Source organism: Hypanus sabinus, chromosome 26, assembly GCF_030144855.1.
Source record: "Hypanus sabinus isolate sHypSab1 chromosome 26, sHypSab1.hap1, whole genome shotgun sequence".
In the NCBI taxonomy this organism is placed as follows: domain Eukaryota; kingdom Metazoa; phylum Chordata; class Chondrichthyes; order Myliobatiformes; family Dasyatidae; genus Hypanus; species Hypanus sabinus.
The window spans coordinates 41976265-42119391 of NC_082731.1; the positions used below are offsets into that span (position 1 = coordinate 41976265).

Below are 143127 nucleotides of genomic sequence, written 5' to 3' on the forward strand. Positions count from 1 at the left end.
GTGGAAAAAGCCTGCTTACATTTACCCTGTCTATACCCCTCGTAATTTTGTATAATTTTGTACATCTTCTCAATCTTCTATGTTCCAAGGAATAAAGCTCTAATCTATTAATGGTGCAGCTATGTAGGACCCAGGTCAGACCCCACTTGGAGTACTGTGCTCAGTTCTGGTCACCTCACTACAGGAAGGATGTGGAAGCCATAGAAAAGGTGCAGGGGAGATTTACAAGGATGTTGACTGGATTGGGGAACATGCCTTATGAGAATAGGTTGAGTGAACTCGGCCTTTTCTCCTTGGAGCGATGGAGGACGAGAGGTGACCTGATAGAGGTATACAAGATGATCAGAGGCATTGATCGTGTGGAGTCAGAGGCTTTTTCCCAGGGCTGAAATGGTTGCCACAAGAGGACGCAGGTTTAAGGTGCTGGGGAGTAGGTACAGAGGAGATGTCAGGGGTAAGTTTTTTACTCAGAGAGTGGTGAGCATGTGGAATGGGCTGCCGGCGACGGTGATGGAGGCAGATACGATAGGGTCTTTTAAGAGACTTTTGGATAGGTACATGGAGCTTAGAAAAGTAGAGGGCTATGGGTAAGCCTAGTAATTTCTAAGGTAAGGACATGTTCGGCACAGCTTTGTGGGCTGAAGGGCCTGTATTGTGCTGTAGATTTTCTACGTTTCTATGTTTCTATTCAATCTTTCCTTATAGCTCAAGTCCTCTAGATGTGGCAACATCTTTGTAAATTTTCTCTGCACGTTTTCAACCTTATTTACATCCTACCTGTAGGTAGGTGACCAAAACCTCACACAATACTCCAAATTAAGCCTCACCAATGTGTTATTCAACTTCAACGTAACATTGGTGCCCACTTCAGCTTGTGTGGCTGGATGGCAAATTATTTGGCATGCAGACTGGTGATGTGTGGTCACAGTTTTTTTGGTACGGTGTGGTGGGCAGCAGGTGCTCTCTGTGTGGAGTTTGCACGCTCCCCCAGTGAATGCATAGGGTTCTCCCGGATGCTTGAGGGTTGACCCTGCCACATCCTCGGACTGTGTGGCCATTGATGCACAGTGCCGCATTTGTCAATGTGGGGCGGAGAGCAAGTTTTTAAATATGGTGGAAGCCAAGGATGCTGGGAATGGCGAGATTTGTGCACCAGGGGAGGGAGGTGGGACGTGAGGCAGAGAAGGCATGCCCGGGGCAGGTGCGGACACACCCAGTCATGAGACACCAGGCAAGGTCATTTGATTCCAAACAATTGGTTTATTGATCATTACAGGATGTCCCTCTGGTGCTTCCCGCTCCCTCCCCTCTCCCTTCCCCTTTTCCCAACCGTGATTCCCCTCTCCCTGCCCCCTTCCCACTCTCAGTCCACATTAGAGACCCAGATCAGAATCAGGTTTATCATCACTCACATCTGTCATGATTCTTTGTGCAATATATAAAATTACTACATACTGTGCAAAAGTCTTAGGCACGTATATATAGCTAGGGTCCTGACGTGTCCTGATGAAGGCTCTTGGCCCGAAACGTCAACAGTGCTTCTCCTTATAGATGCTGCCTGGCCTGCTGTGTTCTACCAGCATTTTGTGTGTGTTGTTTTAATTTCCAGCATCTGCAGATTTCCTCGTGTTTGACATTTCACTCTATGTTTCAAAGTTTCGATGTACATGCAATGAATAAAGCTAATCCTATTTTTTTTCAGCAGGGGAGGCAATGGAACGCGGAAGAATGGCATCCTGGGATATGATGACCAATATGGGCACAGCGTGATCCCACAAACAGTAACTCGATCGTGAGCAGATCAACTTCATAATGTTGAAGCAGGTTATTGACTCCGGCTGTGTGGGCAAAGAGTACTCAAATGCTGCTTTGAAACTGTGGCAACAGAATCTTTTATTGAATCTGATGAAAAAAAAATGGACACAGGGAATTTTACAGAAAATAATGCAGAGTCTCATTACACGCACTGAGAAGTGCATTATCCCTAGTTGAATGAGGCTATTAAGAAGCAAATTATATAGAGCATTAGTGACAGTGCATCGCAGCTGCTTTGTACAGTCTAGACAGTTGTGTTCAGAATACGGTTTCCTTCATTTCGCTTCAATTAAGTTTAAGCAAATGCAAGTGGAGTGAACTTTTTCCGAAGTCAGTAATTACGCTAAAGAACTTTACAAGGGAATTATTAGATCAGAGGCTGGTGAAAATAAAAGACATCTTGTCCAGCTAATCACTCCACAATCCGCGGCTCCGTCTGTGGGTGGGAAAGCAAAATCGTGCAGATGCTGGAATCCTGAAACAAAGTAGGGGGCGGCTGGGGATATCTCAGCAGGTCAGGCAGCATCCGTGGAGAAAGAAACTGTCAATCTTTCACAGAATTCATGGAGTTAATATTATACAGTACTGTGCAAAAGTCTTAGACACACACACACGGTGCCTAAGAATTTGGAGGCTCTTGTAGTAATTTTAAGTATTGCACTGTACCGCTGGTGCAAAATCAAAAAACCATGACATAGATGACTGATGAGCAGTTCCATCTCACTGCCCTATTGTCCTGTTTATTACTTATTGTAATGCCTGCACTGTTTTGTGCACTTTATGCAGTCCTGGGTAGGTTTGTAGTCTAGTATAGTTGTTTTTTTTCTCTCTGTGTTTTTTTTACGTAGTTCAGTCTAGTTTTTGTACTGTGTCATGTAAACCATGGTCCTGAAAAAGCGTTGTCTCATTTTTACTGTGTACTGTACACAACAGTTATGGTTGAAATGACAATAAAAAGAGACTTGACTGGACTAACATTCATTTTGGGCATCTGCAGTGCGGGTGTGAAGAAGGAAGTGTGTGGAAACTGTATGTAGTTCAAAGGAAGCATTGTAGGTACATGGTAACTATAGAACTGTCTTTTGATCTTTAGCGTATCAAATGTCTACTTTAATATCTACAAGCTCCGTCTCTTCATTGACTTTGCTCGCGTTACAACACCTCCCTTCAAGAATTTCTACAAGTTTCTGCATCTCTTCCTTTCATCGGTGAACTCTGACGCTTCAGGAGATATCGGGAGAGTTATCAGAAAGCTTAGAGTCGAGATGAGATTACGAATTCTCCAAGATAATCAGTTGCACTCTGGGAGAAGCAATCTCAGATAACCTGCAGCTCCCGGCACTCTGCAGAGTAATTCCCCCCTCCGTGATTGTCTGTCTGATTGAGCAGGAGGCCAGTGGCTGAACAGCGCCGCGTGCGGTGAGAACGCAGGGCAGTTCAATCACCACTGCATGATGTTAATCAGAAGCCGCTCTCTGGCTCAAACCTCAGCCACCGGCGTTTCATGTTTCCAGTTCTCAGTCTTGTAAAAACATCTCCCGTGGTCTCGATGAGTTCTTAGTGTTAAAGTGGAAGTGGATTTTGATTATTTCATCAGGAACCCTCCTGTGTACCAAGATCTGCACCACTTAGATTGGAGTTATAGAGCTTTGAAGCACAGAAGACTTCAGTCCAGCTTGTCTATGATGAACAACTTGCATAGCTGTCTTTTTCATTTATTTATTTATGTAGAAATACATGACAACCAGAGGAGCTGTAAGTCAAGTCAAGCCAAGTTTATTGTCATTTAACTGTTTACATGTATACCATCAAACGAGACATCGTTTCCCCAAACCACATAACACACATACTGGATAACACAATAACTTAGGAAGGTAAGAATAAAATCTACCAATGAATTACACATAAATAAACAAAGTAGAATGCATAAATTAGATATTGTCAGGGGCAGAACAGGGATGCATGTTTGTGCAGGGGTTAGCACAGTGCTTTACAGTACAGGAGGCCCCAGGTTCAATTCCCACCGCTGCCTGTAAGGAGTTTGTACGTTCTCCCCGTGACTGTGTGGATTTCCTCCGGTTGCTCCAGTTTCCTCCCACAGTCCAAAGACGTACCAGCTGGGAGGTTAATTGAACGTTGTAAATTGTCCTGTGATTGGGCTAGGATTAAATCAGAGGATTGCTGGCCAGAAGGGCCTATTCTGCACTGTATCTTAATAAAACAAATGTAAAATTTCAAATGTGATGCGGCAGGGAATTCAGGAGCCTAATGGCCTGAGGGAAGAAACTGTTTCCCATCCTGACCGTTCTTGTCTTTATGCATCGGAGTCTCCTGCCTGATGGTAGAAAGTCAAAGAGGATGCTGGACGGACGGGTGGGATCGTTGATAATACTAAGGGCCCTGCGTACGCAGCACTCCTGGTAAATGTCCCCGATGGGTGGTAGGGAGACCCCTACGATCCTCTCGGCCGATCTCACAGTCCTTCGTAGGGAGTTCCGGTCCGATGCTCGGCTGCTCCCAGACCAGATGGAGATGCAGCTCGTCAGGACGCTCTCAATGGTGCTCCTGTAAAATTCGGTTAAGATGGTGGCCCTCTGTTGGCCAGCAGGTCAGCCTTGAGCAAGGTGTAGCACCCACTTAGCTCCCCACCCCACCGATCAGGGTCATGTGAACCCATGGGAGCAGGAGGAGAACGGTCACCCGAGCAACTGACATAGATCACAAGTCCTGGTGTCGCCAGGCAGACCATCTCTGAAGAGTATTGATGATGGCTGGCGATCATCCATCTTGTAATGACACTGCCCAGAAGAAGGCGATGGCTAACCACTTCCGGAGACAAACGTCAAGGACATTCGTGGTCATGACCACTCAGGTCGGACGACACGGTCATGATGAACAAATGAGAGATAGAGCACAGTAACAGGGCCCTGCTGGTCCAACAAGCATCAACCCACCTACTCACACTAGCCTAAATCACACGGCAATTTACAATGGCCTATTAACACATGAACTATGGACTCACTTTCAAGGACTCGTCATCTCAGGTTCTTGATATTTATTACTTGTTTATTTATTATTATTAGTTCTTTTTTCCTTGGTATTTGCACAGTTTGCTGTATTTTTGGTTGCTAGTCCACCCTGTTGATTCTATTGTGTTTCTTGTATTTACTGCACATGCCTGCAAGAAAATGAATCTCAGGGTTGTATATGGTGACGTATATGTACTCTGATAATAAATTTACTTTGAACTTTGAACTTTGAACAAGTACGTCTTTGGAATTTGGGAGGAAATCAGAGCACACGGTGGATCCTTAATCTTATGGTTTTATGGGCCAAGTGGCCTAATTCTGCTCCTTTGTCTCAGGGTCATATGATCTAAACACACACGGTTTTCGGGAGAATGTACAGATAGCACTAGAGATGAACTCTGAACTTTGGAGCACCTCAAGCTGCAATAATGTTGGGTTAAACACTACGGTGCTACGGCGCCCAACTTTACCCAGTGTTTGGGCCAAATCCCCTACCGTTCCCTATGTACATGACCTTAAACCTGTAATTGTGTCACTTCCTCTGGTACCACCCTCCTCTGTGCACCTCAGTTCCCCCTTTTAACCCTTTCCCCTCTCACTTAAATCCAATGGAAAAGTTGGGATGTTCTGTTGAACTTGTTTAAGATGGTAGTGAGGTCAAATTTAGAGTGTTGTGCGGAGTTCTGGTCACCTACCGAGCGGAATGATATCAATAAGCTTGAATGAGCACAGAGAAAATTTACCCAGGCCGTCATCTGCAAGTCCTGGGGTCAGAACCGGAGATCCGTGCCCGTAGATTGGTCGGAAGCCCAGATGTTGAGGCCCAATGCCGCCCGAAGCTCTGTGAGTCTGCTGGGGAAGCCGAAGGCCCGGGAAGTCTGCGAGACTGAGCCCACCGGTGGCTGGAGGCCGAAGTCGACCGGTCCTGGGGTTGGAGGGCTGTATCTATGCCTGCTGGGGGGCAGGGAGGAGCACGGCTTGTATTTGGTTTAATCACTCATTGTGTTCTGTGTGGTTCTCCTGAGCATGGTGAGCGTGCTTTTCCAACAAACAAGATGCCGGAATGCTGGCGCGCAGCCCCCAGCTCATCCTTGGATGCAGTGGTTGTTAACATAAAAGACGTATCTCACTGCGCTGGACAGTACAAAAGTCTTAGGCTCCCTAGTTACATATTTGTTTCTAAGACTCTTGTACAGTGATGTATGTTACAATATACTTATGATAAATAAAACTGAATCTGAAATAAGGACATCTCAAAACAATGAAGTTTTATATACTTACAAGCATCTGTTATGTGCTAATTAGTTACTGGAAGAGCAATAACCAGTGCCAGCAAGATGAGCCAAATGGCCTGCTACTGCGTTGTGCGTTTCCTGTGACTGTGAGATTCACTTGCTGGTCTGCGCTTTCCCTTGTTCCTGCTCCACTACCCTGAAGAGTAACTTCAGCGCTGTGTAAGGAACAGCCGGTCCACTCAAGCTGTTCAATTTGAACACAGTGAGTGTAAAGGCAGCCCAGAGAGTGCGCCGTTAACAGCGGAGACCTCCACAAGTTGAACTCCGCTCTATCCTGGTCAGCGGGAGCTGGTTTGCAGAGTCAGGAAGGCTGTTTCCCAGAGAACTGGCATGCAGAAACTTGATTGGGCTGAACTGATACAAGTCATGCTTTGACTCCAGTGACTGCTTTGCTTCATAAATCCGGCAGCCACGAGAAAGCAGCATCCAGCATCAGGGACGCCCACCATCCAGGTCATATTCCCCTCCCGCTGCTGCTATCAAGAAGATGATACAGGAGCCTCAGAGCTCACACCAGCAGGTTCAGGAACAGTTATTACCCCTCAACCATCAGACTCTCGAATTTCACTCAGTCTCACTTGTCCCATCACTAAATTGTTCCCACAGCCTATGGATTTGCTTTCAAGGACTCTGCACCCCATGTTCTCGAAATTTATTGCTTATTTATTTACTATTATTATTTATTTCTCATATTTTCACAGTTTGTAGTTTTTGCACTTTAGTTGAATGGTCAAGTTGGTGCGTTCTTCGATTGATTGTATTATGGTTATTATTCTATTATTGATCTATTGAGTATGCCCACAAGAAAATGAATCTCAGGGTTATATATGGTGACATATATGTTAATATATATTTATAATATATATTTGATAATAAATCTACCTTGCACTTCGAACAATTGCTTGTTTTTAAACACGGTAGAGGAAGCTAGTTTTCGAGTGTTTAGGTGACAAACCAAATCTCCTCAAACTCCGAGTGAGATATAGCCACTGTCTTGCCTTCTTTATAACTGCATCAGTTGGAACCAGGTTAGGTGCCCAGATACTAAGGAGCTTGAAATTACTCACTCTCTCCACTTCTGATCCCTCTGTGAGGATTGGCATGGGTCCCTTCCTGATGATCACAATCGGCTCTTTGGTCTTATTGACATTGAGTGCCAGGTTCTTGCTGATACGCCCTCTCATCTGAGATTTTGCTAACAATGGTTGTGTCATCAGTAAACGGCAGTTGAGCCAAGCCTAGCCACACAGTCGTGGATGTAGAGAGAGTGGAGCAGGGAGCTAAGCACACATTCATGTGGAGTGCCCGTGTTGATGGTCAGTGAGGTGGTGGAGATGTTATTTCCAATCTGCACAGGTTTTGATCTTCCGGCTGGTAAGTCGAGGATCCATTTGCAGAGGGAGGTACAGAGGCCCAGGTTTGGATCAGGGCTGCAGGAACGATGGTGTTAAATGAGAGCTGTAGTCAATAAACAGCATCCTGGATTTGTCCAGGCCATGTGGAGAGCCAGTGAGATCATGTCAATATTGTGGTGATAGGCAAATTGTATTGGGTCCAGGTCCTTGCTGAGGCAACAGTTGAGGCCATAACCAACCTCTCAAAGCATTTCAACACCGTTGATGTAAGTGCTACTGGACGATAGTTGTTAAGCAGCTCACCCTGCTCTTCATGGGCCAAAAACTGATATAGTTGTGGCAAAGCAAGGTTTAAGATGATGTCCAGGCAAGGATAGTTTCCCGGGCAGTCAGCCCAGGCAAGAATGGTCCTTGAAGAGTATGGTTCCCCCTTGCACAACCAAGGACCAGAGACATTTCGTTCAGCAAGACAAGATAAGGATGAAAATGAAGGATTCTAGAGTGACATTTACTATTGGACAGTTCCTTTGCCAATTCTGAAGTACCATTGGCTTCTCCTGTGTAGGTTTGTTGGCATGGTGGTTAGAGCAACACGTACAACACCAGTGATCACTGCTCTGGTTCGATTCCTGCCACTGTCTCTAAGTCATCTGCTCCCCATGACTGCTCCAGTTTCCCCCCCGGAGTCGTACCATAAGACTATAAAATGTAGGAGCAGAGTTAGGCCATTCAGCCCATCGAGTCTGCTCTGCCATTCCATCACGGTTGATCCCGGATCCCACTCAACCCCATACACCTGCCTTCTCGCCATATCCTTTGCTGCCCTGACCGATCAGGAAACGATCAACTTCTGCCTTAAATATACGTATGGACTTGACCACCACAGTCTGTGGCAGACATTCCACAGATTCACTACTCTCCAGCTAAAAAATTCCTCCTTACCTTTGTTCTAAAAGGTCAGCTCTTAACTTGAGGCTGTGCCCTCGAGTTCTGGATACCCCCACCCCAGGAAATATCCTCTCCATGTTCACTCTATCCAGTCCTTTCAACACTCGGTAGGTTTCTGTGAGATCCCCACGCATTCTTCTAAATTCCAGTGAGTACAGGACCAAAGCTGCCAAACGCTCCTCATACGTTAACCCCTTCATTCCCGGAATCGTCCTTGTGATCCTCCTCTGGACTCTCTCCAAAGATAATGCCTCCTTTCTGAGATATGGACTTGACCTCCACCGCAGTCTGTGACAGAGCATTCCACAGATTTACTATTCTCTGACTAAAAATATTCCTCCATACTCCCGTTATAAAAGGGTTGCCCCTCAATTTTGAGGCTGTGCCCTCTAGTTCAGGATACCCCCACCAAAGGAAACATCCTCTCCACATCTACCCTACCAACATATGGTAGGTTTCAATGAGAACCCCCCAGGATGGTCTAGCATTGGTCTGCAGAGGTAAGGGTATTAGTGTGTAGAATATATTTTGAAAGAGTACACAAGGGAGCTGGAGGAATATCTGTGGGGGGAATAAATGGAGATAGCTGAGATAAAGAGGCAGATGGAAGGGGTGGATCAAGAGCTGGCAGGTGATAGGAGGACCCAGGTGAGGGAGTGAGGAGAGTGGGAATGGTGTAAGAAGCTGTGAGCCGATTGGCTGAAGTGACAAAGTCCTGAAGAAGATGGAATCGGACCGGAGAGGACAAAGGACCTCGGAATAAAGGGAAGGAGGTGAGTGGGACTGCTTTGTTGATGGGAAGATGGAAAAGGGGAAAAGATGAGGTGATGTGGATGGGGAAAAGGGGTGGACAGAGGACGGAAGTAACCAGAAGTTAGAAAAATTGATTTAAATGCCATCAGGTTGTAGGCTACCACAGCAGAATGTGAGTTGCTGTTCCTGTATAAAATATACACTTTAGTAGGTTCCTCCTTTAGCTAATAAAGTGGCCACTGAGTCTTCTGCTGCTGTAACCTGTCCACTTCAAGGTTCAATGTGTTGTGCATGTGGCGATGTTTTTCTGAAGGCCACTGCTGTAACATATAGTTGTTTGAGTGGCTTTCGCCTCTTGTCTGCTTGAACAAATCTGGCCACTTTCATTACCAAGAATCCACTCACTGGTTTCTTTTTGTTTATCACACCATCCTCTGTGAACTCTAGTGACTGTTACGCATGAAAGTCCCATAGCAGCACTATCTGAGATACTCAAACCACCCTGTCTGGCACCAACAATCATTCCACGGTCAATGTTCCACATTCTTATGTTTGGCCTGAACAACAACTGAACCTCTCGACCATGTCAGCCTGCTCTCACGGATTGAGATGCTGCCACATAATCATGTGATCATGCTCGGCTGACTAGATACTTACATTAACGACCGGGTGTGCTGGTGTACCTAGTAAAGTGGCCATTGAGAGCATGTTGGTTTTAAGAAAATGTTTAAGAAAATTTTAAGAAATCTCTGCACTTTGGCCTTGGTTGACTGATGTGCTCCTGTTCTGTAGGTCCAATAAAATTAAATACGTCTTCTTCCAAACAGGAGCAAAAGCACGGAAGGTAATGAATCACTATTGGCCCGAGGTTGCCTTTAATAGATCACTCCTGAATTAATTCAAAATACAGGGAAAAAAATAGAAAGGCAAATGGATTTGAAGATGTCAGGTTCAACGAGGAATCAATATGAAACCATTTTACAGTGATTGAAATGATGTTACAGCCTTAAGAGTTTGCAAATGCAGATTTTTAACCGTGTTTAATCACCAGTTTTGATTTGTCTTGTCATCTCGTCCATGCCCTTGCTGATCGCTTGTATGCCATCGTCTGAACCTTTTTCACTGTGCCTCTTCAGTATAAAAACAAACCGATTGCTCACTGCACAGAAATGCTCGGCTTAAAAGCCTGTCCATCTCCTTCCATTGAGTGGCGTGTAGTAAGAGTGTGTTTGGGAAACAACATCCACGAGCCTGGAGATTTAATAGTCCGGCACAGACACTTCTGCGCCTGGCATCACTTTATGGAAAATCAATTTATGCACAGTACTGTGCAAAAGCCTTAGGCACCCTAGACTTGGTAGCAGGCCTCCACAGTGCCCTGACTGAGACACCATCATCGAGACGGTCTGGGATTACCTAGAGAGAAAGAAGCAAGTGAGACAGACAAGATCTGCGGAAGAACTGTGGCAAGTTCTCCAAGATGCTTGGAACAGCCTGTCAGCTTCTGTAAAGCATCTCCGCTTTACAGAACTGTTTTTAACATGTGCCTAAGCCCTTTGCACAGTGCTGCACGTAAGCTACACACACAAAATGCCGGAGAAACTCAGCAGGCCAGGCAGCCTCTGTGGAAAAGAGCAAACAGTCGACGTTTAGGGACAAAACCATTCGGCAGTCCTGTACCTCTAGTGTTTTGTGTGCGTGGCTTGGATTTCCGGTATCTACACACTTTCTCTTGTCTCTGTACATAAGCTATATTCTTTATTATATTTATTCCATTCTTTATCTTACTGTGTGTCTTTTTTATGCTGCATTGAATCCAGAGTGACAATTATGTTGTTCGACTTTACAATCGTGTACTGGAAATGACATTAAACAATCTTGATTCTTGAACCTTTGCAAAATCTCAAGGATGCCAGAAAATCAGAGTTTACTCTACTTGGAAAGAAACTTTAAAAAGAAAAAAGAAGGGGGAAAAAGAGGAAAAAGGAGGCAGATTCGGAGCACAGCTGTTAGCATAACACTAATACAGTTCAGCCTTGGACAGGAGCCCGCCTAGCAGAAGGAAAACTCTGATTTTAAACCTCCGCTGCCTTGCGGCCATACCCACCCATGGGAAAGGCTTCAGGAGTAAACCCCGAGGAAGAAATCCAGAGCCAGGGTCCCTGAGGCAGTTTAATGTTGTTTACAACTTCACTCTGGCAACCTCTGTTACGACACTGGTGCCAAACTGTATTGGCACTTGCCCTTCCCTTGGGCTACATCAGTGACGTGGAGAGGGGGAACACACTGCATGAGTAACAGCCAGTTCTTCAAATCTTCCCATCCAGGCTTGCACCCTGGAGAGGGCACAGCCCACCAGAGGCACAAACCCATGATCGACGGCTGCCTACTGCTACAGCACCAGAGACCTGGGTTCTGTTCCTGACAAGGTGCCTAGGGAATTTGTATGTTCTCCCCATAACAACATGGCTTTCCTCTCGGTGCTCCAGTTTCCTTTCACGTTCCCAAACTCCACGACAATGTACCGAAGAGGATTCTTCCTCTTTCTTTCTGTTGAGTCTTGGGTGGCGGGGTTAGGGAAGAACGTCCCTACCCAAAAAAGGTGCAAGGCACTCCTCTCTGCTGGCCCATAGGTCACCCTTGGACAAGGTGTAGCACCTGCTTAGCCCCCGATCAGGGTCGTGTGAAGACATGGGAGCAGGTGGTGGATGGTCGTACGAGCAGCCGGTGCAGATCACAAGTCCTGGTGATGCGACCACTGACGCCAGGCAGAGAATCTCTGAAGAGTATTGATAATGGCTGGGGGTCGCCCGACTTGTAAAGACACTGCCCAGAAGAAGGCGATGGCAAACCACTTCTGTAGAAAGATTTGCCAAGACCAGGATTGCCCATGTCATACATTATGGCACATCATAGTCAACCGAGTGGAGACAGTTGCACTGCAGCCTCACAGACCCAGAGAACTGGTTTTGAATCAGATCTCAGGTACTATCTGCATGTTGAATTCAGCTTCTCTGTGACCAGGGGTGTAGTGCTCGCCACAGCGCTCCGGAGCATGTCCGGCACATCTTTAAGAAAAAAGCCGAAACAAACAAGATAATTAATTAGGTGCCGCCCAGGGTGATTTGAGTATCTCAAAAACTGCTGATCTCCTGGGATTTTTACGCACAACAGCAAGGTGCCAACCACAAAAAACATCCAGCAAGTGGATTTAACAAGATGTTTTCGCTCACAGAACAGCCACTCGTCGGGTGTTTTTTTCGTTCCTGAGCTGTTGAGTGTGCGTATTCAGGCTCCTGTATCTCCTTCCTGATGGTAGCAATGAGAAGCAGGAGTCCTTAATGACGAACGCCACATTTCTGAGGAATTGCTTTTTGAAGATGTCCTGGACGCTGGGGAGGCTAGTGCCCATGATGGAGCCGGCTGCGTTTACAACCTTCTGCAACTTTCTCCAACTCATTGTTATTTGAGATTTGGGCCGTACGACTGTAAGACACAGGAGCAGAATTAGGCCATTTGGCCCATCGAGTCTGCTCCGCCATTCAATCACGGCTGATCCTTTTTTTCTCGTCCCCAGCCTTCCCCCCGTAAACTTTGATGCCATGTCCAATCAAGAAGCTGTCAACCTCTGCCTGAAATACACCCAACGACCCAGTCTCCACAGCCGCCTGTGGCAACAAATTCCACAAATTCACCACGCTCCAGCTCGAGAAATTTCTTCGCATAAAGAAATTTAGCCCACTTTGAGTGTGTATTATCAGTAAGAATTTTAAGATGCCGTGTAGAATACCACAAAGCATTCATTGTAACTTACTCCCTGTATGTTGTTATTGTGGGAGAAGGGGGGCTCACATCTGATAATATTATTTCCTCTCTGAAGATCATCACCTTGACATGGTTCCGGAGATCCCAAGAGCAATGCCGACTGGAGCTTAGCTCCTGGTAGGGTCACCCTGGTAACGTTCCAGGGAAGCGATCAGCCAAGACCTCAGCAGCAGAGCTGGCGGAAGATGGCAGAAACGGCACTGAAGAGAGAGGAAGACTGCAGTGAAGGTCACAAACCAGAGAAAATCTGCAGACGCTGGAGATCCAACGCAACGCGTACAAAAACACTGGAGGAACTCAGCAGGCCAGGCAGCGCCTGCCGAAGAGATTTCTGGCCCGAAATGTTGACTGTCTACTCTTTTCCGTGGACCCTGCCTATCCATCTCCCACCGCCCCCCCCCCATCCTCACCACATTCTACAGGGATTGTATTGAGAGCATCCCGAGCAGCTGGTTCAGAAATTGCACCATCTCAGATCACAAGACCCTGCAGTGGACAGTGAGGTCAGCTGAGAAGGTCATCCGTGTCTCTCTTCCCACCATTACAGACATTTACACCACATACTGCACCCACAAAGCTAACAGCATTGTAAAGGACCCCACGCACCCCTCACACAAACTCTTCTCCCTCCTGCCGTCTGGGAAAAGGCACTGAAACATTCGGGCTCTCACAACCAGACTATGCAACAGTTTCTTCCCTCAAGCCATCGGACTCCTCAATACCCAGAGTCTGGACTGACACCTACAACATTTATTATTATATTGAAATTTGTCCTCTACTGTACCTATAGTATTGTTTATTTATTTATTTATTTATTTGTTTGTTTGTTTGTTTGTTTATTTATTTATTAATTATTGTACTGCCCTGCACTGTTTTGTGCACTTTATGTAGTCCTGTGTAGTTTTTGTTGTTTTACGTAGTCTCGTGCAGCCTTGTGCTGTCTCACATAGACTAATGCAGTTTTGTGTTGTTTCCGGTAGTCCTGTGTAGTTTTGTGTTGTTTTACGTAATCTCGTGCAGCCTTGTGCTGTCTCACATAGACTAATGCAGTTTTGTGTTGTTTCCGGTAGTCTAGTGCAGTTTTGTGTTGTTTCCGGTAGTCTAGTGCAGTTTTGTGTTGATTCCGGTAGTCTAGTGCAGTTTTGTGTTGTTTCCGGTAGTCTAATGCAGTTTTGTGTTGTTTCCGGTAGTCTAGTGTAGTTTTGTGTTGTTTTGGGTAGTCTAGTGTAGTTTTGTGTTGTATCGGGTAGTCGAGTGTAGCCTTGTGCTGTCTCACATAGTCTAGTGTAGTTTTGTGTTGTTTCATGTAGCACCAGGAACGTTGTTTCGTTTTTACTGTGGACTGTACCAGCAGCTTATGGTCGAAATCACAATAAAGAGCGACTTGACTTGACTTGGTTTGAGTTCCTCCAGCATTTTTTGCGTGTTGGCAGTGAAGGGTGTCTTGTTACGGCACTGGACCCTGCCCCCCTTCCCCCCCACCCCCCGCTCTGTCAAGCGATCTTGTGGTGGCTGCCTCCAGTGAGCCCTCAATAACATCCCGTGTCGGAGGGGGCAAGGACTGTGAGGTCTGGAAGAACTTCAGTTAATGTGGATCCCGGAGCGACTGTGCCAACTGAAGACCCACAAATGGACAATCCCTTAGGAGAACAATCATACCCGACTCGAGTGACTCCGACATTTATTAAAAAGGACAGAAACTTATGCCAGCGTTTAAGACTTAAAGTGAGGCACACACTGTGACAGCGTGAGGAAATACATTTTAAACAGTGAACTGTAATGAAATTACTGCCTGATGGGGCAATGGAAGCAAGTTCAGTCACTCCCAGCAAGGAACGCATTAAAGGGGGCATTTCGCGTGGATACCCAGGGGTTGGGTGGGATTAACGGGAGAGCTGTCTCAGCGAGCCATCATGGCCAAAGAGGGGCAAATGGCCTCCTTCTGCTCTGCTTAATTCTAAAAATCCTCCGCAGGCAGTTGTCATGGAATGACATCACTCCTCGTAACCATGGTGATTGACCTAAAGCTACACCGCAACGTGGCATTTATTAAAGTCAAGATGACTTTACTTTTGTTGGCCGGCTTAATTGGACAACTCAGGTCACGGCCATACCTCAGTGATAAAAACGTGGTGGCGCCTTCAACTGGGACAAGGGCCCTTTAAATCCTCTCCACCCTCCCGTATCTGCCATTCCGATCTATCGAACCGTGCTGGCCAATCGGAGGATCCTGATCCTGCACTTCCGACAGATGTTGGGCTCTCTCGCTCGCTCCGAACCGCTCTCCCGGCGCGGAGAGTTCCTGAGCGACCGCGTCGCTGAGGCGGCTTTGAGGTTGGAGCTGTCTGCAGATCGGCGTGGGATCCTCGGGCAGCAGGAGTGAGGGGGGTGTGGGACGATGGCAGGAGGCACAAGTGTGACACTGGACAACAGGCGTGAGAGGGACACTGGACAGCAGGTGTAAGAGAGACTGGACAGCAGGTGTAAGAGAGACTGGACAGCAGGTGTAAGAGGGACACTTGACAAGAGGTGTAAAAGGGACACTGGATAACAAGTGTAATAGAGACACTGGACAACAGACTTAAGAGGGACACCGGTTAAGAGGCATAAGAGGGACCGGACAGCAGGGTTGAGAGGGATACAGGATAACAGGATTGAGAGACACTGGACAACAGGTGTGAGAGACATTTGACAACAGGTGTAAGAGGGACACTGGACAACAGGTGTGAGAGACATTGGACAACAGGTGTAAGAGAGACACTGGACAACAGGTGTGAGAGACATTGGACAACAGGTGTGAGAGACATTGGACAACAGGTGTAAGAGAGACACTGGACAACAGGTGTAAGAGACACTGGACAACAGGTGTAAGAGAGACACTGGACAACAGGTGTGAGAGACATTGGACAACAGGTGTAAGAGAGACACTGGACAACAGGTGTGAGAAATATTGGACAAAAGGTGTAAGAGAGACACTGGACAACAGGTGTGAGAGACATTGGACAACAGGTGTAAGAGAGACACTGGACAACAGGTGTGAGAAATATTGGACAAAAGGTGTAAGAGAGACACTGGACAACAGGTGTGAGAGACATTGGACAACAGGTGTAAGAGAGACACTGGACAACAAGTGTGAGAGACATTGGACAACAGGTGTAAGAGAGACACTGGACAACAGGTGTGAGAGACATTGGACAACAGGTGTGAGAGACACTGGACAACAGGTGTAAGAGAGACACTGGACAACAGGTGTGAGAGACATTGGACAACAGATGTGAGAGACACTGGACAACAGGTGTGAGAGGGACACTGGATAATAGGTGTATGGGGTGGACAACAGATGTAAGAGAGTGGAGAACAGGTTGAAAAAGAGAGTGGATAAAAGATGTAAGGGAGTGTAAAGCAAGCTTAAAAGCAAATGGACAACAGATGTAAGGGAGACAGGGCAATGGATCCAGGAGGGGTGGAATAATACGTTTTGGAGGAGTGAGGAGTAAGACAAGAGAACAGGAGGTGTTCTGTGCTCCGGAAATAAGCAGGTGTAATAAAGTACTTGGAACCAGATATGAGAGTTGCTAGACAATGTCCCGTATATTACATAGCATCTGTCAAAGGGTGTTAGGGTGCAACAGATGACAGGAAGAGGGTGATGGAGGAGCATTGACAACAGGTGTAAGTGAGCGAAGGGCAACAGGCAGAAACAGGGGATGGGCCCAAGGTAGGCTCTGGGCAACAAGTTCATGGAGTATGTTGGGAAATAGACACAGCGGCAAAGGACAACAGGTGTGAGAGGGACTCCAGGAGACGGGCACAAAAGGAAAATAGTAACAGGAATAAGGAGTGGGCCCTGGACAACAGGTATACAAAGCAAGAGTTTGAGCGAGTTTGGACAACAGGTGTGAGGGAACGTTGTGGAACAGAGTGAGGGGACATTGTGAAACAGGTGTGAGGGGGCATTCTGGAACAGGGTGACGGGAAATTGTGAAACAGGCGTGAGGGGACATTGTGAAACAGGTGTGAAGGGACATTGGGGAACAGGTGTGAGGAGAAATTGGGGAACAGGTGTGAGGGGAAAATTGGAGAACAGGTGTGAGGGGATATAGGGGACAGGTGTGAGGGGAAAATTGGGGAACAGGTGTGAGGGGACATGGGGACAGGTGTGAGGGGACATGGGGGACAGGTGTGAGGGGACATGGGGGAACAGGTGTGAGGGGACATAGGGGGACAGGTGTGAGGGGACATGGAAGACAGGTGTGAGGGGACATGGGGGACAGGTGTGAGGGGACATAGGGGAACGTGTGTGAGGGAGGCATTAGAGGACAGGTGTTAGGGGGCAATAAGGGGACAGGTGTTCGTTCTGCAGTTGACAGCGGGCACTGGGGTAAAAGGACTGTTACGGGCAGTCAGCGATGAGTTTAAGTGGAGGGAAAAGAGGGGACACTAGGTAAAATAAATTTAAGTGGAAGCCACAGAGAAGCAGTATGGGAGGAAAGCAGAAGAGGAGCCAACCACAGCGTCAGGTTAAAGTGGGGCACTGGGCAATAGGTGACTAAACACAATGGATAAAGGGGGGGTAAGAGGAGCACGCGGCAGTAGGAGGGAGGGGTGGTGTTGAGGAGCGACAATCCTCTGAATCAACATCCACACGCCACAGGTCGCTTCCAGGAGGTGGAGGTGAGTGTCAGAATCAGTTTGTTCTCTTTACTTCTTTCATCCATTTCGCAGACCATTTCATTCTGCAAATTAACGCGAACAGGGTGTGCATGGTTTGATAATGTCAGGAAATGTGTTAACTGAGAATGTTGAAAGATGTTCATACCGCTGCTCTCGGCTAAGCTCTGCCAAGCGATGTCAGACGTCCCTGTCATTGTCGCTGGCGCATTGAACGAGGGTCTGTGGACGGGTTCTGCGGCAATCTCACCTGTACAGTCCCGGCCGGGATACAGAGGGTTAACGTGGGTAAACCACTGTGGGCAGTGCAGCCACGGGGCAAGGGAAACCCTTACTGCAAGCTGAGAGATACAGGATTCATCACTGTCTCGCCCTTTTATCCTCTCTCCCTTCCCTGATTCTCTTCCCCTTGCTCTCTTCCCCTTCCCCTCCTCTTCCACTTGCTCCTTCTCTTTCCCCCTCTCCTCTTCCCCTTCTTCACCTCTCATCTTTCTCTCTCTCTCTTGTCACTCATTCCCTCTCCTCTTCCTCTTTCCCCACCGCCTTTTCCTCCTCTCTTTCTCTTTCCCCTTCCTCTCTTTCTCCTTCCCCTTCCTCTCTTTCTCCTTCCCCTTCCTCTCTTTCTCCCTCCCCTTCCTCTCTTCCTCTTTCCCCTTCCTCTCTTTCTCCTTCCCCTTCCTCTCTTTCTCCCACTCCATCTCTTCCCTTCTCTCCCTTCTACTCTCCTCTCTCCTTTCCCCTTTTCTTTCCAACCTCCTCTTCTTTCTGTTTCCTTCTCTTCCTCGCTTTCTCCAAATCTCCCCTCCCCTCTGCTTTCCCCCTTTCTCTTACCCCTCTCGCCTCTCCCCTTTCCCTCTCTCCTCCCTCACTCTTCCCCTCTCCCTAACCCCTTCCCTTCCCTCTCTCGCTCTCTTTTCTCTCCCTCCCTCTCCAGCCCCCGCCACCTCACTTGCACGTTTATTCTCCCCCTTATCCACACTGATTTTGCTTTCCGCCTCCTGAAACATTCCCATTTCCCAGTTCTGCCCTCCCTTCTCGACCTGCTCAGAATCCTCCACTCCGAAACCCAGAGTTGGGGTCCGGGGGCCCCAACACATATTTATACCGGTCGTCTGGAGTCCAGATGATTCACCGATGCTGTACCGCATCCAGTTTTTTTTTTCAACGGCTCGGAACTAGTCGCTCCTTATAATAGTAACGGAGTGAATGTGAGATTAAAACACAAATCATTATGGCTTTGCACGGAGCCCGGGTATTTTCCACAGAGACTTCCTAAGTAATAACTTACAGGCGACTCATTATCTTTTGCAATAGGTTGTGTGTAATTAAATGCCAGGAACAACGCCTCATAATTGATACAAGTGCCGCTCGACTAATGAACGTTGACTGGCGAATCTAATCAACAGAGTTAGGCGCTTTGAAATTAATTCATTCATTTCTCCCCGGCGGCTTGAGCATAAAAGAACAAGTTGTGTTCCTGTAGCACCTCAGGTGGGCACTGTTGTGAATAGGGGGACGGAGAGAGAGGGGAGAAATGGGGTCGGAGGGGAGGGGGAGTGATGGGAAAGAAGAAGAAAAAAATTGGGAAGGGGAGAGGAAAGCGGAGGCGGGGACGGGGGGATGAAGGGGGGAGGATAGGGAGGGGAGGAAAGAGTCAAGTTTATTGTCATTTAACTTGTACGCCGTCAAACGAGTCGACGTTTCTCCGAGCCAGGGTGTAAAACACAGCGTTACACGTAACACACACATAATACACGATAACTTACAGTATAAAAGTAAGGATGAAATCCACACATAAATAAACAAAGAGCTTAAACTAAATATTGTCAGGTACAGAACAGATTAACCGGTGACACTTCGAACGCAGAGAGTTCAGGAGCCTAATGGCCTGAGGGAAGAAACTGTTTCCCATCCTGACCGTTCTTGTCTTTATGCATCGGAGTCTCCTGTCTGATGGTAGAAAGTCAAAGAGGATGCTGGGTGGACGGGTGGGATCGTTGTTAACACTAAGGGCCCTGCGTACGCAGCACTCCTGGTAAATGTCCCCGATGGACGTTAGGGAGACCCCTACGATCCTCTCGGCCGATCTCACAGTCCTTTGTAGGGAGTTCCGGTCCGATGCTCGGCTGCTCCCAGACCAGATGGAGATGCAACTTGTTGGGACGCTCTCAATGGTGCTCCTGTAAAATTCTGTTATTGTAGCAGGTAAAGGGGGGCAACGGCAGCAATATCTCATGAAGAGGTTAGTATGTATGTCACCAAAGACACTGGAACCTGTCCGCAGATGTACCGTGGAGAGCATTCTAACTGGCTGCATCACCGTCTGGTATGGGGGGTGTGGGGAGGCACGGGGTCGAAAATAATCTGCAGAGTGTTGTAAACTCGGTCGGCTCCATCACGGGCACTAGCATCCATAGCATCCAGGACAAGGAGCGATGCCTCAAAACGGCAGGATCCATCAATAAGGACTCCCATCACTCAGGACATGCCCTGTTCTCATTGCTACCATCATGGAGGAGGGACAGAGGCCTCAAGGATTCGGGAACAGCTTCTTCCCCTCTGCCATCCGATTTCTGAATGGACATTGAACCCTTGAACACTACCTCACTTCTTTTTTATTTCTATTTTTTCACTACTTATTTAATTTAACTATTTCATACTTACTGTGATTCAGTTTATTTTCTAGTAACATGTATTGCATTGTACTGCTGCCGCAAAGACAACGAATTTCGCGACCTGTGCCGGCGATACTAAACCTGATTCTGGTTCTGAGAACGAGGAGAGGGAGGTGAGAGGGATTGAGGCAGAGTGGGGGAAGGGGGAGTTGGGGTGCTGAGAGACACCCTCGGCTGTGCTGGGACACGTCATCAGTGATGTAACCTGGGGTCACCGGGTGCGTCAAGTCTTTCAACGTCAGACACCCCCGCCCAGGCGACCCAGCTGATAAACAGAGGGGAGAAAGTATATAATGTAAAGATTAGCTTTATTTGTCACATGTACATCGAAACATACAGTGAAACGCATCGCTTACATCAGTGATTCACACTCTGAGAATGTGCTGGGGGCAGCCCACAAGTGTCGCCATGTTTTCAGTGCCAACAACTTGCACAACTTAGTGGCGGAGAATCGGGGAAGCGGGTAAAAGATGTAGAGACGGAGATGGGAATTAAATAGAGGGTGAAAGAGTGGTTAATGTCAGAGAAAGTGTTCAGCAAGATTGCGATTGTATTCTTTTAATTTATTGAGATACAGCCTTTCCAGCCGTACTGCCCAAGTTAACCCTAGCCTAAGCACAGGACAATTTACAGTGACCAATTAACCTACCAACCGGTACATCTTTGGGCTGTGGGAGGAAACCGGAGCACCCGGAGGAAACCCACACCGTCACGGGGAGACGGGAATTGAACCAGGGTTGCTAGTACCGTAAAGCGTGGTGCTAGCCACTACCCTACTGTGCCAAAATGGGAATGAAAGCCTGGAAGAGGGTGGGAGAGAGGAGTAGGAGTTACTGTGAAGCGGAGGAGTGAGGGAAAAGGGAGAAAATAAAGACTCCTAAACTTCACCAGCTGGTGGCGTAGAGGCATCAGTGTTGGAGTTCGGGGCGAGAGGTCTCGAGTCCTTGCACACTCTCCGTCCATGCTGGGTTAAGAGTTTAAAAAAATTCACCCGGCAGAAGGCAAAGGCAAACTACTGCTGTAACGTGCCACGTATATGATTTTCCAATATGTCAGAGCGGCATGGAGGGAAATCGTCTGCCCAACCTATCGACGAACCTGCATCATACTTGTAGCTTACCCGGTCCTGCTGCTGCGACGGGACCACTTTCTGATGCAGACACCCTGACGGGGAATGGGACATCGAGCTGTACCTTGCTCTCCATGGTCCTGAATTTCTCGGAAACCCGTGAGATAAGTGACACGGGGAAACCGGCCGAAGGTGGAATTGACCTGATGCTTTCCGTGACACAGACATTGTTCACACACAGAGGGTTTCAAAGGAAAGCGCAAAGTTCAAATTCAATTTTACTATCAAAATCCATATATATATATACACACACAACACTGAGGTTTATTTTCCTGCGGGCATACTCAGCAAATCTATAGAATAGTAACTGTAACAGGATCAATGAAAGATCAACCAGAATGCAGAAGACAACAAACTGTGCAAATGCAAATGTAAACAAATAGCAATAAATAACGAGATCATGAGATAAAGAGTCCTGAAAGTGAGGTCATTGGTTGTGGGAACATCTCAATGGAGGGGCAAGTGAGTGTAGTTATCCCCTTTTGTTCAAGAACCTGATGGTTGAGGGGTAGTAACTGTTCCTGAACCTGGTGGTGTGAGTCCTGAGGCTCTTGGACCTTCTAGCATGGCATGGGTGGTGGAGATCCCAAATGCTGGATGCTGATTTCCTGTGACAGGGATTCATATCGATGTGCTCAGCGATGGGGAGGGCCTTACCCAAGATGGACTGGGCCGAATCCACTACCTCTGGTAGGATTTCCCATTCAAAGGGCTTGCCATTGAACTATTCCTGGGATATGAGTTTAGGGAGTTGGCCAAAGGTTAGAAGGATTAATTAGCATTAAAGGATGATAATTAGCAGAACATAACAAGAAACAATGGGGACCATGGACCATGTCATACCATGGGTCGGTATAACATTGTGGGACATCACTGAGTCGTGGCTGAAAGGAAACCATGGGTGGGAGTCTAACATCAAAGGATATACTTTGTATCAAAAGGACAGGCAGGAAGGCATAGGCGGTGATGTGGCTCTGTTGGTAAGAGATGGAATTACATCTTTAGAAAGAGGTGACAGGGTCAGAGAATGTTGAATCTTTATGTTAAGAAAAAGCAAGGTAAAAAAAATCACCTTTCTGGCTCTCAGCTTCACCCCACCCCCTCCGGTCTTCTCCTATCATTTCGCATTTTCCCCTCCCCCTTCAAATCTCTTATTATCTTTTCTTTCAGCTAGTCCTGACGAAGGGTCTCGGACCGAAACGTCGACAGCTCTTCTCCCTATAGATGCTGCCTGGCCTGCTGTGTTCCACCAGAATTTTGTGTGTGTTGTTTGAATTTCCAGCATCTGGAGATTTCCTCGTGTTTGCAAGGTAAAAATATATATATATATATATATATATATATATGGCAATCATATATAGGCCTCCAAATAGTAGCTAAGGTGTGGGGTTGAGGTTGCAAAGGCAGCTGGGAAAAGGCATGTAATAAGGTTAATGACACAATTGTAATGGGGGACTTCAATATCAAGGGGAAATTATGGGCCAGTTAGCCTAACCGCAGTGGTTGGGAAAGTGTGGAGAGTCTATTATTGAGGATGAGATTTCAAGGTACTTGGAAACTAACGATAAAGTAAGTCAAAGTCAGCATGGTTTCTGTAAAGGGAAATCTTGCCAGACAATTCTGATAGAATTCTTCAAGGAAGTAACAAGCAGGGTGAACAAAAGAGAAGCAGTGGATGTCATTTACTTGGATTTTCAGAAGACGTTTGATAATGTACCATATACGAGGCTACTTAATAAGATAAAATGCCATGGTGTTACAGGAAAGATACTGGCATGGATAGAGAAATGGCTGCCAACCAGAAAAGTCCCCCCTTTATTCCCACTCACTGCCTCCTGCCTGTGATTGGTGTTGGATTGCAAGAGAGGGAATTTGTTGAATGCCAATGATATGTATTTTTAGAGCAGCTCGTGCTTGAGCCTACTCAGGGAAAGGCTATCTTAGAAGGGTGTTGTGTAATGATCCAGATCTCATTAGGGAGTTTAACATAAAGGAACTTTTAGGAGGCACTGATCATAATGTGAGTGAATTCATGCTACAACTTGAGAGAGAAAAGCATAAGTCACATGTATCAGTATCACAATGGAATAAAGGGAATTACAGAGGCATGAGAGAGGAGCTTGCCCAGGTGGATTGGAGGAGGAGACTGGTGAGGATGACGGCAGAGCAGAGATGGCTGAAGTTTTCTCGACACAGGATAGATATGTCCCACAGAGAAAGAAGTTCTCAAATGGCAGGGGTAGGCAGCCGTGGCTGACAAAGGAAGTTAAGGATTGCATAAAAGCCAAGGAAAGGGTATATAAGGTAGCAAAAGTGAGTGAGATGGATGAATGGGAAGCTTTTAAAATCCAACAAAAAGGCAACTAAAAAAGCTATAAGAAGGAAAAAGATTAAATATGAGGGCAGACTGTGGAAGACACCAGCAATGTGCCAGGGCCATGTGTGTTAGGGAGCAGGGGTGAGTGCCATTGCTATTACAAAGGAAAAAGTGCTAGGTATACCCAAATATCTTAGGGTGGATAAGTCACCTGGGCCAGATGGACTATGTCCCAGAGACCTGAGAGAGGTTGCTGAAGAGATAACGGATGCATTGGTCATGATCTTTAAAGAATTACTTGATTCTGGCATGGTCCCAGAGGACTGGAAGATTTCAGATGTCACTCCACTCTTTAAGAAGGGAGGAAGGCAAAAGAAAGGAAATTATGGGCCAGTTAGCCCAACCTCAAGTGGTTGGGAAAGTGTGGAGAGTCTATTATTCAGGATGAGATTTCAAGGTACTTGGAGACTAATGATAAAGTAAGTCAAAGCCAGCATGGTTTCTGTAAAGGGAAATCTTGCCTGACAAATCTGATAGAATTCTTCAAGGAAGTAACAAGCAGGGTGAACAAAAAAAGAGGCAGTGGATGTCATTTACTTGGATTTTCAGAAGACGTTTGATAATGTACCACATACGAGGCTGCTTAATAAGATAAAATGCCATGGTGTTACAGGAAAGATACTGGCATGGATAGAGAAATGGCTGACAGGCAGGAGGCAGTGAGTGGGAATAAAAGGGAACTTTTCTGGTTGGCTGCCAGTGACTAGTGGTGTTCCTCAGGGGTCAGTAATGATACTGCTACTTTTCACATTGTCAGTGATTTAGATAATGGAATAGATGGATTTGTGGCAAAGTCTGTGCATGATAGGAAGATAAGTGACAGGGTAGGTAGTGCTGAGGAAGCAATGTGATTGCAGCTGGACTTAGACAAATTGGAAGAATGGGCAAAAAAAGTGGCAGATGGAATACAGTGTCAGGAAATGTATGGTAAAAGGAACAATAGTGCAGACTATTATCCAAATGGGAAGAAGGTTCAAACATCAGGGGTGCAGAGGGACTTGGGAGTCCTCATGCAAGACTTCCAGAAGGTTAATTTACAGGTTGAGTCTGTGGTAAAGAAGGCAAATGCAACATTGGCATTTATTTCAAGGGGAACAGAATACAAAAGTAAGGAGATAATGCTGAGCCTTTATGAGACATTAGTCAGGTCACACTTAGAATATTGTCAACAGTTTTGGGCCCCTTATCTCAGAAAGGGTATGTTGTAATTGGAAACAGTCCAGAGCAGGTTCACGAGGATAATTCCTGGAATGGAATTTGGAGTTGAAGAGTATTTGGCAGCTTTGGGCCTGTACTCAATGGAAGTTAGAAGAATGTGGGGTGCTCTCATTGAAATCAACCAGATGTTGAAAGGAACACACACAAAATATTGGTGGAACACAGCAGGCCAGGCAGCATCTATAGGGAGAAGCACTGTCGATGTTTTGGGCCAAGACCCTTCATCAGGACTAACTGAGAGAAGAGATAGTAAGAGATTTGTAAGTGGGAGGGGGAGGGGGAGATCTGAAATGATAGGGGAAGACCGGAGGGGGTGGGTTGAAGCTAAGAGCTGGAAAGTTGATTGGCAAAAGGGGTACAGAGCTGGAGAAGGGAGTGAATCATGGGATGGGAGGCCTAGGGAGAAAGAAAGGGGGAGGGGAGCACCAGAGGGAGATGGAGAGCAGGCTAGGAGTGATTGGGAGAGGGGCAGAGAGAGAAAAAAGAGAGACAGAAAAAAAGGGGGATTAATAAATAGATAGATAGATAGATAAATAAATAAATAAGAAGGGGAGACATTCACGAAGGGTCTCGGCACGAAACGCTCTGTATCCCTTTTGCCAATCAACTTTCCAGCTCTTAGCTTCAACCCACCCCCTCTGGTCTTCTCCTATCATTTCGGATCTCCCCCTCCCCTTCCCACTTCCATATCTCTTACTATCTCTTCTTTCAGTTAGTCGACAAAAGGTCTCGGCCCAAACCGTCCTATAAATGCTGCCTGGCCTGCTGTGTTCCACCAGCATTTTGTGTGTGTTCCTTTCAACATCTGCTTGATTCCAATGAGATCACCCCACATTCTTCTAGTCCTGACAAAGGGTCTCGGCCCGAAACGTTGACTTGCTTGTTTCAACGGATGCTGCCTGACCTGCTGAGTTCCTCTGGCTTGTTTGCACGTGTTGATTGGACCACAGCATCTGCAGTGTACTTTGTGCTTAGAAGATTGGCTGACTGGTAGGAGGCAAAGAGTCGGAATAAAGGGGCGCTTTTCTAGTTGGCTGAAGGTGATTAGTGGTGTTCCACAGGGGTCAAAATCAGGACCACCTCTTCACATAATACATCAACAATTTGCCTGACGGAATTGATGGCTCTACAGCCAAGTCTGCAGATGATAGGTGGAGGGGCAGGTAGTGTTGAGGAAGCAGGGGGCCAACAGAAGGACTTGGTCAGATTGGGTAAAGAAGTGGCAGATGGAATATAGTGTCAATGTACGGTCATGCGCTTTGGCAGGAGGAATAAAGGCGTAGACTATTTTCTAAATGGGCAGAAATTGCAAAAATCAGAGGTGCAAGTGGACAGGATTCCTGAGAGGTAAACTTGCATGATGAGTCAGTAGTAAGGAAGGCAAATGCAGTATTAGCATTTATTTCAAGAAGACTAGTATTTAAGAACAATGATGTGGGCAGTTTTGGGTCCCCTTATCGGAGAAAAGATACACTGGCATAGGAGAGGGTCCAAAGGAGGTTCGTAAGAACGATTCTAGTATTGAAAAGGTTAATGTACGAGAAGCATTTGATAGCTCTGGGTCTGTACTTGCTGGAGTTTAGAAGAATGAGGGATGTTCCCATTGAAACCTATCGAAATGTAAAAGGCCTAGACAGAAAGAATGTCAAGAGGATGTTTCCAATAGTGGGTAGGTCTCGGACCAGAGGGTACAGCCTCTGGATAGAAGAGGAGGAATTTCTTTAGCAGTAGGGTGGTGAGTCTGTGGAATTCATTGCCACAGACAAGCTGTGGGGGCCAAGTCATTGAGTATACTTAAAGCGGAGGTTAGAAAGATTCTTGATTAGTCAGGAGGTGAAAGGTTACAGAGAGAAAGCAGGGGAATGGGGTTGAGATGGATAATAAATCAGCCAAGATGGAATAGCAAGGCAGATTTGATGGGCCAAATGGCCTAATTCTGCTGTTGTGCCTTATGGACATTCAGCCCATTCTGTACATTCTGGTTGAGTGCAACCTTCTAGGCCTGTAGCCCTCAATGAAAGTCTCAGTCTCCTCCACCCTCCCAGATAGTGGGTTCAGGCCCCACCACGCTCTGGAGTGAAAAGAATTCCTCACCTTGCCCATCAATCTAAAGACTCTAGCTCCATGAAATGAATTGAATTGACTTGATTTCTTACATCCTTCACATACATGAGCAGTAAAAATCTTTGTTACTTCTCCATCTAAATGTGCAATGTGCAATCATAGTAATTTATAATAAATAGAACAGTCAATGTAATATGGAGTACACTCAAATCAGCGCGAGTTAATCAGTCTGATGGCCTGGTGGAAGAAGCTGTCCCGGAGCCTGGTGGTCCTGGCTTTTATGCTGCGGTACCATTTCCCGGATGCTAGCTATGGTTGGGGTGATTCGGGTCCCCAAAGATTCTACAGGCCCTTTTTACACTCCTGTCTTTATAAGTGCCCCAAATCCATGCGAAGTTCACAACTACAGATGCGCTGGGCTGTCCGCACCCCTCTCTGCAGATACAGTTCCCATACCAAGCAGTGATGCTCTCAATCGTACCTCTGTAGAAAGTTCTTAGGATTTGGGGGCCCATACCAAACTTCTTCAGCTGTCTGAGGTGTAAGAGGCGCTGTTGTGCCTTTTTCACCACACGGCTGGTGCGTACAGACCACGTGAGGCCCTCGGTGATGTGGATGCCGAGGAACAAAGCTGTTCACCCTCTCAACCCCAGATCCATTGATGTCTACAGGGGGTAGCCTGTCTCCATTCCTCCTGTAGTCCACAGCCAGCTCCTTTGTTTTTGTGACATTGAGGGGGAGGTTGATTTCTTGACACCACTGTGTCAGGGTGATGCCTTCTTCCCTGTAGAGATGACCTCTCTGATTTTTGACCCCTCTGCTGAGGGAAACAGAGTCTTCCTCACTATCATCTCCCTCGGGGTCTCTGTTCCATAAGACAATGAGGCACAGCAGTGGGATTGGACCATTCGGACAATGGAGTCTAATCTGTCATTCAATCATGGCTGAGTTATTTTCCCTCTCAACCCATTCTGCATCCTAACCTCACTGAGGAACCCATCAACCTCTGCGTTAAATATACTCAATAACTTGGCCTCCGCAATCAGACGTGGCAACGAATTCCACAGAAACTCTTCCCTCCTGCTCGTCTCTGTTCTGAATTGATGTTTTCCCATTCCTTCTGGCCCTGGACCCCCCCCCCCCCCCGAAGAGAAACACCCTCTCCACATCCACTCTCTCTAGCCCTTCCAATATTTGGTAAATTTCAGGGCGATCCCCGCTCATTCTCCAGACTCCAGCGAGTACAGGCCCCGGCACCATCGGGCGCTACTCATTCCGTACATTAACCCTTTCATTCTCGGGATCATCCTCGTGAACCTCTCTGGGCTCTCTCCAAAGCCAGCATATCCTTTCTCGGACACGGAGCCCAAAACAGATCACGATACTCCAAATTCAGTCTGACCAATGCCTTATAAAACCTCAGCATTGTATCCTTGCTTGTACAGACTAATTTTCCTTCCTGATACAATGCCCTGGTAAAGGTTTTTCAGCTGATGTTGCAGGGCATTTGACGTAACGGTCTTTTCTGTAGAAGCAGTGTGTTCTCCTGACAGTGCTTGGGTTACCGTTGACGATAAGCGATGCCTAGGGATGTGCGTCTTCCAGCCAGGAGAGGGCCGGGGCCTGTACTCGCTGGACTCTAGAGAATGAGCGGGGATCGCCCTGAATGCTGGGGGAGCAGTTTTTGTGACAAGCACCGAAATGGGTCGAGGTCTTTTTCGGCGGGAGATGGAGAGGGAAGGCATTCAAAAGAGCTGCCCGCGGGATTCCATCCGGCAGGAACGTGAAATCCAATGGAGTCTAAGAGGGGAATTTCTACCAGGAAGCAGTGAATGGGAGTTTCTGTGGTGTGTACATCAAAAATGATGGCTTCTGGAAGATTTGAGCTCCACTGTGACTGTTTAAGTATAATTGGCCCTTCCTGGTTTTTTTTTCTTTCCTTTAATAACTATTAGCTTAACAATCCTAACTATACTTTCTTTGTAACTGTATGCAGCGTACAATTTGTTATTCCTTGCGGACGGGGAATTGCTGGGGCCAGTAAATCACGCAGCATTCACGCACACCAGGGTTTGGGCGGGCGAGTCATCCCAACCCCCACGGGTTTGCCGGGACCAGAGTCACACACACCATGAAGCCCTGAGAAACAGTCCAGCAGCTGTGAGCGGCTAACCGGCCACGTTTCCAGAGACGCCCAGCGAAAAGGGGTTCAGCTTACTACCGAACCAATCTGCAAGTTAACCTCTAGGGAATCCTGCACTTGGAGTCTCAAGCCACCTAGCAACTCCAATTTCTGAATTTGCGCCCCATTTAGAAAACAGTCCATGTCTTTATTCCTTCTACCAAAGTGATTGACCACACTATATTCCATCTGCCACTTCCTTGCCTGTTCTCTTAATCTGGCCAAGTCCTCCTGCAGACTCCCTATTTCCTCAACAGCACCTGCCCCTCCACCTATTTTTGCCCCATCGGACAGTCCACGCCTTCTCTGTCCTTTCCTGGTGACAATTTTTGAGCCCGTTTGTTTGAATCTCCAGTGATATGGAGATTTCCTCCTGAGATATGGTGACCAGCTCAAACTGGACCCCCACTGAGAAGGGTGGTGGGGAAGGGGGCTAATTTCACTCCTTATTCATCAATGAGCCGTCCCATTGATCTTCCAGAGCAACATGGTCCAAATGGTTCTCCATCCTCATAGAGTCACACAGCACAGAAACAGGCCCTTCGGCCCACGTTCTCCATGCTGACCCGTCTATTACTGATTCCATTTGGGCTACACTCGACCCGGGGCCGGTTCTGGCTTGAGTGTTTCTCCAACCTCTTTCCAATTCTCTAGTCACCGAGTGTTGGGCTTTGTTGACAGGGCGGACGGCGGATGAACCGGGAGACGATGGGGGAGGAGAGCGCGGCCAACGGCAGCTGGCCGGTGACCTTCCCCGGGACGGACCTGCTGCAGCGGTACAAGCCCTTCTTCATCCTGCTGTACGGCGCGCTGGTGGCCGTGGCCTGCGTGGGCAACGCCTTCCTGATCGGCTGCATCGCGGCGGACAAGAAGCTCCACAACGCCACCAACTTCTTCATCGGCAACCTGTCGGCCGCCGACCTGCTGATGTGCCTGTGCTGCGTGCCCCTCACCCTGTCCTACGCCTTCGAGCCGCGGGGCTGGCTCTTCGGCGGCTTCATGTGCCACCTCACCTCGCTGCTGCAGTCCGCCACCGTCTACGTGTCGGTGCTGTCGCTGACGGCCATCGCGGTGGACCGCTACATGCTGGTGGCGCACCCCGTCCGCCGGCGGATCGGGCTCGGCGCCTGCGGCACCGCCGTGGCCGGCATCTGGCTGCTGTCGCTGGCCCTGGCCGCGCCGGCCGCCGCCCACGTCCGCTACCTGGAGCTGCGGCGGGCGGGCAGCGACGTGAACGTGTGCGAGGAGTTCTGGCGGGGCATGGAGCGGGAGCGGCTCGCCTACTCCTGCCTGGTGATGCTGGGCTCGTACGTGGTGCCCCTCGCCGCCCTCACCAGCTCCTACTGGGCCATCAGTGTGCGCCTGCGGCGGAGCGGCGTGCCCGAGGCCGGCCGCCAGAACCAGGCGGCGTGGGACCGAAAGAGGCGGAGGGTCTTCGTGCTGCTGGCGGCGTCGGCGGCCACCTTCGCCGCCTGCTGGCTGCCGCTGCAGACCCTGAACCTGGTGCGCGACCTGGACGCCGACTTCCAGATCCTCGACGTGCGCTACCTCAACGTGGCGCAGGTGTCCTGCCACTGGCTGGCCATGAGCTCCTCCTGCTACAACCCCTTCATCTACGCCTCGCTCCACCGCAAGTGCCGGCTGCGGTTCCGCGACCGCCTCCGGCGCTGCCGCTGGCAGGGCAGGGCGCCGCCGGCCTCCCGCTCGACAAGCCTGGTGCGCTGAGTCCCCGGCGCCGGTCTCGGCCGGGCTCGCAGCCCCTGGCCGCAGTCGTGCTTCTCGTGGTTTTGTCCCCATCCCTGCCCCGTGGCGAGGTGCCCCTCAAAGTGGAGGAGGCGGGGAGGGTGCGCAAAAACAGCTTCAGACAGGGCCAGACAAGGAGTTTAATGTCCTTGACATTTGGACACCCCTGGACTCACCACCAGAGATTCTGAAGATGCGGGAAATCCAAAGCAACACACACAAACACACAAAATGCTGGAGAAACTCAGCAGGCCGGGCAGCCTCTGTGGAGAGGAATAAGTAGCCCAGCTGGGCTGTTTTATCACCTTCCATAGTTGCTGCCTGAATTGCTGAGTTCCTCCAGGAATTTGTGTGTGTGTGTGTGTTGCTTAAAATTTCCAATATCTGCAGAATCTTTTGGTTTTTAATAAGTTAGGGGAGCTTATTTATTAATTAACCATACAGTGCTCTCCCAGCCCTTTGAGGGACACCTCCCCAGCAATGCCCAATTAACCCTATCCTAATGATTGAACGATTCACAATGGCCAGCCACCCTCCCTGGTATGCGTTTGGACTGTCGTACCCAGGGGATACCCACACATTCCACGAGGAAGACGCACAGAAACTCCTTTGCAGAATGGTGCCAGAATTGACCATCCTGCTAACCACTATGTTACCGTGGCATCTAAGGTTTTTCTCTTATTCGTTATAAGTAATAATCAACTCACGCTACTCTTCCCAAACCCGTTCCCAGCTTCACAGACCCTCTACTCTGGGTTGGTCTGTCAACAAGTTGGATTGCATTGGGTTACTGTCATCACGTGTCCCAAGTTCTGTTTCTGTCAGAATGTGCCAAATGTATACGACTCCTTTACAGTGTCTGTCGAGGACGAGGGTCAGCAGGAAGCATAAATGTTGCTTTGCTCTTGGTCAACTGTCGACAGGACTGGAATGAAAAGAAGGGAGATAAATACTACCAAAATGAAACAATAATTAGCTGGAACGTGCATACTCACAAGCACCATTGCCGAATCCATTGAACAGCCGGCCTGCGTGAGTGCATAGACCCTAAAGCAGAGGCCATTTATGTGACGGTTTCGTAAATGATCCAAACAGATCATGACATGCTTCAGTCCACTGAGGTAATAAAAAGACTATTACAGTGACTGGGAAAGCGTAATGCAAAGGGATAAAAGTACAAAGACCTCAATGATTGAGTGCAACGTCAGGGTATGAAAGCAATTTATTGATCTGACACATACAAAATGCTGAAGGAATTCGACAGGTCAGGCAGCATCTATAGAGAGGAATAAACAATCGGCGTTTCAGTTAAGAAGGGTCTTGACCCATAAGGTCAACTGTTTATTTATTTCCATTGATGATGGCTGGCTTGCTGTGTTCCTCGGTACTTTGTGCCTGCTGCTCTAGATTTCCAACATCTGCAGGGTCTCGCCTTTATTATTGAATTGACTGAGCTATCGTGCTGTGGTTTGGATTCCTGCCTCTTGATCAACAGGCTCAGGTCTGAATACCGTAACTGACAAACCACCACTGCCCAATTTATTGGCCCAGTCTCCCCTCAGCACCGCAAGGAGATCCAGGACTGGAAGTGTAAATGTCCAGAAAAATATTCAGATCCAATATGCTATTCAGATCCAGGACTGGAAGTGTAAATGTCCAGCGCCGAATTTTGATTTCCCACTTTCTTTGGACATCCTGATTCAGATTTGGTTCTCAGAGAAAGGACATGCAGAGGAACTTCTTAACCCAGGAGGGCTCTCACAACGTTGAGGGCAGTGAACGACTGAATCCCCAAGTTATATGGACCAAGAGCCGACACATGGGATTAGACTTGAAATGTGTCTCTTGGGACGTGCAACAAAATTTTTACTTAGCCAAACATCCAGAAGATGGTGCCATGCAAAACTGCATCAAAGTAGTGAAAAGAGAACAGAATACTTAATATATCGTCACAGTTATAGAGTGTTTGGCGTGAACGCTTTCATCATGATGTTTGGGGGAGGAAGCAGCTGAGAGAACAGCCAGTGTGCGATTGGCCAGCAGGTATGTCAATTCCTGCCACCACCAATGGTGGGAGCTCTGAGGCAGGGACTTAAGGCTTGGATGTCATTTGATCCAATCAGGAGTGATCCTGCCTCCCTCTGCATTGAATTGATGTCTGAGGTAACCTGTGTTCAGCACTCGCCCATGGACCACTGCATAAGAGTTTGGGGCTCCTACAGGGGCTCCTGATCCAGAAGACCGAGCAGTCGAAAACCCATTCATCTGACCCCGGGGAACTGTCATTTTGGGTATAGGTCTGATTGTTAAGTATTGTCCAAGGCTGGCTCTGGGCCTGATGAACTTGTATGTCAGCGGTACATGGGCTACTCAGTCTGGGATCTATGAAGCCAGTCAGGAGAGCAGCGGAGAACTTTGAAGGTGAAATGGTGAACCCATCAGGTCCCCAATAGGGATAATTTTGTCAATGGGTCCAACATGGAGAGAGAAGAGGTCATGGGGAAGAAAGTGGGAGCATGAGATTGATGGGATTGCCTCAAAACTTTGATGGCCCAAATGGCCTCCCACGTTGGAAGGAAATGTGAAATAATACGCAAAGCTGATGCACTTTTTCTCAATGTGAACTGTAGGACAAATGCTTATTGTGTGGTTATGTGTATCTGAATGTTTCTTCCCAAATAACACACACACAAGATGCTGGAGGAGCTCAGCAGGCCTGTCAGCATCTGTGGAGAGAAATAACGAGCCACTGCTTTGGGCCAGGACCTGATGAAGGGTCTCTGCCTGAAACACTGGCTCTTCATTCCTCTCCATGCTGAGCTCCCCCAGCATTTTCAGTGCATTACTCTGGAATTCCAGCATCTGTCGAATTGTTTGCATTTATGTCCGTCCCCAGGTGATGCTGAATATTGTGCGTAGGGTATTCGCCCTGTGCACTTCCACCGTAGACTCGGGGAGCAGGGAAGAGTAGCCCGGTCAGGATCCTGTAGCGGAGGAACAGAGGGGCCTGCAAAGTTGGCCAGCCCAAGTGGGGGACCCAGCCTCTGGCTAAAAACCTGCTGCCGTCTCTCCCAGCATTTCCAACTCCTCTGGGATAACCTTCAAGACCTTAATGGGACACGAGGGCCTGAGTTATACGGAGAGGTTAGACAGTTTAGGATTTTATTCCTCAGAGCATAGGAAACAGGAACCTATATCCTCCCTCTCTAAGAGGTTTTATACACCTGTATAAAATCACAAGGAGCAGTGTTTACGAAACACACCCATTTTTTCCCCCATGGAAAAGGATTCAAAAGCATGAAGGTACAGGATTAAGGTGAGAGTGGAAAGATTTAAGCACCTGAGCTTCACCCCGAGGATGGTCCGTAGATGGAGCGAGCTGTCAGAAGTGGTTGAGGCAGGTACAGTAACAAGATCTAAAAGACCCCTGGTCAGCTTGCCTTACCGCTGGCATTTAGAGCAGCAATGAAAGTCTTCGGCAGTGCTCGGGACTTTCTTCGTCATGTCAATAGCTTCCTCTCGGTTTTCACTACTAACGGTCATCTCAAGAAATACCGTCGCACTCGGATGCAGAAGGATTCTTCATTGCTTCGTCTGACCAGTCAGGGTTGTTGGCCCTGAGCTAAATCCCTGAACCTGGGGGACCGGTTCAGGGACATTCTGAGTCTGGCCTTTACCCTTTGACCTGTGTGGCATGGCTGACCCTACGAGCCAAAGCATCAAGCCCTGACTCCAGCCAACACTGAAGCACGCAAGACTCCAAACCATGACAAGGTTGTGGCCCATTTGGAGGATGGATGGGAAAGACTAAGATGAATATGAGTAAATGGGACACTCAAACGCAATTTGTCTTCCATCTTCCCTGGAATGTTTAATTCCTGGCTCATAAACACATTGGAGTCCGTGTGGAAGATGCTGTTGATAGCCGCCAGATTCTGTGATTGGCCAGCCAATATGTCAATCCCTGTCATAACCAATGGTGGGAGCTTGGAGGTGGGGTGGAGAGTGTTGGCGTGTCATGTGATGCACTCCCCGCCGACCAAGGTTGGGTCAGATGCCACATCGGTATTGGCTCTGATGATCATTATGAAGGCTGGGGGGATGTTGGGGGATGTTGCATAGAATTGTCAATGATTCCTTTCCTGCCACAGATGCTGCTCGACCTGCTGAGTACTTCCAGCAGACTGTTGATCCTCCATGTGGCCTGACCTGCTGTGTAGGTACGAGAGGGGTAAGGTATCAGGATATACCTCTGGATCACAGACACTACTCACTGCAACCTTCATCGGGACCAGAGGCCAGCATAAGAAAGTTATGGATGCGGGGGTACAAGCTGGCAGGTGATAGGTGAAACCAGGTGAGGTCAAAGTTGGTGGGCTGAAGTAAGAAGCTGGGAGGTGATAGGTGGAAGAGGTAAAGGGCTGAAGAAGAAGGAATCTAATAGGAGAGGAGAGTGGGCCATGGGAGAAAGGGAAGGAGGAGGAGAGGCACCAGATGATGGTCAGGTGAGGAGAAGGGGTGAGAGGGTAACCAGGAAACAGAATGGGAGAAGAGACAGGGGCTAATTACAGGGATTCTGCCTTCTGCCCCCTTCCTTCCCAGTCCTGATGAAGGTTCTCAGCCTGAAATGTCAACTGTTTATTCCCCTCCCTGGATGCCCCCTGACCTGCTGAGTTCATCCAGCATTTTGTGTGTTCTGCTCAAGATTTACAGCATCTGCAGAACCTCTTGTGTTTGTGGCTCTCTGACCAATTTTTCCCAACCTGCCTTAATACACAGCACCAAGCAAACTATTTCCTGCTAACTTTCCATCAAAGGACATTTATACTTGTCAGAGTCGACTTAATTATAATCCATTTGTTTACTTATCAAACTTTGTGTTCCCACTTAACACCTTCCGGCATCCTTGGTATTGGTTTATTATTGTCCCATGTACGGAGATACAGTGAAAAGCTCCATCTTCCAACTCCGCCGCTGCTGCTCCCCTCCCTGGCTCAATCTGCCACTCATCATTCAGCACTCCCTTCCCCAACCTCCTGCCTCCCCCACCCTCTCCCACCAATCACCCCGGCCCCTTGTCTGACCACTCCCCATCATCCCTCTATACTGGCCATCTCTCCCCACCACCCTCAGCCCACCAATCACCCCTGGACCCCCTTGTCTGACCACTCACCCTCATCCCTCTATACTGGCCATCTCTCCCCACCACCCTCAGCCCACCAGTCATCCCTGGACCCCCTTGTCTGACCACTCACCCTCATCCCTCTATACTGGCCATCTCTCCCCACCACCCTCAGCCCACCAATCACCCCGGCCCCTTGTCTGACCACTCACCCTCATCCCTCTATACTGGCCATCTCTCCCCATCACCCTCAGCCCACCAATCACCCCGGCCCCTTGTCTGACCACTCCCCATCATCCCTCTATACTGGCCATCTCTCCCCACCACCCTCACCCACCAATCACCCCGGCCCCTTGTCTGACCACTCACCCTCATCCCTCTATACTGGCCATCTCTCCCCACCACCCTCACCCACCAATCACCCCGGCCCCTTGTCTGACCACTCACCCTCATCCCTCTATACTGGCCATCTCTCCCCACCACCCTCACCCACCAATCACCCCGGCCCCTTGTCTGACCACTCACCCTCATCCCTCTATACTGGCCATCTCTCCCCACCACCTTCACCCACCAATCACCCCGGCCCCTTGTCTGACCACTCACCCTCATCCCTCTATACTGGCCATCTCCACCCCCCCACCCTCAGCCCACCAATCACCCCGGCCCCTTGTCTGACCACTCCCCATCATCCCTCTATACTGGCCATCTCTCCCCACCACCCTCACCCACCAATCACCCTGGCCCCTTGTCTGACCACTCACCCTCATCCCTCTATACTGGCCATCTCTCCCCACCACCCTCACCCACCAATCACCCCGGCCCCTTGTCTGACCACTCCCCATCATCCCTCTATACTGGCCATCTCTCCCCACCACCCTCAGCCCACCAATCACCCCGGCCCCTTGTCTGACCACTCCCCATCATCCCTCTATACTGGCCATCTCTCCCCACCACCCTCACCCACCAATCACCCCGGCCCCTTGTCTGACCACTCCCCATCATCCCTCTATACTGGCCATCTCTCCCCACCACCCTCACCCACCAATCACCCCGGCCCCTTGTCTGACCACTCCCCATCATCCCTCTATACTGGCCATCTCTCCCCACCACCCTCAGGCCACCAATCATCTCTGGACCCCCTTGTCTGACCACTCCCCATCATCCCTCTATACTGGCCATCTCTCCCCACCACCCTCACCCACCAATCACCCCGGCCCCTTGTCTGACCACTCCCCATCATCCCTCTATACTGGCCATCTCTCCCCACCACCCTCACCCACCAATCACCCCGGCCCCTTGTCTGACCACTCACCCTCATCCCTCTATACTGGCCATCTCTCCCCACCACCCTCAGCCCACCAGTCATCCCTGGACCCCCTTGTCTGACCACTCACCCTCATCCCTCTATACTGGCCATCTCTCCCCACCACCCTCAGCCCATCAGTCATCTCTGGCCCTCTTGTCTGACCACTCACCCTCATCCCTCTATACTGGCCATCTCCACCCCCCCCCACCCTCAGCCCACCAATTATCTCTGGCCCCTGACTGACCACTCACCCTCATCTCTCCATACTGGCCATCTCCCCCCACTCCCACTCTCTGTCTTGTTACAGGGTTTCGATCTGAAATATTGATACTTCCTCCCCCCACCCTCACTGCCCACAGATGCTCAACTCACTGAGTTCCACTAGCCTGCGTTTTGGACCAAGACCCTTCATCAGAACTTGAAAGGAAGGAGGGAGAAAGCAGAATTACTTCCCCCCCCCCCCACCTTCTCTCTTCTTCAATTTCCCATTCCGGTTGGTTGCTGCAGATTCCTGTGCCTCAGAGAATATTCTGGTTGTTACGTGGAAAACACAGCCTTGTGTAGTATTAGCAGTCTCGGCCCGAGATGTCAGCTGTTAACTCCTCTTCATAGACGCTGCCTGACCTGCCGAGATCCTCCGGCATCTTGTGTGCCTTGCTTTGGAATTCCAGCATCAGCAGATTTTCTTGTGTCCATGGATAGTGGTGACCTTCCCACAATCCCCAGTGACAAAGAGGTCCATCCTTGGCCAGCGTTCAGTGTGCTTAGGGGGCAAGCTCAAAGGGGATCTCTTTAAAGGGGTAGGGGTTTTATTTACACCAGGGGTAAAGAGGTACCTGTTTGAAATCTTGCGGAATATTGTCAGCTTGAGTTGGTTGGTTGGTAGATCGCCGAGCTTGGCAGAATGTTTGCAGACGTTGCGGTTCCGATTGAGAAGCCATCGTCAGTGCACAGCTGAGAATGTTGCCTCATCAGAATGCCAGATTACGTACTCCCCCCAGGGTCTGCATGGATGGGGCAAAGAGAAACAACGACGTCAACAGTCAACCGATCTCCAGCGATCTCGGGATCTGGACAGCAAAGCAAACTCTTCCGGTGGACCTCGGTCGAAGCTAGCCATGCAGAGTCTCCTCCTGCTAAACTGTTCATGCTGCTTTGAATCAGTCAACCAGGTCATGGTGCCCAATCCACAGCCCCTCGGACCCCAGGGGGTTATCAAAGCTGACACTCTGAGTAGACAAGACCCTCAACTGAGCACTGATGATGGCTTCTCGATGGGAGCCGAAACGTCTGCAAGCTCGGTGATCACCACTATCCACGGACACAAGAAAATCTGCTGATGCTTCAAAGGAGGTATCGGTAGCGTGCTACCAGACAGAATCGTGGTGTTCTTCAGTTACATGAATATACAGGGACTAGAGGGATGAGATTAATTTCTTCCTGTTTGGTGTAGGTATTCTGTGCCAAAAGTTCCTGCTTCTGCACTGTCCTTTTTCATGTTCTATGTCTCTGAGCCTAGGTTGGGATGGGGAGAGTCCTGGCTATGTCTGGGACTCTCCAGCGGAAAGTTACAAGGAGAAGGAATTCTGGTCCGGACCTAGTGGTACATCAGCATGGGATTATGGGAGTGAAGTGATGCATTCTGCTCACAGGGAGCCAGTGGGAGAGGGGGCCACCCAGTTAATTCAATCCTGTACTCAGCAGGTCAGGCAGCATCCGTGCTGACAGAGTCAGAGTTTATTTTACTGAGTGATACAGTGGGGAGCCGGCCCTTTCTGACCCACAACCCCCATTAGCCCTAACGCTGAGGCGAGCGGTCACGGGTTCGAGTCCGGCCGCCTCCTTGCACACTTTTCATCTGTGCTGGGTTGAGCGTCGAGCTGGCGACTCTCCTCGTGAAAAGGAACAGGCCAAAGGTTGCTGCCCGAGGCGCGGGGGAGAACCCAATCATGAGACGATTTACAGTGACCAATTAACCAACCTTGTATGTCTTTGCACCGTGGGAGGGAAACCAAACTCCAGGGGGAGAACCCACACATCCCATGGGAGGGATGCACAGAAATTCCATAAGACCATAAGATAAATTCCTTTACCCAACGGCCCGGAATTGAACTCTGAACCCTGGAACGCCCCGAGCTGTAATAGTGTCATGCTACCATGGCGCCCTCTAATGTTAACCCTTCGGTGCCCAAGGAAAAGCACGCTCAAATCATGTCCTCTAGTTTGAATCTCCAGGATGGTCTCTGCTGTCACCACGTGATCGCTACATTACAGCTTATATTTATCGATGTGTTTGTAATGTGATTCGTACGTTGCTTTGTCCTGTGGCTGTTCCAATAAAGATTTTGCAGCTGCCCTTCGCTCCAGCGGGTTCTTCTGCTCCCACCCCGCTCGCATATTGATGGCCTTGTGGCCAAGTTTGCGGACGATACGGAGGCAGGTGGTGTTGAGAAGGACTTAGACAGATTCGGAGAATGGGCAAAGAAGTGGCAGATAGAATGCGGTGTCGGGAATTGTACGGTCATGCACTTTCAAAGAAGAAATAACATTGTAGTCTAGTTTCTAAGTGGGAAAAGATTCAAACATCAGAGATGCAAAGCAAAGTGACTGGAGTCCTTGTGCACGATTACCTACAAGTTAATTTGCAGGTTGAGTTGGTGTTGAGGAAGGCAAATGCAAGTTTAGCATTCTTTTCAAGAAGACTAGAATATAAAAGCAAGTACTTAATGTTGAGGCTTGAGAAAGCACTGGTGCGGCCTCACTTGGGGAATTGTGAGCAGGTTTGGGCTCCTTATGTAAGGAAGGATGTGCTGTTGCTGGAGAGGGCTCAAAGGAGGCTCAGGAAAATGATTCCAGGATTGAAAGGCTTATCATATGAAGAATGTTTGATGGCTCTGGGCCTGTGTTCATTGGAATTCAGACGAATGAGGTTTCATTGAAACCTAAAATGTTCAAGGCCTCAAAAGAGTGGATGTGGAGAATGATGCTTTCTATGGTGGGGAAGTCTAGGACCAGTGGACACGGCCTCAGAATAGAGGGGCATCCTTCTAGCATGGAGATGAGAAGAACTTCTTTCGCCAGAGAGTGGTGAATCTGTGGAATTCATTACCACAGGTGGCAGTGGAGGCCAAGTCCTTATGTATATTTAAGGCAGAAGTTGATAAGATTTTGATTGGTCAGGGCATGAAGGGATACAGGGAGAAGGCAGGAGACTGGGACTGAGAGGGAAATAGATCAGCCATCATGAAATGACAGCAGACGCAATGGGCCAAATAGCCTAATTCTGCTCCTATATCTTATGGTCTTAAAAAACAAGAGAGTCAGGGGTCAGTCTGTCTAGTTTTCTCCTCAAAATCCATCCCTTGACTTTATTATGATCTGGTCCTTGGGAGATAGTGGGGGTCTCAATCTCCTTCAAAGTACGGAAGTACGGAAAAGACCGGGCACCTCGGACTGTGCCAGCCATCTGTCACCCATCTGCAAGAATCCATCTTAATCTTGCTTTATTGTTTTCCCCTGATACCTATTAACCACACTCCCTCAGATTCTACCCCTCCCTGGGGGCAATTGACCCGCCAACCCTTACGTCCAGGGGAAATCAGGGAGAATGGAAAACTCCACACCCTCTACACAGCAGGGGCAATTGACCCACCAACCAGCCCGTCATTGGAACTGTAGGAGGAAACCAGAGCACCCAGAGGAAAGCCACACAGTCACGGGGAGAAGGTGCTCACACAGACAGAGCCAGTAGTCGGCATTGAAACCCACTCTCCAGAGATCTAAGGCAGCAGCTCTACCACTGCATTATGAATATTCCTTTGAAGAATTTTAATGAGGATGGCGGTTATTGGCCATCACTAAATCGGGGAAGTGTTTAAGAGGTAAGCAGCCAGTGGAATGGACCACAGTTGGCCTCGGGACCCAGTGGGACGGAGAAAAGGCCATTGACATTTACCTTATGGGAGGCCGAGTGGGCAGTGCCTTCTGGTGGGAGTCTGATGTGAAGCTACATGCATTTGAGCTGCGACCAGGTCTGTGTTGGGTCTCCGAAAGTGTGTCTCACAACCATGTAGATGTGAGATAAGGTTCCTTTGTTTTTTCTTACCTGCCCCACTGTGAAGTGTTTGTGAGGTTGTTGCCCTGGAAAGGGGCTATTAGAGACCCTTAGGTAAAGCTATAGATTCATTTATCGGGGAAGTAGGACTTACGGCCCATCAAACCCCTACTGTTTGCCAACCATCATTTGTATTAATCACAGGTTATTCTCCATATTAGAAATACATTAGACCCAGGTTATTTCTTCAGAAATATCTCTGAAGGTCTGTCCCGGACCCAACGTATTGGGGCAATCACGGAGAAAGTACACCGGCCGCTATATTTTGAAGAGATTTGGCATATCACTAAACAGTCTGGAAAATTTCTGCAGATATATAGCGTGGAGAGCATTCTAACTTCACTGCCTGGTATGGGGTGGTGGGGGGGGGGTGGCTGGGGGCTATTACGCAGGTCTGGAGAAAGCTGCCAAGGGCTGCAATCTCAGCCAGCTCCATCACTGGCACTAGCTTCCCCAGCATTGAAGGCAAAGAACATACAGCACATTACAGGCCCTTCGGCCCACAATGTTGTGCCGACCCTCAAACCCTGCCTCCCATATAGCCTACCTTAAATTCCTCCATATACCTGTCTAGCAGTCTCTTAATGCATCTGCCTCCACCACCGACACAGGCAGTGCATTCCACGCACCAACCACTCTCTGTGTGAAAAACTTTCCTCTAATATCCCCCTTGAACTTCCCTCCCCTTACCTTAAAGCCATGTCCTCTTGTACTGAGCAGTGGTGCCCTGGGGAAGAGGCGCTGGCTGTCCACTCTGTCTATTCCTCTTAATATCTTGTACACTTCTATCATGTCTCCTCTCATCCTCAAAACATGGTGCCTTAAAAAGGCGGCGTCCATCATTAAGGTCCCCCACCACCCAGGACATGCCCATCATTGCTGCCATCAAGGAGGAGGTTCAGGAGCCTCAAGGCACACACTCAATGATTCAGGAACAGCTTCTCCCCCTCCACCATCAGATTTCTGAACGGACATCGAACCCATGAACACCACCTCACTATCTTTGTTCTCTTTTTCCTCTACTTATTTCTTATTGTAATTTATAGCGTTGTTTTCTGTATTGCATTGTACTGCTGCTGCAAGTCAACAAATTTCAAGTCCTATGTCTGACTCTGGTTCTGTGTAAGTCCTCTCAGAAGAAGCCAGTGACCTTTCCACTTGATTCCTGCTGAAGAGTAAATTGTCGTTCTTAACAAAAAGTATTTAGCTTGTTTAAAATTGCTCAGTAGCACTGTCAAACAGAAATGTATCTAAATATATAACCATATTATTTATAGCTGCAGGATTTAAATCCTGGAACTCCCGTCCCACCAGTACTGGGAAGCACCTTCGCTTACAGGGAGTCATACCAGTTCCAGAAGGCAGCTCACCAACATCTTCTCAGGGGGTGATTAAGGGTGAGCAATACATGGCTGAAATGCCCACTGTTTATGAATTAATTAAAATTTTCACCTTTAAAATTCCTCTCCTGCAGGTATTGGCGGTGACCCCAATACCCCATTGGAAAAGACGGGTCATAGAGCCCTGTGGAAGAGGGAGGGTTTAAGCCCTATACTTGGGCTCTGATTGGGTATTGGTACCAGGATTTTCTCCTGAGCAGAGAACCACAGCAAGAATCAGTATTTACCAACAAGTACCCTTTATTGCCTCAACTATTTCTCAAAGCACATAGGTTCACAAGCTAACTTCCTGTGTGCACACCCACTAGGATTCCCTGACCCTGCCATGAACAGTCAGTGAAGGTATTACCCAGGGAAGGACTCTATGCTGGCCAGGCATTCCTCGCAGCCCCCATTTCCAAGTGTCAGTGGGCTTCTCCACACACATGATGGTTGGTCTCTGGAGAGTTGTCACTGCTTTGCACTCAAGGCTCCTTAATGTTTAAAACACTTCATATCAGCTTAAATGGTACTGCTCCATCCCATTGTCAACTAACCTACCTGGGTCTCCTTTTTGCCTCTAGTCCGGGGCCACAACCAACATTCATTTATGGCCTTTGCCCTCAGTCTCTTGCTTTTGTTCTTTTCAACTCTGACTAGTTCAAACCTAGTGTCCCAGACTGTGTGCTTCCTCCTGTGTAAGCCTGCCACTTTACTTAATAAATAACTACTTGTCTGAGAATGGTCTCAGGTTTGGTAGGTCACGTTCCATTGCAACACAGACAAAATGATTGAGGAACTCAGCAGGCCAGGCAGCATCTATGGGAAAGAGTAACTAGTTGATGTTTCAAGCTGGGACCCTTCATCAGGACCATTGCTCTGATTAAATTATCCCAGAACAAGAATCAGTTCAAACAGTTCACAAAATGGGGGCTGCAAGGACAATCTCACAAAATGGCCGCCATCATTCCTGTTCCCTGATCGTGGTTCTGGCCCACACTATCTATGACATCAATCCATTATCCATATTTTGGCTCAGCTACTTAAGAAGACTCACATTCTTACTATAATTTCCATGGGATCAGGATGTTTCAAAGTGTTTTTTCAGCTAAGTGAACAACGCTACAGCCCCTGTTGTAATGGGTAGCCAATATGTACACAGGGAAATCTCACTAATAGCTCACTGATCTGTCATAGTTTTGCACAGTTTGTCTTCTTTTGCACATTGATTGTCTAGCAGTCTCTGCTCTTGTGTTGTTTCTCATTGATACTGTTGTACTTACAGTGCTGTGCAAAAATCTTGGGCACATGCAGTGGTGTTAGAAAGTTTGTGAACCCTGGAGAATTTTCTCTGTTTCTGCATAAGTATAACCTAAAATGTGATCAGATTTTCATGTAAGTCCTAAAACTAGATAAGTAGAACCCAATTAAATTAATAACACAAAAAAATTATACTTGTTTGTCATTCATTGAGAAAAATTATCGAATATTGCATGTATTACCTGAATGAAAGGACTTTCTGCCTATTACACTGCTGGTTTTTAGGGCAACGGTGAGGTCCTCCATCTCTGGTGGTGTTCATTGTGTCAGTAGCTTCCTCTCCGTTTTCTCTACCGTCAGTCATGGAGACTCAGGAATACCATCACACTCAAATGTAGAAGGATTCTTCATTCCTCTTTCTGTAACAATTTTGTTTGACCAATCAGGGTTGTTAGCCCTGAGTTGAAACCCCGAACCTGGAGGACCGGTGGACCCCTCTTAGTCTGGCCTCTACCCTTTGACCTGTTTGGCGTGGGTGACCCTACCAAGAGTCAAAGCGTAAAGCCCTGACTCCGGGTCATCGAGGAACACAAGCCTCCAAATCCTACAACAAGGTTGTGGTCCTCTTGGAGGCAATGAAAGTACAGTCAGTGACCACTGGCATCAGGATGAAATGGAAAAGAAAAACAGCAGAACTTTTCCCTGATCTGATGACGGTAGAGGCCTGGAACTCACGGCCTGGAGGAGTGTTGGGGCAGAAACTCTCAATACATTTAAGTGGGGTGTGGGGATGTAACTGAGGAGCTGTGGTCTGCAGGGCCAGGGTCCGAGAGCTCGATGTCAACTGGCACAGACAAAATGTGTCACAGATGTACTGGGACTCTGTATTACGACAGGGCACCTGGACAGTATTTGCTGAACCGACAGAGCTCAAGAACATCTGTGTGAGAGAACAATCACTGTCAGAACTTGGGATCAAGAACAGCCAACGGCTTTCGGCAACTCTGTGAAAGAACAACCAATCACTGAGGACATCTGAATGAAGGAACAGCCAATCACTGTGGGCATCTGAATGAAAGAACAACCAATCACTGAGGACATCTGAATGAAGGTGAAGAAGCAGCCAATCACTCTCCAATTTTGGGTGCAGTAACAGCCAATGAATTTGGGAATCTGGGTGAAGGAACAGCCAATGTCCACGTGGAACAACCAATCATGGTGGGCATCTAGGTAAATGAACAGTCAATAACCTTGGGTAAAGAGATGAATAAACAGCCAATGGCCTTAGATATCTGAGTGAAGGAACAACCAGTCACTGTGGGTATCTGTAGAAAGGAGCCAATCGCCATGGTTATCTGGATGAATGAACAACCAATACCCGTGGGCAATGAATGGAGGAACAACCAATTACCATGCCAAATTTGGTGTAGTACAGATAAACAGTGCTGAGAGTCTGGAACCAGAGGCTGCTGAACGTTTGGATAAAGTGAAGGACAAAACAACATTAACAATGCCTTCAACACTTATAGTGAGTTACTTAGGACTGTACTGATATATAACCTGCTGGCTTGTTTGTCATTTTTATGAATTGCAAACTCCAAATCTTGAAGCTGAAATATCCAAACTTGGCAGGCAATCTCCACATTTCTTGACACATTATCCTTCCTTTTGGAGCTGACTGTGACAGGGGGAAAAAAACTTCCACTTTCTCCCTAATTTCTCAGCTCCCCGGAGTCCAGCCTCCTTGCTGTAAAACTCTTGGCTGGACTTTCATGTCTATTGCATCCACTTGCCTTGTGGTACACTTAAAGGGGTTGAGAAAGGTAGGATTTTTATCCAGAAATCCACCTCTAGGTCAAAGCAGAATCATTGAAAAGTTTCTTATGGTTGTAAAGGGGCTGAAGGGTTTAAACTATGAAGACTGGTTTCACAAATGGCAAGGAAGATTTCTTTATCTTCTGACCGGATACATTGCTGTCATCCACACTCAACGATAAATCCAAGCAGCTTCTATTTCCAGTGTCTGCTGATGTTTATAGTCTGTAATTTCTAGATGTCTTCTCCAATATACGTCTCCAACAGATTTAACTATTGTTGTTCATTAGCATTTATATAGCCATATAACAATTACAGCACAGAAACAGGCCATCTCAGCCCTTCTAGTCTGTGCCGAACGCTTACTCTCACCTTGTCCCACTGACCTGCACTCAGCCCATAACCCTCCGTTCCTTTCCTGTCCATATACCTATCCAATTTTTTTTAAGTGACAATATCGAACCTGCCTCTACCACTTCTACTGGAAGCTCATTCCACACAGCTACCTCTCTCTGAGAAAAGAAGTTCCCCCTTGTGTTACCCCTAAACTTTTGCCCTCTAACTCTCAACTCATGTCCTCTTGTTTGAATCTCCCCTAGTCTCAATGGAAAAACCCTATCCATGTCAACTCTATCTATCCCCCTCATAATTTTAAATACTTATCAAGTCCCCCCTCAACCTTCTACACTCCAAAGAATAAAGACCTAACTTGTTCAACCTTTCCCTGTAACTTAGGTGCTGAAACCCAGGTAACATTCTAGTAAATCTTCTCTGTACTCTCTCTATTTTGTTGACATCTTTCCTATAATTCGGTGACCAGTACTGTACACAATACTCCAAATTTGGGCTCACCAATGCCTTGCACAATTTTAACATTACATCCCAACTCCTATACTCAATGCTCTGATTTATAAAGGCCAGCATACCAAAAGCCTTCTTCACTACCCTATCCACATGAGATTCCACTTTCAGGGAACTATGCATCATTATTCCTAGATCACTCTGTTCTACTGCATTCCTCAATGCCCTACCATTTACCATGTATGTCCTATTTTAATTAGTCCTACCAAAATGTAGCACCTCACACTTATCAGCATTAAACTCCATCTGCCATCTTTCAGCCCACTCTTCTAACTGGCCTAAATCTCTCTGCAAGCTTTGAAAACCTACTTCATTATCCACAACACCACCTATCTCAGTATCATCTGCATACTTACTAATCCAATTTACCACCCCATTATTGGCCTCCCTAACCCCTTCTCCCGTGCAGCCTCTCCCACTTTCCACATTATTGAAAACCTTCAGACCGGCAGAGATAGGGAGGAATTTGCTTAGCCAGAGGGCAGTGAGTCTGCGGATATAGAGGCACTGCCGTGTTTTCTTCCTAACTGCCCTTACGAGCTGGGCCCAGGACAGGCCCTCTGAAACGATAACACCAAGGAAGATGCTGACCTCCATTGAGGATCCCCTCTCCTGGCGGGTAAAGGTAACAGAAGATTGAAAGTAGGTGACATCAGGCTAAGGACAGCTTTTACTCCGCTGCTAAATTGACTATTAAATAGTTTCCTAGTACGATCAGATAGACTCTTGAAATCACAATCCACCTCATTATGACCTTACACCCCTAATGTTTTCCTACACTGCACTTTCTCTGTAGTTTGAACCAGAGCCTGACTTGACAGTAAGAATAGATGCTCTGGATCATAAGGTTATAGTCAGCCGTAACCATTCCAAACAGAAGGCCATTCAGTAAAATCATAGCTGACATTTGTCAGTGCCACTCTCTTTTACCAACCCCATGTCCCTTGACTCCATTAGTCCTCTAAAATCCACCATCCTTGTCTTAAAAGTACTCGGTTAAAGCCCTCTTGGGCAAAACTGCCAAAGATTCACCGCCCTTGCAAATCTCTACCGATGTACCGTGAAGAACATTCTAACTGGCTGCATCACCATCTGGTATCGGGTGCTGGAGGGGTGGGGGGCTACTGCACAGGGTCGAAATAATCTGCAGAGAGTTGTGAACTTAGCCAGCTCCATCATTGGCCCTCGTCTCCATTGTACTCAGGACACCTTCGAGGAGCAAAGCCTCAGAAGGGTGTCGTCCATCATTAAGGACGCCCATCACCCAAATCATACCTTCTTCTCATTGTTACCATCGGGGACAAAGTACAGAAATCTGAAGGCACACACTCAACAATTCCGGAACAGCTTTTTCCCCTTTTGCCATCAGCTTTCTAAATGGATATTGAAGCCATGGATGCTACCTCCGTACTTTTACTCTTATATATCTACTGCACTTCATGTTTTTTCTATTATTATGTATTGCATTGTACAGCTGCCGCAAATACAATAAACTTCACAACATTGTCCAGTGATATTAAACCTGATTCCGACTCTGACTCTCTTGACAAAGGAACTTCTCCCCATCTCTGTCCCATTTGGCCGACCACCTTATTTTGACTACCCAGACGTTGATTTTACACATGCATTATCTCCAAAGGAGTTCGATGCAATCATCTCTCATTCTTTTATACTCAAAGCATTGCGTGCCTCCTCTGAATAACATCTCCCGGTACAATACTTACACCGTCAAAGTGTCTTGTGGACATCGAGCTGTCAGATCTGTTCTGACTCCTGGAGCACTTTGTTCAGGGTTGGTCCCCCTTACTATAGAAAGGTGCTATTAAGCTGGAAAGAGTACAGAAAAGCTCTAAGAAGCTGTTGCTAGGACTCGAGGGACTGAATTTTGGAGAGGATTAGACTTTATTCCTTGGGGCGTAGGAGGCTGAGAGGTGATCTTATTGAAGTGCTCCATCGCGGTGTCTGGACAACTTGAAACCCGGGCCAAATGGACTGAAAAGGCAGGGTGTTGGGAAGGGTCAAGCCGGTTCTGCTCCGTGACCTTTTACCCAGTTTTCCTCGGGGCTGAGGCTGCCCTGGGCTTAGTGTCTGCAAGCTTTGCTGCGATTTGCTCCGCTGCGTGACGAACTGAGACCGAGACCGTGGCCGACTCCGGCTGCTCCAGGCTCCCGGTGTGTACGGACACAATTTCATTCTGAGTGCCGATGCCAACTCTATTGTTCGCATAATTTGTTTTCCTTTCTCCCTCTCTGCGCATTGGGTGTTGGTTAGTTTTTTTTAACTGTGTTCTCTGTGGCTGCCCGTAAGCAGACAAATCTCAAGGTTTACGCATACTTTGGTAATAAAAGTGCTTTGAAAATCATGAGAGGCATGGGCTCGGTGAAACAACGCAACCTTTTTTCCATAGGTCGGGAGTCAAGAACTAATGAGCAGAATTTTAAGCTGAGAGGGGAAAAAACTTAATAAAAACTTGAGGAGCAAACTTCAGTTTGATTTTGGAACAAGCTGCCAGAGGAAGTGGTTGAAGCAGATACAATAACTAATATAGGAGACACTGAGACAAGTAGATTCTTTGATAGGAACATGGACAGGAAAGGTTTAGAGCAGAGGTTCCCAATCTGGAATCCTCAGTCTCCTTGCTTATTGGTTCATGGCACAAAAAAAATTGGGAGCTCCTGGTTAAGAAGGATATGAACCAAACACAAGCAAATGGGCCTTGCTTGATGAATGTTCCCAGGTGGGAGGGTGGAGATATATCTCTACCTAAGGAGGTGTAAACCTCCCGTCCGGAGCCTGCAGGTCACCCCCTGGGCAAAGTGCAGCACCTACTTAGCTCCCCCAATCAGAGTCACCTGAGGCCAGGGGAGCAGGTGGTGGAAGGTATTACAAGCAGCTGGTCCTGGTTATGCGACCACTGATGCCAGGCAGACAATCTCTGAAGAGTATTGATAATGGCTGGGGGTCAGCCATCTTGTAAGGACACTGCCCAGAAGAAGGCGATGGCAAACCACTTCTGTAGAAAAATTTGCCAAGAACAATGATGGTCGTGAAAAGACCATGATCACCCACGTCACGGCACATAATGAACTAACGGATGATAAACATTTAGTAAGTACAGAACAGTTTGGTCAAAGGTCCTGCGTCAGTCCATAACTCTGAGTCATTCTCTCAAGGTCTTGCTCCACGCCTTGATCCCAGTCTTTCTCTCCCTGTCCAGTCCCTTTCCACTTTCCCACCGTGACTCAACCATTGCAAGCCTAAATGGTCTGGGATCAACTTTACTGAATTCAAGGTCAAGGTTGGCTATCAGATTTAATTCTTTGCAGATTTCTGTTATGAGGAAGTGCAACAGAAGACATTGATTTTGAATAAACATATTAACATTAACAGTAAAACATTCCACCAATCAGCTAAGTCTCCCCAAGTTACACAACTGCAAAACTACACGTTCAGCAAATGAATACTTAGCTAAGTGAGCGTGTGGGCCCTTCTACATCTGCAGCACCATTTCCCAACGGTTCTTCAGCACTGGTCACGATCTCAATGCGTCGGTGAGCCCCTGGAGACAAGGGACAGAGCACGAGTCTCTCACACGCGCTATTCTTATATCCCCGAGGTGCCCGGCGCCCGACACCGGAGTCGTGACAAGCAAAACAACCAATGGAAAAGGGATGCTACATCCCTCGGACAGGTCGATCACTGGCAATGGCTTTCGACTGACAAGTCTACTAGCCCCCCATACAACTGGATGCTCTGCAGTATCGTCACAGAGGGAATCCAAGGGTCGTACACATGAATCCGGCTGGAGTCACGTCCAGCCCAGGCCAGGTATGGGTGACATATTTATTTACATGAAGGACGTTATAGTGAAGATGATTGGTTTATGTAAGAATAGAGTGGTTTCTTGGTTAACATGACAGAGTTTCTCCTTCTTTTCATACTAGCTCATTGAACCATTGTAGACTTGGGCCTTACTGGACCAAGGCATTTGCCCAGACAAGTGAGGAGACAATTATAGACTCCATTTCTCATGTAATGAGAGCAATTTGACTCAATATACAGTACTGTGCAAAAGTCTTAAACACACAGACACACACACACGTTTGTGTGTATATATATATTATTGTATATTATTGCGTGTAGGCCTCCGTTAGTCTTGATAGACCATGCATTTGCACCTTGGAAAGTTTCCAAGGGGCAAGCCTGGGCAAGGTTTTTTTTTGTGTAAGACTGGCAGTTGCCCAAGCTGCAAGTCTCCCCTCTCCATGCCACTGATGTTCTCCAAGGGAAGGGCATTAGGACCCATACAGCTTGGCACCGGTGTTGTCGCAGAGCAATGTGTGGTTAAGTGCCTTGCTCAAGGACACACACGCAGCCTCAGCCAAGGCTCGAACTAGCGACCTTCAGATAACTAGACTCTAGATAAACGCAACCACTTGGCCACGCGCCAACACTATAGCCTTGGGTACCCTGGCTATATATGTATATATGCCTTGGGTACCCAAGGCATTTGCACAGGAGCTTAGCAACTTTATGTATTGCACTGTGCCACAAAAAAAAACCCAAATTTCATGTCATCTGGGAGTGATGATAAACCTGATTCTGATATGGGTCTCTTTTGTGGACTGAGAGCGGGAAGAGGTCAATCTAGAAAGTTCAGAATCCTCCCTCCCTACTCTCACCCTGTATCGTGCCCCTCCACAATGCCCATAACAGTCCCGAGGTAATAACTCTGCCAGCCAGCTGGAGGATCAGTGCCCAGTCTCTGCCTCTTCTGTTCTCGTGATCATTTCGCATGGGTGAGCCAGTGACCTCTTGCTTTTCCTTCACAGACTTTCCTCTTCTTACACTGGGAACAGCTGCCTCACCCTCATTGCCCCACCCTTAATCACCAACCACAAAAAATCCCACCACTGCCTGTAAGGAGTTTGTACGTTCTCCCCGTGACCATGCGGGTTTCCTCCGGGTGCTCCGGTTTCCTCCCACAGTCCAAAGATATACCGGTTGGTAGGTTAATTGGTCATTGTAAATTGTGATTAGGCCAGGATTAAATAGGGTGATTGCTGTGTGGCGGGGCGCTATACCTCAATAAAATAACTTAAACCAAACTGCAAAGGAGATCATCTTCTGCTCTGTCACATCTTTGTCCTCACATGCTCTCTGTCCATGGGAGCTGACCAGGTCAGTGATTGGAATTGGGTTTGGCATCGTTGATCGAGCAAAATCACTGCAGTTGTGTTACAATGAGGGATTTGTTACAGGTTCTCAAGCCAGGGATGTGCGTTGATCCCTGTAGGACACGGTACTGTGAGGATCCAGCCCCAATTGTCAATCTCAAGGAAGGAGTACAAAGTTCAGAGTTCAACCCTGAAGGGTTCAAAGTTCAGGTGCAGCTGACTATATCAGGGTTGGGGGGGGTGGTTTAGTCAGCTGCTGGTGGGGGCAGCAGGGGACAGGACGTTGGACACGAGGCCGTCTTTCCTCTTCCTTCGCTGCACATAGCCTCGGAGGCAGAGCTGGAACTTGCTGTGGAGCGAGGCGCAGATGAAGGGGTTGTAGCAGGAGGAGCTCATGACCAGCCAGTGGCAGGACAGGTGTAGGACCTTGATGTGGTGGTAGTTGAGGATGGTCAGCTTGGTGTCCAGGTCGATGATGCCGAAGACCAGGACCGAGACCACCAGGGGAAGGAAGGTCCTCCTCTTCCGCTTGCCCCAGTGGACAGGATTCCTCCCCGATTCCTCCAGAGTGTCCCGCCTCTTCAAGTGGACGGTGATGGCGCAGTAAGAGGCGATGACAGCGGAGAGAGGGAGCATGTAGGACACGAGCAGAACGGTGCATGAGTACGCTATCTTTTGGCTCTCCGACGCCGGCCAGGATTCCCCGCAGGCGCTGAAGCCGATGGCAGGGAGCTCCAGGTAGCGGACGTGGGCGGCGGCCGGCGCGGCCAGGGCCAGCGACAGCAGCCAGATGCCGGCCACGGCGGTGCCGCAGGCGCCGAGCCCGATCCGCCGGCGGACGGGGTGCGCCACCAGCATGTAGCGGTCCACCGCGATGGCCGTCAGCGACAGCACCGACACGTAGACGGTGGCGGACTGCAGCAGCGAGGTGAGGTGGCACATGAAGCCGCCGAAGAGCCAGCCCCGCGGCTCGAAGGCGTAGGACAGGGTGAGGGGCACGCAGCACAGGCACATCAGCAGGTCGGCGGCCGACAGGTTGCCGATGAAGAAGTTGGTGGCGTTGTGGAGCTTCTTGTCCGCCGCGATGCAGCCGATCAGGAAGGCGTTGCCCACGCAGGCCACGGCCACCAGCGCGCCGTACAGCAGGATGAAGAAGGGCTTGTACCGCTGCAGCAGGTCCGTCCCGGGGAAGGTCACCGGCCAGCTGCCGTTGGCCGCGCTCTCCTCCCCCATCGTCTCCCGGTTCATCCGCCGTCCGCCCTGTCAACAAAGCCCAACACTCGGTGACTAGAGAATTGGAAAGAGGTTGGAGAAACACTCAAGCCAGAACCGGCCCCGGGTCGAGTGTAGCCCAAATGGAATCAGTAATAGATGGGTCAGCATGGAGAACGTGGGCCGAAGGGCCTGTTTCTGTGCTGTGTGACTCTATGAGGATGGAGAACCATTTGGACCATGTTGCTCTGGAAGATCAATGGGACGGCTCATTGATGAATAAGGAGTGAAATTAGCCCCCTTCCCCACCACCCTTCTCAGTGGGGGTCCAGTATGAGCTGGTCACCATATCTCAGGAGGAAATCTCCATATCACTGGAGATTCAAACAAATGGGCTCAAAAATTGTCACCAGGAAAGGACAGAGAAGGCGTGGACTGTACGATGGGGCAAAAATAGGTGGAGGGGCAGGTGCTGTTGAGGAAATAGGGAGTCTGCAGGAGGACTTGGCCAGATTAAGAGAACAGGCAAGGAAGTGGCAGATGGAATATAGTGTGGTCAATCACTTTGGTAGAAGGAATAAAGACATGGTCTGTTTTCTAAATGGGGCGCAAATTCAGAAATTGGAGTTGCAAGGGGGCTTGAGACTCCAAGTGCAGGATTCCCTAGAGGTTAACTAAGGAAGGAAAATACAATTTTAGTATTCATTTCAAGAGAACTAGAACATAAAAAGAAGGATGTAATGCTGAGGCCTTATCAGACATTGGTCGGACCACATTTAGTGTGTTGTTTTGTGTGCCTTAGGGATGTACTGGCGTTGGAGAGGGTCCAGAGGAGGCTCACGAGAGTGATCCCGGAAATGAAAGGGTTGATGTGGGAGTTGATGGTTCTGGGCCTGTACTTGGCTGGAGCTCAGAAGAATGAGGGGGGGAATCGCATTGAAACCTATGAAGTATTAAAATGTCTTGACAGAGTGGGCGTGGAGAAGATGTTTCCTGAGGTGGGGGTGTCTTGGACTAGAAGGCAAAGCCTCAGAATAGAGAGACATCCGTTTAGACAGAGACGAGGAGGATTTTCTTCAGTCACAGGGAGGTGACTCAATGGAATTCATCGCCAAAGATGGAGGCCAAGTCATTGGATATATTTAAAGCAGAGGTTGGTTGGCTCTTGGTTAGTCAGGCCATCAAAAGTTATGGGGAGAAGGTAGGAGAATGAGGTTCCAGCAGGAAAATAAATCAGACATGGTCAAATGGTAGAGCAGACTCCATCAGCCGAATGGTTTAATTCTGCTGCTGTGCCCTATGGTCTTACGGGACAGAAACCCTGAGGGAGATGTGATGAGATGAATGATAACTAGGGAAGATCAGTTTCCATAAGACCATAAGTTATAGCTGCAGAATTGGGCCATTTGGCCCATCGAGTCTGCTCCGCCATTTCACCGTGGCTGACCCATCATCTCTCTCAGACCCCTTCTCCCCGTATCCCTTCATGCCCGCTCCAATCAGGAGTCAATCAACCCCTGCCTAAAATATACTTAATGGCTTGGCCTCCACTTCTGCCTGTGACAACAAATTCCACAGGTTCACCACTCTCTGGCTAAAGAAATGCCTCCTCACCTCCATTCTAAATGGACACCCCTCTATTCTGTGTCTGTGTCCTTTGGTCTTAGCCTCCCCACCACAGGAAACATCCTCCCCACATGCACTCTTTCACCATTCAATAGATTCCAATCGGTCGCCCCCTCATTCTACTAAATTCCAGTGAATACAGGCCCAGAGCCATCAAACACTCTTCATACGACAAGCCATTTAATCTGGGAATCATTTTCATGAACCTCCTTTGAACCCTCTCCAGTTTCACCGCATCCTTTCTCGCATAAGGCGTCCTAAAGCGGAGGGGTCAACAATCAGAGAAAACATGGAGCTTGAGTCTTTGGATTTAAGGGGAAGGCGAGGACTAAACTCAGTGCCTCAGAGCATGAAGGAGACTGAGACGGTCACCACATCTATTTTGCAGGGCTTCGGGTCCAGAGATGGAAACTGGTGTCATTCCTCAGGTCTATCCCAACCAGCTTAGACACGATGGGCTGAATGGCCTTGCCCATTTTAAAATCTGAAGCCTCCCAAGATTCACTTCCTAATTGTCATCTGTTTGGCCACTAACAGCAGGACGAGGAGTTTCTGGCACCGTAAAGTTCTCCCACCATCTCCCTGCCCCTCGCCACCTCTCCACCACCCTTTCTGCTTTTGTTAGTGTACCATTTACCCATGGGAGGCAAATGTCAGGTAGAATAACAAAATAATTGTGTTTCCTTGGGCTCTTTTGCATTCTTGGGAGATTACCAGGTCCTGGAAACGTTTGCAACCCATACGAAATGTTGGAGGAGTTCAGCAGGTCAGGCAGCAACTATGGAAGTGGACAAAGAGTTGACTTTTCAGACCTTTTCTGCAGGACTGAGAGGGAAGGGGGAAGTCGCCAGAATAAAGAGGTGGGGGGTTTGGGGAAGGAGGATAGCTAGGTGAAGCACTTGGGTGGGAAAGGTAAAGGGCTGGAGAGGAATGAATCTGATAGAAGAGGAAAGTGGACCATAGGAGAAAGGGAGGGAGGAGGGGCCCATTGGGAGGCGATAGGAAGGTGAGAAGAGGCCAGAGGCCAGAGTGGAGATTAGAAGAAGAGGGAAAGGGAAGGAAATTTCTTTATACCGGAAGGAGAAATCAATATTCAAGCCATCAATTGGAATGTGTCTTGTAACACCATGGTCCTGAAAAACGTTGTCTCATTTTTACTATGTACTGTACCAGCAGTAATGGTCGGATTGACAATAAAAGGACTTGACTTGACTTGAGATGGAATATAAGGTGTTGCTCCTCCACCCAAGGGTGGCCTCATCGTGGCACAAGAGGAGGTCACGGACCAACATCTTGGAACAGGAATGGGAATCGCAATTAAGTTATCTGGCCACCGGGAAGGTCCGCTTTTGACGGGTGGTACGAAGGGGCTCAACAAAACTGTCCCCTGATATACAATATGTCTCACCAGTGTAGAGGAGGCCACATCGGGGGCACGAGACATAATAGATTGCCCCAGCAGGTTCAAAGGTGAAGTGCATTATTTGCCTTCTGGATCTCAGTCAAGGGCCAGCCCTTGGAAATTGGAATGCCAATTTGCACACACCAAGCTCCCACAAATGTCAAAGTCATGTTGACCTGGGAATGAGTTTATGTCTAAATATTAACCCGCACCATCTCTCCATCAATACCAGCACACCAAGGAGAAAGCTGATGATAGATAAGGAAACAGGCCCTTCGGCCCATAATCTCCATTCCAACCATCTGTTTGAGTCTCATTTTTTATTGCTCCCCACATTCCCGTCAAGTCCTCCCAAAATTCACCACACCCCCACACACCAGTGAAATCTAACAAAGGAGAAGAAGGGGAAGTTGATGGACATGCGAGGGAGAATGGGTGAAAGAATGCAATGGATGGAATTGCTCCGTTATCTCCATGGATTGATTGGCCTCTTTGTTAGGAATTTGAGCATCTTCAGTGTGTCGTGGAACAACCACCTTCTGAGCCAGTGAAAATGCAGACAACGCACAGAGTTAAACGAGGGAAAAATTCCCTCTCCCTCTCCCTCTCCCTCCCCTCCCCCTCTCCCTCTCCCTCCCCTCCCCCTCTCCGTCTCCATCTTCGTCTCTGTCTCTCTCCCTCTCTTCCTCTCTCTTACCCTCTTTCTCTCTCTCCCTCTCTCTCCCCTCCTGGTTTGATCCTGACCTTTGGTGAGGTCTGCACTGAACTGGCATGTTCTCCCTAAGCGTTTCCCCCCACATCCCAAAGGGAATTCTGTGAGACCAGTAGAATCACCGCTGCAACCTCGCCTGTTTCGCTCGTGTGTGTGTGTAGGTGGGTAGCAGGATTGTCTAGGAAGGTTGGAGGGGGATATGATAGGAGTGATAGGAATATTAGAAAAAAGAATGTGGACTTGCGTTTGATGGCTAGTATGGTGCAGTGGGCCAAATAGCCTCAAGCCGCGGTGTTGCCTGCTTACGCCCTCCAGGAGTGAAGCACTGGATCGGGTGTGCGATGTCCAGGCTGGAATCAGTGCTGCCCCCTAGAGTTCACTCAGCTGTATAGTGGTCGACTGCAGATTCTGCACCCGATGGCTGGGCTGTGGCCTCTTTCTCTGTGGTATGGCTGTACATTACTAATATCATTTCATGCTTACTATCTTGTACGTCCGTGTGTGACTGTTGGTGCTGTGTTTTACACGTTGGCCCCGGGGTAACGCTGCCTCATTTGGCCAGATTCACAACCGGTACAGCAGGCAGTGAAGAAAGCTAATGGCATGTTGGCCTTCATAACAAGGGGAGTTGAGTATAGGAGCAAAGAGGTCCTTCTGCAGTTGTACAGGGCACTGGTGAGACCCCACCTGGAGTATTGTGTTCTGTTATGGTCTCCAAATCTGAGGAAGGACATTCTTGCTATTGAGGGAGCACAGCGTAGGTTCACGAGGTTAATTCCCGGAATGGCGGGACTGTCATATGTTGAAAGATTGGAGCGACTGGGCTTGTACACACTGGAATTTAGAAGGATGAGAGGGGTTCTGATTGAAACATAGAAGATTATTAAAGGATTGGACATGCTAGAGGCAGGAAATATGTTCCCAATGTTGGGAGAGTCCAGAACCAGAGGCCACAGTTTAAGAATAAGGGGTAGGCCATTTAGAACGGAGTTGAGGAAAACTTTTTCACCCAGAGAGTTGTGGATCCGTGGAATGCTCTGCCTCAGAAGGCAGTGGAGGCCAAGTCTCTGGATGCTTTCAAGAAAGAGTTAGAGCTCTTAAAGATAGCGGAGTCAAGGGATATGGGGAGAAGGCAGGAACGGGGTACTGATTGTGGATGATCAGCCATGATCACAGGGAATGGCAGTGCTGGCTCGAAGGGCCGAATGGCCTACTCTATTGTCTGATTGAGTGACCGTGAAACACTTACTTACAGCAGCGTCACATCGTGTAAGCAACATTCACAAGAAAAACATCAATCTTGTACATTTTAGAGGGAAAAGAAAATGATTATGATGAAATCCTCCATGTTCTAGTGCACTCCATGAGAGGGAAGTTAGGCCAGTGAAAACTGGAGTTTGGTGGTCGGCATGGACTCGGTGGGCGGACGGGTCGGGACTGAACGTCAGATCCGGTCTGTGAACACTCCCGAAGCAACACACACGAAGTGCTGGGGGAACTCAGCAGGTGATGAATGAAGAGTCGACGTTTCGGGCTGAGACCCTTCTTCAGGACTGAGAAGGAAGGTTGGGGGGAGATGCCAGAATAGAAAAGGTGGTGTTTTGAGGGGGGGGTGGAGGATAGCTGGAAGGTGAAGCCAGATGGGAGGGCACCAGAAAGGTCTGGAGAGTGAGGGTGGACCGTGGGAGAAAAGGAAGGAGGAGGGGATCCAGGGGGAGGTGATAGGCCAGAGTGAGGAATAGAAGGTGGAAGGGGGAGGGAAAACATTTTTACCGGCAGTCAGGTTGGAGGCCATCCGGACAGAATATGAGGCGTCGCTCCTCCACCCTGAGGGCGGCCTCGGCCGTGGCCCGGGGCATGTCGGAATGGGAATCAGAACGCTTGACAGTTCGCTCTCGACAGACGGAGCGGTCCCCCAATCTACGGCGGGTCTCACAGAGGCATCAGGAGCACCGGAGCCCTCCCCCACCCCAGCTGATTTGTAGGTGGAGTGTTATCCTTCTGAATTTGAGTCGCTTGGTAATTGGAATGCCAGTTTGTGCACGACAACCTCCGACAAGGGTCCAGGTGACCCGGGAATGAGCTTATTTTGAAATATTACATCGGAACTCAGCAGGTCGGGCAGCATCTATGGAGGTGAATGAAGAGTCGACGTTTCCGGCCGAGACCCTTCTTTAGGACTGAGAAGGAAAGGTGTTCTGTTTCTCCCGTTACATCAGAGTGGGAATGGGAATGGGAATGGGAATTCAAAGCCCCGCGGTGAACCTCTGTGAGCCTTTGGGGTCCGGAACCCGAACCCACCGCTTCTCCGTCTCCGTCTCACGGCTGCAGCCTCTACCTTCGTGTTCACGCTTTGCGGCTGGAACAATGGCAAAACCTCGCGGAGGAACAGTCAGCCTGTTGCCAAGCCCCTTGTCAGTGAGGAGAAGCAGACTCTCTTAATAAATCCCCTGGGGATTGTTCGAGCATTTATCAGCCCGTGTTCTGTTAAACCGCGGCGTGTGAAGGCAGGGGACTCGGGGAGTTGGCTGGACGGTGCTGGGAGCTCACTGGGTCGTAGGGCTGACGGTGAACGTTGCGGTCGGGGTGAGAGTCGCTCTCTTCTTGACTCCCTGACACGCTTTCTCCTGATGTTTATTCATCATCTGTGCTTGTCCCGTGATACTGAACAGGACAGCTGTCCTCCAAAGTAAAACAGTGTCAACTGTGATTCTTTTATTATAAACGTAACCTTTCAGGGTAATTCCTTCAGGTAGTTATAGCCGGGGTGGGGGTGGTAGTGGGGACGAGCTCCCACCACCTATTAAATGCTCCCAATGGCGTGTGTCTCAAATAGCCTCTGACAACCAAGCCCAGCTCCCGGCCTCCACGTGGGGTTTTGTTACTAAGCCCTACAGAACCGTTTTTCCTGACAGGAGAAGGGGCAGAGGCGGGTTGCCGGCGCTTTAAAAGCGATCACTTTGGGCTGAGGGGAAGGAAAACTCTGATCTCAAACCCCCGCTGCCTTGCGGCAATACCCTCTCATGGGGAAGGCTTCGGGAGTAAACCCCGAGGGAAAAATCTGGAGCTGGGGTCCCTGAGAGAGCCCTACGTTGAGTTCAACGCTGACTGGCGACTCCTGCGACGCCGCTGCTACCAAACTGTACTGGTCTCGGCCGTTCATCAGATGCTTGGAGAGGGGGAGCCTGCTACACGGGCAAAAGCTTGTTCTCCGTATCGTTCTGCCCTGGCTTGTGTATCTAGACAGCTAGAAATCAACAGCCATCATCAACCCTGACTGTCGAACTCAGAGAGATATATAGTCAGTGGCCATTTTATTAGATACACCTCCTCGCCTGCTTGGTAATACAAATGTCTAATCATGTGACGGCAGCTCAATGCCTGAAAGCATTCAGACGTGGTCAAGAGGTTCAGGTGGTGAATCTGTGGAATTTGTTGCCACGGGCGGCAGTGGAGGCCAAGTCATTGGGTGTATTTAAGGCAGAGATTGATAGGTATCTGAGTAACCAGGGCATCAAAGGTAATGGTGAGAAGGCGGGGGAATGGGACTAAAGGGGAGATTGGATCAGCTCATGATGAAATGGCGGAACGGACTCGATGGGCCGAATGGCCGGCTCCTGTTCCTTTGTCTCATGATCTTATAAACATGGCGAATCCAGAGCAGCACACACCGAATGCTGGAGGAGCTCAGCCGGCCAGGCAGCGTCTCTGGAGAGGAATAAAGAGTTGACGTTTCGGGCCGAGACCCTTCCTCAGGGCTGGAAAGTTAAAGGGAGGACACCAGCCCTCAGGCTGGAGGAGCAACACCCTGGTTAGCCCTCAACCCGATGGCAAGAATATCGATTTCTCCTTCCAGTAAATCAATTTTCCTTCCACCTCCCCTCTTCTACTATCCCCTACTCTGGCCTCTTACCTCTTCTCACCTCCTCCTGGGTCCCTTTCTCCTGTGGTCCACTCTCCTCTCCTATCAGATCCCTTCTTCTCCATCCTTATACCGCTTCTACCCAACCTGACTTCGCCTTTCGCCTCCCAGCCATCCTCCTCCTCCTCCTCTCTCCGCCGCCAACCTTTCTAATCTGCCATTTTCCCCTCCCTTTTCAGTCATGACAAAGGGTCTTGACTGCTTGTTTATTTCCACAGATGCTGCCTGATCTGCTGAGTTCCTCCAGCATTTTGAGTGTGTTGAAGGGGTTCAGTTGTTACTCAGACCAAACATCAGAATGGGGGGGGGAGAGATGTGATCTAAGTGGCTCTGACCATGGTGCCAGACAGGGTGGTCTGAGTATCTCAGAAACTGGGATTTTCACACACAACAGTCTAGAGTTTACAGAGAATGGAGCGAAAAACAAAGAAAACGCATCCAGTGAGCGGCCGTTCCGTGGGTGAAAATGCTTCATTAATGAGAGAGGTCGGGGAGAATGACTAGACTGGTTCAAGCTGACAGGAAGTTCATAGTAATAACCGCAGGTTAGAACAGTGGAGTGCAGAAGAGCATCTCTGAATGCACATCATGCCAGATCTTGTAGCAGAAGACCACAAACATACACTTGATTCGATGTCTCCTGTGCGTCATAAAGAAGCCACTGAGAGTAGCAGGGGTACACGTCCACCGCTTCTCTTTAAATCAGAATGACCTGATGAAGGGTCTCTGAAAACATCAGCTCTGCACTGCTCTCCATAGATGCTGCTCGACCTGCCGGGTCCCGCCACAATTTTGTAAGAATGTTACTCCGGATTTTCAGCAACTGCAGAATCTCCTGTGTTTTTTTTAAGTCGATCCTTTTTCTTTAAATACTTTTTTTTTTATTTTAAATAACCAGCAGCCAATGTGTTAGAGGACTAATCCAGAGACACAAGTTCAAGTCCCGCTCTGGGACCAGAGGGGTTAAACTATTTTTGGGTAGAGTATTTAAGAATGGAAAGGTGGAGGTGTGTTTCTACCAAACGAGGTGTGAGGTGCTCCTTCCCTCCACTAGCCTGTAGGTCACCCTTGGGCAAGGTGTAGCACCTGCTTAGCCCCCAATCAGGGTCATGTGAAGCCATGGGGGCAGGTGGTGGATGGTCGTATGAGCAGCCGGTGCACATCACAAGTCCTGGTTTTGTGACCACTGACACCAGGCAGACAATCTCTGAAGAGTATTGATAACGGCTGGGGTCACCCGTCTTGTAAAGACACTGCCCAGAAGAAGGCAATGGGGAACCACTTCTGTAGAAAAATTTGCCAAGAACAATGCTGGTCATGAGACCATGGCCGCTCACATCATATGACATGGCAGATAATGATGATGTCATTCAACACGGCACACGAGGAACAAATGAAAGCTGAGAACACTGAATTCCCTGAATGCCAAGTCAACAGACCCTTGGGTAAACTCCTGGGGGGGTAATGCAAGGGAGAATGAGTGTAGACAGCGTGGTTGTGTGCCAGTTAGCACAACGCTTCACAGCGCCACCTGTAAAACTAATCGGGGTCCAATTCCCGCCGCTGCCTGTAAGGAGTGTGTACATTCTCCCCGGGACCGTGTGGGTTTCCTCCGGGTGCTCCGGTTTCCTCCCACAGTCCAAAGACGTACAAGTTGGGCTCGTGATTTGCGGGCATGCTTGGTTGGCACTGGAAGCTTGGCAGTGCCTACGGGCTGCCCTCAGCACGTCCTCAGACTGCGTTGGCCGTCGAAGTTAAACGACATCTTTCCACTGTACATTTTGATGAATGCATAACAGATAAGTCTGACCTTCTAAATCTTACAGCAAGGAAAATAGATCACAAGGGCATGGATGAATATGACCATTGGACCCCCTAACTTGTTCTGACATACATTTCTGTTTAGCCCAGCTCCATAGACCCCTTGGATAACAGTAGGGGTCCAAGACGTACAAAAATTTGGGAACCCCTGCTCTGCCCTCCTGAATGAGTGCCCATGAAGAGCGTTGGTCTTCATTCACTTTGGAGTGAATAGATTTTTAGGAAGAACGTCTCAGGCAGCCCAATGCCAGCAACCTGGGTTCAGTCCTGACCTCCAGTGCTGTCTGTGTGGAGTTTGCGTGTTTTCCCTGCGATCATGTTGGTTTCCTGCAAAGGGCTCCATTTTCTCCTACATCCAAAAGATTCGCAGATGAGTAAGTTAGGGTGTGTGTGTGTGTGTGTGTGTGTGTGTGTGTGTGTGTGTGTGTGGTGGTGTGTGTGTGTGTGTGTGTGTGTGTGTGTGTGTGTGTGTGTGTGTGTGTGTGTGTGTGTGTGGTGTGTGTGTGTGGTGGTGTGTGTGTGTGTGTGTGTGTGTGTGTGTGTGTGTGTGTGTGTGTGTGTGTGTGTGTGTGTGTGTGTGTGTGTGGTGGGGGGGGGGGAATTAGAGGACCGAGTGAGTTAGTTACTGCCTGTTCTGAGCAGCAGTAAAGGCCCTCCATCTCTGTCAGCCTTTGGCCATCTTCTCGATTGTGCCCCAGGCGTGACTCTTGGTCCTCATTTCTGCCTCTATGGTACGGCACCAAGTTGTCTTTGGTCTCCCGCCTTTCCTTCGCCCTCCTGGGATCCAGTGATGGATCTGGCCTCTCTCCTCATCACGTGCCCAATCCATCTCCGACATTTCCTCACGATGATTGTGGTGACACTGACGGAGTAGGGAGTGGTTGGAGATCTTTCTTGGCCAGAGAGTACAAAGGATCTTCCAGAGGCTCGTGGTGTGGATTGGCAACAGCTTGGTAAGGTCGTCCTTGTCGTGGGCCAGCATTCTGACCCGTACAAGAGTGTGGACAGGTCTGGGACAGCTCCGGAAATGAGGAGACATTTCTTTAGCCAAAGGGTGGTAAATCTGTGGAATTCCCTGCCATTGAAAGTGGAGGTTGCTGGGTCTTGATTAGTCAGGGTATCAAAGGTCATGAGGAGAGGCAGAAGAATGGGCCATCAACTGTGGTGGAATGGGTCAGCAGTTATGATGGGCCGAATGACCTAACTACTCCTGTGCCTTAGGACTACCCAAGCCAATGCTGTCTTTGCATTTATAGAACTCGGTGGTATGAGATTTAACTAACTGGGCTGCTTCCCAGAGTCAGAAACTATTGACCTGGAGATGAGTTTGAGTCCCTCCATGGAAACTGTGGAATTTAAACATAGTTAAATAATTCAGGAATTAAAATCCAGTCTTGGTAACCGAGTGGGGTCACATTCCACAGCCAATCTTCTACAAACGCCTTTCAGTGAAGGAAGCTGAGATAACTTCCCCCTCTCTCGTACGAGACTTTATGTGATCTCGGATCCATCAATTGACTACTAATTGACTAACTGAGTACTTGTGGTCCCAGGGAGAAACACAACTCAGGGCCAAAGATGGTCAATGCCCTCACCTCTCTCTACTGTTCGTTACATCGCTGGCATTTCGGGCAGCAATGAAGATCCTCCATCTCTGTCGGTGTTCAGGGTTTCCTTCATCCTGTCAGTAGCTTCCTCTCAGTTTTCACTGCTGTCTGTCCCGGGTGGAGACTCAAGAATACCATCACAATTGGATGTAGAAGGATTCTTCATTGCTGTTTCCATAACTATTTTATTTGACCAGTCAGGGTTGTTAGCCCTGAGCTGAACCCCCGAACCTGGAGGACCAGTGGTCCACTCTTAGCCTGACCTCTACCCTTTGACCTGTCTGGCATGGGTGACCCTACCAAGAGTCAAAGCATAAAGCCCTGACTCCAGCCAACGTGGGTCTCCAGGGTCATTAAGCCTCCAAACCCAACGACAAGGTTGTGGTCATCTTGGAAGACCCACCCCTCATGATTAAAGAAAACTTCCATTCTTCCTCTTTCACCATTCCTCCCCACCCTCTGAGCTCCCAGCAAAACGGGAGAATCCCTTGTGGAATATCGAGAGCGTTGGGAGAGTACTTTAAAGAGAAATTGTCGTTGTTATTCCTCCCCCGCGCCTTGTGGTGCGTTGGGCAGCAACCTTGCCATTTCTGTAGCATTTTATCTGTTTTTTACGAGGTCGAGTCGCGAGCTCGGGGCTCAACGCAGCTCGGATGGAGAGCGTGCAAGGGGCCAGCTGGATTCGAACCTGGGACCACCCCCCTCGCAGTCCGGTGCGGATGCCACTACACCACTGGCCAGTACTTAAAAGGGAAATTGGAAGGCCAAAAAGGAGTCATGAAATGTGATAGGCAGACGAGATTAATGGCAATCCAAGGCTTCTAGAAGTATATGGGTAGGTTAAGTGAGTGGGCAGGGGTCTGGGAGTGCAACTTGGGAAGTGAGGTCATCCGCTTCGGAAGGAAAAATAGAAGATGACTTGGGCTGCTTGTGTGTGAATCGCGAAAGTGCAACAGAAAACTGGAACACTCTTTGCTAGAGGGATTGGATTTGAAAGCTGGGCAGGGTCCTGGAGAACGGCGTGCAGTTCTGGTCTCCTCACTTGGTTTTGGAGGCCCGTGCAGAAGAGGTTGATTCCGGAGATGAGGGGGTTAGCCCCTGAGTCGAGATGGACTGTGCTCGATGGGATTGATAAGAATGAGAGGGGACTTTACAGAAAGAAATAAAACTTCGCGAGAGATAGATGGAGAACAGGAAAGTTGTTTGCACTGGCGGGTGAGACCAGACTAGGAGACAGAGCCTCAAGATAGAAGGGAAAAGATTTAGGATGGAGATGAGGGGAAACAGCCTTTCCCAGAGAGTAGAGACTCTGTGGAATTCTCCTCCCAGGGACAGGAGAGGCCACCTCATTAAATATATCTAAAGACAATGTTAAAGAGTTTTCCATAGCGGGGGAATTGAGGGTTCTGGGGAAAAGACAGGTAGGTGGAGATGAGTTTATGGCCAGATCAGCTACGATCTTACCGGATGGCCAGCTCCAGCTCCTGTGTCTTATAGAAAGAGATCTGGGTGTTGTTTAAATGGAGAAAGATTGCAGCATGCTGTTGTGCAGAGGGACCCGGGAACGGGTCATAGAATCACAGAAAAGCGCAGCATAGAATCACACCCTTCAGCCCATCTAGTCTGTGCCCAACCATGTGCATAAATCACAAAATCTTGGTGTGCAGGTGCAACAGGGTATCAAAAAGGCGAATGGAATACTGTCCTTCATTGCTGGAGAGTTTGAATTTAACAGCAGAGAGATTACGCTGCAACTGTACAGGGAACAAAGGCACAATTAGCCTGTGGAATGGAAGAAGAGAGTGTTGCCCTAAATGAATAAATCTTATTTCTATCACAGATAGAAATAAGAAAGGTGATGTGATGGTGATGTTCTGGAGCACATTAGCACTAGGAAGGAGGAGGTACTGGATGTCTTTGGAAACGTACAGTACTGTGCAAAAGTCTTAGGCACATACATGTGTGTAACCTGATATAAAGTATATATGAGGGGCCTCACACTTATATGAGGAGCATAGCAGTTAGCATAACACTTTACAGCACCAATGTTGACCAATCAGGGTTCAATTCCCAAGTGTAAGTTTGTATGTTCACCCATGACAGCTTTCTTCTGTTTTACAGTATTATCATCATCATCCTCACCATCATTCATCATCATCATCATCATCATCATTGTCATCATCTTCATCATTATCATGTCACTATCATCAACATCACCATTATTATCATCATCGTTGTCCTTCACATCTTCGTGGCCATCATTATCATCATCACCATCATTGTCATCATCATTATGTGCCTTGTCATATGACATGGGTGATCATGGTCTTTCCATCACCGTGATTGTTCTTGGCAAATTTTCTACAGAAGTGGTTTGCCATTGCCTTCTTCTAGGCAGTGTCTTTACAAGATGGGTGACTCCCCCAGCCATTATCAATACTCTTCAGAGATTGTCTGCCTGGTGTCAGTGGTCACATAACCAGGACTTGTGATCTGCACCGGCTGCTCATACGACCGTCCACCACCTCCTCCCATGGCTTCACATGACCCTGATTGGGGGCTAAGCAGGTGCTACACCTTGCCCAAGGGTGACCTACAGGCTAGCGGAGGGAAGGAGCACCTTACACCTCCTTTGGTATTGACGCATCTCCACGCCGAGGACCAGCAGTTGTAAGATAAAATAATTAAAGTAATTTCCCCAGGGTGGGGCTGACTACTCTGAGAGGATAAACATTAAAGGCTTTATAGGAGATCTGAGGAGGGGGGCTCTTCTTTGGGGGAATCTGGAACACACTCCCGGAGGGGGTGGGGGAAGGCAAAGACTGTCACAAAGTTTAACAAGCATCTTAAACGTGCCACGATATTGTAGCACTGAGCACGAAGCCTGACAGAGCCAGCAGCCCGGGTTCAATTCCCGCCGCTGTCTGTGTGGAGTCGTACCGCGTGGGTTTCCTCCTGGCACCTCCGTTTCCTCCCACATTCCAAAGACATACGAGTTGGGGTCCATAAATTGTGGCAAGGCTATGTGGATGCTGAAAGATTGAGCACTGCCTCACTACTCTCTGCACAACTTATTTAATTTAACTTTTATACAGAATACATAACAATTATATTTAAAAAGTTGAGGAAGTATATATATATACTGTGTGTGTGTATATATACAGTACTTACGTACATATATGTGTATATACTTACTGCAATTCACAGTGTTTATTATTATGGATTGCAATGTACTGCTGACGCATAACAACAAAATTTCACAGCATATGCCAGTGATATCAAACCTGGTTCTGAATGAGAAAGAGAGAATGAAAGATAGATGCAGGGAGAAAGAGAGAGAGAGAGACTTGCGGGCTGCCCCCAGCACATCCTCAGATCCTGTGTTGGCCATTGTGTTGGCCGCGCGCTTCGCTGTATCTTTCAAAGTACCTGGGGCTAATTAAGATAGTCTGAATCTCTCTTTAAGTGTCTAGACGAGCATTTGAATGGCCGAGGCTGAGAAAGCTATGAACCTAAAGGGTTAGTGCAGGTGGGCTAGATGTTTAGCATGAGCGTAATGGGCTGAATGGCCTTTTACTGTTATGACTTGGCTCCTGGTTAAACAACACTCCAGTATTAAAGTCCTCATCATCATGTTCGCATCCCTTCTGCAGCCTCACCTCGCCTCTCTTCCGAAATACTGCCCGCTCTTCTCCATTTCACCGCTGCTGACTGTCCCTTCAACAGCCTGGGCCCCAACCTCCGAAATCCCCTCCCTGGCCCTCTCTCTCTCTCCCTCCCTCCTTCTTTAAAACTTACCTCTTCAGCTGAGCACTTGAAGATCTCCCCCCGTGCCTTCTTCAGGACCGGCTCGGAGAAATTCTTCTGAAACGACCTGGGACGATTAAAGACGCTACAAAAATTCAGACAACTGTTGTTGCGTCTCTCACCAGCCTTTCAGGCGACGATTCCAACGCCCGTTGATCATTGATGCCCCGTAACCAGGTTGCCTTCTTACACCAGGGTCTTGCTCTTCCACCTCAACGGAGTCAAAACCCGAGTGAGATTATGCTGGAGCCTCTCGAGCACAGACTGGCTGTGGGCAATGGCCGTCGCTGATTAATCACTATTTATTTGATGGAGTTCTGCAAAGTGGAGAGGAGTTCAGGATTCCGCTTCATGTGAACTCAGCTCTGAGAATGTTAACTGTGGTGAACTATGTGCCTGTCGGGACACGCCCCTGCTGACTGCTCCTGTGGCTCCTCCCACAGGCCCCTGTATAAAGGAGATCTGCGGCCTGACGCTCGGCCTCAGTCTCCAAGACCTTGTATGATAGACACTCACTCCTGGTTCCTTCTTCCAGTCAATAAAAGCCGATATCTCGCCTTACGTCTCAGTGTGAGTTATTGATGATGCATCATTAACTCAACACAAAAGCCAAAACTTCCAAAGTTGCTCAATCTGCCAGGGTACATAACACTGTTTTCTCTCTGTTTATAGTGGGATAGAAGTCACAGTGCAGATCCAACCCGAGGTTATTATCTATTCTTAAACAGCCAAAGGTTTGATACAACATCCATTAACTTCTCATTTTGGCTTAAGAATCAGTATCCTCATTTTGCCCCTTCTCCCTCCCTCTCTCTCTCCCTCCCTCTCCCTCTCTCTCCCTCTCCCTCCTCCCTCTCTCTCCCCCTCTCTCTCTCCCCTCTCTCTCTCCCCTCTCTCTCTCCCTCTCTCTCTCCCCCTCTCTCTCCCATTCTCTCTCCCTCTCCCTCTCTCCTCCCTCTCTCCCTCTCTCTGTCCCTCTCTCTCCCTCTCTCTCTCCCCCCTCTCTCTCTCCCTCTCTCTCTCCCTCTCTCTCTCCCTCTCTCTCTCCCTCTCTCTCTCCCCCCTCTCTCCCCCCTCTCTCTCTGTCTCTCCCTCTCTTTCTCCCCTCTCTCTCTCTCTCCCCCCTCTCCCCCTCTCTCTCCCCCCTCTCTCCCTTTCTCTCTCCGTCTCGCTCTCCCCCTCTCTCTCCCCTCTCCCCTCCTCTCCCCTTTCTCCCCTCCTCTCTCTCCCCCTCTCTCTCCCATTCTCTCTCCCTCTCCCTCTCTCTCCCCCCTCTCTCCCCCTCTCTCTCCCCTCTCTCTCCCTCTCTCTCTCCCCCTCTCTCTCCCATTCTTTCTCCCTCTCTCCTCCCTCTCTCTCTCCCTCTCTCTCCCCCTCTCTCCCATTCTCTCTCCCTCTCCCTCTCTCTCTCCCTCTCTCTCTCCCTTTCTCTCCCCCTCTCTCTCCGTCTCTCTCTCCTTCTCTTTCTCCCCCCTCTCTCTCTCCCTCTCTCTCTCCCCTCTCCCCCCTCTCCCCCCTCTCCCCCTCTCCCCCTCTCTCTCCCCCTCTCTCCTCTCTCCATCTCGCTCTCCCTCTCTTTCTCCCTCTCTTTCTCTCTTTCTTTATCTAATTAAGATATTATTCTTAATTAGTGAATTAGTAACAATAATTATAGATTTCTTTCAGGAAAATTCTGAGTCCTCTTGCTTAAGTGCATGCATTCACTAATTACTCATTAAAAGCATGACAGAGACTGGTCGATATAAATGAAACATTTTTAAAAAAACAGTTCAAAGGTTATTATTGTAAAATTAATCTTTAACTATAAAAGGCATTTTTAAAATAATATAATTTCTACCTAGTGTTGTTATTGTAACTGTTTACCAGCCAAACACTGGTGTGTACACCGGGTCAGTGAGGGTATCTAAGTGCAATATGGGTTCTCACAGGCGCCAAGCCGGCGTGAGACGTTTTCTGTCACAGTATCTCACTCCTCTCGGGATGTAAAAGATAATATTCACTGCTTCATTTGACCGTAAAGATAATCGTTATGTATCACTTTATTGTGGATAGTGTTATATACATTGACTAAGCATTCTTGTTCATTTAAATATAACCCTGCCACGGATACGTGCGCGCCTCGCTCAAAGTGAACACACGGTTAGACCCGCATTTTGGACTCCTGCGTCTTCCTCCGAATTAGTGTTTACGCTTCGAAGTTACAAAACGAAAAGAGATTCGAGGGGCGGCGCTGAATGCCGGACGCCAACAAGGTGTGTACATGTGTCACCGAGTTACCACCCCGGGCAAACCGTGAGAAGCTATGGCAGCCTGACTGTGACGCCGACAATATTCCCACAGTGTCTGTGGTTATAATGCGAATATCCCACTATATCGGGGGTGTACGGGGTGTCCAGGGAGGGGGTAGCTCCTCTTGTCATGTCCATTCTGGGGCAGCACACTCACCCTTGTGTGGCGCGTGGCCAAGTGGTTAATGTGTTGGACTAGCGATCTGAAGGTCGCTAGTTCGAGACCCAGCCGGGGCAGCGTGTTGTGTCCTTGAGCAAGGCGCTTAACTACACACTGCTCCAGTCCACCCAGCTGAAAATGGATACTGGCAAAATGCTGGGGGTTGACCTCGCAATAGACTGGTGTCCTATCCAGGGGAGAGTCTCGTACTCTCAGTCGCTTCACGCCACGGAAACCGGCATAACCTCTGCCTCGAACACTGCAGGGTGCTGGACCACCCAAACCATCTCCAAACTGCAAATCACAGAAACTCCAAAAGTTCCAGAATCACGTTCAAGGTGAAAACCACGGACATAAAGGACATAAAAGAAGGGAAATCCAGAAGATGTCCGTTGTATGCAGCCGCCATCTTGACCACCATCTCATTGTGCTTTTTATGCTGCACCAGACCCAGAGTAACAATCAATTTATTCTCCTTCACACTCGTGCACTGAAGAATGCCAATAAACAATCTTGAATCTCATAATTTTACATACCTCTATTAGGTCAGCTCTTATAGAACATAGAATCGTACAGCACATTACAGACCCTTCGGCCCACAATGTTGTGCCGACCCTCAAACCCTGCCTCCCATATAACCCCTCACCTTAAATTCCTCTATATACCTGTCTAGTTGTCTCTTAAACTTCACTAGTGTTTCTGCCTCCACCACTGACTCGGGCAGTGCATTCCACGCACCAACCACTCTCTGAGTGAAAAACCTTCCTCTAATATCCCCCTTGAACTTCCCTCCCCTTACCTTAAAGCCATGTCCTCTTGTACTGAGCAGTGGTGCCCTGGGGAAGAGGCGCTGGCTGTCCACTCTGTCTATTCCTCTTAATATCTTGTACACCTCTATCATGTCTCCTCTCATCCTCCTTCTCTCCAAAGAGTAAAGCCCTAGCTCCCTTAATCTCTGATCATAATCTCTTATCCTCATCTTCTCCAGGGTGAACAAAAGCAGCCTGCCTTTCTGCCCCCCCCCCCTTTTCCAATTGCAATGCTCCAACTGAACGTTCATATGATGTTCACACATTTGCAATATTCCCAACGGTTTTGGACCTCGTATCCAAGAAAGGATGCACTGGCAACAGACAGGGTCCAGAGGAGCAGTTCATGAGCGTGGATCCGGGAGCAAAAGGGTTAACATGTCAGGAGCATTTGACGGCTCTGGGCCTGTTCTCGCTGGAGTTTTGAAGAATGAGGTGGGGGGGTGTGGAATCTCATTGAAGCCTATCGATTATTGAAAGTGTGGATGTGGGGATGATGTTTCCATTGGTGGGGGAGTCCAGGACGAGAGGGCACAGCCTCAGGATAGGGTCTACCTCAGCAAATATGCTTAAGACAAGGTTGGTTAGATTTTTGCATTGTAGTGGAATTAAGGGTCATGGGGAAAAGGAGTCAGTGGCGGGATCAGCTGTGATCTTATTGAACAGTGGAGCAGGCTTGATGGGCCGAATGGCCAACTCCTGCTCCTATTTCTTATATTTTTATGTTTTCTTCTTATGCTTGTCTGGTTTTCTTCAGAATGGAGATGAGGAAGAATTTCTTCAGCCAGAGGATGGTGAATCCGTGGAATTCATTGCCACAGACAGCTGCAAAGGCCGACTCATTGGGTGTATTTAAAGATGAGGTTGATAGGTTCTTGGGTAGTGAGACTGTCAAAGGTTACAGGATGAAGGCAAGAGAAATTGGTTGAGAGGGAAGATAAATCAGACTTGATGGGCCAGGATCCCTAATTCTGCTCCTACATTAAGGCAGCGTTTGATCGGTTACTGATTAGTAAGGGAAAGTTACAGGGAGAAGTCAGGAGAATGGGATTGAGAGGGAAGATAAGTCAACCACAATCGAATGGTGGAGCAGACTCGATGGGCCAAATGGCCTAATTCTGATCCCATGTTTTAAACAGACAGGAACTGATGATTGAAAAGCACTTGGCAAACCCCACACCTTCCTCGCCTAGGCAGCGGGATCCAGATCGTGGGGGAGCAGCGCCACCTTCAGGCTTCCCACTTAATTTACACACCACCCCGACTTGAAAGATTCATTCAACATCTATTCAAAATCTACTTCAACGTCATTTTCAAACACTGAATCGCCCTGCTGGGCCGCACCTCCACCACAGGGAACGCAGAGGTTTAAGAGGAATAGCCTCCCTTTCCTGAGGGTATTCCCCTATTCTATTAGAAAATGTCAGAATCTGCGGGTTATGAGTGAGGCAATATTACAACTTGGTTGCATCAGATCAGAGGTACTAAGCTTTCTTTTGCTTTGAAAACGCTGAAGTTCTATTATGTGAAAAAAGTGATATTACTCAAAGTTACTTCTCTAAGTTCAGTAGCACACACAAAAAAATGTTTGCAGACAACCCTGAGTCATATGGTAAGTAAAATTAAAAGGCTTACATCAAGTTAGCACATAGTACTTTTGAGGAAAATTGAAATGTGCATAGTTTTCAGCTGAATGCATTACTTGCTATTCTGTGAATTTTGTATTACGTATATTACATAACTATTTAGGTTGAGGTGTAACTGTATAGAAACAGCATGAATCGTACTCAGTACCGTGGAATACTCAAAATCAAGCTGAATTCAGGAACCTACCACATAGCATTTACATTGGAACTGCCACTAGCTTTCTTTTGCTTTGAAAACGCTTAAAGTCCTATTATGTGCAAAAGGTGATATTACTTAAAATAACTTCTCTAACTTCAGTAGCACACACATAAAATTGGTGGCAGACAACTCTTAAATCATATGCTAAGTAAAATTAAAAGGTTTACATCAAGTTAGCTCATAGCACTTCTGAGCAAAATTGAAATGCGCACTCTTTTGAGCTGAATGCATTCCTTTCTATTCTGTGAATTTTGTGCTAACTGTATCTAGATAACTTTTCAGGTTCAGGTGGGACTCTATAGATAGGAGGGAAGGTGTGTGGTTGGCGAAACTGAAGTTAGGACACACACGTTTGCAATCTGCTTTGGCACGCTTGTCGGTAAGTACAGGCACGGGTGGTGTGAATTTTGTAAGCTACCAGAGACAGTGGAACATGGCATGCCATAGGTATTTGTTAGAACATAGGATGCTGTTTAGGCAACTATAGGGTCGACCTGGGGTACCTAGGCTGCAGGATATTCTGGCAGCTGAGGTAGGGATGGTTAAGTGGCGTAGGGCCCCGGTGAACTTTTTAATCAAAGTGGGTTTGGTGAGCAGGATCAGATGCCTGTCATATTCCATCCCAGCTAATGCACCTTCCTGATAGATACCAGCCTCCACCAGCCTGAAAAGACAGACAGACATACATACTTTATTGATCCCGAGGGAAATTGGGTTTCGTCACAGTTCCTGTTTATTCCCCTCCATGGACGCTGCCTGATCTGCTGAGTTCCTCCAGCGTTTAGTCTGTTCTGCTCAAGTTTCCCAGCACCTGCAAACCCCTTGTGTTTATAACTGTTCACTATAAGTGTTCACTCTGGGAGGGAGAGGATTAACGGTGGGTTTTATGGAGGAGTGAGAATCCTCAATGGGGTGGTTAAGGGGTGCGAGTCAGTGACAGAATGAAGAGACCAAAAATGAAAAGACCACACAGCACACCACAGAGCAGCAGTTGGGGCAGGACGGTAACGATGCAGTTTGCATAACGCTAGCGACCCACGTCCAGTTCCTCTATTCTCAGTGTTGGAGTTGGTTGTTTTTTAAATAATTTTTATAAGATATTAGTTGAATGAATGTAAGACTAAAATAGTCATTTTTGATCACATTTTAAACTCCTGTTATTCACAGCACGCGGTGTTACAGCGACTTCTAGGTACAACGTTGCCTCAGGAAAGCAGCTTCCATCGTCTCGGCCCGAAACGTCGACCGTTCTTTTCTCCCCCGCAGACGTCGCCCGGCCTGCTGAGCTCCCCCGGCATTTTGTGTGTGTTGCTCGGATTTCCAGTGTCGGCAGACTTTGTGATTTGATCCATCGTCAAAGGTCACCAGCAGCCAGGCCGTGCTCTTTTCTCGCTGCTGCCATCAGGCAGAAGAACAGATACTACCCGTCAACCATCAGGCTCGTGCACAAAAGGAAACAACTACACTCATTCTAGTCCTGGTGTTCCCACAGCCGATGGTCTCACTTTAAGGACTCTTTCTCATTACTTATTGCTATTTATTTATATTTGCATTTGCACAGTCCATTGATCCTGTTCACAGTTACTGCTCTATAGATTTGCTGACTATGCCCGCAGGAAGATGAATCTCAGGGATGTTATGTGGTGGCATGTATAATAAATTTTACTTTGAACATTGAACTTTTGTTCTCCCCCTGCTGGTGGAAATTTGCTATAGCAGGTAATGCTTTATCACATGACCCGCGTGCTGCCATAGAGTATTTTGATTGGTGGATTCTTGCCTCAAGGATGTGATGTTATCCGGACTATAAAGGTGGTGGATTTTTTTTGCAAAAGCACCATCTCTAGTCCCCTTTCTTCTTCTTTATACCTTTTCCCCTTCGTACTCTGTCAGCTCCTCACTTAGTTTCGCATGGTCCGTGTCTGTCGTGAAGGATCGAAGTTGTTCCTTCATTCTGGAGCGCCTAAGTCAGAGAACCTGGGGATTGGAAATTGGCGAGATCTGACATCGGTGATGGGGTGTGTACGCTGTGGAAAAGGCCCTTTGATCCATCCCGTCTGTACTGACCCACATAACCCACCCATCTGCCTCCGTTTCCCACCTGTTCCAAATGCCCCTTGAAGATTGCCCCCATGCCTGCATTTGCCTCCTCTCTTGGTGGAAGGTTCTGGGTCACCTACAGCTTCTTGCCTTGCAAATCTCCTATAAACCTACCCCACCCCTCACATTTGACCTTTCTCGTGTGTTCACCTTTAGTAGTTGGATGGCTGTTCATCATAGCCCTTGAAGAACTGTGTGAAGACCCTCTTCATCAAGATTCTGCGCCATCAATTCGGAACCTTCCCTACCAGCCTAGTCAATCTCCCCCACGTTCCTCCATGATGTGAGCCAGCGGAGGGGGTAAGAAAATATGACGTGGGCGATCGTGATCTTTCCTGGACCATGATTGATCTTCGCAAATTTTCCCACAGAAGTGGTTTGCCATTGCCTTCTTCTGGGCAGTGTCTTTACAAGACGGGTGACCCCAGCCATTATCAATACTCTTCAGAGATTGTCTGCCTGGCGTCAGTGGTCACATAACCAGGACTTGTGATCTGCACCGGCTGCTACCTGCCCCCATGGCTTCACACGACCCTGATCGGGGGCTAAGCAGGAGCTACACCTTGCCCAAGGGTGACCTACAGGCTGGCGGAGGGAAGAAGTGACTTACGCCTTTGGTAGGGACGTACCTCCACCCCACTACCCTGGGGAGAAAAACTCTGACTGCCTATACTTCTCATAATTTTACGAGCCTCTATCAGGTCTGCCCTCTGCCCCTGCAACTCCGGAGTGAACAGTCTAAGTTTGTCCAGCCCCTCCCAGCAGCTAACGCCCTCTTCTGCGGTCAATGTCCTGATGAGCCTCCTGCCTCTAATGAAGTGGCCGCTGAGTGTATGTCCATGGTGTCCTGCTGCTGTGGCCCGTCCCCTTCGGGGTTTGATACGTTGTGCATTCAGAGATGCTCTTCTGCACGCCACTGTTAAAGCACACGGTTACTGGAGTTACTGTCGCTCTCCTGTCATTTTGAATCAGTCTGGTCATTGTCCTTTGACCTTTCTGACTAACAAGAAAATTTCTCCCACAAAGCTGCCACTCACTGGATATTCCTTTTTTTTGTTCATTCTCTGTAAACTCTAGAGACTGTTGTGTGTGAAACTCCCAGGAGATCAGCAGTTTCTGAGATACTCAAACCACCCCATCTGGCACCGACAATCACTCCACGGTCAACGACACTGCGATCACATTTCTTCCCCATTTCCATGTTTGTTCTAAACAACCGCTGAAACCTCTAGACCATGCCGGCGTCCTTTGACGCATTGAGGAGCTGCCACGTGATTGGCTGGTCAGGTGTTTGCGTTAACGAGCAGGTGTACCTAATAAAGTGGCCACTGAGTGTTTATAAATAACACTGGCACCATGAGTCTTAGAGTCCTTGGTCGTTGTAGAATCAGTTCAGAGTTAAGCTGAGCGAAGTTATCCATGTTGGTTATGAAGGACTCCATGCACCCCTCATACAAACTCTTCTCCCTCCTGCCATCTGGGAAAAGGCTCCGAAGCATTCGGGCTCTCACAGCCAGACTATGTAACAGTTTCTTCCCCCAAGCTATCAGACTCCTCAATACCCAGAGCCTGGACTGACACCTTACTGCCCTATTGTCTTGTTTATTATTTGTGCACTTTATGCAGTACTCTAGAGTAGCTTTCTCTGTGTTGTTTTTTACGTAATTCAGTCTAGTTTTTGTACTGTGTCATGTAGCACCATGGTCCTGAAAAACGTTATCTCATTTTTTACTGTGCACTGTACCAGCAGTTATGGTCGAAATGACGTCAAAAGTGACTTGACTTGAAGAGCCTGGTGGTTGAAGAGTGGTAACCGTTCCTGAATCTGATGGTGCGGAGCCTAGGGCTTCTGTACCTTCTTCCTGATGCCAGAGACCTGGACGGTGGCAGTCTGTGCTGACGCTTCCTTGTGGCGGCACTCGTTGTAGACCCAGCCATATCCAAAGTTCAAAGAGACGTGTATATATCACAACGAGATTAATCTTCTTGTGGGTGTAATTCTCGCTTCGGTTTAATGTACGAGGCGATAGCCCCCAGCCCAGCCGAGAAATCTCATTTGGGTGGATGCTGCAGGACGTGTCCTGTTACAAATCAGTAACCCAAAATAACAAGCAGTACACAATATGCGATTAAACGATTGAGCTTTATACCCCCCCTAATGAAGGGTTTCCTCCCACAGACCCCTGGTATGAAGGCGATTGGAGGCACTGCTCCTCCCTCAGTCTCCAGGATGTCTTGCTGCTGACTGCTCTCTTCCAGCAAATAAAATTGATGCACCATCAATAACTCTCGGAGACGTGAGGCGAGATATAGGCTTTTATTAGCTGGAAGAGAGCAGTCAGCAGCAAGAGATCCCCACACGACATCCTGGAGACAGGGGGGAGCAGTGCCTCCAATCGCCTTTATACAGGGGTCTCTGGGAGGAGTCACAGGAGCAGTCAGCGGGGGGGGGGGGGGGGGCGTGTCCAGACACGTATATGTAGTTCACCACAGGCCTGAAACGTTATCACGACCTCCTCCCATAGATGCTGTCTGGCCTGCTGAGTTCTGCCAGCATTTTGTGTTTTTTATTTGAGCTTTATAATTCTTCTTTGACTAAATGGTTAGTAAAGAAAACAAAAAAAAAGTACAAAGGCCCATTCTCATGAAACAGTCTATTGCACAAGGTTGGAGCTGACTGATAAGCCGGTCGTCCGCCATCGACCTCCTCCGATCGTCCGCCATCGGCCTCCTCCGATCGTCCGCCATCGACCTCCTCCGATCGTCCGCCATCGACCTCCTCCGGTCGTCCGCCATCGACCTCCTCCGGTCGTCGCTGCCCTTCGGACCCTCACTCCAAGCCCACTCCGTCCGAGGTCTACCAACTCCCTCCATTCCCGTCCTCTCTCCTCATCTCTCCCCGGCAAAAGAGCGCGAAAATCTCCCTTCCAGACTCGCAAGAAAGAACGACATTTCTCTCATTCGGTAGACCCCGCATTCCAAACGCCGTTATCTCTAGTCATAACCCAGACACTGCTGCTACAGAGAAACCATTACATTAGCAGTGAAACATTACAGCATGTTACATACTCGGTAATTCCATCATAGATTGAACACACGACTGGGTGATCAACCGAAGTGCAAGACCCACTCTCCATAGAGTTTTCCGTTCCCATTGGTGTTTCCATACCAGGATGTGATGCAGCCAATCAGAAATCTCTCCACCGTCCACCTATAGAAGTTTGTTAACGCTTTAGGTCACATTGCCCAATCTACGCAAACTTTTAAGGAACCAAAACCGGTCGTGCCTTCTTTGTGTTGACATGCTGTCCTAGGGTTAGGGTTCTACCAAAGAATTTAAAGTTTCTGACCCTCTCCACCTCTGATCCCCCCAATGAGAATCTCTTGCTCTCTTGAGGTATTGAGTTGCAATTTTAAATATACTGAGTTGCATTTTACAGACACGCAAAATTCCGCAGATGCTGGAAATCCGAGGCAACACGCGCAGAGTCCGGGCCGAACTCAGCAGCGCCTTGGGAGATGAATGAGCAGTCGGAGTTTCAGAGCCGAGACCCTTCTTCAGGACCGGGAAGGAAGGGGGAGGGCGCCAGAATAAAAGGCAGATGGGGAGGGGGGAAGGAGGATGGCTGGAGGGTGAGAGGTGAAGCCAGGGGAGTGGGAAAGGTCAAGGGCTGGAGAGGAAGGAATCTGATTGGAGAGGAGAGTGGACCATGGGAGAAAGTGGGGGGGGGGGGGGGTGGGATCCATTTGGAAGGGATAAGCAGGTGAGAAGAAGTGAGAGGCCAGAGAGGGGCATAAAAGAGTGAGATTCGATGTTCATGCCATCTGGTTGGAGGCGGCCCAGACGGGATATAAGGTGCTGTTGCTCCACCCTGGGAGTGACACTCCTTGGCATTTTAATGTTTGCAAAACCAGAACTACTTTGATCGCCTTTGACCTTATTTTGTCCCAGTTATTTTTGCAAGTCCGGAAGAAGATTGGGCCTCCGGCGGACAACTCGACCAAGGGCGACGTCCTGCAGGCGGTTCACGAAACTACTCCTTTCACTTCTGTGTGGCTCCTACTACTGTCGGTGAGCAGCTGTGGTCCACGTGGCAGCGGCTGAGCGGTCTGGCGCTTTGCCGTCTCCGAGGGGGCTGCGGGCAGAAATATACAGCCGGGAGACGGTGGGGGGGGGCGGTGCAGGAGCCCGTCAACAGCTCCATTTCTCGCAAGTCCTGCCGACGGTGGTTGGTATATGGGTCAAGTCGAGTGGGGAAGGGGAGTCAGAGTTCAGCCGTTCTTCGCTCCCTCCTGCCGGAGGAAGGAGGCTGCATGAGGCACTCCCCCTCCCTCCCTCTCGGTCGCTGCTCCCCGGGCAAGGCCCTTGCGTTCAAACGCTCTGCGGTGCCCGAGCAAGGCTTAGTCGGCACAGTTTGTGGATTAGGCTCCGCAGTTTGCGTTATGATCTCCTTGGGCTTCCGGCCGCTCCCAATTTGGACAGTTTTGAATTGGGATTCCCTGCAGACAGTGAACTGAAAGGAATATGCCTGCACTCCTCCGATTTTGTGTTCCATACTCTGGTCCTTTCGCTCTCGTTCTGTTGTTGCCCTCTGCGTGGTTTGTGGGGGGGGGGGGGGTTGGATGGTTTTCTCTGAACGGGTTTCTTTGTTTCCAGGCTGCCTGTGGGAAGACGACTCTCAGAATGGAATTCTGCATACACACTCCGAAGCTTTGTAAAGATTGTTTAATTATGGCAATTCATATTTTTTATTGTGAATGCTGTTTATATGATGCTCTGTGCCCGGAACGCTGCCACAGCGGACTGGGAGGATGAGATCCGATGGGCAGGAAGGTGGATCTGCAACGCTCTGTGTAGAGTGAAGGACATGGAGAAGGCACAGAAGACATCACGGTCATCCACCGCTACCGAGGAAGACTCCAGTTAGTGACGACTACTGGACCCAGACTCCTGAGGTTGAGGGAGTGGAGCTGCCCCGGACATGACGGACGATCACTGACCTCCACGGCTACTTCCTGTGGACAAGAACTGGGGTGGACCTGCCCCATCTGCGAGGAGTCTGTATGATCTCCCTGTGGCCGCGTGGGTTTCCTCCGGGTGCTCTGGTTTCCTCTCACAGTCCAAAGACATACCGGTTGATGGGTAAATTCTCCTGTGAGTAGGCAAGGATTATATCAGTTGTTGCTGGGTGTCATGGCTCAAAAGGCCTGGATGGACCCTATTCCACGCTGTATATCAGTCAATAAATAAATATGTAAATAGATAAATAGAGAAATAAATAGTCAAATATAAATAAATAAGTAAATAGAGCTTGAAATGGATGCAATCCCCAGCTTTCAAGCAGAATTTGGCGCAGAGTGCGCAAATTGTCCCAATAATGGCCAACACCGCCCTCTGGTGGCTGCTTGCAATATTACAGCTGCTCCAGTCCCAGCTTTTCAAGATTAAATACTAATTAATAACTAAATTCAAGTAATCAAGTAATACAAATTATGCATTACAATTATGTATTGCATTATGTAATGCAAGCAGGGTTTTTCCACTGAGTTTACAACTGGGTAAAGGGTGAAAGGTAAAAAGCTGAAGGGGAACATGAGGGGCAACTTCTTCCACTCGGAGGGTCGTGAGAGTGTGGAATGAGCTGCCAGCACAAGTGATGCATATGAACTCGATTTCAACGTTTAAGAGAAGTTTAGATGGGTAGGGAGGGTTATGGGAGCAGGCAGTTTAAATGGTTTGGCACAGACTCGATGGGCCGAAAGGCCTGTTTCTGCGCTGTATTTCTCTCGACTCTATGACTCCCTTTCTCCAGGGACGATGCCATCCCAGAAAATTGCCAGGCAATTGAGAGTTGAGGCAAGTAAGAGGTGGGCAGTTCTGAAAGGGGCAGTACGAGGGAGCTCTGCACTCTGGGGGGAAGTTCTGAGCGCTCTGTGCGGTGGGAGGGGCCGGTCTAAGATCATCATGTTCAACACCCGGTACAAGTTTTAGCAGACACTGCCCCTCCCTCGCCGATGAAGAGGACGGGGCCGAAATGCGAACGGAGACGAGGAACCACCTTTCAGATTCACCGACAGAGTGAGCTTCGCACACTCCACGGACACGGGAGTTCTCTTCCCGCCGAGAACAAGCGGCAAGCTGGGGGGTGGGGGGGGGGCAGTACTGAGGGAGCGCCGCAGGATGGGCAGTACTGAGGGAGCGCCGCGCTGGGCGAGGGACAGTAGTGAGGGAGAGCCACACTGTGGGAGGGACAGTACTGAGGGAAAGCCACACTGGGAGGGACAGTAATGAGGGAGCGCCGCGCTGGGCGAGGGACAGTAGTGAGGGAATGCCACACTGGGAGGGACAGTAGTGAGGGAGAGCCACACTGGGAGGGACAGTACTGAGGGAAAGCCACACTGGGAGGGACAGTAGTGAGGGAATGCCACACTGGGAGGGACAGTACTGAGGGAAAGCCACACTGGGAGGGACAGTAGTGAGGGAGCGCCACACTGGGAGGGACAGTAGTGAGGGAATGCCACACTGGGAGGGACAGTACTGAGGGAAAGCCACACTGGGAGGGACAGTAGTGAGGGAAAGCCACACTGGGAGGGACAGTACTGAGGGAAAGCCACACTGGGAGGGACAGTACAGGGAGTTCCACACTGGGCGAGGGGCAGTAATGAGGGAAAGCCACACTGTGGGAGGGACAGTACTGAGGGAAAGCCACACTGGGAGGGACAGTAGTGAGGGAAAGCCACACTGGGAGGGACAGTACTGAGGGAAAGCCACACTGGGAGGGACAGTACTGAGGGAAACCCACACTGTGGGAGGGACAGTAGTGAGGGCATGCCACACTGGGAGGGACAGTAGTGAGGGAGAGCCACACTGGGAGGGACAGTACTGAGGGAAAGCCACACTGGGAGGGACAGTAGTGAGGGAATGCCACACTGGGAGGGACAGTAGTGAGGGAGAGCCACACTGGGAGGGACAGTACTGAGGGAAAGCCACACTGGGAGGGACAGTAGTGAGGGAATGCCACACTGGGAGGGACAGTACTGAGGGAAAGCCACACTGGGAGGGACAGTACTGAGGGAAAGCCACACTGTGGGAGGGACAGTACAGGGAGTTCCACACTGGGCGAGGGGCAGTAATGAGGGAAAGCCACACTGGGAGGGACAGTAGTGAGGGAGCGCCACACTGTGGGAGGGGTGATACTGAGGGAGGGTCATACTGTGGGAGGGGTAGTACTGAGGGAGGGTCACACTGTGGGAGGGGTGGTATTGAGGGAGGGTCATACTGTGGGAGAGGTAGTACTGAGGGAGGGTCACACTGTGGGAGGGGTGGTCACACTGTACCACAGTGGTAGGTGCCTGGACCCCAAACTCTGACACTCCCTCCTTAAGCTCCACTGGCTCCCTCTGCCCTTTAAGACATCCTTTAAAATCCACCCTCTTTGACAAAACACAGAGAAAAATAACTCTACTTGTTCTGTATCCCATGTTTTTCTTCTTTATCATCGTCTTTATCTCTCAGTTAAATTATCCAAACTCAAAATGCAATCATTCAATTGACCCATGATTTAATTATACTTAAAAGCAAAACTACCTTGACCAGTGGAACTGAACGTGTGGAGAAGTGTTTGTTCTTTAGTATATTATATTCTGGTGTGCGTAGAGTTGAATTTCTTGCCCGTTTCTTGTCTGAAGAATCCGTAGTGTGTGCTTGAGCAGAGTGCGATTTTTTTCTCCAAGAGGACCACAAACTTGTTGTAGGGTCTGGAGGCTTACGTGCCTCAGTGACCCGGAGAGCAATGCCAGTTGGAGTCAGGGCTTCATGCTTTGGATCTTGGTCGGGTCACCCATGCCAAACAGGTCAAAGGGTAGAGGTCAGACCGAGAGTAACCCACCAGTCCTCCAGGTTTCGCGGTTCAGCTCAGGGCCTGACTGGTCAACCAAAATTTTTCCCGTTGACATGCCGGGTCTCGGCCCGAACATCAACTATCCCTCCGCCTCCACAGATGTTCAACCTACTGAGCACATCTGGCAGTCTGCACTTCATTGCACATGTCTTTCCTCAGTACGTGAATCTATCACTCAGACCACCCATCTCCCCTCTCTTCTCTCAGTCCGGACACACGGTCTCAGCAATTCCTCTTCCCCGACAGATGCTGCCCGGCCCGCAGATGGTTCCTTGCACGGGGTTCCAGCGCCTGCCGTCTCTTGTGCCTCCTTTTTCTCTGCCTGAGCTTGTGTGTCTGTCGAAATGGCTTTTAAAGTGTTGCTGTTGTACCTGAGGTGATGGTCATCATTGTCATCATCGGGTGCCATGCCCAGTCTGAGTGGCCCACACACTCCTGTTCCGGGTCGAGTGGACCATTTCATTTCGTTTTCATTTTTCAATCTATGGGTCAGGACTCATCAGTATTCATTTCCAGTTCTCTGGCTGCTGTCTCCATCATCGTTTGTCTTTGCCTTCCACTTGCTTTCTTCCCTTCGATCTTTCCCATAATTACCGTGCATCCTAACTCCTCTTTCCTAATCACATGTCCAGTGAAGTCACGTTGCCTTTTCATGATCTCATACATTATTTCTCTTTTTGTGTTTGCTCTGGTCATGACATCCTCGTTAGATATTCGTTTTGTCCATGATGTTCTTTGCATCCTCCTCAAAAACCACATCTGTGCTGCTTCAATCCATTTCCTCACGTTACTAGATATTGTCCAACATTCTGAACCATATAACATAACTGGATAAACGTAACATCTCAGTACTCTGAGGCGGGTTGTCAAGCCTAGTTTAGTGTTGGGCACTATACTCTTCATTCTCGTAAAGGTGTCTTTTGCCGTCCCTGTTGCATCTGCCACCTGATGTCACCCAGCTTAATGCAATAAGTAAGATGAAGAAAGGGAGGGCCCTGATGAATTAGTAATAGAACAGATTATCGCCCTTGAAGATTATGGAATTGAAAAACTTGCTAATTTAATCAATGACATTTATGAGACTGGAATAATACCAGAAGAGATGAAAAAATTAGTATCTATTACTCTTCCTAAGAATCCTGGAGCAATAGACTGTGAATTACACAGGACCATAAGTTTAATGAGTCATATCACCAGGATGCTTCCAAAAATTTTGATAACAAGAGCTAGAAGTAAGATAAACAAGCTGAAATGTGTGTTGTAGGATACACAAAATCTCACCATGACAACAGGCAAACATAAATTTGCCCCCAATAACTTTACATACGTACATACAATTGCTCTATGTACAGAAAAGTTTCTTGTACATTCTAAATGACACAAAATGCTGGCAGAACTCAGCAAGTCAGGCAGTATCTGTGGAGATGAAAAAAACAGTCAACATTTCTGGCCGAGACCCTTCATCAAGACTGAGGAGGCTGGAGGGAGTAAAAAGTGGGGTGTGAGGAAGGAGGATGAGCTGGAAGGTGATAGGTGGAGCCCAGGTGGGTGAGAAAGGTCAAGGACTGGAGAGGAAGGGATCTGATAGGAGAGGAGCCTGTGTGTCAAATGGGAGGGGCTTATGTGTGAAAGGGGGCTGTCTGTCAAATGGGAGTGAATTATGTGTGAAAGGGGAGGGGCCTGTGTGAAATGGGAGGGGCTTATGTGCAAAAGGGAGGCAGTGTATCAAATAGGAGTGGCTTATGTGTGATAATTAAAGACAAATGGTGGGATTGCTCTACAACTTCAGGTATAAACTCGATGGACTGAATGGCCACATTCTTCTCCTATCTTCACTATTCAAACAATTCCAGCATCTGCAGAATCTCTTTAGTGTATAATCCTTTGAGGAGTCACACCCTCAAAGTTGTGATAGTTTAAGTGGTTGTTCAGAGGAAATTCATTCAGTGGCCATTTCATCAACTACCTCCTGTTAATTTGCATTAACTGCTCTGTTAATGCAACTAACTGAAACACAAAGTACACTGCAGTTGCTGTGGTCAAAGCGACACGGACAACACGCTGGATGAACTCAGCAGGCCGGGCAGCATCTGTGGAAATGAGCAGTCAACGTTTTGGGCCGAGACCCTTCGTCAGGACTGAAGAGGGAGGGGGCAGGGGCCCTATAAAGAAGGTCGGGGGAGGGTGGGGAGGAGAAGGCTGGTAGGTGCCAGGTGAAAAACCAATCAGAGGAAAGATCAAGGGGTGGGGGGAGCAGGGAGGGGATGGGCAGGAGAGGTGAAGAAGGAGTGTAAGGGGGAAAGCACTATGGGTGGTAGAAGGAGGCAGAATCATGAGAGAGGTGATAGGCAGCTAGAAGAGGAGGCAGAGTGAAAGTGTGATAGGGGAAGGGAGAGGGAGGGAATTACCGGAAGTTGGAGAATTCGATGTTCAAAATGCAAATATCTTATCGGCTAATCATGAGGCTCCAGCTCAGACATGGTCCAGAGATTCAGTTGGAGTTCACAGAACAAACACCAGAATGGGGAAGAAACGTGATCTGAGTGACTTTGAGCGTGGAGTGATTGCTGGCGCCAGATGGGGTGGTTTGAGTATCTCAGAGACTTCTGATCTCCTGGGATTTTCACTCTCAACAGTCTCTAGAATTAACAGCGAACGGTGCGAGAAACAAAAGACATCCAGTGAGCGGCAGGTCTGCGGGTGAAAACACCTCGTTAATGAACGTTCAGACTTTCTAATTGTGGTATCTAATTGCGCTTTTAAAAAAGTGTTCTTACCACGAGATTTTTTTTCAAAAGTTTTTTTCCCCTCCCGCCTTCCGCTTCCCCGGTTTAAATCCGCTCGATCGCGCCCGCCCCGCTCCGAGGGGCGGGTCTCGCCGGCGGTGTCTATAAAAGAGGGAGGGATCGCAATTGTTCCAGAGCGATTGAACTTCAGAGGGAGGAGTGGGAGTGTGTGCCAGCCGCCAGCCCTCCGACCCACCAAGTTGACACGACGCGGAAAAAAGTTTTCAAAACCTTTTTCCCAGATTTGGGGTAGTTGCGAGGACCCGTCTTCTGCTCCCCGCAGGCTGCATAATGCCTCCCCACGACCTGTTGGACTACCGAGTACAGCTCGCTCCTCCCGTGCCGCCGCACAGACCCAGGCAGGACACCCGGAACGGCAGCCCCCGGGAGCGGTTCCTCAAATGCGTCCTACTGGGAGATGGGGCAGTCGGTAAAACAAGCCTCGTCGTCAGTTATACAACGAACGGTTACCCAACCAAGTACGTCCCAACCGCTTTTGACGACTTCTCGGGTAGGTATTCCTCATATGTCATTTGCATTTTTTAAAAATGTGCTTTCAACTTGCGCTTTTCCAGCGGAACAGAACTTTGTAGTAAAATATTTAGCTCGCGAGTTTAACGGGTAGGTAGCAGGAAAGTTTGAAGATCATCTTCATACCAGCTTGTTACTTAACAGTGGGAATGTTAGTTCCATGCTGAAATTACTGCGGCCGGTGCCTCACTCGCTACTAGACTCCCTCCATAAAGTCGCACCAAATATGTTTAAGGCAGAGATTCGCCGGGGCATGAAGGGATACGGGGCGGGGGTGGTGGGGGGGAAGACAGGAGATTGGGGCTGAGAGGGGAAATTGGATCGGCCGTGATGAGAGTAGACTCGATGGGCCAAATGGCCTAATGCTGCTGCAGTACCCTTATGGTCCATTCCACAGCGGGGCCATAGTTGAAACGAAATGCGGGCTTTCGGGTTAACCGCCCGTTCCGAATCAGATTTAATATCACTGGCGTGTGTCGTGAAATGTGTTGGTTCGCGGCGTCGGTACATGATAATACATAATAATAAAATTAACTAAGTACAATATATGAAAGATAAATGGGTCCTGTAACGAGAGCAAATCGAATGAGATGGTGTATGCGGGGTAGTGAGAGTGTACAGCTGGGTTTCTAAGCCTTTACCGAGAATGCCCGCAGGAAAATGGGGGTTGTATGTGCTGACGTATTGTACTCCGATAATAAAAGTTTACTTTTAAGCAAAGTTTGGACAGGTGCACGGGATAGTCGGGGTATGGAGGGCCGCGGCCCCGGTGCGGAGGAGACCGTTTAAATGGCTTCGGCCCGGACTAGATGGACCGAAGGGACTATCGAATCTCTCTGCCTGCTGTAGTTAGCAACGGCGAATGACAAAGCTCACGATTTGAACAATCCGAGACCCTTTTTGTTCTCCCGTGGGTGCTTTGCGTCTCATTTTACGCCACGAGCAAATGGACGTTAAAAATCTACTTGTGTTGATTGCTGCGATAGTCACAGGCGTTTTTCTTGTGGGGGGGGGGTGTCAATGCATTCTTGGAATTTGTTCTGTGCTGGGCTAATAAGTGAACCCCAGTGAGCTACCGTGGAAACTTTTTTGATCAGCCGCTGTGATTAAGTATCGCTGTTTACTGAATAACTCCGGGCCAAGGCCGTTAGGGTGAAACAGCCGAAGTCAGTCCGAGCGAGCGCCTCCGGCGAGTCGGTGACTAAATGGGGTGGTTAAAGGAGGCAGAGTTTTACCCAGGAAATTCGAGAGTTCGCTGTGATGGGAACCGAACCCAGTACTTGGCTGGGGCCGGGACCGCCAGCGTTCCGTGTGCTGCGTCGCCTTTCCGGCGCCTGCAGGATGCAGTTCTGTTTGTGTGTGTGTGTGTGACCTGTGGGTGGGTGGCTGCAGGTCCAGACCTGGCCTCGGGACCGGGGTAACGTCGGCGCTACGAAGAGAGGAGGAGACCGGTGCAAGCGAGTTGGAGGATGGAGCTGGCTGGGAGAGGGGAGCTGGGTGCCCGAGAGGGGTGGGGAGAAAGGGCGGAGGGCGCCCTTGCAACTTGGGGGTACTGTGTTGGTCTGAGTTAAAGTGCGGTGATTTAATGGGTCCACTAATACCCTGAGGAACGGTCTCACCCCAAAACTTAAACTGTTTCTTCCCGTCTATAGATCAGAATCCGATTTGATGTCGTGACGTTTGCCTTTGTGGCAACAGTATAATGCAATATATAATTAAAACGAGTATGTGCAAAAATAGGGGGGGAAAGGTTAACACGAGGAAATCTGCAGATGCTGGAAAGGCCAGGCAGCATCTATAGGGAGAAGCGCTGACGACGTTTTGGGCCGAGGATGCTGCCTGGCCTGCTGTGTTCCTCCAGCATTTTGTGCCTGTTGTTAGTTAATGGGTTCAACGTCCATTCAGAAATGGGATGGCAGAGGGGAAAAATTTTTGAAAGCGATAGATAAGATAGAAGTAGGAAAAGTGTTTCCATTGGTAGGTGAGACTAGAACTCGAGGACATTGCCTCAAGATTCAGGGGAGAAGATTTAGGACGGAGATGAGGAGAAACTGTTTTTCCCAGAGAGTGGTGAATCTGTGGAATTCCCTGCCCTGGGAAGCAGTTGAGGTTTCCTCACTAAATATATTTAAGATACAGTAAGATGGGTTTTTACATAGTTTTGGGGAAAAGGCAGGTAGATGGAGCTGAGTTTACGGACACAGATCAGCCATGATCTTATTGAATGGCGGGGCAGGCTCGATGGGCCGGATGGCCTCCTCCTGCTCCTATTTCTTATTTAAGAAGGCGTTCATGAATCGTTGAGTGTGTGCCTTCAGGCTGTTGTGCCTCCTTCCCAATGGTAGCAATGAGAAGAGGGCATGTCCTGGGTGACAGGGTGCTTAATGATGGACGCCGCCTTTTTGAGGCACCGCTCCCTGAAGATGTCCTGGATGCTGCAGGGGCTCGTGCCCATGATGGAGCTAAGTCTTACTGCCTGACCCACTGAGTTTCTCCAACATCTTGTGCGTTTCTTTGTGCCTCTCCCTGGATTTCCAGCATCTCTTCAGTTTCAAGTTTAACTGTCATTCAACCAGATACAAATGCCCATGGATACAACCAAACAAACAGTGTTGGACCAAGGTGTTACCAACAGTCACACATGCAAATAACAGATAACAGTAAACACAAAAAAGTACAGTCCACGTCCCTGGGTCCATGAATGTTGCGGCAGTCTGCAGTTGAGCACGATACGGTTTTTCCTTATCACTCTGTTTGTCTTTGAGCACTGGAACAGGATCACTGGGTGAAAATGATCCCGTGCAGTTCTGCAGAGGAAGACGAGGAGTTGATTCTGTTGCTCTGCCTGGTGTCTTACCCGCAGTCCGTGTCACTAGATGTGCCGGTGCTGCTGCCTCCGTCCCAGGCACCCTGGTTCAGTGCTGACCTCGGGCGCTGTCTATGCGGAGTTCGCACGTTCTCCCGGTGATTTCCTCCCAGTCCCAAAGACGGGCAGGTTTGGTGAGATAATTGGCTGTCCTGAATTGCCCTTGGGGCGTGAGTGAGTGGTGTTATTATGGGGGGAGTCGATGGAAGTGTGTGTGTGTTAGGATCATTGCACGTGAGTGCTTGATGGTTGACACAGTCTAGATGGTCTGAATGGCCTGTTTCTTTGCTGCTGTAAATTGCCCCTACTGTGTAGAATCTGGAAACATGGAGAGAGTGCAGGTGATAGTCTCTTCCAGGGCTAGCATTAACCTTATGGGTGGAAAGATTATGATAGGAGTTTCCTTGTTAAATTGGTTGCAATATGTTATTTATTATCAAATAACCTTGAGGTTTATTTGTTTTTGTTTGTTGAGTGAGATACATTTCAGAATTTCTGGCCCTTCGAACAACACCACCCAGTGAACCCTCTATCTAACGCCAGCCTAAGCATGGGACAATTTACAATGACCAACTAACCTTCAACCAGTACTTATTTGGAGTGTGGGAGCACCCGGAGGAAACCCACGTGGTCACGGGGAGATCGTACAAACTCCTTACAGGCAGCAGCGGGAATTGAACCCGGGTTGCTGGAACTGTAAAGCATTGCACGATTCTTGCAGACACTTACAGGAAAATAAAGAAAAACAATACAATTTATCAGAGTGGAAAAATATCTATACATAAAGATTGACAAACAACCAATGTTGGAAAAAGACAAATTCCTACAATAAGCAATACTGCAAACATGAGTTGGAGTCCTTGAGAGTGAGTCCTCAGGTTCTGGAATCAAGTTGGTGTTTTTCCTTTTTTTAAATCTTTTTATTAATTATTATTGAAAATTAACTAAAACAAATTAAGTCAATATGTCATTATGTACAATAAGGAATTAAATTAGCAAATATCTGATTAACAAAGCTAAGCAATAATAAGAAGAAGAAAAAATAAAGTGTTAAGAATAGTGTCGGTTCAGTGTTGGGGTGAGTGAAGTTATCCACACTGGTTCAGGAGCCTGATGTGTGGAATCAGTTTAGAGTTGGGGTGAGTGAAGTTATCCACACTGGTTCAGGAGCCTGATGTGTGGAATCAGTTCAGTGTTGGGGTGAGTGAAGTTATCCACACTGGTTCAGGAGCCTGATGTGTGGAATCAGTTCAGTGTTGGGGTGAGTGAAGTTATCCACACTGGTTCAGGGGCCTGATGTGTGGAATCAGTTCAGTGTTGGGGTGAGTGAAGTTATCCACACTGGTTCAGGAGCCTGATGTGTGGAATCAGTTCAGTGTTGAGGTGAGTGAAGTTATCCACACTGGTTCAGGAGCCTGATGTGTGGAATCAGTTCAGTGTTGGGGTGAGTGAAGTTATCCACACTGGTTCAGGAGCCTGATGTGTGGAATCAGTTCAGTGTTGGGGTGAGTGAAGTTATCCACACTGGTTCAGGGGCCTGATGTGTGGAATCAGTTCAGTGTTGGGGTGAGTGAAGTTATCCACACTGGTTCAGGAGCCTGATGTGTGGAATCAGTTCAGTGTTGGGGTGAGTGAAGTTATCCACACTGGTTCAGGGGCCTGATGTGTGGAATCAGTTCAGTGTTGGGGTGAGTGAAGTTATCCACACTGGTTCAGGAGCCTGATGTGTGGAATCAGTTCAGTGTTGAGGTGAGTGAAGTTATCCACACTGGTTCAGGAGCCTGATGTGTGGAATCAGTTCAGTGTTGGGGTGAGTGAAGTTATCCACACTGGTTCAGGAGCCTGATGTGTGGAATCAGTTCAGTGTTGGGGTGAGTGAAGTTATCCACACTGGTTCAGGGGCCTGATGTGTGGAATCAGTTCAGTGTTGGGGTGAGTGAAGTTATCCACACTGGTTCAGGAGCCTGATGTGTTGAATCAGTTCAGTGTTGGGGTGAGTGAAGTTATCCACACTGGTTCAGGAACCTGATGTCTATTACATTATAGCACTATAATTCTTTAAAAAAAGAATTATTATAAAGTGGTTTGTGATTTTTCTAATTCAATATAAAAGCCCCTATTAAAGCCAGGTTTGGCAATATTAAGGTATGGTTTATAAAAGTTTATGCTGGTAGCCCAAGCCCACCATCAACGCCGCCCTCACCCACATCTCTTCCATCTCGCAAACGTCCGCCCTCACCCCATCCTCCCGCCACCCCCACTAGGGGTAGGGTCCCTCGCGTCCTCACCTACCACCCCTCCACGTCCAGCACATAACTCTCAGTAACTTCTGCCATCTCCAACGCGGTCCCACCGCCGAGGACGTCTCCCCGCCGCACTTTCCACTTTCCGCAGGGTTCGCTCCCAACGTGACTCCCTTGTCCGTTCGTCCTTCCTCGCCAAGTCCAGGTCGCAGTGAGAGGCTCGGCCAGCGGAGAAGGTCAACGGCTGTCGGCCACTGACATTGACCGACTTGTTCACCAGAGTGAAGACACGAGCTGGGAAAAGTTGCCGCCGGCTCCACCCACCCTGCCAGTCACCTGTTCACGAAACTGTCATCAGGAAACGACACAAGCCCATCGCCACCTGTAGTTACCGCGCTTCTCAACAAAACTCACTCAGGTGTAATCCCCCCGTACAACATCTATTAAATGGCCTCTCCTGATCTCCTTGTCCTGTTGATAATAATTGTTACTTACTCATGGCTCTTTGCACTAGTGTCTTGTTGATTGCTGGTCGTCGTCGTTATGGTATTGTCCTGTGTTTTACGCTGGGCACCGAACCACAATCAATTCTGGGATGTTTCACAGGCTGGCAATGAAGTGACTCAGCTGGAGTGTTCCAACGCAGCTCTTGATTGTCTCATAGGGAAAGCATGACCCCACAAGTGAGGGTGCACAGGAGGATCCGGATGTTCCCGGGACGGGAAGATTGGAGACAGTGTGGTGCAGGAGGCCGGGAGCGACTTCTCAAAAGTTCAAAGTTAATTTATTATCTAAATCACCGTCCACTACCCGCAGGTTCACTTTCTTGCACTGCAAAGATTCAAAGTATGCATGTGGCATATGAGTTTCATCGTCCAATCAGACCGCCACAGAACATGGAACCGAGCCGTTCAAAGAGAAACGTCGAACCCCCCCCCCGCACCCCGCACACAAAAAAAACAGGTCAGGCAGACGGCAACAAAAAGTACACGAGTGAGGAAGCACGGAATATAGAACGCCGAATGGAAAGAGTCCAGGTGCATCCAGCGTTCGTTATCCGCAGGCTGGCTTGTTCCAAAGCCGCCCAAAATAGCATCAGAAGCAGGAGCGACCCGACACTGCAGAGTCCAATCCGTAAACTGCGTCAGTCTGTAAATACGAAGGAACGCGGTAGAACCAAAGAGGAAATCTGTCGCGCAACCGACACGAAATAGACAGACGGAGCAATTACAAAAGAAAATGATAATAATCAATAAGCAATAAATATTGAGGACGTGAGCTGGGGAGGCCTTGACAGTGAGTCCATAGGTTGTATTAGCGTTGGGGTGAGTGGAATTGTCCCCTCTGGTTGGGGGGGCAATAACTGTTCCTGAACCTGGTGGCGTGAGTCCTGAGGCTCCTGTACCTCCAGATTCAGCACCTGATGGCAACAGGGAGAAGAGAGCGGGGCATGGGTGGGGGGAGTCGTTGATGATGAGCGCTGCTTTGCTACGACAATGTTGACGTGCTCAATGGTGGGGAGACCTTTACCTGTTCACGAAGGCCTGATTGTCTTGTCTCTGAACGGAGACAAGATGACTGTGTTTACATTTTTTCCCCTTGGCAGCAGGGATAATTGATGTTTTCATCGATGCCGTAAAGATATTTTTGGTATAAATAAAGGCGTTTAACAAAATCAAAACAAACAAAAAAACACACACACACACACTTTTTTTTAAAAAAACAAAGTTAGATACAGAGTAAAGTTTAGCCACAGATCCCATACTCTGTCCACAATGCTCCATCAATCAGTATTGCGCACAGTGAAGTGATCATGAGGTTTTGTAACCTCCCCCCCCACCCCCCCGGCTACATATCACTGGGAAGGGGGAAATGAGGTCAGTTTCCACGCCCCATCCTGTACCCCGCTGATTCTGCCCTTTGACAGGAACAGGGGCATTGACTGACGAGGCCATTCCCCTGACCTCGCAAAAGGAGCAAACTGTTGTGATGCTTTTAAATATGTAAGGACCACATCTGAGTGATTTTTCTTCCCCCATACCCCCCCCCATGGGATTCCGAAGGGCAGTTGGGTGGCAGAGAGAGGAGCAGTTTTAAAAAGCCTGGTGGAAATACACAGTGCCAACCCTTTGAACTGTGTTGATTTAATCCGAGCCTGATTGCGGGACAATTTACAGTGACCGATTAACCTACCAACCGGTACGTCTTTGGACTGTGGGAGGAAACTGGAGCACCCGGAGGAAACTCACGGGGAGAACGTACAAACTCTGACAGGAATTGAACCCGGGTTGCTGGTACTGTGATCCACTACACTACCATGCCGTCCCAAAATCTGAACTGAGGAGATTGACTGTTCTCAACGGCATGTGTGCATTAATCTGCGATCAAAGAATCTGTGACAAAATACCGATAATCACTAGACTGAATAATTCATTACCAACCATATTCCCACCATACCTCCCAATTCCCGCCATAGCCTTTTATCGAGGATGATGACGCATCAGGACAGCGGTGAAGATGGAGGAAGGCTACAGCAGTGAAGAGTCCTCAGTCATCTTTCACTCCATGTTACTGGACCCTGACCCCGACCTGTCAAAGGACTGTCTGGTGTGTCAGCCTCCCCACGTTGTACAGAGTGATGCACAGGCGTTCTCCAATAAGGAAATCCACCTGTGGATCCTGGATCATCCTCTACGGCCAACTGAAAGCCAATGAACAAGACAACCCCTTGGAGCAGGGGTTCCCGACCGGGGGCGGGCGGGGGCCACGGACCCCTTGCTTTTTGTCACTGGTCCATGATATAAAAAAGTTGGGGAAACCCTGCCTTATGAGACCATCATACTCAGCTTGGGTGATCACACCACAAAGGTTTCTGACTTGTTATGACTCATTCTACAAAGTCTGTCTCCTATGGAGATGACACCCACTCTTCAGGAATTCCTGAGGAGTAATCTGGTTGGAAAGGGGGGTTTCCAAGGATGTTCCTGGGGAAGGTGGAGCTGTTTTAACTAAGGCAGGGAGTATTATAAGGATGCTTAATGAAGTGTAGCCAAGAATGAGGTGGCTACAGGCAGCAGAATCTAGCTAGCATTGCTAACTGGGAGAATCCCAAGGCAGGAAGTGCTTATTTTTTTCAGAAGTAAGTTGAGATCTGAGTGGTGGGGGAAGGGGGGGTCAAGTTCACTGGCAAACGATAGAAAGGAAACTTTTTCCCCCAAAAAGTTTTAGATGCCGCAGGTGAATCTCAGCAACTTCTGTCTGGAAACAAAGAAAATAATGAAATGCTTGGTTGATCACTCTGGTGAACGATCATCGCAAACGATGCCCTGTAACTTCACTTTGAACTCAGAGGCGGTTCGATGTGGCAGGACCGAGGCGAGGCCGCGGGCTGTCGCCGGGAGCCCTGAGGTTCGATCGGTTTCAGGCGCCCGGCCGAGCTGGAAAGGTCGGGTACAGGTCAAAGCGAAGTGGCGGGGCCCAGGCCCCAGAGCGTATCGAGGTGACTGAACCCAGTGTTCGGGCGACAATTTAGGTGCTGTCTGAATCGGAAAGATCAGGGTGCCGGGGCCTGAGCTGAGGGATGGGCCGATTCAGCTCGAACTGGGGGCCTCTCGTTGTAGTCTCCGGACCAGAACACACAGTTTGCTTTTTTATTTTCCTCTGCATGTTCGGTCTTTCTCTACTGGATTCTTTTTGTTTAGAGGCTGCCTGTGAGGAGATGAATCTCAGAGTTATAACGTGCATACTTCGGTTAGAGTACTTTGAACTTTTGAAACGTTCAGGACAAAGGAAGAGTGAAAAGATGGTCACTATTGCCTTTGGACAGAAGGCCGTTTGACCCAATAGCTCTCAAACAAATTCCTCCACCCCCATGTTTTCTGTATCCTGTCCCTTCCCGTCCCCCCGTCCCCGCCCATTAGACATTTCAGCCTGTGACCCCTCTTCCTCCTGGACTGGGAAGATGGCTGGTATGCGTAGGAGAGGGGAAGGAGCGGAGCAAGACTTGGTGGAGGGTGGTTAATGGATCCAGCTGAGGGTGGGGGGAGCCCACGATGTACAGCAGCCGCTTGACTTGCAACTCTGCCAGTCGCTGGGAGTTGACTCGGTTGGGAAGGGGAGTGAGAAATCCCAAAGCGGTCGAGACGGGAGCGTGCAAACTCCGCGCACACGGACCACGCTGGACAGGAGATCGGGGTCAAACAAAGCCATGGGGCGGAGACTCTCTGGCTGGTAGGCCGATGTGAAACAGGCCATTTGTCCCACCAGGTCCATGCTGAGCAGCCACTGATCCTGTTTTCTCACTCTTCCTCCCGCAACCCCCCCCCCCCACCACACGTCCGTTGGTCGACGCTGGTCCAGAATCAGCCCTGTTCTCCCGCACTTGCCCGTGACGTTCGGCAAGGCTTAGTCTGTCTCTGAGGATTCTGGCAGGTTTCTACAGGGCCCCCCCCCTCCCCCGGGGAGCATTCTGAGTGGTTGTACGGAGGGGTGCTTCTGAATCTGGAAAAAGCTAAAGAGGGTTGAGAGCTCAGCCAGATCCTCTGAGAGGGCACTTGCCTCAAAGTAAAGTGGAACTTTGTGGCGTCAATGCTAAGTAAGTGGTGACAAGCCTTGTCTCTATCCGTAGGCAGTTCGGTCAAATACGTTGTCCTGTGTGGAAGGTGCTGTACGAATGTTGCTGGTGTGTGGGTCAGTCCCTGAGGCCCAGGGCACTGCCACAGAGCAAACTTTGGTCCTTGCTGCTCAGGTACCATGGACCCCGGCCTGTCGCGTCCCCTGGTGTCCTGGGCACTGTTAGGCCGGGCACCGCTGCTCAGAAGCAAGGACCGAGAGCTGCTTCTCCCCCACAACTACACAGCGTGTTTGTAAAGTTAAGCAAGCTGTAAGAGATCAGAAAAAAAAAACCTGAACAGAAACACAAGGTCAGATTTGGGACTTTCCATCAGGAGGCGTGTGTATGCTTCTGTGAGTCACCGATCGTTGGGAGGGAGGTGGGTGCTGGAGACTCATCGATGTCGGTACCCCAGGGCCTCTAACCGAGGGACCTCTGACTCCTGAGCTGGGCCCCTCTGATCTCCCGCTCAGAATGTTTGTTCAGCGTTGTAATCTGCTGCTGTCCCTGTGCAGAGTCCAAAGTCTAAAGGCTCCAGATCAGGTTTCCCAGCAGGGATTATTAGTGAGTGAAATCCCCGTCCTCCCGGTTTTTATCCGACCCTCGGCACTGTCCATGTGGCGCTTGGCCGCTTTCCCTGCGACCGTACGGGATTCCCTGGGCGCTCGGGTTCCGAGTTGCCCAAGGCATGTTGTGGGTTGGTCGGGTGAGCTGGCTGCCGTGCGCTGTCCCTGGTGTAGGCCGGCGAAGAGACGGGATGACGGGGAAATGACCAGCTGTTTGGTGGGATGGCCGAGCATCGAGTACAGTCTCGTTGGGCCGAACAGTCATCGCACTGTGAGGAATAAAATGAAAACCCAGGAGATTCTGCCCATGCTGGAAATCCCAATCAATGCGCACACAATGCTGGAGGGACTTGGCGTTCACGGACCCCTCGGTTAATGGTAGGGGTCCGTGGCATATAAGAAAGGTTGGGAACCCCCACCCGATCAATGGAGGAAAATAAATTGTTGAGATTTTAGTTTGAGATGCTTCATCAGGACTGGAAAGGAAGGGAGTAGAAGCCCGAACAAGGACCTGGGGAGCTTCTGTCCTCTTCCTTTTCAGTCCTGATGAAGTGTCTCGGCCTGAAATGTCGACTGTCCATCTCCACAGATGCGGCCTGGCCTGCTTTCTCCAGCTTTCCGTGCGTTTGTGGTGGGTAGCACAACCCCTGCGTGTCGGGTCGAATGTTCACTTTGTTCAATCGTTTCTGTTAACCTAACGCAAGTTTTCTTTTGTCTCATAGCTGTGGTGCAGGTCAACGGGACCCCAATAAGACTGCAGCTGTGCGATACGGCAGGCCAAGTGAGTATTCACGCCGTGCTCCTCCCAGCCTCCTTCGCCCTTGGCGCGCCTGGGTCACTCTACACCGTTGGCCTTTCATCTGGCCTCAGTGATAGACACACAAGATGTGCGAGCAGATTGAGGCCTTTCGGCCCATCGAGCCTGCTCTATCACTCCATCATGACTGATCTATTTTCCCTCTCAACCCCAGTCTCCTGCTTTCTCCCCATAACCTTTGATACCACGACTAATCAAGAACCTGTTAACTTCTATGACCCATGTCAGGTTTATCATCACTCATGTAGTTCATGATTTTTATTGTGGCAACAGTTTATTGCGAAACAGAAAATTACCACAGTACTGTGCAAAAGTCTGGATATGCATTTGTCCAAACTTCTCTTTGATGCAGCTCTTTAAAACTCTAGTTAGGCCACACTTGGAGTACTGTGTCCAGTTTTGGTCGCCTCACTATAGGAAGGATGTGGAAGCATTGGAAAGGGTACAGAGGAGATTTACCAGGATGCTGCCTGGTTTAGAGAGTATGCATTATGATCAGAGATTAAGGGAGCTAGGGCTTTACTCTTTGGAAAGAAGGAGGATGAGAGGAGACATGACAGAGGTGTACAAGATATTAAGAGGAATAGACAGAATGGACAGCCAGCGCCTCTTCCCCAGGGCACCACTGCTCAGTACAAGAGGACATGGCTTTAAGGTAAAGGGAGGGAAGTTCAAGGGAAGAAAGGGTTTTTACTCAGTGGTTGGTGCGTGGAATGCACTGCCTGAGTCAGTGGTGGAGGCAGATACACTAGTGACGTTTAAGAGACTACTAGACAAGTATATGGAGGAATTTAAGGTGGGGGGGGTTATATGGGAAGCAGGGTTGAGGGTCAGCACAACATTGTGGGCCAAAGGGCTTGTAATGTGCTGTACTAAATGTTTAAATGTTACAACCGAACTTGGATCCACCACTTCTGCTGGCAGCTCGTCCCGCACCCGCGCCACTCTCTACATTAAGATCAATGGGAAGTTTGACTAATTTCTCACACTGGTTATCGGCTTGCTGTGTATAAAATGGCTGCCGAGTTTCCAACATGGCTTCGGGGCACGTCCGCAGCTGGGGTGGCCTCGGCAGAAGTGTTGAATAACCCTGGACCCACCTCATGTCTCTCTTTCCTCTCCCTTGCTTCCCAGGACGAGTTCGACAAGCTCCGTCCCTTCTGTTACCACAACTCGGCCGTCTTCCTCCTCTGCTTCAGCGTGGTCAGTCCCTCGTCCTTCCAGAACGTGGTGGAGAAGTGGATGCCCGAGATCCGGTCCCACTGCCCCACCGCCCCTGTGGTCCTGGTGGGAACCCAGTGTGACCTTCGCGGAGACGTCAAGGTGCTGATTGACCTGGCCGCTTGCAAGGAGAAGCCAGTACCCTCGGCCGCGGCCCACAGCCAGGCCGAGAAGATCGGGGCCGTGGCCTACATTGAGTGCTCCTCGTTGACTCAGAAGAACCTAAAGGAGGTCTTCGACATGGCCATTGTCTGCGGCCTCCGTCAGTTGGACAGGCAGGAGGCCAGCGAGCGCAAGATGAGGGCTCTTACCGCCAACAAAATGAGGACTCTGTCGCGATCCTGGTGGAAAAAGTACATCTGCGTTGTATGAAAATTGTGGGGTGGGCGAGGGGTCACAGGGATGCTTGCCAAACTTCTGAGGTGGGGGGGGCGGGTGGGTGAATGATGCCCAAGATGGAATTGCGGAGGAAAGGGTTTTCCATTTCTGGCCTGGTGCTTCCTTGCTGTGTGTTGTTACATCCACTGAGCAGATATTGGTCTCTGCGGAGACACGGCAATTGCAGATGTTGGAATCTGGAGCTAGAATGCAGTTCTGGAGGAACACAGCAGGTCAGGCAGCGCCTCTGGATGGAAATGGGCAGCCAACGTTGACCAGGTGAAGGTCAACTGGCCAATTCCCTCCGCAGATGATACCCTCCAGGCCTGCTGAGTTCCTCCGGGGTTCCGTGAGATATTTTAATTATTGTCACGTTTTGGGTTGGCCGGCAAGTTGGCCCTGGGAGAGCTGAATAGGGTTGGCGGGCGGGCAGCACCACTGCTCAGTCAACCCTCGATTGGGCTTTGGGTGCTCAAGGAGTGAGGGGGTGGGAAGGGCTTGATTGTAATCCCCTTCCAGTGCACAGTTGCTGGTCGGGTGGTACCGAGGCCTGGCGTCCTCCAACCCCAACCAACATCCTGATCTTTGGGCCAGACCTCTGGGGGAATTCATCTTCCTCCCCGTCCCACTTAGTCACCAGGAGAATGCCATCTAATTTAAAATGAAATATGGCATTTGTATGGCTCCCTGCCTAACCACAACCTTGCCAATGATGAGACCTAGGCTAGTGTAGTGTACAGAAAGTGCAAGGTCAGTTAGACCTGCGGACCAGCTCACCTCTTTGGTGTGCATTAATGAGAGTACTTGGGACAACTGCCCTGCTCCTCCTGGTAGGAGGTAGGGTGAACTTGAGATCTTGTATGCAAGGGCTTGTGTCAAAGACCCTTTACCCGAGTGTAGAGAAAGTGTAGAGAAAGTTCACAACTTCGGCTGTGTTTATTTCAGCTTTCCGGCATCTGCAGTATTTTAGTTTTCTGAGCTCTTTAGATTTTACTCGAGGCTTAGTCAAGGCAACGACGCTTCCCATCTTCGGGAAGCGTATTTAAAGTCAGTGCTCCGAAATTCTTTGACAATCTGATTTAATCTTCGGTGCCTTGGTTATATTTTTAGTTACTCCTACACAGTTCAAGCCCAGCCCCCCCCCCCCCCCACCCCCACCCCCTATCCCTCTTCTGGGAAGTTATTAACTTCGCGACTCTCGCTCACTAAATGTCGGGTGTAACGTCTGTGGGGGGGGTAGCTACATGTGGGGGGGTTTTTTTGGGAGTTTGTTTTTGATGTCGGACACGGTGCTCACAATTCCTGCTCCGAAGCTCCGAGTTAGGCTTTGCGTTGGGTCTGTGTGTGCACGCGACAGTTGATCCAAGCGAGGGGCCGTTCAGGGTTTCGACAATTCCTAATTGTAAGAGAAGAAGCGCATCTTCAGGTTTGACCTCTGTTACGATCCTTTACACCAGCCTTTTTCTTTCAAGACCATTAACCGAGGGGTCCAGTTTGGGAACGCCAGCTCGAAACCTCTGTGTGCTCAGTCCTTGCTTGCACCTCTTTCCCCAGAAACCAGAATAAGAAAGCTTTATGATAATTTTCTGTTTAGTGACTGCTATAGTCACTCATACTACTGTAACCAGGGGCAACCAAGCAGGTAATTGAAAGGGTCTGTGGGGGCAGCCTAACTATGTTTTCGAGTGTTTCAGGACGATGCCTTTTACTGCTCAGTGCGGCCCTGGCTGCGTTTGGCTGACTTTATTAGATTCTGAGGATTTTATGCCGCGGTTTGCCCTTGACACTGTTTTAGGGACGAAAGCAGTTTTGTTTCAAGTGCAGGTTACTGGAAAGCAGCCCCGTGACTGCCCCTTGAATTCAAGCCGGAGGCTTGGGTATTTTAGAGGAGGGGGTCGTCACACTGCAGGTCCCTACCCTCCAGCACCGCGTTGGGAGTCCGTGGCCGGCTCTAGATGTTGCAGGAGTGGCTGCGAGATGGGGTGTTGTGGGCGTAGTGTCCCTTGGACAATTGGGAGGCAGCCGGCCATCGGCTGGAGTGCAGGGCCACTTGGCCACTCGGCATATCCCCCGAGTATTGCCAGGGTTCAGACTCTCATTCACTTATCGGATGTACCTCGAAACGTAGTGAAATAGGTCACTCAAGCATTTGGTGGGGGCAGCCCGCGAGGGTCACCACACGTTCCAGCACTAACGTGGCGTGCTCAATATGTTTACAGCACACAAGCAACAACAGGAGGAGAACAAGCCCCCCCTTTTCCCCCCTCCTGCACACACTCAGTCCTCTAATCCATCTCCGGGCCCCCAGCTTCCAGTGGATTTAAACATTGGGCCTTGGGCCTTCGACTCGTGCACCCAGGCTTTGGCCATCAGGTCTCAACTTCCAGTCGACCTACGGGCTTTGACCTTAAGTGTTGAGCCCAGAACTCACTGAAGGTCAAAGAGAAGTGGTCGATCAGAAATCTGGAAGCCGAGACCCAATGGGCAATTAACAGCATCTGGCTGGAGGCTGCCTTTGGTGTTATCGGCTACCACGAAACGACCCTAAGAACTTTGAGAATTTGGGGCTAGTTATTAGTGACTACACTGGACAACTTTCTTCTCTGGAAGTGTTGCATCTCAGATTTTTTTTTTTAATTTGTTTACGATAGACCGCTTGAAGATGAACACAAATATAACTTCAGACTACTTGTATCGCGTAGGAATTTGGAGAAACAAGAGATTAACGTTTATAGAATATAATGCATTTAATTGTGTAATGGTGCTGAAGCTTTACAATAGTTCAACTAAGCTAAGTTGGTGACTTTCGTTAGTTAGTTCTCAGTGTTCGAGGCTTCTCACTTAAGTGTCTGACGATAATCAGCCAGCGATGACTGATTCCAGTTACCCTGATATCATTTCTCCATCACCACAATGTCGTGAAACCTTTCACCTTCTCGTCACCGACAGTGCCAAGGTTTGCAGGGAAGAAGTCTAAATGGGAAAGCAGAAAATAAATCTTTAGTGACAGATTGCACTTCATGGTTTTGTATGCTAGAAGCACGTTGTCAACCAACTGCACGTAGTTTGGTGCTCTGTAGTTGCCAAGAAAATTTTCAGCAACATCCTTGAATGCCTTCTGTGTGATTTTCTCCTGTCCCACTAGAAGTTCTTTGAACTGCCTGTCATTGATGACCTGTTTGGTGACCAATAAAAATGCCTTTCTCAACCTTGCCATCAGTTATTCTGATGAGTTATAAATTGATAGAACAATTATGGGCGATTTTTTTTTAAAGGTGCATAGGTAAAATTCTTTGATTTTTCTTGATCAAAAATTTCAGTCAGTAAAATCTTTTGTTGTCGATAAAGACGGACTATAACCAAATGAGAGCCAGCTCCTCTTGGTTTACCTACCATTTTCACACTGGGAGTAGGTGGGGAATCTGGGATGAGAGGGGAAATTATGTGGGAGTGGGGAAAGGGTTAGAAGTGCTTCCATTGACACATGGGAGATGTGTGAAATATTAAAAAATGCTTCTTTTTTGCAGAAGTTTATATTATAGTTCAAATGTATAAGTGTATACGCAGGCGAAACAAGCCACGCGGATAGTATTACCGGTGTGAAAGTTAAGTCAAAGGCGCAGGAGCAGTTTGGAGGTTGTGCTTATGAAATAATTTACACCGGGGTTGTGGAGCAGGCGAGGATGACCCCCCCCCCACCCTCGAGGGTGGGGGCACTGCTTTGTAAACAGCTGGACTCGACTGTTGCTGCATGAAGTGGAAAAAAAAATAAAATGTCTGTATTTTTCAAACGAAGTGCATCTTGTCTGCTTTTCCTGTCTCTGAAGAAACCTTATTCTTGAGAATGTTGCTGGGGCCTTGAGGTCGGATTTGTAGGAGGAGGGTAGAACTGGGAGACCGCTTCGCCAAGCGCCTGCCAGAAAAAGCGGATCTCCTGGTGGCCACGCTTGTCAATTTTACTTCCCTTGCCCATCCTGACTTGTCTATCTGTGCCTTCTACTGCCACGATGAGACCTCACTCATCTGAAGGATTGGCACCTTGTATTCGTTAACCTGATGGCATGAAAGTTGATCCCTCGAACTTCCAGAAATTGCACCACCCCCTTCACCATTCTCCAATCCCTTCTCCCTCTCTCACCTTATCTGCCTACCTGCCCATCACCTTCCTCTTCCCCATTCTCATTCTTCCATGATCTCCTGCCTTTCCTATCAGATTCCCGTTCTCCAGCCCTTTATCTCTTGCACCAATCAGCTTCCAAACTCATTAATTGACCCACTCCTGGTTTCACCTATCTCCTACCACCTCGTACTTCCTCCCCTCCCCTCCACCTTACTCTGACTTCCCAGATTTTTCCTCCAATCTGATGAAGGGTCCTGGCCCGAAATGTTGAATATTTACTCCTGTCCATAGATGCTGAGAGACTGCTACTGCCCGACATAATGCATTTTGTATGTGAAAGCACAAAGGGAACATGACAATTTCTATCCTCATAATGCCTTTTTTGAATTGCAAATTCCTGGATATTGCCACCACCAATACACCCAAAATGAGTGCACTCCATTCATGTAATTGACTGTCGATTGCTTTCATGCATATGCAGACATATCAATTAAGTGCCTGGTTCCGAGTTGCATTTTAAATTTAATCTGAATGTTGGTTGCTGAAGGTGGTGTTTACTATATGGCCCATCTTCAGAGTACTCCCTAAAAGGTCCATTTCCTGCCCCTGTCTAAGGAGTTTGTACATTCTCCCCATGACCACACGGGTTCCTTCAGGTACTCCAGTTTCCTACTACAATCCAAAAACGTATGGGTTAGGAGTTTATTTGGTCACAGCTATTGCTGGCATAATTTCAGATGGTGATGAGACATACAGGAGCAAGATGGATCAGCTGATTGAGTGGTGTCACAGCAACAACCTTGAACTCAATGTCAGTAGGACTAGAGAATAGATTGTGAACTTCAGAAGGGGTAAGATGAGGGAACACACAGTCCTTATATAGGGATCAGAGACAGAGTTGGTGAGCAATTTCAAGTTCCTGAGCATCAGCATCTCTGACGATCTGTCCTGGGCCTGGCATATTAATGCACTTACAAAGAAGGCTAAATTTCATCAGGAGTGTGAGGAGAGCTGATATGTCACCAAAGACACTTGCAAATGACTACAGGTGTACTGTGGAGAGCATTTTAACTGACTACATCATCGTCTGGTGGTGGAGGCTACAGCACAGGATTGAAATAAACTGCAGATGCTGGAAATCCAAAGCAAAGCACGCAAAAGACCGTAAGATACGGGAGCAGAATTAGGCCAATTGGCCAATTGAGTCTGCTCCACCATTTCATCATGGCCGATCCATTTCCCTCTCAGCTCCTGCCTTCTCCCTGTATCCCTTCATGCCCTGACCAATCATGAATCTATCAACCTCTACCTTAAATACACCCAACGACCCGGCCTCCACAGCCGCCTGTAGCAACAAATTCCACAAGTTCACCACTCTCTGGCTAAAGAAATTCCTCCTCATCTCCGTTCTAAATGGACATCCCTCTATTCTGAGGCTGTGTCCTCTGGTCTTAGACTCCCCACCACAGGAAACATTCTCTCCATATCCACTCTATTGAGGCCTTTCAACATTCAATAGGTTTCAATTCTTCTGAATTCCAGAGAGTACAGGCCCAGAGCCATCAAACACTCCTCATATGATGAGCCTTTCAATCCTGGAATCGTTTTCGTGATCCTCCTTTGAACCCTCTCCAGTGTCAGCACATCCCTGCTTAGATAAGAGGCTCAGAACTGCTTACAATACTCCAGCTGAGGCCCCGGTGGAGTGTGTCTCAAAAGGCCTCTGACAACCAAGTCCAGCTCCTGGCCTTCACTTGTGGCTTAGGGTGGAACTGTTTCTGGGGAAAGAAAACTCTGATCTTAAGCCTCCGCTGCCTTGCAGCTACACCCACTCATGGGGAGGACTTTGAGAGTAAACCCCGAGGGAAAATCCGGAGCTGGAGTCCCTAAGGCAGTACTATGTTGAGTTCAACACTGACTGGCAACTCATGCGACACCGCTGGTGCCAAACTGTGCCGGTCTCTGTCTTTCCTTAGGAACCATCAGCTCGGTGGAGAGGGGGAGCCTGCTTCGTGGGCAATAGCTCGCTCTCCATACCATACAAACGTGGCTTGCATATCACGTAGACAGCTGGAAGGATACGTCCATGGTCAAACCAGACCAACGGAGGTCCTCAAATGCTGCGAACATGAGTTGTAGAGTTCTTGGAAGGGAGTCCATACATTGTGGAATCAGTTGAAAGCTGAGTGATTTCTCCTGAAAGAGGGGAGCTCAAGGACCTGAAATTGTCGACCGGGAACTCTGCATTTGAATCTCGGCTGTGGAACACGCCAATATTTCCAGCTCCACATGTGCCACTTAACATTTCTCTCTACTGAAACACACTCAAAGTGTTGGAGGACCTCTGCAGGTCAAGCAGTATCTACGGTGGGAAATGATGGTTCGGACCAAGACCCTTCATCAGGACTCACAAGGAAGGGGGTAGAAGCCAGAATGAGAAGGTGGAGAGGAAGAGGAGGAGGGGGATAAGCTGGCAAGTGATAGGTGAGACCGGGTGATGGGGTGGGGGGGGGGAAGGGGGATGAAAGGGATTGATGCAGTGAGTTTGGAGGTGGAAGAGGCAAAGGGCTGAAGTAGAAAGATCAATCCCCCTTCTCCCTCTTAACTGGACTCACCAATCGCCTGCCAGCTTGTACTCCTCCCTCTCCCCATACCTTTTACTCTGGCCTCTGCCCTCTTCCTTTCCAGTCCTGAAGAAGGGCCTCGGCCCAAAAACACCAACCGTTCGCTCCCCTCCACGGATGTCGCCTGACCTGCTGAGTTCTTCCAGCACTTTACTCAGCGTTTCCGCCATCTGTGTCTAAAATCTCCATGGATGCTGCCTGCCCTGCTGAGTTCCTCCATGTTTTATGTGTGTTGCTCTCGATTTCCAGCATCTAGAAGATCTCCCATCTCACACTCTGCTGTTTCCCTCCCTTCCTTTGAAATATCATGTCTTCAAAGGAGTTTATGAATTTGGAATGAACTCACCTTGATTCAATTGAGACATAGCTCTCACTTGGATGCCAGTGATGTGACTGTACACACAAACACGAGCATTGCAAGCCATGTTTTAGCTTGTTAACAAACTCTCCAACACCACCCAAACTTTGGGCTGTTAATCACTCAGCGAAACGGGCACAGCTAACTTACTGGGCGGTAATTTCTGCCTCTGAGATCCGTACAGAATTTGGGAGAGAATTATTTTCAAATTGAGTTAATAGAACATAGAAATCTACAGCACATTACAGGCCCTTCGGCCCACAATGTTGTGCTGACCATGTAACCTACTGTAGAAACTGCCTCAGATTTCCCTACTGCATAGCTCTCCAAGTCTCTAAGCTCCATGTACTTATCCAGAAGTCTCTTAAAAGACCCGATCGTATCCGCCTCCACCACCGTCACTAACAGTGCATTCCATGCACCCACCACTCTCTGTGTGAAAAACTTTCCCCTGACATTCCCTTGGTACCTATTCCCAAGCGCCTTTTCATGCCCCCTCTGACTATCCACACGATCAATGCCCCCTGATCATCTTATACACCTCGATCAGGTCACCTCTCATCCTCCGTCGCTCCAAGGAGAAAAGGCTGAGTTCACTCAACCTGTTCTCATAAGCCATGCTCCCCAATCCAGGCAACACCCTTGTAAATCTCCTCTGCACTCTCTCTATATTATCCACATTCTTCCTGTAGTGAGGTGACCAGAATTGAACACAGTTCTCCAAGTGGGGTCTGACCAGAGTCCTATATAGCTGTAACATTACCTCTCGGCTCTTTACCTCACTCCCACGGTTGATGAATGCCAACACACCAGACACCTTCTTAACAATACTGTCAACCTGCACAGCAGCTTTGTGTGTCCTATGGACCCGGACCCCAAGATCTCTCAGTTCCTCCACACTGCCAAGAGTCTTACCATTAAGACATTCTGTCTTCAAATTGGACCTACCAAAATGAAACACTTCACACTCACCTGAGTTGAGGTCCATCTGCCACTGCTCAGCCCAGTCCTGCATCTTATTGATGTCCTGCTGTAACCTCTGACAATCCTCCAGACTATCCACAACACCTCCAACCTTTGTGTCATCAGCAAACTTCCTTCTACTTCTTATCCAGGTTTCAGAGAATTGCAAATGAGTTAATTTCCTAAGCAATACACACACACAAGATGCTGGAAGAACTCAGTAGGTCAGGCAGCGTCCACGGAGTTGAATAGATAGTTGCAGTTTCAGTCTGAGGAGCTGCTTCAGGACTGAGAAGGAAGTGGAGAAGACAGACTAAGAAGGTAGCAGGGAGGGGAAGGAGGATAGCTGGAAGGTGAGGGGTGAAGCCAGGTGAGTGGGAAAGGTCAAGGGCTGGAGAAGAAGGAATCTGATCGGAGAGGAGAGCGGACCATAGGAGAAAGGGAAGGAGGAGGGGGACCCAGGGAAAGGTGATAAGCAGGTGAGAAAAAGTAAGACCAGAGTGGGGAATATCTCCTTCTGGGAGATATTCTGGGAAACAAATTTGCCCCCTCCCCGCTATTGCATAGAACATAGAATGTTGTGCCGACTATGTAACCTACTCTAGAAGCTGCCTGGAATTTCCCTACCATGTCTACCTTTCTAAGCTCCATGAACCTATCTAAGAGTCTCTTAAAAGACCCTGTTGTATCTGTCTTCACCACCTTCACTGGCAGTGCATTCCCCGCACCCACTACTCTATTGAGTTCAAGAGCCTTGAGGTAATGTTGCTGCTATATAAGATCTTATTTAGACCCCACTTGGAGTACCGTGCTCAATTCTCACTACAGGAAGGATGTGGAAGCCATAGAAAGGGTGCAATGGAGATTTACAAGGATGTTGCCTGGATTGGGGAGCATGCCTTATGAGAATAGGTTGAGTGAACTTGGCCTTTTCTCCTTGGAGCAACGGAGGATGAGAGGTGACCTGATAGAGGTGTATAAGATGATGAGAGGCATTGATCATGTGGATAGTCAGAGGCTTTTCCCCAGGGCTGAAATGGCTAGCACGAGAGGGCTCAGTTTTAAGGTGCTTGGAAGTAAGTACAGAGGAGATGTCGGGGGTAAGTTTTTCACACAGAGAGAGGGGTGGGCTGCCAGCTTTGGTGGTGAAGGCTGTGCGACTCCCCTGGATTTGCGGAGATCTGTCCTGCTGGATGATGAACTACAGACTCAACGTAGTTCAGTCGGCTGGAAATCTTGAGGAGCTCAGCAATTCCAACAGCATCTGTGGAGGAGAACGAACAGTCGGCATTTCATCAGGTTGTATACTGTCTGATATGAAGTGGAACTACTGAAACATTAAAATGCCTGCAAGACAATGAATCTCAAGTTAGTAGAATATGTGTAGGCCTCCGTTAGTCTCGATAGACCATGGATTTGCACCTTGGAAAGTTTCAAGGGCACAAGCCTGGGCAGGGGTTTTTTTATGGAAGACCAGCAGTTGCCCAAGTCTCCCCTCTCCACGCCACCGATGTTGTCCATGGGAAGGTCATTAGGACCCGTACAGCTTGGCACCGGTGTCGTCACAGAGCAATGTGTGGTTAAGTGCCTTGCTCAAGGACACAGCCGCAAGCCTCAGCCAAGGCTCGAACTAGCGACCTTCAGATCACTAGACGAACGCCTTAACCACTTGGCCACGCGCCAACACGGTAAAATATATGTACTTGGAGAAAGAGTATTAGGGCAAATGGAATCCACCATTGCTGGCTGATTATTAGAAACATAGAAAACCCACAGCACAATACAGGCCCTTCAGCCCACAATGCTGTGCTGAACATGTACTTACTTTAGAAATTACCCTTCCAATGTCAGCACATCCTTTCTTAGATAAAGGGCCCTTGACTACTCACAATACTCCAAGTGTGGTCGGTCCAATGACTCAGCATTATATGCTTGCTTTTTATATTCTAGTTGGCTTAAAATGAATTGTTGGGCACTTCAGTGAGAAGCCTCAGACACTGAGTACAAATGAAAATCACCAGCCGTACATTCTTAGCTTAGTTAAACTATTGCAAAGCACCAGCACCCGCTGTGCGACTAAACACATCATATTCAATAAAAGTCAGTTTCTTGTTTCTCCAATCTGTTGCTTGATAGAAGTAGCCTGACACTTTCCCCCTTCCTCTCCAGGACTGCTGAAGGCCCCGTTTACGTCGACTGTTTAATCCTTTACCATAGGTGCTGTCTGGCCTGCTGAGTTCCTCCAGCATTTTGTGTGCGTTAGACTGCAATCATATTTGCGTTCAGCTTCAAGCCGTCTATCATAACTACAGAAGAAATTCTGAGGAAGCAACATTTTTGAAAAGAATTTGCTGTCCAGTGCAGTAAGTTTACTTTGAGCTTTGAACTTTGAGGTCATAGGTAATGCCATTAGATGACATCATCGAGCTTTGATCATGTAGCTCCCGTCAGCTACAGCTCCCAATGCGAGAGCTGGCCCATGTCAGTTCGCTCTGGAGGTGGGGCCTGTTAACTTTCAGCATTCTTGAGATTTATGACCTTGTCCGGAAAAGCAGGGACTTTTCCAGCTTTGAGGTTGATTTGTGACGGGTTTGGGGGAATTTCTTTGGCAGGTGTGGCTGGAGAGACAGTTCAGGGAGCGCAAGACAGCACCAAGGGGACCTTCTCCAATTTTGGAGAGATTTGCCTGCGTTCCCTCTGATGGCCTCCAAGACCTAAGAAAGGGAGTGGTGGTCCACCCCCTCCCTCACACAAAGAAACGGTCGCCCCGCGTGAAAAACAGCAACCCCAACAACCCCTTCCATCGCAAAACCAAACAGTGACAACAGCACCAAGCCACCCCCTCCCCAAAAATCAGCAGATTCCCCCTCACAGAAAAACCAACAACAACACCAGACCCCAAATCCCCAACTCCCTCCCTCATACAAAAACCAACACATTGCCCACCCGGAACCTCAGCCCACCAGTCGAAAACCAGAGGGAACCGAAGGGGAGCGAGATAAACTACAGTCCAGCAATCACATAAATCTCAGAAATCCCAAAGCATCCTTCCGCCAGAACCGAGGGGGTTGATCGCCCAAACTCAGCACTCCCACGAAGAGACCTACTCCGCAATCGCCTTGATGCGTCAGTCTTCCTCGGCATTTCGGTTCAAGGCCCCCCGCACCGTCTCTGGCCCTCCGCACGAGGCAGCCCGCGCCCTCTCCAGGGGCAGAGCACCAGATCACTTGGCCGAGCTCCAAACCGCCCGTGGCAGGGTCCGGCCGTCTCTGTAGTGTAACCAAGAGGAACCGACCAAGCAGAAGGCGTAGAGAAAGTGAAATAATTGAAGAGATTGGATATCAGAAGGTTGTTCCCCCTCCCCGCCCCCCCAAGGAGAACAAACAAACAGCAGCAAGAATAGAACCAGGGTCACAGGTTATGTGGTATCGTTATGCTAACCTCTACACTACGGTCTCACCCTGTTCTAAACGGACTGATAGCTTTTGCTCTGTTGGGAGTCAGCATGACCCTAAAGGGCTGAATGTTCTCCTTCAGAGAAGGTTATGGCTCTGTGTACCGTGACAGTGCGGATGGCAAAGTGTGAAGGCATTAGGGTGCTCCTTCAGTGATTCAGTGTAGTATCAGAGGATGTAGAAACAGGTAAAACCCAAAGAGTGAACGACTGCAAACGTCAGAATGCAAAATCCTACCCTCACCCCTCCTACACAAAAGCATCAATCCTCCCCTCACCTCCCCCCATAGCCCCAAGAGACCATGATCTGGGGTTTAAATTATCAAATAAGCCACTCTTCATCCCAACACTTTGACATCCCTCAGGCTCTCTCTCTTTCAGTAGCGAGGGAGAGAGAGAGATTTCGCTCTACTGGACTGTAGGTCACCCTTGGGCAAGATGTTCTACATTCCATGTCTTCCTAGGTGGCAGTGTGGAGACACATCTCTACCAGAGGAGGTGTGAGGTGCTCCTTCCCTCCGCTAGCCTGCAGGTCACCCTTGGGCAAGGTGTAGCATCTGTTTATCCCCCGATCAGGGTCACGTGAAGCCATGGGGGCAGGTGGTGGACGGTCGTACGAGCAGCCGGTGCAGATCACAAGTCCTGGTTATGTGACCACTGACTCCAGGCAGACAATCTCTGAAGGGTATTGATCATGGCCAGGGGTCACCCGTCTCACCTCCGGAACCCAAATGTCTTGAGCTCGGTCCCCACCAAAGCTGCGTCACAGTGCAATGGGAGTGACGCCATGCCGGCCTTTCAGGTGAACGTGGACAATGAACGGAAAGGTGGGCAGGAGGCATTGGCGAGTATTGCTGAGCCGGATCTGAACGGTTGGGCGCCGGCGGCGGGCTCCAAGCGGCAGGACGCAATGTTTGAATGTGATTTAGGCAGCGGGTCGGATTGAAGAGGTCAGGATGTCGGGGCCCGAAACGTGGGACGGGCATGTTCAGCTGCCAGCTCCTTGACGCTCATTCAGTTCTGCACTGATCTGAAGGTCTGTGGACGTGCTCTCGTTGCGGAATTCCGTTCCGAACGCTATTCGCTCGCATTTATTGTTTGCACAACTTGCTCTTTTCTCTCATTACGTCAGGTGTTTGATGATCTTTTTTAAAATGCATTCTTTACGGTCTATTAGGAGCTGAACCTCAAGGTTGTATAATGCACACGTCCTTTGATAATAAATGTACTTCGAACTTTGATCACTAAGCTAGAGGGGCCGCAGAAAAGATTCACAGGAATATTTTACCAGGACTGAAGGGGTTGAGTTGTGAAGAGAGGCCAGACCTGCTGGGACTGCTTTCCTGAGTGAAGGAGGCCGAGGGATGAGTACTTAACCGAGGGGTTCATAAAAATCACAAGAGGCTTGGTTGGGGGGGGGGGGTCTCAGTCTGTTTCCCAGTGAAAGGTCTAAAAGTAGGATTCACACACTGCACACCCCCCACCACCACCCGGTCACCTTGATGGAAGGGAGGAGGGGTTGGAGAGATTTAAAGAGGACCTAAGGAGAAATATTTTTTATTGCAGAGAGTGGCAAGTATCAGAGGGTCTCGGCCTGAAATGCCGACTATTCCTTTCCCTCCGGAGATGCTGCCTGGCCCGTCGAGTTCCTCCAGCACTTTGTGTGAAACCCCTTTACGAACTTTGAACCCAACCATGGGGCCTGCCTTTTTGTTCGCTTTGTGGAACAGTCCACGTTCCAAGTCTATACCAGTATCCGTCCCCCTCTTTTCCTTCGCTACATCGACGACTGCATTGGCGCTGCCTCCTGCACGCATGCTGAGCTCGTTGACTTCATTAACTTTGCCTCCAACTTTCATCCTGCCCTCAAATTTACCTGGTCCATTTCCGACACCTCCCTCCCCTTTCTTGATCTTTCTGTCTCCATCTCTAGAGACAGCCTATCTGCTGATATCTACTATAAGCCTACAGACTCTCACAGCTACCTGGACTATCCCTCTTCCCACACTGTCGCTTGCAAAAAGGCTATCCCCTTCTCACAATTCCTCCATCTCCACCGCATCTGCTCTCAGGATGAGGCTTTTCATTCCAGGACGAAGGAGATGTCTTCCTTTTTTAAACAAAGGGGCTTCCCTTCGTCCACCATCAACTCTGCTCTCAAATGCATCTTTCCCATTTCCCGCACATCTGCCCTCACCTCATCCATCCGTCACCCCACTCGGGATAGGGTTCCCCTTGTCCTCACCTACCACCCCACCAGCCTCCAGGTCCAACGTATAATTCTCCGTAACTTCCGCCACCTCCAACGGGATCCCACTACCAAACACATTTTCCCTCCCCTCCCTTTCTGCTTTTCACAGGGATCGCTCCCTACGCGACTCCCTTGTCCACTCGTCCCCCCCATCCCTTCCCACCGATCTCCCTACTGGCACTTATCCTTGTAAACGGAACAAGTGCTACACCTGCCCTTACACTTCCTCCCTCACCACCATTCAGGGCCCCAGATAGTCCTTCCAGGTGAGGCGACACTTCACCTGTGAGTCGGCTGGTGTGGTATACTGTGTCCGGTGCTCCCGATGTGGCCTTTTATATATTGGTGAGACCCGACACAGACTGGGAGACCGTTTCGCTGAACACCTATGCTCGGTCCGCCAGAGAAAGCAGGATCTCCCAGTGGCCGCACATTTTAATTCCACGTCCCATTCCCATTCTGATATGTCTATCCATGGCCTCCTCTATTGTCAAAATGAATCCAAACTCAGGTTGGAGGAACAACACCTTATATACCGGCTGGGTAGCCTCCAACCTGATGGCATGAACATTGACTTCTCTAACTTCTATTAATGCCCCTCCTCCCCTTCTTACCCCATCCCTGACATATTTAGTTGTTTGCCTTTTCTCCATCTCCCTCTGGTGCCACCCCCTTTTCTTTCTCCCGCGACCTCCTGACCCATGATCCTTTCCTTTCTCCAGCTCTGTATCACTTTTGCCAATCACCTTTCCAGCTCTTAGCTTCATCCCACCCCCTCTGGTCTTCTCCTATCATTTCACATTTCCCCCTCCCCCCCCACTACTTTCAAATCTCTTACTATCTTTCCTCTCGGTTAGTCTTGACGAATGGTCTCGGCCCGAAAAGTTGACAGCGCTTCTCCCTATAGATGCTGCCTGGCCTGTTGTGTTCCAACAGCATTTTGTGTGTGTTGTTGTTTGAATTTCCAGCATCTGCAGATTTCCTCGTGTTTGCTCTCTGACGGTGGTGTCTGAAAAGAGGATGCTGTCCGAGTTACATGCCATCTTGGACAATGTCTCCCGTCCACTCCATAATGTACTGGTTAGGCACAGGAGTACATTCAGCCAGAGACTCATTCCACCGAGATGTAACACTGAGCGTCATAGGAAGTCATTCCTGCTTGTGGCCATCAAACTTTACAACTCCTGCCTCGGAGTGTCAGACACCCTGAGCCAATAGGCTGGTCCTGGACTAATTTCCACTTGGCATAATTTTCTTATAATTATTTAATTATTTATGGTTTTATATTGCTATATTTCTACACTATTCTTGGTTGGTTCTCTCAGGATCAATAAAGTCTGTCTGTCTGTCTCTTTCAAGATGTCCTGGATACGACAGAGGTTAGTGCCCGTGATGGAGCGGACTAAGTTTACAACTTTCTGCAACTTATTTCAAGCTTGTGCAGTAGCCCCACACACCCACTCCGTACCAGATGGTGATGCAGCTGCTTATAAAGTTCTCCACAGTACATCTGTAGAAGTTTTCGAGTGTTTTAGGTGACATACCAAAACTCCTCAAACTCCTAATGAAGTCACTTCTTTCCAGCTGCATCGATTTGTCGGAATCTAGCTGGTGAACGTTCAGTACTCTCTGGTGGCGTTTGATTGGCCGGGAAGCATTCTGAGGTTGTGAGGGGTGCTATGGAAATGCAGGCTTGTATTTTTTTAAATCATTGCTTAGGGAGGTGACAGAGTACAGGCACACACCCTGGCAAATCTCAGATCAGCCTTGCATTACGCCTTAATCCACTTCAGAGTGAGTGACTCATCTTGCCTGATTTATGTTATCAGTTAAATTTACAGCTGGCTGCCTTATCTTTAAACAAGCAGGCCCATTGTTACTTCACTCTTTGCCCAAACCAAAACACTCCTAGACCCCCCTCAGACTCAGAATCACCAGCATATGCCGTGGAATTTGTTAACTTTAGCGCAGGAGTACAATGCAATACCTGATGATAGAGGGAAAACTGTGATTACAGTAAGGAACACACACAAAATGCTGGTGGAATTAAGGTATGAATAGTAAATAATTAAATTACATGAATATTGCAAAAATAGAAATAAGGAAGTCGTGAGGTTGATTAGTAAAGGCATCAGAGGTTAGGGGAGAAGGCAGAGAATGGTTTGGGAGGCAAAAGGACAGCAGGCTCGATGGGCTGAATGGCTAAATCTCCTGTTTTACCTGCTGAGTTCCTACAGCATTTTGTGTGCGTCGCTCAAGATTTCCAGCATCAGAATCGGAGTCAGATTTAATTTCACCGGCTTATGTCGCGAGATTTGTTAACTTTGTGGCAGCAGTATCGTGAAACACATGATAAACAAAAATAGAGGGGAGAAACCTGAGTTACATTTAGTACATATCTATGTCTTTGAAATAGTGAAGTTGAAACGAGCAGTGGAAAAAAATAACAGAAATAAAAAAGTAGTGAGGCAGTGTTCACCATCCATTCAGGAATCGGATGGCAGAGGGGAAGAAGCTGTTCCTGAATCGTTGAGTGTGTGTCTTCAGGCTCCTGTACCTCCTCCCTGATGGCAGAGGGGAAGAAGCTGTTCCTGAATCGTTGAGTGTGTGTCTTCAGGCTCCTGTACCTCCTCCCTGATGGCAGAGGGGAAGAAGCTGTTCCTGAATCGTTGAGTGTGTGTCTTCAGGCTCCTGTACCTCCTCCCTGATGGCAGAGGGGAAGAAGCTGTTCCTGAATCGCTGAGTGTGTGTCTTCAGGCTTCTGTACCTCCTCCCTGATGGCAGAGGGGAAGAAGCTGTTCCTGAATCGTTGAGTGTGTGTCTTCAGGCTCCTGTACCTCCTCCCTGATGGCAGAGGGGAAGAAGCTGTTCCTGAATCGTTGAGTGTGTGTCTTCAGGCTCCTGTACCTCCTCCCTGATGGCAGAGGGGAAGAAGCTGTTCCTGAATCGCTGAGTGTGTGTCTTCAGGCTTCTGTACCTCCTCCCTGATGGCAGAGGGGAAGAAGCTGTTCCTGAATCGCTGAGTGTGTGTCTTCAGGCTTCTGTACCTCCTCCCTGATGGCAGAGAGGAAGAAGCTGTTCCTGAATCATTGTGTGTGTGTCTTCAGGCTCCTGTACCTCCTCCCTGATGGCAGAGGGGAAGAAGCTGTTCCTGAATCGCTGAGTGTGTTGTCTTCAGGCTCCTGTACCTCCTCCCTGATGGCAGAGGGGAAGAAGCTGTTCCTGAATCGCTGAGTGTGTGTCTTCAGGCTCCTGTACCTCCTCCCTGATGGCAGAGGGGAAGAAGCTGTTCCTGAATCGCTGAGTGTGTGTCTTCAGGCTCCTGTACCTCCTCCCTGATGGCAGAGGGGAAGAAGCTGTTCCTGAATCGTTGAGTGTGTGTCTTCAGGCTCCTGTACCTCCTCCCTGATGGCAGAGGGGAAGAAGCTGTTCCTGAGTCGTTGAGTGTGTGTCTTCAGGCTCCTGTACCTCCTCCCTGATGGCAGAGGGGAAGAAGCTGTTCCTGAATCGTTGAGTGAGTGCCTTCAGGCTCCTGTACCTCCTCCCTGATGGCAGAGGGGAAGAAGCTGTTCCTGAATCGTTGAGTGTGTGCCTTCAGGCTCCTGTACCTCCTCCCTGATGGCAGAGGGGAAGAAGCTGTTCCTGAATCGCTGAGTGTGTGTCTTCAGGCTCCTGTACCTCCTCCCTGATGGCAGAGGGGAAGAAGCTGTTCCTGAATCGCTGAGTGTGTGTCTTCAGGCTCCTGTACCTCCTCCCTGATGGCAGAGGGGAAGAAGCTGTTCCTGAATCGCTGAGTGTGTGTCTTCAGGCTCCTGTACCTCCTCCCTGATGGCAGAGGGGAAGAAGCTGTTCCTGAATCGTTGAGTGTGTGTCTTCAGGCTCCTGATGAGAAGAGTGCACGTCCTGGGTGACACACAAGGTGTAACCTGGGTGTTGGGGATCCTTAATGATGGACGCTGCCTTTTTGAGGCATCGCTCCTTGAAGATGTCCTGGATGTTGGTGCCCATGACGGAGCTGACTGAGTTTACAACTCTCCGCAGCTCACTTCGATCCTGTTCAGTAGCCCCCTCTCCCCCGCCAGTGCCTGTCGGTGATGCAGCCAGTTAGAACGCTCTCCATCGTCCGTCTGCAGAGAATTTCGATTTTGGTGACATGCCAGATCTTCTCAAACTGCGAATGAGATATAGCCGCTGTCATACCTGCACCGATATGAAGGCATCGAGCAGGAGCCCAGACTGGCTGACTCCCCAGTCTCCTGCCCATTAACCCTCCAAGTTTCAATCGAGGACAAGATTCTGCCTCAGACCTGCGGAAGCTGGAAATCTTGAGCAATGCTTACAAAATGCTGGAGGAGCTCAGCAGGCCCGGTCAAGAAATTGCTGAGTTCCTCCAGCATCTTCTGCAAGTTCATTTGGGCTCAGTTTGTGCGGGTATGAGCTGGTCTGGGTTACGGAGCAGAGGAGGGAGGTTCAAAGTGAATTTATTATCAGAGTAAATATTTGTCACCACACAGTGCACTGAGATAATTTTTCTTGCTGGCATTCACAGTTGAATGAAGAAATCCAACAGAATTAACGAAAAGCCACACACAAATAAAGACTGACGAACTATCAATGCGCAAAAGAAGACAAACTGCGCAAATACAAGCAAAAGTAAATAAATAATACTGAGGACATGAGACGTGGAGTCCTTGAAAGTGAGTCCATAGGTTGTGGAATCAGTTCAGTGTTGGGGTGAGTGAAGTTATCCACACTGGTTCAGGAGCCTGATGTGTGGAATCAGTTCAGTGTTGGGGTGAGTGAAGTTATTCACACTGGTTCAGGAGCCTGATGTGTGGAATCAGTTCAGAGTTGGGGTGAGTGAAGTTATCCACACTGGTTCAGGAGCCTGATGTGTGGAATCAGTTCAGTGTTGAGGTGAGTGAAGTTATCCACACTGGTTCAGGAGCCTGATGTGTGGAATCAGTTCAGTGTTGGGGTGAGTGAAGTTATTCACACTGGTTCAGGAGCCTGATGTGTGGAATCAGTTCAGAGTTGGGGTGAGTGAAGTTATCCACACTGGTTCAGGAGCCTGATGTGTGGAATCAGTTCAGAGTTGGGGTGAGTGAAGTTATCCACACTGTTTCAGGAGCCTGATGTGTGGAATCAGTTCATTGTTGGGATGAGTGAAGTTATCCACACTGGTTCAGGAGCCTGATGTGTGGAATCAGTTCACTGTTGGGGTGTGTGAAGTTATCCACACTGGTTCAGGAGCCTGATGTGTGGAATCAGTTCAGTGTTGGGGTGAGTGAAGTTATCCACACTGGTTCAGGAGCCTGATGTGTTGAATCAGTTCAGTGTTGGGGTGAGTGAAGTTATCCACACTGGTTCAGGAGCCTGATGTGTTGAATCAGTTCAGTGTTGGGGTGAGTAAAGTTATTCACACTGGTTCAGGAGCCTGATGTGTGGAATCAGTTCAGTGTTGGGGTGAGTGAAGTTATTCACACTGGTTCAGGAGCCTGATGTGTGGAATCAGTTCAGTGTTAGGGTGAGTGAAGTTATCCACACTGGTTCAGGAGCCTGATGTGTTGAATCAGTTCAGTGTTGGGGTGAGTGAAGTTATTCACACTGGTTCAGGAGCCTGATGTGTGGAATCAGTTCAGTGTTAGGGTGAGTGAAGTTATCCACACTGGTTCAGGAGCCTGATAGCTGGAAGTTCCTGAACCTGGTGGAGTGGAACCCTAAGCCATCTGTACCTCTTTCTTGATAGAAGCAGTGAGAAGAGAACATGGTCTGGATCAGGGATTCCCAATCGTTTTTATGCCGCGGACCCCCACCATTAACTGAACCCCAGGTTGGGAAACCCTGGCCTGGGTGGTGAGGGTCTCGATGACGGATGCTGTATCCTTGTAGAAATGCTCCATAGTGGAGAGGCCTTTGCCTGTGATGGACAGGACTGTGTCCCTAACCAGGGAAAAATTACAGATGCTGGAAATCCTGAAACGTCGACAGTTTACTCTTTTCCACAGGTGCTGCCTGGCCTGCTGAGTTCCACTAGCATCTTGTGTGTGTGTGTGTGTGTGTGTGGTTCTGGGCTGTATCCGTCTATTTTTTTTGTAGACTTTTCCATGCTTGGTGGTTGGTGTTTCCATACCAGTCCAGGATGCAATCGGGATTCTCTCCTCTGTGCATCTACTGAAGTGCATCGAAGTTTTAGGTGACCCGCTGTACCTGTGCGAGGAAGTACCTTCTGTGCCATTGCAAAGCACAGGTACAGATTACAGGTACAGATCCTCTGATCCTCTGATATGATAACACCAAGGAATTTTAGATTTGCTCACCCTCTCCACCTCAGTCCCCGGGTGAGATCTTGCTCAAAGACCTCCAGCTTCTTCCCCCTAGAGTCAATAATCAGCTCTTTGGTTTTGCTGACACTGAGAGAGTCTAAGGTGGGACCTTACAGTCTAACAGCCTCGAGCACTAAATTCCAACGCCCCCCCCCCCCCCCCGGTACGCCTGCACGTACCGGACTCCCAGTTATGAGGCTGTTCTGCTTAGTCAGCAGGTCAGGCATCATCTGTGGAGGGAAATAAATCACTGGCGTTTTGGGCTGAGACCAGATGAAAGGTCTCAGCCCGACACGTGCACAGGTGGCAGCAGGCGGTGGACGGTGCAGACCACTAGTCCTGGTTACGCGACCACTCTGACGCCAGGCAGACAGTCTCTGAAGAGTATTGACAATGTCCAGGGTCACCCATTTGTGAAGGCACTGCCCAGAAGAAGGCAATGGCAAACCACCTGTACAGAAAAAATGGCCAAAAACAATCATGTTCATAGAAAGACCATGATCACCCTCATCACATGACACGGCACATAATGATGATGTCATACATGCCATGATGATGACAATGATGATGCTGTCTTTTACACTCTGGTGGGACTTCCAAGTCTGCAGGTTGAGTCTGCGGTGAGGGAGGCTGATGTGTCGTTGCAAGTCATTTCAAGAGGACTAGCAAATAAAATCAAGGATGGAAGATTGAGTCTAGAAAGAACTGGTGAGGCCTCACTTGAAAGTATTCTGAGCAGTTCTGGGTGCGGTAGCAATGAAAGGTTCAAAGGAGGTCTATGAAAATGGTTCTGGGATTGTGGTGAACTACATATACCTGTCTGGACATGCCCCCCCCCTCCCCCTGCTAACCGCTCCTGTGGCTCCTCCCACAGACCCCCGTATAAAGGCGATTGGAGGCACTGCTCCTCCCTCAGTCTCCAGGATGTTGTGTGGTGGTCTCTTGCTGCTAATCGTGGTGTCTCGCAGCTAATAAAAGCCTATCGTTCGCCTCCCGTCTCCGAGAGTTATTGATGGTGCATCAGAGAAACAAAGGGGGGGTGAATGTGGTGAACTACATATACCTGTCTGGACATTCCCCCCACCCCCCCGCTGACTGCTCCTGTGGCTCCTCCCACAGACCCCCGTATAAAGGCGATTGGAGGCACTGCTCCTCCCTCAGTCTCCAGGATGTTGTGTGGTGGGCTCTTGCAGCTAATTAAAGCTTATCTTTCGCCTCCCGTCTCCGAGAGTTATTGATGGCGCAACAGGGATCGAAAGGGTTATGGTACGAGGAGCATTTGATGGCTCTGGGTCTGAACTCACCGGAATTCAGAAGAATGGGGGGAATCTCAGTGGAACTTAACAATCCTTTATAGATTGGATGTGCGGAGGAAGTTTCCGGTGGGGGGGCGGGGGTCTAAGATCAGAAGACCCAGCCCCAGAATAGAGCGGCGCCCTTTAAAAACAGAGATGAGGAGGAATTTCTTCAGCCAGGGAGTGGTGAATCTTTGGAATTTGTTGTCACAGGAGGCCAAGTCAAGTCAAGTCACATTTTATCGTCATTTCAACCATAACTGTTGTACAGTACACAGTAAAAATGAGACAACGTTTTTCGGGACCATGGTGTTACATGAAGCAATACAGAAACTGCACTGAACTCCGTAAACCAATTCAAAAACGACACTAGGCTACAGACCTACCCAGGACTGCATAAAGTACACAGAACAGTGCAGGCATTACAATAAATAATAAACAAGACAATAGACACAGCAGAGGGCAGTAGGTTGGTAGTCCGATGGCTTGGGGGAAAATCTGTCACATAAGTAATCAGCGGAATGGCGCCGTCCGTTTCTGTACTCACGCCGAGTATTTCGTTGTCGCAGATGTAGTCCAATTTAATGTCCATTGGAGAGCAGAATGGACAGGAGAGACGGCCGCCTAGGGCTGGCTTTTTTCCCGGCCGCTCGCCTCGCTTCCGTTTCTGCACACCGCTTACGCTGCCCCCACCTCCGGCCACCGGCATCAGGCGACTCCGAGGACTACAGGCCCTGCAATTATGGTAGAGGTTGATTGATTATTGATTGATCAGGGCATGAAGGGGATACGGGAATTCTGATCCGAGACCTTCTGGCCTTATGGACGACGGAGTGCCCGGGGTCACAGTGGGAAACTTCACGCACGCAGCACTTGAGGTCAGATTCAAGCCTGGTCACTGGAGCAGAGGCCCTCGTTCCCGGATCTGAGTTCCAGAACCGAAACGTGGTCTGGCTGGGAGCCCAGGTCCATCAGCAGGAACATTCAGTAGATCGTGTGAAGATAGCATGAGACAGCCAAATGAAGAGATGAAGAGTCCTCGGTGGCAGGGTGGAGAAGGAGGTGGATTGTTTGAAGGAGAGGAGGTGGGGAGGTGTGCTGGGGCAGAGGGAAGTACGTCAGCTCTGCCCAGTAGTTCGTTCATGAAAGACTCCACACAGAGTCTGTGCTGGCTCAGGGTCTTAGTTATCAACAGCATGAGGACCTCAATCTTCCCAGAAACTCTTTGACCTTCACTTTATCTGAATCTGTTATATCAGCCCTGAAACTAACTCGATGCCAGCAAATAAGAGTTTTATTGCACAGAGAGTAAAAGTGATTATCATGACATCATCCAAGGCCGGAATAACATGTTCGATCAGAGTGTCAGAGAGAGCGAGGGAGGAAGCGGAGAGTATCATGGTGAGGGGTGTGGGGTGTGTCAGTGTCACAGTGAGGGGTGGGTTGTGTCGGTGTCACAGTGAGGGGTGAGGGATATGTCAGTGTCACAGTGAGGGGTGAGGGATGTGTCAGTGTTACATTGAGGGGTGTGGGGTGTGTCAGTGTCACGGTGAGGGGTGTATCAGTGTCACAGTGAGGGGAGTGGGGTGTGTCGGTGTCACAGTGAGGGGAGTGGGGTGTGTCGGTGTCACAGTGAGGGGTGTGGGGTGTGTCAATGTCACAGTGAGGGGTGTGGGATGTGTCGATGTTACAGTGAGGAGTGTGGGGTGTGTCGGTGTCACAGTGAGGGGAGTGGGGTGTGTCGGTGTCACAGTGAGGGGTGTGGGGTGTGTCAATGTCACAGTGAGGGGTGTGGGATGTGTCGATGTTACAGTGAGGAGTGTGGGGTGTGTCGGTGTCACAGTGAGGGGAGTGGGGTGTGTCGGTGTCACAGTGAGGGGTGTGGGGTGGGTCAGTGTCACAGTAAGGGGAGTGGGGTGTGTCGGTGTCACAGTGAGGAGTGTGGGGTGTGTCAGTGTCACAGTGAGGGGTGAGGGGTGTGTCAATGTCACAGTGAGGGGAGTGGGGTGTGTCAGTGTCACAGTGAGGGGTGTGGGATGTGTCGATGTTACAGTGAGGAGTGTGGGGTGTGTCGGTGTCACAGTAAGGGGAGTGGGGTGTGTCGGTGTCACAGTGAGGGGTGTGGGGTGGGTCAGTGTCACAGTAAGGGGAGTGGGGTGTGTCGGTGTCACAGTGAGGGGCGTGGGGGTGTGTCAGTGTCACAGTGAATGGAGTGGGGTGTGTCAATATCACAGTGAGGAGTGTGGGGTGTGTCAGTGTCACAGTGAGGGGTGAGGGGTGGGTCAGTGTCACAGTAAGGGGAGTGGGGTGGGTCAGTGTCACGGTGAGGGGTGTGGGGTGGGTCAGTGTCACAGTAAGGGGTGTGGGTGTATCAGAGTGTTACTGTCAGGGATGTGGTGGGCATGGGGTGCAGATGAAGGCACGACTGTGACCAGGGTTGTCTTTGATAATGATGATTCACAAGGTGTCCCTGTCATTATTCCACGTTCTCTACCGATTGGCAGGGAGATTGGGAAAACTCGGTTGATACAGTATCCCAACAGAGCGATTTGTGAAATACCTACAAACAGGAGAGAATCTGCAGACGCTGGGAACGCAAGGAACACACACGAAATGCTGGGGAACGTCAGCATCCACAGAAACGAGTTTCAGAATGGGTCAGGTTTAGTACAAAAACTAGTGGTTTTGGCCCAGTCCTCCACGAGTAAAGGCCCTCCCCACCTTTAAGCACGTCTACATGAAGTGGTATCACAGGAAAGCAGCATCCATCATCAGAGATCCCCACCACCCAGGCCGTGCTCTCTTCTCAGGCCTCAGGCCTCACACCAACACATTTTTGATGAGTGTCGGTGATATCGCACGATGGTATCATGGTTCTGCATTTACAGATTGGATTACTGCGTTTACAGACTGTGGACGTTTCAGACTTATGCTTTCTATATTCTGGTTTTTTATCATCCGTTCCATTTCAGTTTTGCTGTGCGGGGGGGTGTGGTTTGAGGGGGTTGATCATTTTTTACTATATAGTATTACTGTTTTTGCACTTTTTAAAGAATCTATTCAATATATGTAACTGATTTACTTGTTTATTATTATTATTTTTATTTTATTTATATTTTTTTCTTTTATATTATGTATTGCTGCTGCTGCTGCTAAGTTGACAAATTTCACGTCACATGCCGGTCATAATAAACCTGACTCTGATTCTGTTCATTTTCTTGTGTGCTGAAAGGGTTGTTTATCGGGGGTCGGTTCCCGTTCCATTTCTGTGTGGGGGCTGATGTTGGGGATGCCGTCCTTTTTTGTGTGGGTGGGGGGAGGGCTGGGTTTGATGTTTCTGTCTGAATGACTTCCCTGTTCTTACTTTATTCCGTGGCTATCTGGGGAAGACAAGTTTCAGTGTTGTATATGGATACAAACTTTGATAATAAATGAGCCTTCAAACCACCAGGTTCAGGAACGGCTGCTACCACCCAAACGTTAGGCTCTTGAACCCCATTTGCGGCACCTAGTCAAAGGCCTTCTGAAAATCCAAATAAACAACATCCATGAACTCCCCTTTTCATCTATCCTGCTGGTTACTGAATTGCACAGATCTGTCAGGCAAGATTTCCCCTCAAGGAAACCATGCTGACTTTGACCTACAAACAAGAGAAAATCTCCAGGTGCTGGAAATCAAAGTAGCACCCAAAATGCTAGTTCAATTCCCGCTGCTGCCTGTGAGGAGTTTGTACGTTCTCCCCGTGACCGCGTGGGTTTCCTCCAGGTGCTCTGGTTTCCTCCCACAGTCCAAAGACGCACCGGTTGGTAAGTTAAATGGTCAGTGTAAATTGTTCCGTGATTAGACTCGGGTTAAATCAGGGGTTACTGGACAGTGTGGTTTTTCTATTGAGATAGGGCTTATTCCACATCCTATCTCAATAAATAATTAAATTTTCTTACAGGCACTTACATGGAAAGAAAGAAATACCTTTAAATTTTATTATAATCTTCTTCTTCTTTGGTTGTCCATCGAAATTTGGTGACGATGTCCACTCCTTTAACGGTGAGATCTTTGATGACTATACAGTCCGATCCTGGACCCACAAGTTCTACTGCAGGTGGGACATGTATATGTGGCAGTGGTGGTCGTGATGGCAACCATGGCTACATTTCTCCTTTGCTCTCTTCTGCTGTCATACCTGTACATAAACAGACAAAGACTGACAAACAATCGATGTTCTATGAGGCTGTGGTGGCCGGTGCTGTCATGTTTGCTGTTGTGTGCTGGGGCAGCAGGCTGAGGGTAACAGACACCAACAGAATCAACAAACTCAGTCGTAAGGCAAGTGATGTTGTGGGGGTGGAACTGGACTCTCTGACGGTGGTGTCTGAAAAGAGGATGCTGTCCAAGTTGCATGCCATCTTGGACAATGACTCCCATCCACTCCATAATATACTGGTTAGGCACAGGAGTACATTCATCCAGAGACTCATTCCACCGAGATGCAACACTGAGTGTCATAGGAAGTCATTCCTACCTGTGGCCATCAAACTTTACAACTCCTCCCTCGGAGTGTCAGACACCCTGAGCCAATAGGCTGGTCCTGGACTAATTTCCACTTGGCATGATTAACTTATTATTATTTAATTATTTATGGTTTTATATTGCTATATTTCTTCACTATTCTTGGTTGGTGCGGCTGTAACGAAACCCAATTTCCCTCGGGATCAATAAAGTATGTCTGTCTGTGTTAAGGAAGACAACCTGTACAAATAATAAAGTAACAATCTGAGAATATTGGAAATAAAAAGTCACTAAAAGTGAGTGTAGAGGTTGAGGGATCAGTACAGAGTAGTGTTCAGAGTTGACTTTACGTGCTAGTTCGGGAGCCTGTTGGTCGAGCGGTAATCTATTTATTTACTTATTGATGTATAGCGCGGATAAGACTCCTCCAGCTGTTTGAGTTGTGCCACCCAGCACCCCATGATTTAACCCTAGCCTAATCACAGGACAATTCGCAATGAACAATTAACCCACTATTCAATAACTCTTTGGACTGTGGGAGATAACCCATGTGGACACGGGGAAACCGCACAAACTCCTTACAGGCAGCAGCGGGAATGGAGCCCGGGTCGCCTGTACTGTAAAGCATTTTGTTGACCACTTTCTCCTGCTGTATTGTGGTCTAGAACTGCCGGACTGGTGTGGGACTTAAGGCTTCTGTAGCTCCTGCCCGATGGTAGTAGTGGGGAGAGGCCTGGACGGTGAGGGCCTTTGGCGAGGGCTGCCGTACTGCAGATGCCACTTGGCGTGCCGAGTGTTTCCAGCAATCTCTGTTTATAAGCCTCCAGCGTCGGTGGTTCTCCCGATGTTCCGAGGAACACAATGAGTGTGCAGGTGGGGCGGCATGTGCCAACAGAATGCAGGGAAGGTGTTCGAGGCCAAGATTCCAGCCTCCAGTCGCCCGAAGTGATTTTTGAAAAACAGCTTGTTATTTTTGCGGGGACAAAATGTTTCAAACATGTTGAAACGCTTTTATTTCTGGGGCGTGTGCGCACCTCCCTCTCAGTGGTTCTCCGGTTCCATTTAATAGCAGAGGATGCACACAACATACAGCCTGAAATTCTCACTCTCCACGGACAACATCAAAACAGAAGCAACTCCCCACCCCCCAAAGAATGAATGGCAGAAAAAAGACGTAAGAATTCCAATGCCCCCTGCCCCCCTCCCACACACAAGGAGCATCAGACCCCCCCCACACTTCTGGCAAAAAACATCAGCATTCCCACCACCCGCCATGCCGGCAACGGAAAAGCCCCCAAAGGCTACAATCCATCAAGATCTAACTGTTCACCAACATTTTCGACATCCCCCAGGCTCTGTCTGTCACTGACAAGGGAGAGAGAGAGAGATATCTTTCCTTCCACAGTGACACTCCACGTCCTCCCCACGATGGAGGTGCTGGAACTATACAGGGGTACAAGCCAGGATTACAGGAGTCCTTTACTGAGGTGCAAACCGGGGTCACGGGCATCTCAAGCAACACGCACAAAGTGCTGGTGGAACACAGCAGGCCAGGCAGCATCTACAGGGAGAAGTACGGTCAACAGTTCAGGCCGAGACCCTTTGTCAGGACTGAAACGTCGACAGTGCTTCTTCCTATAGATGCTGCGTTCCACCAGTATTTTGTGTGTTGTTGCTTGAACTTCCAGCATCTGCAGATTTCACAGGGATCTCATTTTTAAAAAAATTTTTTTTAGAGCTAAGGCTTGTAATAGCCCCTTCTGGTTCTTCGAACTGCACCACCACAAACCCCCCCGAGTGAACCCCCGCCTAACCGTGGGACAATTGTGGACTTCAGGAAGGGCAAGACGAGGGAACACGCACCAGTCCTCATCGAGGGATCAGAAGTGGAGAGAGTGAGCCATTTCAAATTCCTGGTTGTCGACACTTCTGAGGATCTATCCTGGACTCAACAACTCGACATAGCTGCAAAGACATACAGCACTGGCTATATTTCATTAGGAGTTTGAGGAGATTTGATATGTCACTAAAAACACTCACAAATTTCTGCTGATGTACCGTGGAGAGGATTCTAACTGGCTGCATCACTGTCTGGTATCGGTGGGGTGGGGGGGGGGGATCAAAATAAAGTCAGTTAGCTCCATCATGGGCACCAGCCTCCATCGTATCCAGGCCCCCTTCAAAGTGCAGTGCCTCGCAAAGTCAGTGTCTATCATTAAGGACTCCCCCACCCAGGAAGTGCTCTCTTTTCATTGTTACCATCAGGGAGGAGGTACAGGAGCCTGAAGACACACACTCAACGATTGAAGAACAGCTTCTTCCCCTCTGCCAACAGATTTCTGAATGGACATTGAACCTATGAGTATTACCTCACTGCTTTTTATTTCTATTGCAGCATCATCTTATTTTGGTGCAGAAGCAGAGCCGAGGAGTCAGACATCAGGAAGAGCCGTGGTAGTAGGGGACTCCGTAGTGAGAGGTACGGAAAGGGGTTTCTGCGGCAACAGGCGAGATTTAAGGATGGTGTGTTGCCGCCCTGGTGCTAGGATCCAGGACATCACGGACCGATCGTAGGGAATCCTCAAGGGTGAAGGTGAACAGCCAGAAGTGGTAGTGCATGTCGGCACAAATGACATCGGGAAGAAGATGAAGGACATTCTGCAGCAGATGATACTAAGCTGGGTGGCAGTGTGACATGTGATGAGGATGTTAGGAGAATTCAGGGTGACTTGGATAGGCTGAGTGAGTGGACAGATACTTGGCAGATGATGTTTAATGTGAATAAGTTTGAGGTTAAGGTTGGGAGTAAGAACAGGAAGGCAGATTATTATCTGAACGGTGTAGAGTTAGGTAAGGGAGAAATACAAAGAGATCTAGGAGTCCTTGTTCATCAGTCACTGAAGGTGAATGAGCAAGTGCAGCAGCAGTGAAGAAGGCTAATGGAATGTTGGCCTTTATTACAAAGGGAATTGAGTACAAGAGCAAGGAAATCCTCTTGCATTTGTACAGAGCCCTGGTGAGACCACACCTGGAGTACTGTGTACAGTTTTGCTCTCCAGGGTTAAGGAAGGACATCCTGGCTGTAGAGGAAGTGCAACGTAGATTCAAGAGGTTAATTCCTGGGATGTCCGAACTGTCTTACGCAGAGAGGTTAGAGAGACTGGGCTTGTACACGCTGGAATTAAGGAGATTGAGAGGGGATCTGATTGAAACATATAAGATTATTAAGGGATTGGACAAGATAGAGGCAGGAAATATGTTCCAGATGCTGGGAGAATCCAGTACCAGAGAGCATGGTTTGAGAATAAGGGGTAGGTCATTTAGGACAGAGTTAAGGAAATACTTCTTCTCCCAGAGAGTTGTGGGGGTCTGGAATGCACTGACTCGGAAGGTAGTGGAGACCAATTTTCTGGATGCTTTCAAGAAGGAGCTAGATAGGTATCTTATGGATAGGGGAATCAAGGGATATGGGGACAAGGCAGGAACCGGGTATTGATAGTAGTTGATCAGCCATGATCTCAAAATGGCGGTGCAGGCTCGAAGGGCCGAATGGTCTACTTCTGCACCTATTGTCTATTGTCTATTGACTTCAGAGAATTCGGAAGAAGGCTGAAAAGCAGGACTTATAGAAACATAGAAAATAGGTGCAGGAGTAGGCCATTCAGCCCTTCAAGCCTGCACCACCATTCAGTATGATCATGGCTGATCATCCAACTCAGAACCCTGTACCTGCTTTCTCTCCATACCCCCGATCCCTTTAGCCACAAGGGCCATATCTAACTTCCTCTTAAGTGTAGCCAATGAACCAGCCTCAACTGTTTCCTGTGGCAGAGAATTCCAGGGTGGTTATCTCTGGTTTGCTTCCAGTTCCTCGAGCAGGAACAGGGAGATAATGGATCTGAATGTGTGGCTGAGGAACTGGTGCAGGAAGCAAGGATTTACATTTTTTACCCCTGGGATCTGTTTTGTGGTAGGGATGAATTGTACAAAAGGGACGGGTTGCACCTTAATAGGCGGGGGACCAGCATTCTGGCAGACAGGTTTGCCACTGCAACATGGATGTGTTTAAACTAAGTAGTGGAGGGGAGGGGATGAACTGGCAATATAAAGATGGAGTTAAAGGGAAAGTGAAAATAAGAAAAGTTAAAAAGGACAACAGGATCAATGGAGTAGAAAGCTCAAGAAGAGATCATACAGTATGGCCAAGTGAAACAGGAATTGATGTGAAAGGAGAGGGGAGTAACGAATTAAAAGTATTATATATGAATGCACGAAGTATAAGGAATAAAGCAGATGAGCTTGAGGCTCAGTTGGAAATTGGCAAGTACGATGTTATGGGAATAACTGAGACATGGCTTCAAGTGGACAGGGCCTGGGAAATGAATATTCAAGGATGTACATCTTATCAAAAGGACAGACTGGCTGGCAGAGGGGGTGGGGTGGCTCTGTTGGTGAGGAATGACATATGTTCCCTTGCGAGGGGGGACATAGAATCTGGGGATGTAGAGTCAGTATGGATAGAACTGAGAAATTCTAAGGGTAGAAAGACCCTAATGGGAGTTATCTACAGGCCCCCAAACAGCAGTCTGGATGTAGGGTGTAAGTTGAATGAAGAGTTAAAATTGGCACGTCACAAAGGTAATGACACAGTTGTCTTGGGGGATTTCAACATGCAGGTAGATTGGGAGAATCAGAATGGTACTGGACCCCAAGAAAGGGAGTTTGTGGAGTGCCTCCGAGATGGATTCTTAGAACAGCTTGTACTGGAGCCTACCAGGGAGAAGGCAATTCTAGATTTAGTGTTGTGCAATGAACTGGATTTGGTCAGGGAACTCAAGGTAAAGGAGCCATTAGGGGGTAGTGACCATAATATGATATGTTTTAACCTACAATTTGAGAAGGAGAAGGGAAAATCGAATGTGTCAGTATTACAGTTGAACACAGGGAACTATGGAGCTATGAGGGAGGAGCTAGCCAAAGTTCAATGGAACAATACCCTAGCAGGGAAGACAGTGGAATAACAATGGCAGGTATTTCTGGGAATGATGCAGAAGGTGCAGGATCGGTTCATTCCAAAAGAGGAAGAAAGATCCTAAGGGGAGTAAGGGGTGGCCGTGGCTGACGAGGGAAGTAAAGGGCAGTATAAAAATAAAAGAGAAGTATAACATAGCAAAGATGAGCAGGAAACCAGACAACTGGGAAGCTTTTAAAGAGCAACAGAAGATAACAAAAAAAGCAATACGCCAGGAAAAAATGAGGTACAAAGATAAACTAGCCAAGAATATAAAGGAAGATAGTAAAACCTTCTTTAGCTATGTGAATAGCAAAAAAATAGTTAAGACCAAAATTGGCCATCGAAGACAGAAACAGGTGAATTTATTATGGGGAACAAGGAAATGGCAGATGAGTTGAACAGGTACTTTGGATCTGTCTTCACTAGGGAAGACACAAACAATCTCCCAGATGTAATACTGGCCAAGGGAACTAGGGTAAAGGATGAACTGAAGGAAATTTATATTAGGCAAGAAACGGTGTTGGATAGACTGTTGAGTCTGAAGGCTGATAAGTCCCCGGGACCTGATGGTCTGCATCCCAGGGTACTTAAAGAAGTGGCTCTAGAAATCGTGGACGCATTGGTAATCATTTTCCAATGTTCTATAGATTCAGGAACAGTTCCTGCTGATTGGAGGGTGACTAATGTTGTCCCACTTTTCAAGAAAGGAGGGGGAGAGAAAACAGGGAATTATAGACCGGTTAGCCTGACATCAGTGGTGGGAAAGATGCTGGAGTCAATTATAAAAGAGGAAATTACAACACATTTGGATAGCAGTAGAAGGATCAGTCCGAGTCAACATGGATTCATGAAGGGAAAATTATGCTTGACTAATGTTCTGGAGTTTTTTGAGGATGTAGCTATGAAAATGGACAAGGGAGAGCCAGTGGATGTAGTGTACCTGGACTTCCAGAAAGCTTTTGATAACATCCCACATAGGAGATTAGTGGGCAAAACTAGGGCACATGGTATTGGGGGCAGAGTACTGACATGGATTGAAAATTGGCTGGCTGACAGGAAACAAAGAGTAGCGATTAATGGGTCCCTTTCGGAATGGCAGGCTGTAAGCAGTGAGGTACCGCAAGGTTCGGTGCTGGGACTGCAGCTGTTTACAATATACATTCATGATTTAGATGAATGGATTAAAAGTAACATTAGCAAATTTGCCAATGACACAAAGCTGGGTGGCAGTGTGAAATGTCAGGAGGATGTTATGAGAATGCAGGGTGACTTGGACAGGTTGGGTGTGTGGGCAAATGTATGGCAGATGCAGTTTAATGTGGATAAATGTGTGGCTATCCACTTTGGTGACAAGAACACAAGGCAGATTACTATCTAAATGGAGTCGTTAGGAAAAGGGGAAGCACAACGAGATCTAGGTGTCCTTGTACATCAGTCAATGAAAGCAAGCATGCAGGTACAGCAGGCAGTGAAGAAAGCTAATGGCATGCTGGCCTTTATAACAAGAGGAATTGAGTAAAGAGGTCCTTCTGCAGCTGTACAGAGCCCTGGTGAGACCCCACCTGGAGTATTGTGTGCAGTTTTGGTCTCCAAATTTGAGGAAGGACATTCTTGCTATTGAGGGAGTGCAGCGTAGGTTCACAAGGTTAATTCCCAGAATGGCGGGACTGTCGTATGTTGAAAGATTGGAGTGACTGGGCTCGTATACACAGGAATTTAGAAGGATGAGAGGGGATCTGATTGAAACATATAAGATTATTAAGGGACACACTGGAGGCAGGAAGCATGTTCCCACTGATGGGTGAGTCCAGAACTAGAGGCCACAGTTTAAGAATAAGGGGTAGGCCATTTAGAACAGAGATGCGGAAAAACTTTTTCACCCAGAGAGTGGTGGATATGTGGAATGCTCCGCCCCAGAAGGCAGTGGAGGCCAAGTCTCTGGATGCATTCAAGAGAGAGTTAGATAGAGCTCTTATAGATAGCGGGGTCAAGGGATATGGGGAGAGGGCAGGAACGGGGTACTGATTGTGTATGATCAGCCATGATCACAGTGAATGGCGGTGCTGGCTAGAAGGGCCGAATAGCCTACTCCTGCACCTATTGTCTATTGTCTTATTCAATTTATCTATTTGATTTATAGTGTATACTTCAGTAATTTACAGCTTTTATCACAGCTGCTGCAAAGTCAACAAATTTCACAACATTTTGTATGCTGGTGAAATTAAACCTGATTCTGACCTATTAACCTACGTCTTTGGACTGTGGGAGGAAACCAGAGCACCCAGAGGAAACCCCCACGGTCATGGGGGGGGGGGGAAGAACGTACAAACTCCTCACAGGAAGCGACGGGAATTGAACTCAGAACTGGGAAATCCAAAGCTGTAGTAAAGCGTTGCGGTAAACGCTACCCTACCGTGGCGGCTGCTCTCCCCTCCTGCCCATCACCTCCCCCTGGGTCCTCCCCTCCTTTCCTTTCTCCTATGGGCCACTCTCCTCTCCGATCAGATTCCTTCCTCTCCAGTCCTTGACCTTTCCCACCCACCTGGCTTCACCCCTCACCTTCCAGCTATCCTCCTTCCCCTCTCCCCACCTTTTTACCCTGGCATCTTTCCCCCCCCCCCCCCATCCTTCCTTCTCAGTCCTGAAGGCTCTCAGCCTGAAACGCTGACTACCTGTTCATTTCCGTAGATGCTGCCTGACCTGCTGAGCTCCTCCTGCCTTTGTGGGTGTTGCTTTAGGTGTCAGAGGCTTTTGGAACAGACACCAGTGGAGAATGTTCAAAGAGGTTCTGCTAGTTGGGGAGTGCCATCATTGTAAACACATAATTGTGTAAAATTTACATGTTAAAGCTGATTATAGCAATTAAGCTGCACTTCATTGTTTTTTGTTATCATTGGGTTGAGATCATGTCAGGAGTGCGAGATTGTCCTGGACTTGCTCTTCTGAAGGTTTGCTGTGTAAATAGAGGTTTGTTCTCTTTCTCGGTTACAGCTCCCGTGTGGTGCGGCTTTACTCAATCACCCCATCACCAAGGAGGAAGTGAGTCCACTAACCTGGGGCGAGTGCCTCACCTACACCTTCCCACCGTCTGCCAGAAGCAAGTCGAGAGCATGACCAAACACAAGAGACTCTGCTGCAGAAACTTGTCAAGTTAGTCAGCTCTGTCACGGGTACTAGCCTCCACAGTGCCCAGGACATCCTCAGGGAGTGATTCCTTAGAAAGGCAGCGTCCAGCATTAAGGACCCCCAGCACCCAGGACATGCCCTCTCAACATCAGGGAGGGGGTACAGGAGCCTGAAGGCACACACTCAACGATTCAGGAACAGCTTCTTCCCCTCTGCCATCAGGGAGGAGGTACAGGAGCCTGACAACACACACTCAACGATTCAGGGACAGCTTCTTCCCCTCTGCCATCAGGGAGGAGGTACAGGAGCCTGAAGGCACACACTCAACGATTCAGGAACGGCTTCTTCCCCTCTGCCATCAGATTTCTGAATGGACATTGAACCCGTGAACACTACCTCACTACTTTTTTATTTCTATTTTTGCCCTACTTTTTTAATTTAACTATTTAATATAAATATACTTAAAGTAATTCAGTTTATCTCTCTATTATTATGTTTTGCATTGTATTGCTGGCGCAAAGTTAACAAATTTCTCGACATACGCCAGTACTATTACCTACTGTAGCCAGCTTCAGTGGCATTGGCAGAGATAAGTACATGCATCTCTCCACACAGCATAGGGCTGTTCTCTTTCAATCATTTGCAGTTCTTGTTGGGGAAAAAACATTTTTGACAATGTGGCATTCTCTTCACACTAGATTACATAATAGAGTCACTTAACAACACTTAAAACCACACCTCCAGTCCTTTGATGCATTGCCCAAACAGAAATGATATCAACAGCTGATTATTACTTCTTGAACTCTGATGCCAAAGAAACATTTCATGCTTTTGGAGCTTTCTTTCATTTCTGATTTCTGACACCTTGGGTATTTATCTTTGCTCCTTTTTTATCTAAACCAGGCCTGGGAGTGCCTGTTGCCATTGGCAACGGGCCAGCTAAGTGAGATAAGGCCCACAACAAAACGTTGCTAAGGTGATGGGTAGTTAAAGTAAAAATATCAAAGAAGTTGGGCAAAAAAAACAGGTTTTTCGTCCAAGGGATTGTGACAAGGATTAATGGATAAATTGACAAGACACTGCGTGGATGGGTTGATAGGGTCTATTTATCAAAGGCCCCATGTCCTGGAGTGTGGCCTCTCTACAGTTGACCTAACCTTATCTTAGGTCTGGGCGGAGAGAATGATCGCTATCTCTCTTCCACCTCCACTCCTGTGATACTTTAACCTTCACCTGAGCAGAGATCTGCCTTCGGACATTGCACCTCCAAACCATTTCAAAGAGTCTGTCTTATCTCAGAGTTCAGAGTTCACCGGCCCTGGCAAACACTTCCTCCATCTGGCTGACCTTCACGCCCTGTTTCCTGCCTTAGAAGATCTCTCGGGGGATAAAAACATGCATTTCTGGAGAGCCTTTAATGCTACCAGATGGTCCAGGGGTCTTCACATGGCCAACACATACGGCTCTTCATTCTGTAATCTGACAAGGACTGGCCTAAAGTTTAAAATAATCAGAGGTAAACACAATGTTGAGGGAACTCAAAGTTCAAAGTAAATTTATTATAAAGCAGTTGAGGCTTCTTCACTAAGTGTATTTAAGATACAGTTAGATAGGTTTTTACATAGTAAGGGAATTAAGGGTTATGGGGAAAAGGCAGGTAGATGGAGCTGAGTTTATGGACAGTTCAGCCGTGATCTCATTGAATGGCAGGGTAGGCTCGATGGGCCGGATGGCCTAATCCTGCTCCTATTTCTTATGTTCATATGTATGTTTCAACAACCCTAAGATTCATTTTCTTGTGAGCATATTCAATAAATCTCGAATAGAATAATAACCATAACAGAATCAATGAAAGACCACACCAACTCGGGCGTTCAACCAGTGAACAAAAGACAACAAACTGTACGTACAGAAAGAAATGGCAACTTCACATATTTAATGACCCCCGACACCTGGAACTTCCACCACACTGTTAATGTCTTCCACAGTGAAGACTGATGCAAAATACTCATTCAGTTTGCCCATGATTTCCTTGTCCCCCTAACATTACTCCCTCTCCAACTCTGTTTTCCAGTATCTGACATCCACCTCTCTTTTACATGTTATGTACTTGAAGAAACTTTTGGTATCCTCTTTAATATTATTGGCTAGTTTACTTTTGTATTCCATCTTTTCCTTTTTAATGAAGTTGTAGTTGCCTTCTGTTGGTTTACAAAATCTTCCCAGTCCTCTAACTTCCCACTCATTTTTGTTCTATTATATGCCCTCTCGCTGGCTTTTATAAAAAGATGGCTCTGCCATCTTCCCTGCCCGTGTTCTTTTCCAATCAGTTCTGGCCAGCTCCTCTCTCATGCCTCTGTAATTCCCTTTACTCCACTGTAATACTGATACAATTCTGGTTCATTGCACAACACCCAATTCTGAATAGCTGATCCCCTAGTGGGGTCAACCATGAGCTGCTCTAAAAAGCCAAAGAATAATAATAGTAATAATAATAATAATAACTACTAATACTTTATTGATCCCATAGGCATTCTAGAAACTCTCCTTCTTGGAATCCAGCACCAACCTGGTTTCCCCAATTCATCTGCATTTTGAAGTCCCCCATGACTCTTGTAACATTGCCCTTATGGAATGCATCTTCAGTTTCCCACTGTAACTTGTAGATCACATCCTTACTACTGTTTGGATACAACTCCCATCAGGGTCCTTTTACTCTTGCAGTTCCTTAGCTCTACCCACAATAATTCAACACCTTCCAACCCTACATCACCTCTTTCCAATGTTTTAATTTAATTTTTTAGCAACAGAGCAACTCCTCTGTCTGCCTGCCTGTCCTTTCGGTACAATATATACCCTTGGACATATATACCGCTCGTAATTTTATAAACTTCTCTCAGATCTCCCCTCGGTCTCTGCTGCTCTAAAGAAAACAACCCAAACTCATCCAACTGCCCCTTAGAGAACGTGCCCTCTAATCCTGGTTAGACACCTCTGCACTCTCTCCATAACCCCCCATATCTCCATAGCCTCCGCTCCTCCTGCCAAAAGTGAAACTCCCCGGTGGCCCAGCACTCTAATTCCTGTTCCGACGGGTCAGTCGGTGGCCTCCTCTTGTAAGATTTATCAGAATTAGGTTTATTATCACTGATGCAGGTCAAGAACTTGTCATTTTGCGGCAGCAATTCAGTTTTTTCCTTCCACGCCTCGTGATGGGTCGGGCAGCAACGGTGCCATTTCTTTAGTCTGTTTTTTACGAGGCCGAGTCGCTGGATCGACGCTCAACCCAGCACGAATGGAAAGCGTGCACGAAGCCGGCCGGATTCGAACTCGTGACCGCTCACCTCGAAGTCACTACATCTCCGGCCGCCTAGCGGCACACCTAGAAAACAACAAATTAAAATCACACCTTACGACGGGTGATTGATAAGTTCGTGGCCTAAGGTAGAAGGAGTCACTTTTAGAAAACATAGCACATTGATTTTTCAACATATTCCCCTCCTACATGCACACACTTGGTCCAGCGGTCGTGGAGCATACGGATCTTGGACCTCCAGAAAGTGTCCACAGTTGGGTGATTGATAAGTTCGTGGCCTGAGGTAGAAGGAGATGAGTTATACAGCTTTTGTTACAGGCATCTGCAGTTCAACTCTTTGAGTGATTATGCAGATTTTGAAGTTAATAACTCATCAGGGTGATTGATAAGTTTATGGCCTAAGGTAGAGGGAGAACCTTGGGCCACAATCACCCCTCGTATATTCTATCTGGAGGCTTCCAACATTATGGCATCAATATCAACAACACACACAAAATGCTGGTGGAACACAGCAGGCCAAGCAGCATCTATAGGGAGAAGCGCTGTCGACGTTTTGGGCCGAGACCCTTCGTCAGGACTAACCGAAAGGAAAGATAGTAAGAGATTTGAAAGTAGTGGGGGGAGGGGGAAATGCGAAATGATAGGAGAAGACCGGAGGGGGTGGGATGAAGCTAAGCGCTGGAAAAGTGATTGGCGAAAGTGATACAGAGCTGGAGAAGGGAAAGGATCATGAGACTGGGAGACCGTTTTGCTGAGCACCTACGCTCGGTCTGCCAGAAAAAGCAGGATCTCCCAGTGGCCTCACATTTTAATTCCACGTCCCATTCCCATTCTGATATGTCTATCCATGGCCTCCTCTAATGTCAAAATGAATCCAAACTCAGGATGGAGGAACAACACCTTATATACCGGCTGGGTAGCCTCCAAACTGATGGTATGAACATTGATCTCTCTAACTTCCATTAATGCCGCTCCTCCCCTTCTTACCCCATCCCTGACATATTTAGTTGTTTGCCTGTTCTTCATCTCCCTCTGGTGCTTCCCCCCCCCCCCCCTTTCTTTCTCCCGAGGCCTCCAGTCCCATGATCCTTTCCCTTCTCCAGCTCGTATCACTTTCGCCAATCACCTTTCCTGCTCTTAGCTTCATCCCACACCCTCCGGTCTTCTATCATTTCACATTTCCCCCTCCCCCCACTACTTTCAAATCTCTTACTATCTTTCCTTTCGGTTAGTCTTGACGAAGGGTCTCGGCCCAAAACGTCGACAGTGCTTCTCCCTGTAGATGCTGCTTGGCCTGCTGTGTTCCACCAGCATTTTGTGTGTGTTGTTGTTTGAATTTCCAGCATCTGCAAATTTCCTCGTGTTTGATGAATATCAATTTCTCCTTCTGGTAAAAAGCATTCCCATCCCCCTCTGCCTTCTTCTATTCCTACTCTGGCCTCTTACCTCTTCTCACCTGCCTATCACCTCCTCCTACCCTTTCAGTCTCCTCTCCAATCAGATTCCTTCTTCTTCAACACTTGACCTTTCCCACCCACCTGTCTTCACCTATCACCTTCTAGCTAGCCTCCTTCCCCTCCCCGCCCCCCAACCTTTTAACTCTGGCATCTTCCTCCTTTCCTTTCCAGCCCTGAAGAAAGGTCTCAGCTCAAATCGTCGACCGTTTATTTCTCCCTACCGATGCTGCCTGACCTGCGGATTTCCTCCAGCATTTTGTGTGTGTCAACAACACCTCCCCCCCACCCTCACATCCTTCCTGTAATAGCACAACCAAAATTGAAAGCAGTACTACAGCCTGAACAGAGTTTTATAAATCGACAAACATAACTTCTTGGTTCTTGAATTCCATGCTTCGGCCAATGAAGGCCTTCCTTACCAACCAATCAATGTGCGGCTGCCTCCGGGGAGCTGTGGACTTAGACCCCGGGATGGCCAATAGCAGTGCTCTGATCGGTGTCTAAATTGAGCAAATATTGGCACTGCTGAGTCCAAGATTAGTCTGGGTTGAAGAGTTGCTTTAAAGGGACAGCACTTTAGACATTGATTTAGAAGAGAGGTGTGGAGGTATTTCATTATTCAGAGAGAGTTGAGTCTGTGGAATTCATTGCCACCCAGCAGGGGTATTTAGACCTTAAGATATAGGAGCAGAATCAGGCCATTTGGCCCATCGATTCTGCTCCCCCTTTTCATCATGTCTGATCCATTTTCCCTCTCAGCCCCAATCCCCTGCCTTCTCCCCGTATCCCTTCATGCCCTGGCCAATCAAGAATCTATCAATCTCTGCCTTAAATACACCCAATGACTTGGCCTCCACAGCCTCCTGTGGCATTGAATTCCACAGATTTACCATTCTCTTGCTCAGTAAATTCCTCCTAATCTCCGTTCTAAATGGACATCCCTGTACTCTGAGGCTGTGACCTCTGGCCTTAGACTCTTCCCCCCACCACAGGAGACATCCTCTCCACATCCAGTCTATTAAGACCTTTCAACATTCAATAGGTTTCTATGCTATCTCCCCCTCATTCTTTTAAATTCTAGAGAGTACAGGCACAGAGCCATCAACTGGTTCTCATATGGTAATCCTTTCAATTCTGGAATCATTCTCGCTAATGTCCCCTGAAGACCCATTTTTAGATAAGGGGCCCAAAACTGCTCACAATACTCCGAACGAGGCCTCGCCAGTGCTTTATAAAGCCTCAACATTACATCCTTTCTTTTATATTCTAGTCCTCTCAAAATGAATGCTAACATGCCATTTGCCTTCCTCCCCACCGACTCGACCTGCACAAGGACTCTTGAATTTTGAAGGTGCCTCTTGAAGGTTCCTTGAGAATAAGAGGTCAGTTATTTAAAACAGAGTTGAGGAAGAGCTTCTTCTCCCAGAGAGTTGTGGAGATGTGGAATGCACTGCCTCGGAAGACGGAGGAGGCCAATTCTCTGGATGCTTTCAAGAAGGAGCTAGATAGATATCTGATGGATAGGGGAATCAAGGGATATGGGGACAAGGCAGGGACTGGGTATTGATAGTGAATGATCAGCCATGATCTCAGAATGGCGGTGCAGACTCGAGGGGCCGAATGGTCTACTTCTGCACCTATTGTCTATTGTCTACTGTTTACACCTCGGATTTTTGAATTTCTCTGCATTTATAAAATAATTTTATTCCTTTTATTCCTTCTACACTTCCCGATACCACATTCACCTGCCTCTTCTTTGCTCATTCTCCTAATCTGTTCCATTTAAAGCGGAGAAGGATAGGGTCTAGATTAATCGGTGGGTCAAAGGTTACGGGGAGAAGACAGAAGAATGGATTTGAGAGGGATGATAAATCAGCCATGATGGAACGGAGGAGCAGACGCGATGGGCAGAATAGACAATAGACAATAGGTGCAGAAGTAGACCATTCGGCCCCTCGAGTCTGCACCGCCATTCTGAGATCATGGCTGATCATTCACTATCAATACCCAGTCCCTGCCTTGTCCCCATATCCCTTGATTCCCCTATCCATCAGATATCTATCCAGCTCCTTCTTGAAAGCATCCAGAGAATTGGCCTCCACCGTCTTCCGAGGCAGTGCATTCCAGACCCCCACAACTCTCTGGGAGAAGAAGCTCTTCCTCAACTCTGACCCGATTCTGTTCCTATTATTTTATTTATAAAATTTGAAAATATTTGATTACCGGCCTGTATATGTGGCTTTTCTACATGGCAGCCATCAAGTTCAAGTTTACTTACCATCACGGTATAAATGCAGGAAATTGAGCTTCTTGTTGCAGCAGCACATTACACATCAAACATAGCAACGTAAACTTAAATTTTTAATGATCAATACAAAAATTTTTCGTAATGGTTCCTTAAGCTTGTCATAGCCGGTACGTTAGTGGGGATAAGCTCCCACCCACATCTCAAATAGCCTCTGACAACCAAGTCCAGTTCCTGGCCTCACGTGAGGCTTAGGTACTCAACCCATCAGAAACATTTCTACTGACAGAAGGGGCAAAGGCAGGATACCGGTGCCTTAAAAACCAGTCGCTTCGGGCAGATGGGGCTCGTCGGCCGTGGTTGGCAGCCCATCTAGGAGCAGGGAAACTCTGATCTCAAACCCCCGCTGCCTTGCCACTATACCCGCTCATGGGGAAGGCTTCAGGAGTAAAACCCCCAAGGAGAAAAAAAATCCAGATCTGGAGCAGTCCTAGGGCAGGTGGCAAGTCCAGTGCAATAGAAAAATAGCTTGTGCAAGGCCTAAAACATCGACTGTACTCTTTTCCATAGATGCTCCCTGGCCTGCTGAGCTCCTCCAGCATTTTGCATGTGTTGCTCCGATTTACAGTGTCTGCAGAATCTCTCTTGTTTGTGGTTGAGCAAGGATGGCTGTTGTTGATCATTGCTTCATTATGGGCTGTGTCAGATGACATCATCATTACATGCCGTGTCATATGACATCATCATTGCATGCCGTGTCATATGACATCATCATTACGTGCTTGTGTCGTATGATGGAGGTGATCATGGAGACCATGATTGTTCTTGGCAAACTTTTCTATACAAGTGATTTGCCATTGCCTTCTTCTGTGCAGTGTCTCTACCAGACTGGTGACCCCAGCCGTTATCAATACTCTTCAGGGATTGTCTGCCTGGCGTCAGTGGTCGCGCGGATAGGACTTGCGATGTGCACCGGCTGCTCACACGACCATCCACCACCTGCTCCCATGGACCTATGACCTATGGTTGTAGTCCCCTGGGTGAAGATAAAGGAAAGATCAAAGATTAGTTTATATCTGTCACACGAACATCGAAACTCGTGGTGAAATGCACCGTTTGCATTGGGGAAGCCCATGGGTGTCACCACATTACCAGCACCGACGCAGAACACCCAGATCCTACTGACGTCAACTCATATGACTTTGGAATGTTGGAGGAATCCTATCTGGTCATGGGGGTGTGAGGGGCAACATCCAAACTCCATACAGATGGTGTCGGGAATCGAACCCCAATCTTACAGTTGGCTCTGTAAAATCTCCTTCCCTTTCCTCCAAAGGTGGGGTCAGGTTGGTAGATTAGTTGGCCAATAGCCACACTAAATTGGCCCTAGTGTGCAGGTGAGTGATGGAATCAGGGTGAGGGGAGCTGATGGGGGATGTGGTGAGAATAGAGTAGGATTGGGACAATTTTATTGAGATAGCGCCTTCCGGTCCCTCGAGTCATGCTGTCCAGCAATCCCCCAATTTAATCCTAACTAATCTCAGGACAATTAACAATGACCGGTTAACCTACTGTCCAGCTTGGTGGCGCAATAATATCAGTGCCGGACTCCGGAGCGAAGGTTCCTGAGTTCGAATCCAAGCCGGGCTGAGCGTCGAGCTAGCAACTCTGCCTGGTAAAAACAAGAATAGCGTCATGACGGTGCCCCGATACCTCCAGTGCCGAGCTAGGGGCTCTTCAATTACCCTTCCAACTGGACTGTGGGAGGGAACCAGAGCACCCGGAGGAAACCCACGTGGTCACGGGGAGAACATACAAACTCCTCACAGGCAGCGGCAGGAATTAAGTTAAGTTGCTTTTTATCGTCGTTTCGACCATAACTACTGGTATAGTACACAGTAAAAACGAGACAACGTTTTTCAGGACCAGTACAAACACTACACTGAACTGTGTAAACCAACACAAAATCTACTACAGACCGACCCAGGACTGCATAAAGTACACAGAACAGTGCAGGCATTACAATAAATAATAAACAAGACAATAGGCACAGCAGAGGTCAGTAGGTTGGTAGTTCGATGGCTTGGGGGAAAATTTGTTACATAAATAATCAGCTGAATGGCGGCATCTGGGATTCCGTCCATTTCTGTACTCCCGCCGAGTATTTTGTTGCCACAGATGTGGTCCGATTTAATGTCCATTGGAGAGCAGAATGGACGGGAGGGCCGGCCGGCTGGGGCTCGTGTTTTTCCTGGCGCGGACTCCTGCCCGCTCGCCTTGCTTCCCCTTCCTCGCACAACGTCTACGACGTCCTCACCTCTGGGCACTGGCATCAGGCAACTCCAAGGACTGCAGGCCCGATGCCCTCAGCAATCCGAGAGGAGACTGGACGGGGGGGCCAGCCGTCTAAGGCTCACTGTTCTCTTGCCACGGACTCCTGCCCGCTCGGCTCGTTTCCGCTTCCGCGCACAACGTCTACGACGTCCCCACCTCCGGCCACCGGCATCAACCAACTCCGGGTCGCCTGTACTGTGAAGCGTTGTGCTAAACACCCTCTAAAATGGGTTCAAAGTTCAAAGTAAATTTATTATCGAAGTCCGTGTGGGACACTATACACAGCCCTGAGAGACTCACGACATTTACAAAGAAATACAACAGAATCAACGCAAACAAGCAATGTTCAAGAGGCAACAGTGTGCAAATGAAAAAAGGAAACATAATAATAA

General features: G+C 48.6%; 3 protein-coding genes and 4 long non-coding RNA genes across 9 annotated transcripts in view; 4 read left to right on the forward strand and 3 right to left on the reverse strand.

The window, feature by feature from the left end:
- The first annotated feature begins 29930 nt into the window (after positions 1 to 29930).
- Positions 29931 to 31061, forward strand: LOC132381754 (prolactin-releasing peptide receptor-like). Its single transcript, XM_059951326.1, has one exon. The coding sequence runs from the start codon at positions 30030 to 30032 to the stop codon at positions 31059 to 31061; it is 1032 nt and encodes a 343-aa protein (XP_059807309.1). The 5' UTR covers positions 29931 to 30029.
- An 844-nt stretch (positions 31062 to 31905) lies between these two features.
- On the reverse strand, positions 31906 to 69096 carry LOC132381484 (prolactin-releasing peptide receptor-like). Of its 3 annotated transcripts, XR_009508046.1 has the most exons (3): positions 68214 to 69094; positions 44284 to 53373; positions 31906 to 32004 (listed from the first exon to the last, which is right to left on the reverse strand). XR_009508046.1 is itself a non-coding variant. In XM_059950930.1 (2 exons), the coding sequence occupies exon 2, from the start codon at positions 53359 to 53361 to the stop codon at positions 52363 to 52365; it is 999 nt and encodes a 332-aa protein (XP_059806913.1). In that variant the 5' UTR covers positions 53362 to 53373; positions 68345 to 69096; the 3' UTR covers positions 37518 to 52362. The 3 variants fall into 3 exon arrangements, 2 of the variants coding, with proteins under 2 accessions (XP_059806913.1, XP_059806912.1); XM_059950930.1 differs by lacking the exon at positions 31906 to 32004 and having other exon boundaries at positions 37518 to 53373; positions 68345 to 69096; XM_059950929.1 differs by lacking the exon at positions 31906 to 32004 and having other exon boundaries at positions 37519 to 53373.
- On the forward strand, positions 68715 to 77794 carry LOC132381485 (uncharacterized). Its single transcript, XR_009508047.1, has 5 exons — positions 68715 to 68792; positions 68895 to 68928; positions 70352 to 70474; positions 72237 to 73703; positions 74492 to 77794. It is a non-coding gene; the product is annotated as an uncharacterized LOC132381485 (long non-coding RNA).
- An 8453-nt stretch (positions 77795 to 86247) lies between these two features.
- rhoub (ras homolog family member Ub) lies at positions 86248 to 103140 on the forward strand. The gene is made up of 3 exons (XM_059950931.1): positions 86248 to 86622; positions 97652 to 97710; positions 98881 to 103140. Exons 1-3 carry the CDS (start codon positions 86403 to 86405, stop codon positions 99337 to 99339), a joined length of 738 nt encoding a protein of 245 aa, XP_059806914.1. The 5' UTR covers positions 86248 to 86402; the 3' UTR covers positions 99340 to 103140.
- Positions 101948 to 111867, reverse strand: LOC132381489 (uncharacterized). Its single transcript, XR_009508050.1, has 2 exons — positions 109236 to 111867; positions 101948 to 108674 (listed from the first exon to the last, which is right to left on the reverse strand). It is a non-coding gene; the product is annotated as an uncharacterized LOC132381489 (long non-coding RNA).
- A 15529-nt stretch (positions 111868 to 127396) lies between these two features.
- On the forward strand, positions 127397 to 134139 carry LOC132381488 (uncharacterized). The gene is made up of 3 exons (XR_009508049.1): positions 127397 to 127722; positions 133249 to 133542; positions 133683 to 134139. It is a non-coding gene; the product is annotated as an uncharacterized LOC132381488 (long non-coding RNA).
- Positions 134140 to 140489: 6350 nt separating this feature from the next.
- The window catches only part of LOC132381486 (uncharacterized), a 3477-nt gene continuing 839 nt past the window's right edge, over positions 140490 to 143127 (reverse strand). Inside the window, exons 2-3 of the long non-coding RNA XR_009508048.1 lie at positions 141974 to 142073; positions 140490 to 141437 (exon numbers count right to left, since the gene is read on the reverse strand). This is a non-coding gene — a long non-coding RNA (uncharacterized LOC132381486). The remainder of the gene's footprint in view (positions 141438 to 141973; positions 142074 to 143127) is intronic.

Coding starts and splice junctions, on each gene's coding strand:
- LOC132381754 (XM_059951326.1), top strand. CDS start 30,030: ATGAACCGGGAGACGATGGGGGAGGAGAGCGCGGCCAACGGCAGCTGG.
- LOC132381484 (XM_059950930.1), bottom strand. CDS start 53,361: ATGAACCGGGAGACGATGGGGGAGGAGAGCGCGGCCAACGGCAGCTGG.
- rhoub (XM_059950931.1), top strand. CDS start 86,403: ATGCCTCCCCACGACCTGTTGGACTACCGAGTACAGCTCGCTCCTCCC. Junction 86,623..97,651: donor CGCTTTTGACGACTTCTCGG/GTAGGTATTCCT, acceptor TTTGTCTCATAG/CTGTGGTGCAGGTCAACGGG. Junction 97,711..98,880: donor TGTGCGATACGGCAGGCCAA/GTGAGTATTCAC, acceptor CTTGCTTCCCAG/GACGAGTTCGACAAGCTCCG.